Here is a 144,179-nt window from a genome sequence, read left to right on the forward strand (position 1 = left end):
GACCTGGGATTGAGTCCCATGTCGGGCTCCCTGCATGGAGCCTGCTTCTCCCTCTGCCTGTGTCTCTGCCTCTCAATCTCTCTCTCTCATGAATAAATAAGATCTTTAAAAAAAAAAAAAGTCTAAGAAGTTAAAGCACTAGCAACACTATAGCATTCTTTATCCTCAGGGACTAGGACAAGTTAAAAATCCCATAAGCAATATTGCAAAAGTCTGAACTTATAAAAAATCAGATTGGAAAAATTAACCAGACCCAGTGTCTTATTGTATCTCGAACAATTCTTGTCTTGTTATTTCATAAATGTTTGATTTTTACATCATCATCATAACACCCAAATGTATTAGTATTGTTGGCCTAGTTCCTAGACCAAAAAAAAAAAGGGAGGGTGGTTAGTATTAGATTAATTTGTAATAGTATCTGATTCAAAACAAATAATTCAAGTTAAAGCACTGACCCTACTGACTGACTCAAATACTGTTGAAATTCGCCAGGTACTTTCATGATTGTTGGCTTCCTTCAACTAAGGCAAAGATATCCTAAAATGGCTTTGGCTTTAAAATGTGTCAAACCAAAACAAGACATTTTGCTAGGTAATATTTGGAAAAAGTTACATCAAACTATGAAAATCAGAAAATATAATCACTAACCTAAAATCTCTAAAATAACAAATGATATTTTTTTCCTACATATTACCAAATTGTGTTAGTGATATGCCACTTCTACATAATTATTTCTATCAAGGAATTAAGAGAAAATAAGAAAACTACAACTACATATCAAATTTTAGTTGCTGGTTTGCTTTGGACCTGACTTTAAGTAACAAGGTTTATGAATTTTATAAACTTGACAAAATCAAACACAAACTCATACTGCATTTAGTCTAGGAAAATTTCCAAATATGCAAGTACAATGGGCACTGAAGCCCACTTTCAAATTGTAGTTTTTAAGTTTTCATGACAACCTAATAACATCACAGTCCACCATAATGTCAAGAACTATTAGATTTAGAAGAGTTTAGTTATTACCCTGGTGTTGGGTTACTCTGTAATTACAGAAGCTGTAAAATTAATTCTAGAGTAAAAAACAAACAAACAAACAAAAAAACCAATGTGGGAAAAATTTAGATTTCTAGTTGTAGCTCTTTTTGGCTCACATACTGAATTCTCTTAAGGATCTATCACTTCAAACATTCAGATCCATTACCAATTTCCTTTCCTTGAAATGCTGAAAAGTTGCTGATTCCCAATGTGCAATATCAAAGCCCTAAAAAACATTGTATTTGTCAAGTGGCAGAAGGGACACAGTGAGTGACTGAAGGTTCGGATTATAGAATCAGGTGTCTGGGGTCTTGGGCAAAGCTCACTAACCTTTCTTTGCACTGGTTTCTTTCTACAGAGGGTTGTCACAGAAACTGAGTACTGCTGAAATTATAACATCCTTTTAAAGAGGGTTTGGTACATGAAAAATGTAGTGACTATTACCATTATTTTCTTTGGTGTCTCAGAATCTACAGTATTTTGAAGCTATTATCTCCCTGAATTTGAAAAGCTATCAACTCCCCATGCTCCAAGCGTAAATTCTAAGGACCCGATAGGGACTTTTAAAAAGCTAAGTGATTTTGGACCAAGATGGAATATAAGTATTTCTTCCTATGTCTCCTGCTATTACAGCTAAAAACTCTGGACATCATCTGTAGAACACACATAAAATGACTATGGAAAGTTCAGAAAAGCTAACCAGCTCGGGATCTCAAGACCTGAGGGGACTGACATGACTATTAGTTCCCTACGTTCTCTTTCTGCCTCACCTATCCTAGAAGAGGTCAGAATTATCTTCAGTGAACGTAGGGAACTGATATGCAAGGGAGAAATATAGAGCTGCATATTTTAGCTATGGATCTCGGCCTCTGTCGACATACCAATTAAATGCTTCTGCACATTCCCACTGCTTTTTCTCTTCTATCAAATGGTACTGTCCAATTCAATTTAAATCTTTTCTTTTTTTAAAAAAAGATTTTATTTATTTATTCGAGAGAGAGATTGAGAGAGAGAAAAGCAAAGGCAGAGGGAGAAGCAGGCTCCATACAGGGAGCCCGACGTGGGACTCGATCCCGGTACTCCAGGATCACACCCGGGGCCGAAGACAGGCACTAAATCACTGAAACACCCGGGGATCCCCTAAATCTTTTCTTATTGTTGATCTGAAAGCTAATGAATCTGGGTTTGTTTGGTTTTGTTTTTATTTCTGATTTTCTTTTCATTTCCCTCATGAGGGTGAATGGTATATTAGCCATGCTATCTTTGATCCCAATACATACTGTTTACAGCTACTGTTTCAAGGCCAAAGAGAGGTCTTCTCTTACTCTCATAGTAAGATTCTTCTAACCATCAATCATCTCACTTTATACAAGGGCATCTGTACTTAAGATTTAATTATTCAGTGTAGATGTCACTGTGTATGGATTTGTCTCTTTCTAACACATACCCAGTATCCATCTCAGCTTTCATTCCTTGTTCTCATTTCTATTTGATATTTGGCCCTTTATAAACAAAAATTATCATCTGCCTTTATACTAAACCTATATAAATTAAAGACTTCTTAAAAAAAAAAAAAAAGGCAAAACATGGACAGGAGTAGGACTCACCAATCCAATAGCCACAACACTGCTCATGCCTCAGACCATGGTGTCATTTCAAGCCTTAGCTCACTCACTGCCCTGTGAAATTCATCTGGTTCACGAAGCCTACCTTGTAACTTAAACTCCATTTTGCCCTTTGCCCACCCATGATTTGTATGTGTGTATGTGTAAATGTAAATATGAAACTTTAAAAATGTAAGTAATTCATTTGTATACTATGCTTTATCTTGTGTTCCCTAATTCTTTAATGTATTTATTAAGTCTTTGTCCACCAAATAAAACTACAACCTGAGGACAGGAACTAAGCATATTTTTATAATTGTTTCCTACTATAAATAGCATAGTGCTAAAACACTGAACAGGTATCAACTTATTCATGACAATTTAATTTCTACCAGTTAATGTGCTGAGGGCTGGGGATAACAGGAAAACAGAAGACATTACCTGTGTATGATAGGTTTACAGAGCATTACAAGAGAGTCATAATAACATTTTAGGTGTAAACTGAGACTCAAACCAGAGATGCAGTCGAAGCATTATGGAAGAACAGAAAGGAAGTACCTAACTCTGCCAGGGAAAGTATCACAGAAAAAGAAATACTTCCTTTAAATAGAATCACAAAGATAGACACAAATTTGCCTATCAAACAAGAGAAGAAGTAGGAATGGCATTCACGAATGAGGGAATGGCAAGTACAAAGGAATGGATTCCTAAATGAATGAGCAAGTAGATGAACTGAGGAGCTATACAAAAGTCATAGGCCATAAGTGTGGGGGGAGAAAGGGTAGTGACTGGTGACAAATCTGGATGGCAGGCAAGAACTTGATGACGTCTGAAGGGCCCAATAAGCCACAGGACATAATCCTGGAGGTACTGGGGGATATTGAAGAGAGAATGGTAGGATCGGATATCCCTTCCACTAATGAAATGATAGCCTGGAAAGCAGAAAAAAAATGGACAGATGTTAGGAAGCTATTTTAGACTGTAACTGGGGAATGATGAGGATATGAGCTAAGGGATGTAGACAGTGGAATCATGACAATTGAAAGCATAGGTATAGATGAAAACAAACTGAATGAGAAGAGACAAAGACCAACAACAGGACTGAGTGACATCAACACTCACTTAATATGAATCTTTACTGAAAGTCAAATCCATTCTTAGTTCAGGAATAAATTAAATATTTCTTCTATCTTTAAAACTGCAGTTCTCAATGTATAAACAAGAAGAAACAGGTCATGATTAATATTTTAAAACCTAAACTGGAAACCATGTTTATCTACCTACTGATCTTGGAATGTCTTTCAAACACTATGTGTTCAGAGATAACAGAATTCCATCTCCCCTGCCCACCCCCAACCTGTCAAAGTGAAGGGGCTGTAAACATACCTGTTCATCGGGTTTTCTTTTGAAAATGGGTACAAATAAAATTCACTTGAAGGAATTAAATAAAGTCTGCATTCAGTTCTTTCTATTTGGCCTCTATGCCATTTGACTTCATGCCTTCACTAGCACTGCCCCCTCCACCCCCTCCAGGAATTCAAATTACTGCTTTAACACTTCAACTAACCTTTATGTGACCTGGTTAGACATATGGTGAATTGCCTCAATGTAACTTGACACACAAAATAATTTCATGGCTTTTTCCCTTAATATCAATGATTTAATTTCTATGAGGTATACTATCATGGCAAATCTGACTTGCTTTAGAATACCAATCAGATAAATATGCTGCATATTTATCATACAATGTAGTATGTACATTTTTTGTACATACTTGTACAAAAAATACAATTTGTATTTTTTTACAAATATTTTTGATATTTGTAGCATACAATGCTTTTGATGATTTAGACAAGTGGATTTGATTTATCCACTTCAGATACATTCACTCACTTGACCACTTTGGTATTTGTAAAATAAAAGAATAAATATATACAAGAAAAAAAAATGCAACATGTGAGGCTCACATTACATTTTAACAACAGAAAAAAGCACATAAAACCTAAATCTTTCACTCCACTACTAGAAGCAACATAGCCTTAGAAGGGGAATGCATTTTCCTCTTAAATCATATGCCAATATCCATTTATTTTGTTCATCCTGGTAATATCCTCTGAGGATCTGCTGTGTCCACACATTATGCCTATACTGAGAAGAGTAAGAAATCTTGCATTCCCCTTCAGGGTAATGACTGCCAATAAGTGAATGAGAACAGCATCTACCCACAGGCTGCCATCTCACCATTTAGTGCTCAGCTGTTAAGACAGCCTCCCTGAAGGCCATTCTCTAAATACTCTGGCTAATATTGCATCTCACACGCATTCCACTGGTTCTCTATCCTCTCACCCTGTTCTACTGTGTGCATAACAAGGAGCCTTGTCTCCTTATTATCGTTTGTGTTTGCCTTGTGTATAACTTCTGCTACTGGACTAGAAGCCTCAGCAAAGCCAGAAGTCCTCAGTCTCATTCACCAATTCATCAGCAGTGCCCAGAAGACCGCCTGCCATGTGCTCAACTGACATTTGGTGGTCCGGTGAATGCTTTCAAAGCCACAAACTGCCAAAATATTAAAACTCTGTTCTAAATACAATCCTAACAGGAAAGAGTTTATTTGGTACCTCTGTGAGCTCACAAGATCCAGAGAGATGCATAATCCATACCCTGACGAGCAAATATGAACCGACTCAATTCAGCTTCCATCCAGTGCCATGAATTCACTGATAGTCAAATGTTAACTGCTCTTGAAATATATTTAAATTGTCCTTAAAATGAAGGAGAAGCATGAAAAGAAATATAACAGGAAATAAAACTAATCTTCTTACTGAAAGGGGAATGACTACCATAGTCAGGAATTCATAATGCAAACACCCCTTAAAATGTCATTCAAGCTTCAAGTTCATATTTTCTTCTAAGAGTCACTGTGGTTGTTATGAGAACATACTACATTAGAATAGATGATACAGAAACTATGGTCTTCTATATATAATCGGGCTCCTCTGAAGGTCAGCAGCATATTTGGATCAAATAATTGTGAGGTTTTGTTTAGTACTACTATAAAATGTGAAAGAAAAAAACTGAACAAAAAGGTATGCAGAATCTTGCAATATCCTATTTGCAAAACATGCAATAAATAGAATAATGTTCCATTTTCAAAATGTATTTTCTAAAAGAACCCTGTACTAATTGCATGTTGACGTATAAAGCACACAAAACTTGCATTTTCTCTACTTTGGATCCAGACTCGTGATTCCATAAGTATAGCCCATTGTGCATAATTCCCAGGTCAGGGGTGCAGGAGACAAATTAATTAGTCTATTAAGTCTCCGTCGGATCCTGGCACTAATGTTTAGGTTAGCACCTTCACCAACAAGTTTCTAATGCCTAACTATGCGGCCATTTGTTCCTGAGAGAAATTAGGAATGAAAGGGAAAAAGAAAACACGCTGGGAAAAGTTCCCACTGACCTAAAGGCAGAAACATGCACGTGAGTCAGGAGTAGATTGGTGTATTCATAAAAAGGAGAAAAACTCTAGTTGATTAGTTCTTGCTATTTTAAGTGATTAGGAGAAAAATAAATGGCTTCATATCTAGGGAAACTTAAATAGCATTTAACACTCTACAAAATCAACCTACAAAGATGATAATTTGCTATGACTTAGCACTAAAGAGAAACCAATGATTTCATATGACGAATCTCCAGAGCATTTCACGGGAAGATTAAACACGAATAAATACGTGTGGATGCTACAAATGATTTAAATGAGCCAAATCCCATATTTGAAAACACACAGAACCACGCGTGTGCATGGGCACACATATGGAAAAGGAGGGGGTGAGAAAAGAAGGAAAACTACGGTTTTCTTTACCTCATAACCATTAGCTACTGCAAGGTGCATTTAAAAGGGTCACATATCATATGGAGTTTTAAATTCGGTAAAAGCAAAATCCATTCATCATGGATTTTGAACAGACCAACAGAATCCCTATGTACTGTGTAGGAATTTCCTTTTCTCTGAAATTTTTCTTTTTCTTTTGTTCAGTAGGGTCATGGCACAGTGGAATGTTTTTATAGCATCAATGACCCAGAAATGTGTAAGATCTGAGGCTCTGAAAGCTGTTTTAGGCATATGTATCAGGTGTTGAGCTTGTCTCAGATATCTCTAAGAACAGTAATGAGAAATGAATAACTTAGTTTACAACGATATTATCTGTCATAACAATGTGTCCTACACATTGGCAACTGCACGAGGTTAGAACCTTGATATACCTACACTGAAGTGACATCAAAGTCTAGGCCATTTAAAATTCACCCAGAATGCCAGATTCATGAAAAGGCAATCACAGTGACTATGTCTTACGGGTTCTCCTGAATATCCTATTGTTTGGGCTCTATACAAACTTAAGTTCATCACTATTTTCCCCCAAACACAGTGCCACTGAATTGAGGAATTTTTTAAAAAGATTTTATTTATTTATTTGAGATAGAAGAGAATATGAGCAAGGGGAAGGGCAGAGGCAGAGAGGGAGGGATAAGTGGGACTCGATCCCATGACCTAACCAACTAAGCCACCTATGCACCCCTAAATTGAGGAATATTAAAATACAATTATGTTTCTTGGACTTTTTCTTCAGTAAATAATCAGATACACCAAAACAGAAAATAAATAGAGAGGTAGGGATGCCTAGGTGGCTCAGTAGTTGAACATCTGCCTTCGGCTCAGGATTTGATTCTGAAATCCTGGGATCCAAGTCCCACATCGGGCTTCCTGCACAGAACCTGCTTCTCTCTCTGCCTATGTCTCTGCCTCTCTATGTCTCTCATAAAGAAATAAAATCTTTAAAAAAAGGAGAAAGAAACAGAGGTAAAAAGCTAACGATTTAATATTAATTATAATAGCAAAAAATGGCAACAACATAAACGTCCAATAAGGAGATAGTTAAATAAGTTATGATGTAATGGAATATTACGTCATTAAATGTCACGCTTTCAAGGCATATATAACAGGATAGAAAATTCCTAGATTTTGTCAGGCACACAATGAAGAATTGTTAAATGGATGAAATAAAAATGCAGTTATAAAACTATTGAATAGTTTGATTACAATTTATATGTGTGTATGCATTATATAAAAATATATCATAAACACATTTTTTATATAAATTTGTCTATCATACAAAAAAAAGAAAAGATATACACCAAAGTGTCCACAGAGGTTATTTTTGGATTAAAGAACTAAACACCATTATGGGATGCCTGGGTGGCTCAGTGGTTGAGCATCTGTCTTCAGCTCAGGTCATGATCCCCAGGTCCTGGGATCAAGTCTCGCGTCAGGCTCCCCATGGAGAGCCTACTTCTTCCTCTGCCTATGTCTCTGATTTGCTCTGTGTGTCTCATGAATAAATAAACAAAATCTTTAAAAAAATAATTGTGAACACATACTGCTTTTCCAACTAGAAATTAAGCTTTTGTAGCTAGAAATTAAGCTTTTTGTAGCTACTATAATAGTTTGAGCCAAATGAGGTTTTCACTATTGGAGGTAATGCTCCTTGTATAATGACCAGCAGAAGAAAGGATGAGTCAGACCCTTGTGAGTGATGCTCCCATCAGCCAGTTGCTAAGACCCCCCCCAACCCTAACCAACTCCAGCAAATCATGATAACCTCCAAAACTCTTTTTGCCCTAGATCTATTTAATCTGTTTTTAAACTGTTTTCTTCTAATATGAGTATTAATAAAATGTCTACTAATCTACAGAATGTGTTGTGAAAATACACCATATTTCTTTATTGATGGCCCTGGAATTTCTCCTCTGAGGCCAAAAACAGGGTGTGTATGTATGCATTTGACAAACTCATCTATTTATGATAAACTGCCCTAACCTGCTTCACATATGGCAATGGATATTTTTATAAGCTCTGCTGAAAAGAATCCCATCCTTCAAATTGACAGTTACAGTTTCCCCCAAAAATGTCATTTTGAAAGTTTTTAAAACAGCATTTTGAATCAACACTGCCAACTTTTTAAAGCGTTTAAAAAGATGCAGTTACTCCCTAGGTTCTGCTTCTTTATGACACACATTGTTTTATGGGCAAAGTCCATTCCAACCCATCTCTTACAGACATGTTTTTGTACCATTGTCTATGCCACCTATAAGTATCTTCATGGGCAGTTTTCTTTCCACTACCACAAAATCAAGCAAATAGCACTCCTTTGTACTCTGTTTGTGTGGTTACTATGGTAGTGACCTGGATTTCGCACCTAGGATAACCCTATTTGGGGCAGGGGAGAGAAATAGGGACCAAAAGAATGAAAGAGTAAGTTAGGTCAACGGTCAACACCTTTAAACATTTACTTTTCCCTTGGAACAGACTTTGGCCAAAATCTATAAAACTCTGACCTGATCCTTCAGTTTCCTGGCATGAAAGTACTTAGCATTATGATGCGAACACCATGACACTGGCAAGATCAGCAACCTTTTCCCTGCTCTTAAGAAGCATTACAATTCTGTTTCCCACCATCCCCCAAATTTCCACCTCACCCTCCCCCCAGCCCAAGTCAGGCCCCAATTCACAGGTTCTAATGACCACACAATGGAAATACCATGTGGTAACTGGAAGTCTTTGATGGAAAACAGATGAGAGAGAACACTCTGCTTGTCCAGCACTTTTATATGTACAGCCCTCCCCCAATGCCTTTGAGGATGTCACCGTAAGTAACCCATGGAAAGAGCAGTTATTGAAAGAAATGTCATACATTTTCTATTTTCGTGGGTTTTCTCAATTGTCAACAAGATGACTTCCTTGAATATCTGCTTCAAATGAACCAATGGTTTTCAAGGTAGTTTAGAAAGATCTTCCCCCTTGGGATGCCTGGGTGGTTCAGTGGTTGAGTATCTGCCTTTGGCTCAGGACATGATCCTGGAGTCCCGGGATCAAGTCCTGCATCAGGCTCCCTGCATGGAGCCTGCTTTTCCCTCTCCCTGTGTCTCTGCCTCTCTCTCTCTCTCTCTGTGTCTCTCATGAATAAATAAATAAAATCTTAAAAAAAAAAGAAATACCTTCCCCCTTAAATAATATCCTTTCAAAAATACTCCAACAGTTAACAGATGAAAGCAGCTGATGTGAGAGAAGTGTGGAAGATGCAAGAAAGGGCTGCAGAGCTTCCCCAACAGCCTATCCAGCTACTCCTCAGCTTCCCCATAGAGCTCTTTAGACAACCTTCAGTATCCTAGAACCCCAAGAAACATGATTCGAACACAAATTAAATAGAACCTGCCCTTGTAATCACAGAGTTAATATTCATAGTGTTGACTCTTCCAAGCAATATAAAAGTCTCTGATATGCAGTCATTTTTAACATTCAAAGTCAGAAGCATCACTAATTTTTTTCAACAATATTTTGCTCCATTATTATAAGGAAAATTATGTCACAATGGCTTTTAAAATCTGAGTGTTCATAAAAGTAATAGGCCCGAGTTATTAAAAAACATATTAAATCCTCTTAAATTGTTTTAGAGAAAAAATCATTATATTTCTGGTAATTAGTGAATTAATTATGAAGCATAAAGCAGGGGCCAGAATTCATGTGAAATCCTATTAGATAATAGAAACTGCAGTACTTTCGGAAGGGAAAGAAAAATATATGCAATGATCCTTATGCCTCCTTGCTAGCCAAATAGATGTCCAGAAATTTAATACATCCTGCCTCACTTTTGTTGAGTCCTCATAAAACTGACAAAACAAAAGACAGGGTAAAGTTTTAAAGAGTCAATAAAAATGTTTTTTAAAGTACTCTGAGTGCCTTAAGTGTTACAGTAAGACTTCATTTCAAAGAAACACAATTAAATGCCATGAAAACTTCTCTGTAATTCTATTATATATCCTCAAGAGACAGTCCCTTGAGATACTACCATTTAATCACTTCCTACTTGAAAACATGAATTTTAATAGCTCATACTATACCATATTGTTATTGTTTGTTGATGGCTTTTTAAAATTATTGGTACTTGTAAATCTTCTCACCAAACAGTGACCCACTTGAGAGTAGAATGTAGGTTTTATTGATCTTGGTTTGGTTACTCATTAATTACTTCAGCATTCCCACTGTATGCTAGCTAGATGCTAAATACTTAGGAGTAACCTTAAAAGTATATATGGAAAAATATCACAGCTCCTTATCCATAAATATTTAAAGTAAAATAACAAAGAATGAGAAAACAAATTATTGCAATGCATTGCCTTGGAGTTCAATGCAGTGGGCCAAGGAACACAAAGAAGTAACAGGGCTCACCTAGAAGAACAGAGCAAAGGGCAGAGCTGCATTCTATGGAAGCTTCAGCTAGGTTTTAAAGACCATTGGGAATTCATCACAAAACATGTGATGAAATATAAGATCTGAGGATTTAAGCAGTACCATATATTCAAGAGTCTCATATACCATACTAAGGATTTTGTACTTTATTCTGAGGAACCATTTAAAAAATGAATTTTGAAAAAGTCACTTTGACTATAAACAGAGCCTGGAATAGAAGGAGCAAAACCAGTTGCAGAGAGACCAGTTAAGAGATCTTACAGTGATTCAGGTCCTAAACTAAGGCTGTAGTAATCAAAATAAAGAACGGTGAACATACTTGGAGCGCCTGGGAAGCTCAGTTGGTCAAGCTCCCGACTCCTGATTTTGGCTCAGATTATGATTTCAGGGTCCTGGGATGGACCTGTACTCAGCGCAGAATCTGCTTGCGATTCTCTGCCTCTCCCTCTACTCCTCCCCGCTCCCTCTCTCTCTCTCAAGTAAATAAATAAAATCTTTAAAGAAAAAAAGAATGGTGAACATGCTGGAGAAGTATTAAGGAGAAAGCACTGGCAGGATTTAAAAACTGAGTTGAGAAAACAGATAGCAGTCAAGATAAATCATGGACAATTCCTCAGTTTCTAGTTCTGGCAATGGAGAATAATTGTGAAGTTTACTAATATAGAGAACACAGAAAGAGATGCAAATCTGGTAGGGAAGGAAAGATGTGTTTTGTTTAGGATCTGGGGCATGTCAAACTTAGAGCTTCTGTTTACATTCCAAGTGGAAATGTGCAGAAATCACACAAGAGGGTCCGGTACGGTGAAGAGAGACCTGGAACCTGTGAGGAGTATCCCCTGTTGGGGGGATACTAGCTATGACAACCATCAGTATTTCAGTACTTGTCAATGAAGTCATGAACTGGATACAATGATCCAGGAGACAGCCAGAGAAGGATGCCTCAGACTCAACTCCTCAGAGCATCCACAGGGGAGACAGAGAAAGTAGAGAAACCTGCAGAAGAAACTGCAAAGCAGCAGCACAGGAGGAAAGAAGTTGGTTGGGAGAGTGAAAAGAACAGTTCTGAGAAGGGAACACCCACCTGTCAAATGATCCTGAGAGACAGCAAAAGTACTAAAAAGAGGCAAGTAGATTTTGTGCAAACGAGCTAATTCATGACCTCTGCAAGACCAGTTTCAGTAGTGAGATGATAACAAAGTGATACAGAAGTTATTGAGGAGCAAACATGATGTGATACTGAGAAAATAGTTCTAACAGAGCTCCCAGCACATATTAAACATTCCAACTGTTCCTAATTTACTTTTGTCTACTGCATGTCATCCTGTCCAAGTTTTTAAATATGCCACAGTACTAAATATGCCAAAGAAATACTAAATAAATGTTTAATGATGGCTTTGACTACAACTGAAACCTCCATGAGAAGTAAGGTAAGTACTCTGGGACACTCACTGTAGTAAAGCATTTAGGAATCTGTTAAACCATTATGTTAGCCGAGTTTCATGGTCCTCAGTCGAAGGAAGCTGAAATTATTAGGCAGAACTGGCTTTGGTTGGTTTTAAGTGTGTATGTTATAAAAATCATTCATTGAGTTGTGTCACAAATCATTTTGTTTTTTTAATGAATCTAAAGGGAATAAATAAAATCTTTATACCTATCTAAAATATTTAGAAAATACATCAAATATAAACCTTATAAAATACAAATACAATATCAGACTAGATCATGCCACAGATTTTGTGTGACTTATTGTTCAATAATTGATTATTATTAAATAATTATTAATATTATTAATTGTGGCACAGGAAAAACTTATGAGTTCTGTCTTTGTATCACCCATTAAATATTAATATTTTTAAATATTAAATATTAAAATATTAAATATTTTCACTAATTCTAGCGGCTTATAAAAATTACAGAATTGCATATTATCATTTGAAAAGAACACTGGTACATAAATATGTTTAAAAAGACATAAGCGGGTAAAATATCTGGTATGAACCAAAGAACAAAAAGCAAAAGTGAAGAGCTATTTTTATACATCTTCCTAAACATGTTTTAACATCTAAGGCAAAAAAGGTAGGCAGTTGTTTATTTACACAGCATCTAGCCGGACAATATTTTCCTCTGTCCTTGTGGGGAGAGGAGGGAAACTTCTGGAAAACAGTTCAGGCCTTTCACTCCATTTGCATGACAACACAAGAGGTAGAACCACCCACTATTGTCTCAGAAGAATCAATCAGAAATTACATTGTGATCTCAACTCTTTGAACTGTTTTTAGTTTACCAAGATTAAAATGTAATTGGTCTCCCATCTTGCATAATACAGGTTTTTGCATATTGACTCTAAATCTAAGAAACTCAGTAAAGAACTTCACATACCAATTATAATGAATGACTTGCAAATACATCTACACATATACCACGTTTAATCATCAGATGAGACATTTTCCTCCTCAGGCCATGGAAACAATGTACACCTGAAGCCCCTCTCATCCAATTCCTGTATTTTCTCTCCACAAATAGCTCCCTCTTCTGACTTCTCAATTTCTGTTAATAAAATAATCAATATTCCAGAGACACACAGCCTCAAGACTTTGGAGTCATCCTTAATGCCAGTCTCCCTCATCCTGGTTATATAAATGGTTGCCAAATACAATGGATTCCACGTAGTCAGCGTGCCAGCAACTTGTGTCTTTCTTTCCATTACTTCTGGCACAATGTAGCTCGGTCCTTTACTATATGCACAACACCCAGATGCATTCCACTTCTTTCTAAGTAGAATTCTAACCACTGGCATTTAGGACCCATTAAAGGGCAGTTTTCTTCACACGCAACCTGTTTAAGGCTTACTATTCTGAAACTTCGCTTCTCCATTTCCTATCATCTTACCTCCCTGTCTTTACTCATGCCATTTCTGCCAACTCAATAATGCACCCATCTCCTCGCACCAAAAAGGCTGCCTGTTGCTTCAAAAATAATCTCAAACATCAAATCCTTTATAATTATTTTATTTTTTCCCATCCACCTCTGACCCAGCCATTCCACCAGCCCTCACTGAAAGCCTGTATCTTGCACAGTTTATAAATACATCTTGAATATTATTTATTTTTGTTTCTGTGTTACATCATTAGTAAACCACTGGTGCCCTGAGAAACAAGAAATGTTCCACAACTTTTTCTCAGTTAGAGGCACCTAATGATCTATCATAATAACATTGATAGTATTTGCTGAATTTAATCATGAATATTAATGCATTAATGAAGATCTGAAGACAAATTAATTCATTAGTGACCCACAAGAAATGAATAAATCAGTCTGTCCACTGGAGCTCTTACTGTCCTTTTTCTATGTATGAAGCCTGTGACTCGGGTTGATTGGGTGCTGATCATCCAAGTTTACCAGTTACTGTCAGTGAAACTTAAGAACTTTAAGTGAATGGATTACATGCAAATAACTTTCAAGCAAAGAAAGTAAATATTAGACCAACTTTGAGACAGGAAATTTCTTTTTAAAAATAACTCCTATTATTCTACCACAGGGAAAATTACCCTTTTAAGTTTGAAAATAAAATGAAATGCTTTAAATTAAACATTTTTTCAAAGCCAACACATAAGTTAATTTGAGGTCATCTGTTTTCTGAATTTTATCTACTAGATTTTCACCTTATGAACACCACTGAAAGGTACTATTTTAAACTATTCTTTAACTGCAAAAAGCAAATGTAGCCACAACACACACACATACACACACAAACTATAAATCAATATAACACTATAAGATTCAATGAAAATAGTGACTGCTTTAAAAAAAAATGCAACCCAAGGTATAGCCAAATAACTCATGAAACTCAGCATGCACTGCTGACTTTGGACATGATCACCAAATTTAACAAGGTGTTCTTGAGAGAAACAAAATAAGACAGGTCCCCAGAGCATCCATTCAAAATGGCAGATGCATCTGAACTCCAGGGCAAACTCCTCTAGGCTAATATTATGGTTGGCCTTAAATAAAAATTATAAAATTTAAATTCTTGTATTTAATACTTCAGAATGCAGAAAAACTTATTGCTAAAGTCTCACTAGCATGCATAACAGAAAAATTAGAGCAATATAGTAAGACCTAAATGTAATCATGTAATTTTTCTTTACAGAGAAGACCAAGAAGAGTTTGACAGAAAAATTTGCAAAATCTGTAAAACATCTGTTCAGGGAAAGAAAAAAAAAAAAAAAAAGCATTAAATGTCCTGCAATGCAATCTGGGGGAGCACACTTATTTTTTTATAAATAGTATTTCACAAAGTCATTCATCATTGAGTCACACATATCAAAGCTGTTGTAAAAAAAAGAAAAAGAAAGAAAAGAAGAAAAGAAAAGAAAAGAAAAGAAAAGAAAAGAAAGAAGGAAAGAAAGAAAGAAGAAAAGAAAAGAAAAGAAAAGAAAAGAAAAGAAAAGAAAAGAAAAGAAAAGAAAAGAAAAGAAAAGAGAGAAATTTGTGCTTTGCAGGTAATCTTTGCTACATGAAATTGGATTGCTGCAAATTACCATTCACTGAATTCTTATAAAGCCCTGACTGCTGCCTGTCACTGTTTGGCGCAATCCAGTAAAAGTTATTTCTCACCACCACCATACCTATAACCACCTACCATCAGCACCCATTCAGCTTGCAAAATCTACTTGGTTCTTTAGCTTATTTTCTTGAATAGATGGTTAAAGACCTTATGAACATCCAAACTCCCATTAAAATCTTCCCAGTACCAAGTCCATGTTTTAAAGCACTTCTGTGTTTGTCCTTACATGTGAATTTGATATGGACATAGCATATCTTTAAGGCATCTGCTCGAAGTTGTTTTTCTGACACTAAGTCAAAGATTTGAACTGACCTGTGAAACTGTTCTCAAATAATTATTTTAACTACTGACAGTCGATAGCTGGCTAAGGTTAAGAAGCCAATATGTTATTTTAAAAACAACAAAATTAACTGGTTTATATTGTGACAGACTACTTATCTTTGGCATCATCAATATATTAGCTTCCCTGTACTCATGTGTTATTTCTTATAGGTTTTAATGGGAAAATTGGTAAGAAAATAATCAGTCTTCATCAGTCTTATTCCATCTCTCTCTCAAAACCTACCATCTGTAAAAAAAAAAAAAAAAAAAAAAAAAAAAAAAAAAAATTGTTTCTGCGGTGAAAAAGGAAAGAGGTTATCCAACTATGAAACTGACTAAATATATGCCATTTATGCTGTTCTATGTATAGTATTAGAAGATCCACATTCCTAAAGTCTGGATGGTAGCAGGATAAATCTTGCTAAGTAGGAAGAAGGGGGTCAACAAATTTCTGATATAAGACATGAGTTACATTCCTGGAAGCAGAAAAAGTTATCCAACAGATACTCTATCATCTGATGTAACTCTTCATTTTATAGGTTAGGAAACTAAGGTGTAAGCAGGCAGGAGATTTTAGTTCTAGGAAAGTAAACTAAATTAGGAAGGTCCAAGTAAAAGTACCAAAGGTTTTGACCAGGCAAAACTCATTCACTGGCAATGGCTTATTCAAACTAACTTACACAGGAAGGAGACCTGCTCCCATAACTGAAAAGTTAAGAAGTAGTAAAATCTTCAAGTCAGGCTTGATCCAGTGGTTCAATAAAATAACCAAAGACCCATTTCTCCATGCCACCATTTTAACTCATTATTCCAAAACAAGGGGCACAATTATTGAGGCTAAATATTCCCCTTGCTCAAGATCACCAAGAAAGAAAGCACAGTTGTTCAAAACTGCTCGCCCACAGCTCTGTGATTCACTTCGATTAAATTGGCTTAGGTCACATGCTCAACCGGTACATAGCACTACAGCCAGAAGGATGAAATACACTGTTTGTCTTGATTGGAGCTACATACAGGAAGTGGAGTTAGCTTCCCTGGAAATTCACAGATACTCAGAAGGAAACCACCAGCTGTCAGAAGTGGCAAATGAAGCCAAATACTCCACCCCACCAACCAAGTCTGAGACACATTCTGATTCTGTATCTCAGACTTTTGCCTCTGCCCTGTTTTATAGTCCCTGTTCCGAGAAATCATGGTGTGCAAAACAAAAATATATTTACCATAAAAAGAAGCAAAATGCCACAAAGTGCCCCTATTCCAAATAAAGGTGGTAGAGGCACAGATCCCCCAATAGGCTCTTAGACTTCCCCCGCCTCATCCAAATTTCATCATGTTGAGAAGCAAAATGTAAAACAAAGAAATTATTACTTTTCTCCAATTTATGAGTACAGGAATTTTTGCCTAGAATTACAAGAACAAGAAGTCATTATACATTATTAATTGATATAGTTCAGATGATAGGGTGATTTCTGGAATTTTATAATCCAACTTTCCTTGCTTATCCCAGAAGTAACAATTAACTACCTACCATTCCAAATAGGAGTAATGCAGATATGTCAAGTGTTCTAAAAGCCTAAGTGCAGAGTAGAAAAGGAAAATCATTTTCAGAAGGAAGAGAAATTTCTTCCAAAAATGAGAGTCCCCCAAATGATATATGCTAGTGAAGAAGTAATATCCTTAAAGTGGATCCTACATTATATGGAAACAACTGAGTGTTAATGGCAGCACCCTTGTGAGTAGTTTATTCCTCATGTTTTTTAGCTCCATACTATTTTCTCAAGACCCAAAGTGTAAACCAGACCTTTTAGAAGATCATGGTCAAGGAGATTTAGAGCCCAAGGATGGCTCAAGTCAGTTAAGCATCTAACTTCCACTCATATCATGATCTTGGGGTCCTGGAATCCAGCCCCCTGCAGTGGCATTGGGCTTTCTGCTCAGTGGGGGGGGGGGGTCTGTTTGTCCCTCTCCCTTTGCCCCTCCCCCACTGCCAATCCTGTGCACGTGTGCTTGTGCACCTGCTTGTGCTCTCTCATAAATAAATAAAATCATTTAAAAAGAAATTCAGAACCCAAATTATCTTTGAGTTGAAAGATCATCTAGTCTAGTGCATTTCAAACTGCCCAGGGCAGGCACAAATAGAGCAAAGGGAGTTTTTGTGTTTTTTTTTTAACGCAGGCTCCAAACTCCAGTGTGGAGCCCAATGCAGGGCTTGAACTCACGACCCTGAGATCAAGATCTGACCTGAGATCAAGAGTCTGGGGGCTCAACCAACCAAGACCCCAGGTGCCTCATGAGCCAAGGAAGTTTTATAGCCACCCTCTTCCCATGTTACATCTCTAAGAAGAACATGTCTGATTTTATCTAATCTATAAAAATAGCTTCTGGAAAAAGACTTCATTTGAACAAACAACTCTGGATCTGAAACAATAGTCAACCTAAATGTGTTACACTCTTGTTCATATTTTTTTTTAAGATTTTATTTACTTTTCATGAGAGACACAGAGAGAGAGGCAGAGATATAGGCAAAGGGAGAAGCAGTCTCCCTGCAGGGAGCCTAATGAAGGACTTGACCCCAGGACTCCAGAATCAGGACCTGAGCCAAAGGCAGACATTCAACCACTGAGCCACCCAGGTGCCCTCTCTTTTTCTTTTTAAATGCAGGTTATTGTGGTAAAAACAGTTAACGTAAGACCTACCCTCTTAAATTTTAAGTATACACTACCGTATTGCTGCCTACAGGCACAATGTTGTACAGCAGATCTCTATGGCTTATTCACCTTGTTTAACTGAAACTTTATGCCTGATGATTGGTAACTCCCCACTGCCCTTTACTCAAGCCCTGGAAGCCACCATTCCATTCTTTCATTCTATGAATTTGGCTATTTCAGATATCCCATGTAAGTGGAATCATGCAGTATTCAACTTTTTGTGAGTGGCTTATTTCACTTAGTATAATGTCCTCAGGGTTCATCTATGGTGTCACATGCTGCAGAACTGCTTTGCTTTTTAGGGCTGAATAGTATTCCATTGTATGTATAAGCCACATTTTCTTTATCTTTTCACCTATTGATAGATATTTGGGTTGTTCCCACATCTTGGTAATTACAAGTACTGCTGCAATGAACATGAGAGTGCTAATTATCTCTTTGAGATCCTCGCTTCAATTCAGAGGTCAGATGCTGGATCATGTGGTAGTTCTATTTTTAATTTTTGAGAAGATTCCATATGGTTTTCCATAGCAGCTGCAGGGTTTTGCATTCCCACCAACAGTATGCAAAGCTTCCAATTTTTCCACATCTTTGCCAACACTGTCGTCGTCATCATTGTCTTTATATTATATATAATATATATTATATATTATATATTATATATAATATTCATCCTGACAGGTTTAAAATGACAACTCACTGTGGCTTCGATTTGCATTTCCCTGATGACTAATAACATTGAGCATTTTTTCATATACCTGTTGGGCCATCTGTATGTCTTCTTTAGAGAAATGTCAATTCAAGTCCTTAGTTCGTTTTTTTTTTTAAGATTTTATTTATTTACTCATGAGAGACACAGAGAGAGAGAGAGAGAGAGAGAGAGGCAGAGACACAGGCAGAGGGAGAAGCAGGCTCCATGCAGGGAGCCCAATGTGGGACTTGATCCCAGGACTCCAGGACTCCAGGACCATGCCCTGGGCGGAAGGCAGGCGCTAAACTGCTGAGCCACCCAGTGATCCTCCTTAACTCATTTTTTTATTGGGTTACTAGGCTTTTTAATATTGAGCTGCAGACATTTTTATACACTGGAGATTAACTCTTACCAGATATATAGCTTACACATATTTTTTCCCATCCTATAAATTACCTTTTACCTCTGCTGTTTCCCTGGCTGGGCAGAAAGCTTTCAGTTTGATGTAGACTCACTTATTTATTTTTGTTTTTTGGCTGCCTATGCATTTGGTATCACATCCATGAAATCACTGTCAAGATTAATCCTATGAAGCTTTTCCTCTATGTTTTCTTCTAGGAGTTTCAAAGTTTCAGGGTTTTAAGTCTTTAATCCATCTTGAATTGGTTTTTGAGTATGGTGTAAGATAAGGATCCAATTTCATTCTTCCACATATAGACATCCAGTTTTTCCAACACCTAAATTGATTCTTTTTCTTTTATTTTTTTTAAAGATTTGAGAGTGAGTGTGGGCATGGGTTTTGGCAGAGGGAGAGGAGAGAATCTCAAACAGGCTCCCTACCAAGCATGGAGCCCAAACATAGGGCTAGATCTCACCACCCCAAGATCACAACCTGAGCCAAAATCACAAGTTTGACACCACAAATTGAGCAACCCAGGAACCCCAAAATTATTTTTCTATTTGAAAACCTAAGTCCAAGAAGTTTCAATTATTTGTCAGTAACCCATGGAAATGCTAGGACTTGAATTGAGGGCTTTGGAATCCATTCAACAATTACTGTACAACTACTATTAGTAGTTGCCAATTACCAAAAGGTGAATTGGAATGTCTAAACAATCCCTCCTGGTTCAATACTTCCCTTCATAAACATAAAAATTCAGAGTATGTAAACCTACTGTATTCATATCCCAATTCTGCTTACTTGCTATGTAACTACAAAATAGTTCTTTCAGGGGCACCTGGATTGCTCAGTGGTTGGGCATCTGCCTTTGGCTCAAGTCATTATCCTGGGGTCCTGGGATCAAGTCCTGCATGAAGCTCCCCACAGGGAGCTTGCTTCTTCCTCTATGTCTCTGCCTCTCCTGTCTCTCATGAATAAATAAATAAAATCTTAAAAAAAATAGTTCCCTTGATATTATTTTATTTTTTCAATACTAGCCAATTACTAATTGAAGTATAATTAATATACAGTGTTATATTAGTTTCAGGTGTACAATATAAAGATTTAATAATTCTATACATTACTCAGTATTCATCAAGGTAAGTATAATCTTATTTACTTCACTCATCCCCTTACCCACCTTCCTTTTGGCAACCACCAGTTTGTTCTCTATACTTAAAAGTTTATGTATGTCTTTTTTGTTTTGTTTCTTAAATTCCATATGAGTGAAATAATATGATATCTATCTTTCTCAAGCTGACTTATTTCACTTAGCATTATACCTTCTAGGTCCATCCACGTTGTTACAAATGACAGGGTCTCATTCTTTTTTTGTGGCTGAGTAATAGTCCATTGTATATAACTACCAGATCTTCTTTACCCATTCACCTATGAATGGACACTTGGGTTGCTTCGACATCTTGGCTAGGTAAATAATGTTGTAGTAAACAGAGAGGGAATATATCTTTTCGAATTAGTGTTTTCATTTTCTTTGGGTAAATACCCAGTAGTGGAATTATTGGATCCTATGGTATTTCTATTTTTAATATTCTAAGGAATCATCATACTTTTTTCCACAGTGGCTGCACCAATTTGCATTCCCATCAAGAGTGCGTGAGGATTCCTTTTTCTTCATATCCTTGCCAACACTTGTTATTTCTTGTCTTTGTTGTTGTTGTTAGCCATTCTCATAAGTAGAAGGAGATATTTCATTGTGATTTTGGTTTGCATTTCCCTGATGATTAATAATGCTGAGCATCTTTTCATGTGTCTGTTGGTCATTTGTAGGTCTTCTTTGAAAAAATGTCTTTTCAGGTCCTCTTCCCATTTTTTATACAGATTTTTTTCATTGTTGACTTGTATAGGTTCTTTATACATATTGGTTAACCCTTTGTCAAATATATCATTTGAAAATATCTTCTTCCATTTAGTAAGTTGCCTTTTGGATTTGCTGATGGCTTTTTTTGTTGTGCAAAAGTTTTTTATCTTGGTATAGTTCCAATAGTCAAATTTTCCTTGTCTCCCTTGCCTGAGGAGACAAGTCTAGAAAAATGTTTCTATGCCCAATGCCAACGAAATTATTGCCTATGTTTTCTTCTAGGAATCTTATGATTTTGGGTCTCACATTTAGGCCCTTAATCCATTTTGACTTTATTTTTGTATATTGTATAAGAAAGTGGCCCAGTTTCATTATTTTGCATGTAGCTGTCTGGTTTTCCCAATCCAATTTGTTGAAGAGACTTTTTTCCATTGTGTATTCTTACCTCGTCATAGACTACTAACCATATATGAGTAAGTTTATTTCTGAGCTATTATGTTCCACTGATTTATGGTACTATTTTCGTACCAGTGCCATAATGTTTTGATTACTACACATTTGGAGTATATCCTGAAATCTGGGATTGTGACACATCCAGCTTTGTTCTTCTTTCTCAAGAATGCTTTAGCTATTCAGTCTTTTGTGGTTCCATACAAATTTTAGGATTATTTGTTTCAGTTCTGCAAAAAATGTTGTTGGTATTTTGATAGGGATTGCATCAAATCTGCAGATTACCTTAGAAAGTATGGTCATTTTTGACAATATTGGTTCTTCCAATTCATTAGCATGGAATATCTTTCCATGTTAGTGTCATCTCCAATTTCTTTCATCAATGATTTAGAGTTTCAGATACAGGTCTTTCACCTACCTCCTTGGTTAAATTTACTCCTAGGCATTTTATTATCTTTGGTACACCTGTAAATGGAATTATTTTCCTAATTTCTCTTTCTGCTACTTGTTAGTGTACAGAATTGCACAAATTTCTGTATATTAACTTTGTATCCTGTGAGATTATTGAATTCATTTATAAGTTCTAATAGATTTTTAGTAGAGTCTAAGAGTTTTCTATATATAGAATTATGTCATCTGCACATAGTGAATGTTTTATTTCTTCTTTACCAATCTGGATGTCTTTTACTTCTTTTTCTTGTCCGAATACTGGGGTTAGGACCTCAGTTTTTCACCATTATATTAGCTATGGGTTTTTCATATATAGCCTTTATTTTGTTGAAGTATGCTCCCTCTAAATCTACTTTGTTGAGATTTTTTTTAACATGAATGGATTTATACTTTGTCAAATGGTTTTTCTGCATCTATTGAGATGATCATATGTTTCTTACCCTTTTTTTGTCAATGGTATGCATCATGCTATTTGATTTGCCAATACTGAACCACGCTTTCACCCCCAGAATAAATCTGACTTCCTGTGGTCAATGATTTTTTAATATATTATTGAATTTGGTTTGCTAATATTTTGTTGAGGATTTTTACATCTATTGTCAACAGAGATACTGGCTTATAGTTATACATTTTTTCCTAGCATTTTTATCTGGGTTTAGAATGAAGGTAATGCTGCCCTTACAGAGTAAATTTGGAAGCTTTCCTTCATCTTCTCTTTTTTGGAATAGTTTGAAAAAAAATTTGTATTAACTTTTTTTAAATGTTTGGCAGAATTAACCTGTGAAGCCATCTGTCCTGAGCTTTTATTTGTTGGAAGTTATTTTTAATTATTAATTCAATTTCATTGCTAGTATAATGGGATAATTTCTTAACTCTTCTAAGACCTAATATTCTCATCTGCAAATAGGAATAACAATGCAAATGCTAAAAGATTCAGATAAAAACTATGAAGTACACTTGAAATGGAGAAAATATTAAATATGTGCTAAATACAAGTATTAGTTTAAAATAACTCAGAACACTATTATGTATTCTAATACTGAGTAGGCAAATTTGTGTTTTTTGTTTTTCATTTTAAATTTTTACCAACACATACCTAATAAACGCAGAGAAGGATAATCAACAGAATAATTATAACTAAAGTGTCTGATGAGGAAAAGTTGTGTAAAATGGATTTATACACAGGGATATCTTGCATGGTTATAAGTAGTTGAGATGCACACTGGAAAAGCAGTTAATGAAACAGCACTTTTGATGTGAGCTCCATTGGAATGAAAGGATCCAATGGCACCACAGAAGCAGTGACAAGTACTCTATGCAATTGGCCCTTCAGAACTCAAAATAAAGGGAAATTTTTAGTACAACCTAAAGAAGAAATGCTGGCAATGGCTAAACGAGTGCATAATTTGGTGTCTAAATAACAAATGACAACTTTGAGCTTATGAGAGGAAGTTGCAAGCATAGCTTAACATTTATAATAGTGAGGTTGGTTTTATAGATCATTAGTATTAAGTTGATTCTTATTCAAAATAAAGACTACCAAATAAATAAATAAATAAATTAATTAATTAAATTAAAAAGACATACCAAGGAGCCATCCAGAGACAAAATCTGGTTTTAAGGAATAATTTTTCACAAAGTAATAGTGGGCTGACAGATTATTTTACATGGAAAGATAATCAGGTAGTAAAGTTGAGATAATGTCTTGGAGTCACAATGATGAGGAAATTACCATTAAGATTCCACTCTGCTTTAGATTTGCAATCTTATCACCAACTTTGAAAAAACAAAAATAACAGTTGTATTAAAATAAGACTATCGACAGACTACTGAAATTATTTTTTGTATTTTGCAGAAGTGAATTTTGCTCTTAATATACATAATGTTTTACTTGTGGTTTGCTCTATATATTACACATTGCTACTATATTAATAGTAAGACAGAAGAGCATATAAATATCACACACCAACACATGCACACAAGAAGTATCTATGTTAGAGATACATATAAGAAACATGCTTACAATTCTTTATAAACAATAAAGAATATAAATCATAAAGAATTCCTAATCCAAGATTATTTATTTGAAATACAAGAATCTCTTTTTTTAAGATGAGTATATTTTGGTTACTAAAAATGAGCTCTACCTATTTTTTTCCTTCACCAACTTCCAAAAGATATTTCAAAATTCATAAAAATCTCAATATATCATTTAGTTTTAACACTATCAACCAGCAAGGAGACAGGTAATACTTATCTTCCTACACAATACTGCATTTCTACTCTAGGCCTATTGAAGTGTGGCTCTAATAATTCTGTTCACATGTCAACATTAAACAAGCTAACAGCACTCTCTGAGGTCATACTGTACTTCAAAAATATCTTGTTTCATCCTCTAGAGGAAAGACAGGTTCAGAATGCCAAGCAGATTGCTTGAGACTAAGAAAAACAATGTCAGGGCCTGGTGAAGAAGTAAGAGTTTCAGTTCTGCCACTACAATTCTTTAAAATTTAGAAGTAACTTTTTTTGGTGTAGATATATGCAAATTAATGGTTAACAGGGGTAAAACACAATTACTTAACCCCTTTAGAGGAAAAAAGATATTAAAGCACATAAGTCTGAACACATTACTCCAAAACTAAATGTTCACAGATAACCATGATAAGTTATCTCCTCTCAAAGAACACATAAAAGTTGGTTGTTTTATTTTCACTCTTGGAAAACACTAATTTACTAGTGTCAAACGGAAATGGGCACTCAAATTAATTATGGAGCTATTTGTGATTTGTTTTTCTCCCAAAAATGTAATGAAGTGAGTATTCTCTGAAATAGGGGTCACTGTTTAAAATCAGTCAGCATTTGGCATGTTTTGTGTTCTGCTTATGCTCCTTGGCAACAACAGTACAGTTAACCAGAATTTTTTTTTACTGCTCTTTCTGGGTATGTTTGACAACTCCTCACTCCCACAGTCCTTTAACATGGGGCTTCCTCAGTCAGGGATGCAAATCCCACACTGAGCCCATAAAACAATTAGTGGGAGGCCTTGGCATTGCATCCAAGTCCTTCATAAAAAGCCAATGCAGCCAGCTCTGTGAAATTTGACATGTGGGGAGCCTCCATAAAACTCTTTAATGGAAACTGGGGGCTTCTTCTGGAAACGGTTGAGAAGCTAGGCCCTAGCTATATAATTAATGTAGTTATTTAACAAGAGACAATAAGTATTTCAATAAAAATAATCAAAAAGCAATAAAAAAACCTTTAAAACTCTAGGTCATATTTTACATTTATAAAAGAAGTTGAAACTACTCTTTAGAAAAAGGAGTTTATTGTTACATTTAGAAGAATTTGTCAGAATGCCTTTTAACTAATATAGAAAACACAACTAACAGCTTTTTTCCTCTTTCTTCACTGTACCCATGTCCAATTTTTTAAATTTAAATTCAATTTGCCAACATATAGCACCCAGTGCTCATCACATCACATGACCTCCTTATTGCCCGTCACCCAGTTACCCCAACCCCCCACCCACCTCCTCTTCTGCAACCCTTTGTTTGTTTTTCAGAGTCAGGAGTCACTTATGGTTTGTCTTCCTAATTTTTCCCCACTCAGTTCCCCCCTTTTCCTTATGGTGCCTTTCACTAATTCTTTTTTTTTTTTTTTAAGATTTATTTATTTATTCATTCAGAGAGAGCGAAGAGAGAGGCAGAGACACAGGCAGAGGGAGAAGCAGGCTCCCCGCAGGAAGCCCGATGTGGGACTCGATCCTGGGTCTCCAGGATCACACCCCGGGCTGCAGGCGGCGCTAAACCGCTACGCCACCGGGGCTGCCCATAATTCTTATATTCTATATATGAAAGAATGATAATTGTCTTTCTCTGATTGACTTATTTCACTCAGCATAATACCTTCAGTTCCATCCACATCCATGTAAATGGTATTCAGCCTTTCTAATGGCTGAGTAGTATTCCGTTGTGTATACATGCCACATCTTCTTTATCCATTCATCTGTCGAAGGACATCATGGCTCCTTCCACAGTTTGGCTACTGTGAACATTGCTGCTATGAACATTGGGGTGCAGGTGTCCTGTCGTTTCACTACATCTGTATCTTTGGGTTAAATATCCAAGTAGTGCAATTCCTGGGTCATAGGGTAGTTTGATTTTTAACTTCTTGAGGAACCTCCACCCTGTTTTCCAGAGTGGCTGTCCAGCTTGCATTCTCAACAACCGTGCAAAAGGGTTTCCCTTTCTCCATATCCTTGCTAACATTTGTAGTTTCTTGTCTTGATTTTAGCCATTCTCACTAATATAAAGTTGTATCTTATTGTGATTTTGATTTGTATTTCCCTGATGACAACTGATGTGGAGCACTTTTTCATGTGCTTGTTGGCCATGTGTGGGTCTCCTTTGGAGGAATGTATGTTCATGTCTTCTGCCCATTTCTTGATTGGATTGTTTGTTCTTTGGGTGTTGAGTTTGATAAGTTCTTTATAAATCTTGGATATTGGTCCTTTATTTGATATGTCATTTGCAAACACCACATCCAATTTTTGTTTTGTTTTATGATTCTATTTTTAATGGAGATATAACTGACATACAATGTATTAGCTTTAGATATACAACATGATTTAATATATGTATATATTGCAAAATGTCTATCATCAACCACCAGATTGTTACAAACTTCTTTCTTCTCATAAGAACTTTTAAGATCTATTCTCTCGGGGATCCCTGGGTGGCTCAGTGGTTTAGCACCTGCCTTTGGCTCAGGGCGCAGTCCAGGATCGAGTCTCGCATCGAGCTCCCTGCATGGAGCCTGCTTCTCTCTCTGCCTGTGTCTCTGCCTCTCTCTTTCTATGTCTATCATGAATAAATAATAAAAATCTTAAAAAATATATCTATTCTCTCATCAACTATCAAATGTAAAATATCATTAAATATAGTCACTATGCTGTACATTGTATCCCAGACTTATAATATCCAAACTAACAGATGCAGAAAATATATTGGTGATTGCCAGAGGCAAGGAAATGGGTGTGGGACAAGGGAGTCAGGAGGTACAACTTTCAGTTAGAGGATACATAAGTCTATCACATCTGTTTTTAAAACTCACATAAAATTGTGTCTGAAGAATCTTCCAGAAATTCTGAACTCAAGAACAGTGAAAATTTGCAAGAACATACTTTTTCCACCAGTGTCACAATAATCCAGTACAGAGTTTAAAGAATCATTAATATTCATAAACAATTCAAAGACAATTACTTCCAAAGAATAAAGAATATGACAACAAAATAACAGTACTGTCCCCACTTTTATTCACCAACTTTTTCCACGGGAGAAAAAAAATGACTCAAAGTATCTCCTAGGATAATAACATGATCCTAATCATGGTCTTGGGGGTCACATTTTTAGAAAATTAAAGTAAGCTATTTGTACACTGTTAATCTCCATTCCCATATCAAGGGCTGGATGACAGAATCATAGGATTTAATCAAAATACAGAAATGGCTCAGCATATGATACATGGGACATCCCCAGCATACAGAAGGAAGGAGGCTGTCCCTTTTGGCCACAGGAGAGTATGGGAAGGAAAGATGGATGAAGAGTAAGAAGATCATATTTAAGTGATTCTCACAAAAATCAGACTATCTGGCCTAAGCCTTTGGGTGGGGGTGCTGGTAATGGGTAAGTAAAGAAATGTCAATTAAAACATCCAGTTAGTTATACGGCAATCTTCCCTAGAGACTCACATCTCATACATAACCTGAAGAAGGCTGCAGGCCTCCAAAATGTTTTATTAAACACCAGATGAACACCTATTCGTAGGTCACAAATCCATTAGCCACGTTACAAGTAGCATTTTTAAAAATTTATTAGAATAATTTAGAAAAGAGTAAGTTATGTCTCAAGTAGCAAGTGTAAGTGCTGGTTTGTGAAACTTTTGCTATCGTGATGTACCAGTTTTAAATTCATTTCTTATATTTCGTAGCATCACAGGGTGAAAGTAATTGCCCTAGGAGAAGACCGATGCTCAGTTCAACTCCATACTCTACAAGACGTGGAAATATTTATGCAGCTTCGAAGAGGGTGGTGCTAGTTACATATACCTAAGACAGTGCTTCTGGGTATCCATGGGTTGGGCATGGCTTGCAGGGATTCAGAAGTTCCCACAGATCCTAAAGAGAGGTACACCATCCAGCTGAGAGAGTCGGTAGGCTGGCAGAGGCCTACGATGAGGATAAAGGGCTGCTTTACGAAACTAAAAGTAAACAGGAGATAAAATTAAGAATTCAAAAAAATTAAGAATTCATTTCCTGAATTGCTTTAGTGGTACATACCTACATGTCTACCCAGAAGACCTGCCACCCCTCAACAGACATATGTATAGATTTAAATCAAATCAGGCTCCCAATAGCAGAGAACTCACAACAAAGGAGAGAATACTGAATGGAATCATTGTCACAGAAGTAAATCCTGCGTGACAGGTAGAGATGCCATTTACTGAGTAACAAGGGAAAGGTTAAGAGAAAATAAAATATTGAGTATTTTACACCAAAAAGAATAAGTCAACCAGAAGTGGCCTAATCCAGAAGAAGCTAAAATACTACTAACTGGCAAGGACATATTCTTAATAGCCAGATACTCCTCAAAGAGTAAGCTCATGTCAAGTTTAAATATGTTAAAGATACAAGTTGCATTTCTTATGAATAATACTGAATAAAACTATCCCCTTGCTACATCCACCATTTAAGATGAGCCTACACATAAGAATAAAGCATTTGCTTTCTTACTAAAACACTATGAGATATACATATTTATACAATTTTAACAGAATTTCCTAACACAAATCTGAGAAAAACTAAAGAAGAGTATCTTTCATTCTAGAATAATTTTAATTGAGGGACGCCTGGGTGGCTCACTGGTTGAGCATCTGCCTTTGGCTCAGGTCGTGATCCTGGGGTGCTGAGATCGAGTCCCATATCAGGCCTCCTACAGGGAGTCTGCTTCTCCCTCTCCCTATGTCTCTGCCTCTCTCTGTGTGTCTCTTATGAATAAATAAAACCTTTAAAAAAACAATAATTTTAATTGAAAAAATCCTTTTGTTATTATTTATGGAGTTGATAAGATGATAAAATGTGCATATATACAAACAAGTGGCAACTATGAAGTAACAGAAATAATCAAATAAGGTTATAACTGAAAGTTGGTATTTTCCTTTATACTTTCATTTACATCATTTCTTTATACTAATGTTTATAATGTTAATTAAATGTGCCTTGATTTCAAAAATATTTATTTAGAGTCAAGAGAAGATCTAACATTTGTCAATCTGTAAAATTATACTCAAATTATTTAAAAAATAATTTTAGTTATATTTTACAACTTAGTCCAAACTAGAAAGATCAAGTTCAGTGTATTTTTTGCAAGGATGGGGGGGGGGGGGGGAAGAGGTGAGAATTGGTTCAGAAATAGTGATTCAAAATGGTTTTGATAACTATCAATTTCCCTGAAGGTATTAAAACTTCAGTGGTTTTTTCCAAAGTAGAATTCAAATAATTCATGTTCTTTCCAGGTTGTGGTTTTAATTAATTATAAAATGGAAGGGAAAAAGGAAAGGGCAGCTAAAAACAGTCAATGCCAATGAAAGATGGATGATCCAAATACTCAGTTTTAAAGATTTCAAAGCATGGACAGGTGACTTAATATACAATAATACCTTCAAAGCTACAAATGCAAATTAAAGGCTTTTTATTATTGGTACCTGCTAATATTAAGGAGGTCACATAAATTTTTTAAATTTGGAGTAAATTATCTCTAATCATTCTGAAGTCACCTTCAACAGCAAACTTTCCAATTTAAATTATCAAAACTTCCCTAAGAGATATTATATAATCATTAGCTCTATTATGTGCCATAACAAATGCATTTCCTATAGTGTAATGTATTACTACTTAAATATATGTACATTATGAGGTACATGTTAACACCTTACAATTCTAATAAGTTTTTTAGACAGCTTTTTAGTCAAAATGGGATTAAATATGTTTTCACTTTAATCTGTATGGTCTCTTTTTCCCTTATTCCCCATGACCACCACCTCTTGTTTGGATCATCCATTTCTTTTTTTTTATATATAAATTTATTTTTTATTGGTGTTCAATTTGTCAACATATAGAATAACACCCAGTGCTCATCCCATCAAGTGCCCCCCTCAGTGCCCGTCACCCAGTCACCCCCACCCCCTGCCCACCTCCCTTTCTACCACCCCTAGGTTCATTTCCCAGAGATAGGAATCTCTCATGTTCTGTCTCCCTTTCTGATATTTCCCACTCATTTTTTCTCCTTTTCTCTTTATTCCCTTTCACTATTGTTTATATTCCCCAAATGTATTTCTACTGGCAGATCTTGAATATTATCATCAATTCCAAATGTTTTTCTCAAGAATCACTTATTCAAACATCTTAAAGAAACCATCAACTTCTCTCCTCCAAGCCTACTTACTATTCAACAGTATCCAGGAAGACAATTCTTAGTTCATTGGAACCTCGAGTTCATAAACTCTTCAATTCTCTCAGAATTCATCATCCTTCTTCCCTGAATGCTTACTTATCTATCATCAAGCTCATAGTTTCAATTACCAAGTATATACAATCCGACCCAAATGAAAATTCTGTGTTTCAAGCCTATATATTCAACCCAATATTATAAAACCAAGCTCATTTGCTTCACCCACAAATCTGGCCCTTTTTCAGCACTCTCTCTCTTAATGAATAAGTTCCATATCTTCAGTTGTTGTATAAGCAAGAAATCTAGAAATCATTTTGAAACTACCTACCTTCCTCCCATTTTTCCAATCACCAGATCCTGTCCATTTCATACCCTACTCATCCTTCAAATTTGTCTGCTTCTCTCCATCTCTATCACTCAAACTCAACCCTTTAATGACCCACCTCTATAAATCAAATAAACCTCCACATCTCTGAAAGCATCATACATGTCTCCTTCATACCACTTATTAGTACTGCAATTTTACATTTTGTGGTGTGATTATTTGAATAATATATATCTTCCACTAAATTTGCACTGTCCAATAAGACAGCCAGTAGCCAGCACATGCAGCTATATAAACCTAATTGTAATTAAGTAAAATTAAGGATTCAGTTCCTCAGTTACACTAGCTGCATTTCAAATATTCAGTAGCCACATGTGCCCAGTGGCTACCACACTGAACAATAAAGATATATGCTTCCAAAATCACAAAAAATTCTATTGAAAAGTGCTACACTAAAACATAAACTCCATGAGAGCATTTTGTACCCACCATCTACCACCTATCACAGAACCTGAAACATAGTTTCCGGTTCTCTCTCTCTCTTTCTCTCTCTCTCTCTCTCTCTCTACACACACACACACACACACACACACACGGAATGAACTAATTAGTGAGAATGAACATAAGACAACAGAATGGTGACCAGAAATTACCTTCTAAACACCACCTATTATTTGGCACATCTCTTTACCACTCTAACATAACCTCTTAAGAAAGCAAAGTTTACATACGATTCTAAGAGTACTGGAAATTTGTGATTCAAACCTGTCCTACTATGAATCTCATTGACTGCTGTAGTCCCAATTCTCATAAGGGTTAACAAAAGGAAATGACTTTTTCAAAATAAAAAATTATTGGCAGTGACAGAAATTCTGCATCTCATTCCAAGAGTTTTTTGTTACTGCTGTTGTTAGTAATCTTAAAAGAATCATTACTGCCTCTGAGATAAGTAAGTTTATAACTTAATAATGTAGGTCACAGCATCTGTTGTTGAAATGGAGATAGAAAGCACAATCTCTGCTTATGAGCTATATAATACATTGGAAATTATTACCTAATGGGATCTTTACTAGCTGTAACTAAAATTATGTTCAAGTAAAAAAAAATTAAATCAAATCCTCATGAACCCAAGGATTTGCACCTCTCCCAAAAGCCATATATATTCTTGAATGCATTTAAAAGTATTTTTTTCCAAGACTTACAAAAATTCTGAACAATTTTAAGGAAAACTGGCTTTGAAAATTGGCTGGAAAAAAAGTAAATAACTAAAGCATGTACATAATGAAAAATAAAGCATGTACTAAATCAGAATGATGTGCATGAAATACTAGATCAAAACTTAACATTCAATTCTAAGACTTTACCTCCCTAAATTTCAGATCCTTATGTGCATTGGAATATGTCTGGCTGATACTGGAATAAGGTAAGAAGAGAAAAATGCCTTTATAGGACATCCCAGAATCACCTGCAGGGCATTCTCAAGCTAGAAATTTTTCTCAAACCCTTTTACTCTCCTTAGAAATTTTAATACATCCTCGCTGCGGAGACCTCTAGTCATCTACCAAAGATGTGTTGTTATCTTCAATAGCACTGAGTTGTCAAGAAGCAGTGGTCCAGCAGGTGACCACATTCCCCTTACTCCTGTGCATTTTGGCGGGGCCCTATGCCTGATTCTCATTAAGGGAACATAAGCAGAGTGACATATATGTCACTTCTGGGCTTAGGTAAATTAAAATCTTTTTTTAAAGATTTTATTTATTCATGAGAGACACAGAAAGAAAGAGGCAGAGACATAGGCAGAGGGGGAAGCAGGCTCCATGCAGGGAGCCTGATGCGGGACCTGATCTCAGACCTGGGGACCACGCCGTGAGCCAAAGGCAGGTGCTCAACCACTGAGCCACCCAGACGTCCCAGGTAAATTAAAATCTGATAGAGTTCCTCAACATTCTCACTTCTCCTATATGGCATTTGGCTGGAGAACCCCCAATGCAATTTTGGAAGCCACATGCTGAAAAGGTTTAAGCATCTGTTGGCCTAGATCCCCGAGCAACTATAAGGAGCCAAGCGCACTCCCTCCTGCCTAACCTCCCACCCACTACCTTATTACCAGTCAAAAACTCATTCTGTATTTAGGCAAGAAATAAATATCTAGAGTGTTAATCCATTTGTCTTTAGAGATTCATCTATTACAAAAACCAGACTGATCTTGGCAAATAAACCCCTCCATGTGGACATACCCTCCTACCACTGCTCAAGATCAAGAGTTACTGTTATGGTAAGCCACCATTTCATGGTAATATGTTATTATGTAGATATACAGGGAGGACTAAAGGGAGGATGAAAATGCTATGACTATAGTATTACCTAGTACCTTTCAAATCTCTCATATTGGGATATCAGTTATCAGGCTTAATCTACATTCACTTGTGCAAGTATTAAATAATTTAATATTGTATTATCTCTACAAATGCTTTGGTAAATATCATGAGATCAATAAAATTTTCTGCATTTCTACAAACTACACCAAAGACCACAGCTACTAGAAACTGAACCATACATTGTAAAATCTGGCAAAAACAAATTGCCTATAGTTCTTAAACACACCATGAGATTTTACAAAGAATGGCACATTCTTTGTTCATATTAGCCAATAAGCTTCATGTTTCAAAACACAGCTCAGGTGTAACCTCCTCTTGGCAAACTTCTCCCCACCCTCATTCCTAGATAGAGTTAATCATTGCCATCTCTTGTCCTTTTCACACTATATTGTAATTTAATGGTTTATATATCAATTCTCTCTTCTAGATTCACTAAGGAAAAATTTGAATCTCAGAGGCGGGCACCAAGTCAGTGAAATTTGCACTCTAAATAAACACTGATGAATGAATGAATGCTTTTCTCAGCTCATTCCACTATACAAAGAAACTAGTCTGTTTTGAATAAATTAGTATGTATCACATATCCAAAAACAAGTCAATGAGGTAAAAAGCAGGGAACAGCATACATGATTGTTGTAAGTACTAGATGAGTCAGTTTAATAAGTTTTCTTCATCAGTAAATTTTATAGCTAAATTATTTAAAATTTTAAATTCTCTAATTTCAGTAGAAATTAGCAATTACATCTAAACTACATACATTTACAAATTATGTTGAGTACTCATGTTTACATATATAAATTACTTGGCATGATTATGTGTCCTTTTTTGCCACTGGTCTCTAATGGCAGAAAAGAGTTCAAAGGACTTGAATTTACTTCAGAGTCCCAATGTACCTGGAGTCCCAATGTAAGCTCAGGGCACTGCTACCACCTGAGATACCTGGTATGTTTAGTTTTAGAGAAAAGGGACACCTGGGTGGCTCAGAGATTGAGCATCCTCCTTTGGCTCAGGTCGTGACACCAGGATCCTGGGATCAAGTCCCTCTTCAAGCTCCCCACAGGGAGCCTGCTTCTCCCTCTGCCTATGTCTCTGCCTCTCTCTCTGTCTCATGAATAACTAAATATTAAAAAAAAATAATTTTACAGAAAAAGTACTGCAGAGAATAATATGAAATAAAGCATGTTTTGAAGTGAAATCACCTTCTATTGAGGCCAGAAGGTTCTCAAGAGGAGAGATGAGAGTACCTTCCCTTATATCAGAGTCTCTTGGTTGCTATAAACCTTATCTCTGCCTTTAAGGCACAAGGTCTAGAGTAACCCCAGAATCTTTAGTGTGAATATGTCACCAAACCTGCTTAAAAGTAGATTTTAAACAAGCTTTGTGAACCTACAATGCCTTTTATAGGCTCTTAAAACTGACAAGAAAGCCTCAAGTATGGTTTCCTATGAGAAGGTGTTAGTGAATGAGAATGCCTCTTTGGGACCCAGCTCAGAAATGCTTTGTTCCAGCTACAGAAACAACTTAAGGGGAAATATGAAAATTAATTAACATTCCAGGGATCCCCTGCAACCACAGGCACCTGGAGACACAATGGGCCCCACAATCTCTAGCCATTCAGCCGTGCAGGGCCTTCCGAATGGGCTGAGCCACCACTGACCCTGAAGGCGTGTGAAGGCTGTCTGCTCTATTGTCTCCCTCTTGCAACACCTCACAAACCATTACAGTGAGAAGGAGAAACAACTAAATACTATGTAAGATGAGGAGGGAGAAGGAGGAGTGAAGCTCAGAGTAAGTTTTCTGGGAAGCACCTTCAAGGCCTATTAACACAGGAAGACTTGATGCAGTTATTGCTCAAACGTGTTAGTTGTTATTCTGGACACCTTCCATATGTTAAATATTTTAATCTTTACAACAGTTTCATGAGGCAAGCACTATTATCTCATTCATGAAGAAGCTGAGCACAGAGCAAGTGAGTACCTTGCTCAAAGCCACACACACTTAAGTGGCAGAGTCTGGCAGTCATTTTCTAGATTTTGCCCTCAGCTCTATGTGACAGCTGCCTCTTGTGTTGGATATTTGGTATGGATAAGCCTACAGTGAGTGGGTTAGTGTCCAAATTTTTTCCCAAAACTTCATGTCCACTCAGAACATTAGAAATACAGTCTTTTGCAGAAATAATTAAATGAGGGCACAGTGGATAACATGGGCCTAAATCCAGCAGTGTGTATCTTTATAAGAGGAAGAGAGGACACAGAGAGAGTCAAGAGAAAAAGGCCACATGTAGGTGGAAGCAGAGACTGGAGTGCAGCCACTACAAACCAAAGAATGCCAAGGACTGCCAGAAGCTAGGAAAAGACAATGAAGGATTCTTTTCCTAGGCCTTCAGAAGGAGCATGGCCCTACCAGCATCTTGATTTCAGACTTCCAGTGTCCAGAACTATGAGAAAGTTCATTTTGCTGTTTAAGCTACCAATGTAGTGGTAATTTCTTAGAAGCAGTCCTAGAAAACCAATAGAATAAAATTACGAGAAGATGAGAACTGTAAACATGGAGAAATTGATAAAACAAATATGGGTTTTTCATAATTCTTTTAGAGAAAATATCTGACATGAATGCATTAATAAGGCACCACTGAATGTGATGAAAAGTCCTGTCTTCATCTGCAGATAGCCATCAGCCAGCCTATCCTTCACTCAAGACTGAACTATTGAAACGAATTACCACTTACAATAAAATTAAAGCTGAAGATAAAATTTGGGGATCATTGCCATAACAGATGGTACAAAGAGCCTTGAGAAAGGCTGAGATCATTATAGATAATGGTGTAGGGTGGAAAAAAAGGAGGTTGATCTGAACAAATATTATAGAGTTTTAGGATGAGAAGGCAAGCAAGAGAGCCTAAGATGCTGATAGCAGAAAGATAACAGTGAGGGAAGAGCATCAGAGAACAGAAGATAATAATATTTTAAGAAGAAGATCGAAATAATGCTGTTGCATGAGTTAAAAAGTGACCAAAAAGCCAAATTCAAATGTAGTGTTTAAAATACAAGCCATGCGCAGCCCCGGTGGCTTAACGGTTTAGTGCTGCCATCAGCCCGGGGTGTGATCCTGGAGACCCAGGATCGAGTCCCACATTGGGCTCCCCGCATGGAGCCTGCTTCTCCCTCTGCCTATGTCTCTGCCTCTCTCTCTCTCTCTCTGTGTCTCATGAATAAATAAATAAAATCTTAAAAAATAAATAAGTAAAAATAAAAAATAAAATAAAATACAAGCCACACTAAGTAGTATGTTAGATTTACCCTTACAAAATTTGGGGATTCCAATATACTATCAAATCTGATTCAGTCTAGAAGATGCAATTTTTACTAAAAATATCTTCTTGTCTCTGGTTCAAGGTTGTCAGGTGAGGTTTCCCTGGAGTACTGCCAGTGGCACACACTCAGCGTTTCCAGTATAGTCACATGGCATAGGAAAGTCTCTACACCATGGGAATATATCACAATACACTGAGAGGTTTTCCAGATGGCACATGCCCAGCTACCACCTCCAACATTCCAAAGCAAGGCATCTAGGGAAGGACACAGGAATGTGCATTCTGAAAAACCTCCCTATGTGATTAATTCTATCACACACCCCAGAGATACTGATTGGAAAGTAAGGGCTATGATGTGAACATTATGCCAAGAGGTACTCATAGGTGACAACAGGTAAAACACTCAGATATCTACTTGCTTACAGCTGGGATAATCCTGGCAGAGATTAGAATTCAAAAGTTGTTCTGTAAAACCCATAAATTGACTAAATCACAACACAAGATCTTGGTTGTATGAAGAGGCCAAAATGTGAGCTATTCTCTAAAAACTGAAAATAAAAGATATATGATTGTCCTCAAGTGTTGAATTCAACATTAATAGATCCAGACCAGGGAGATGTAAAATGAAAAGATGTGTCTTTCTTGGATGAACAGTCAGGAATACTAATTGTGAGTCATGAAATGTTTTTGCTTTTGGCTGTTGCCCCTCTAGTGTGAGTATTTTATGTGATTTTTGCCCATATAAAACGCAAATGCCTGGTCTGAAATACAGTGGTGTTTGAACTGTTTTTTTTTTTTTTTTTTTGACATAACAAAAATAACAAATATCAAGCAAAACCAAAGGAAAAAAAAGTTTCAGTTTTACTTTGGTCCCCAGAGGCATTTTCAAGGCATTTACCCATGTGGGTTCCCAAATCAACTAGACTTGACTCAAAACTGATTGATTTATCAAAATATCTACAGGAAGAAAATATCAACCTGAAGGGTTACTCAGCTTTAGCTGCCAGGAAAAAGTATGGTCACTGGAGATAAAGTGAATTACATCCAAACACTATTCAGAACAGAAAAATCTTGGCTGAGCAGAAACTAAGTTTCCTTGTCAAAAACAAATCTGAACTGTGAAATACTTAGCTGAAATCACCAAAATTACTTTGTTAATTTTACCATACATTAAGTATTCCTTTGTAGCTTACTACTTTCCCAAAGGGAAATAACATAAATGAAAAAACAGTGATGGATAGAGAAAAAAATTAAACTCTACTACTTAAATTGTAAAACATATCATCATTCTCTTAGTAAATATAAAAAAATCCAAATTTTTCATCATGACAGGAATGTAAACAAACACAAAGAAAATCAGAGAGACATTACTGTCCTGCCCACGTGCCCATGCCAGACTGTGATAAATTTGGCCCACAGGTAATAAGCTGTAGCAGCCAAGCATATGTAGGCATGTTGTGCAGGGAGCCCTTGGCATCTCAGCCGCCAGGAATGCAAAGGAAGACAGAATGTGCAACAGGATCACACCAACTACCTTTTGGGTACATGTATAATGGAGGTAATTAAAAGTGGAATATTGAAGGAAGGCTATGTAAATATAAGATCTGATTAGCTAGAAGAGACCTGCTTTTCATAAAATCCAAGTCAAGAGAAAATATAGTTAATTTTCACTGATAAATTGATATAAACAATACCTGTAGTTATTCAGAGTTGCCTTTAAGCTTTAAACTTATTTTAAGAACTCAAGTTTTTAAACTATTAACTGTTCTGCATTAGTAATCTAGTGGCCTGAATACAGAAGTAATGCTAAATGATATAAAGTCTGTGTATTCCAAATAGGATTAAAAGTGGGAAATTTGCTATGTCTATCTAAAGCTGTCCAATGAAAAATAAAGCATAACTTGCTATTTAATGAGTAAATATGAGAAAATTGATTTAAATTAACTCATGATACTAGGTTAGGCAAGAAATCCGTGACACTAACCATCATGACCATCTTAAACCAAAGGAAAAAATGTCCCCATCTTTGAAAAATGTTTGTAAAGGAATTCACAAATACTATACCAGGTAAGTGAAGAAGTCTATTTTAAAATTACTTATTGAAAATAAATCTTATAGTGTCTTCTGAAAATAGGGATTAAAGATTCCAAGACTTCCAAGCTCAGAGTTATTAAAAAAAAAAAAATGTGCCCCAAGCTGAGGGTAGACTATTTTATACAAGATAAAATATTTTCTTGTGGCATTTGAAGCAGACACAGAGAATTCTGAAGGATGATGAAGGAAAAACAAGTAACAGAGCAATATAATAATCTGAGCTGGCTTTTCTTGTTATTTGCCACGTTGTATAGTAAAATCAAACCAATGCTAAAGTGACCAGGTTCACAACCAATCTTTTTCATATTGAAGTTTCATAATCTATCTTAAAAATCATGAACTGACCTCCATGCCTGCTAACAGAGAAAGTAATGATGATCACATCTTCCATTTTAGAAGCAAAGGAATGCTCACCACTGATCAAAATTTTATAATCTCTGATTTCTCTCACTAGCAATTCACAAAACACTTAGGGTGGCTAAGCTGAAACCAGCATAACTACTTACTACAAACCCGGTGCAGTAAATATTATTTACCAGTTAACTGAAGCAAGGAATGAGAAATCTGAGCTAATTTGATAGCCTGCATTCCTGTTTGCTACATTGTTAATATACATTGTTTACCACTTCCTAGAATATGGGAATAAAATTAACATGAAATCTGAGGAGGCAAAGTGCCTGAAAGGTACTAGTCATGCAAAGTCACTATTATAGGCACTAATTATAATTGAACAGCGTATTCTAAGTGATATGGCCACATATATACTGAAATATTGCCATGCACTGAAATATATTTTAAAGCAGGTCACTAATATCAGATTACTATCTAATGAGATGCTGTATGACATTTATTTAAAGTATAAAGAACTATGTAAACAAAGTATTGTACAGAATACAAATATGACATTCTTTAACTTCCTTAATATAGGATTCCATATTTGCCTAAGATACATAAGGCAGGTTTTATGTATTAAAGTTTAGGTTTACGAAATAAAAGGTAAATGTTCATGTATTTCTGCACTTTACCAAGTGTATTATTTTTCAAGTTTTCTGCCGTAACAAACCCTACAGACTGGGTAGCTTCAACAACAGAAATTTATTCTCTCACAATCTAAATGCTCCAAGCCCAAAATCAAGGTGTTGGCAGAGTTAATTTCTCCTTTTTTTTTTTTAATGACTGTATTTTTTTAATGATTTTATTTATTGGACATAAAGAGGGTCAGGAACAAGCAGGGGGGAGGGACAGAGGGAAAGGGAGAAGTAGGCTCCCCATCAGAGCAGGGAGCCTGACATGGGGTTTGATCCCAGGACTCTGAGATCATGAACTGAGCCCAAGGCGGACACTTAACGCTTAAGGACTGAGCCATCCAGGAGCCCCAAAGCTGATTTCTTTTTTTTTTTTTAAAGATTTTATTTATTTACTTATGAGAGACAAAGAGAGAGAGAGAAACAGAGGCATAGGCAGAGGGAGAAGCAGGCTCCATGCAGGGAGCCCGATGCAGGACTCAATCTCGGACCTCCAGGATCACGCCCTGAGCCGAAGGTGGCACTAAACCGCTGAGCCCCCCCAAAGCTGATTTCTTCCAAGGTCTCTCTCCTTGGCTTGCAGATGGCTGTCTTTTCCCTGTGTCTTCACGTGGTATTCCTTCTATACGTGTCTTAATCTCTTCTTAGAAGGATAGTCATATTGAATTAAGCATCACCCTTATGACTATTTTAACTTAAACATCACTTTAAAGACCTTATCTCCAAAAATAATCACATTCTGAGGACTAGGAGTGAGTGCTTGAAAATAAGAATTTGGGGGGATACAACTCAACCCGTAACACTAAATAAGCATTTGTTTCATAAAATTCAAACTGAATTCTTTTAAAAACACTGGATCCCAGGTACATTTTAAATAAACTACGTTTAAAAAAAGAGTGAGCAATCTACAACTTTATAGGAATATAATTTTCTATGGAAATAATATGTCATTTTAATTTTTTCAAATTAAAATAAGGCAGTACACATTGTTGAGACTATTCAAAACATGATAATAGAAGAGCAAGAACAGGAAATACACAGAAAGTGGAAATCATATGACACATTAGAGATACAAGTATAAACAAACATCCTACTGTGTCCAGATGGATACTAAGCTTAACTGAGATTTAATCAGAAAGGCATAAAAAAGAAATAAAGATATTAAAGAGGTACATAAAAAAGGGGTAAAAGGTATAATAAAGGAGTAAGGGTGGGAGTAATTTGGTTCTTATCTTTCACAGAAGGGTAGCTGACACGTTGACCCTGAGAAAGAAACGACTAAGTTCTAGGAGGCAAGTAAAGAAAAATTAGTATAGAAGTATCTCACAATGTCTTTTACAGTAAATTCACTTGGCATATAATTTTCACCAGTCATGTCACATGCATAAACTAACAGGCAGTGAAAAAGCATTCACACACCCAGAGATTATTTATCCTTTTATTCATTCATGCACCAATTATTACCGAACCCTACTGTGTGCCAGACATTAAACTCTAGATGCCTGAGAGCCAAATATCAAAATCCCAGCCCTCTCAGAGCTTCCGTAATAGTGAACATACGAGAAAGGCAGAAATTGTATTAAACAATTTGAAAAGACTGATTTGAGAATAAACGAGAACAGAAAACCAAAGCATTTTCATTGCTCTTAACCATTTCTTCACTGAAATGAAGCCTAGGAGAGCAAAGATCACCAAATGAGACCACTGAGATATAAACAGTTTACATTTTCTTCAATATGTTAAATTACAAGTGAATGTATTCAAAGAGATAAAAAATTCCAACAAATTAATCTACAACTCAAAGATTAAAGGATTCTACTTTTTAAAGATAAGATAGACATTTTAAGTTAAAATTTCAAAGAGAAAAGTTGAGAAAATGTATAACATTCATGTGCTTACTAGCCACATTTATCAAATATTAACATTCTGTACTTTTTGCTTCAGAAGAATCTTTTTTTTCCAGAAATAGAATGTTATAGATAATAGCTAAAACACCCCCTAAGTACCACCACCACCCTTTTCTCTCCACAGATAATCTTCAGAGTAGTCTTTCCATTTAGGTTTTTTTTTTTAAAGATTTATTTATTTATTTATTTATGATAGACATAGAGAGAAAGAGCGGCAGAGATACAGGAGGAGGGAGAAGCAGGCTCCATGCCGGGAGCCCGACGCGGGACTCGATCCCGGGACCCCAGGATCGCGCCTGCGCCAAACCGCTGAGCCACCCAGGGATCCCCCATTAAGGTTTTTTATTTTAATAGGTATGGATGCCTGGATATAATAGATAACTATTGTATTTTGTGGGTCAAAGTTTAATAGCATTTAACTATACAAATTCTTTGTAGTTTGCTTTTCTTCTATTTTCTCTGTGGGCCAGCTCAGCTAGCTCGCCTGCTTGCTTGCCTGCATTTTTTGTTGGATGTATCCCATTGGTACAGGAAGATCTAACTCATTCATTCCAGTTGCTATAAAGTATATACAGTATAAATAAATCTCAGTTATTTGTTCCTCAACAAGGGAGTGCTCAGGTTGTTTTCTTTACACACTCATGTGCATGCACATACAGTTTGCAGAGAGTGGATTGAGAAAAAAAAAACAAAGAATTTCAGGTTACCCTCTTAACCATTCCATTGTTAAAACTGAACCAAATAAAGCAGAGATCATATATCATCTATATTATATGTATGTATATAGCTAGATCGAGACCAAAGTCTACCTATATCAATCAATCTATCTGTTCATCTGAATGGTACAATGAACACCCTGGCACAAATGTTCTTGTGCGCAGGCAGGAAAGCTCTTTCCTCCAGAGTAGGCACATAGTCATGCAAGTGCTGGGTCAGAGGATACACACATCTTCAACTTTACTAAGATATGTCAAATTGTTTTCCAACGTAATAGAAAATAATTCTTCTCTTGCCACACTCAGGCCAATGTTAGAAATATCAGATCCTATTTTTTGTCAATTTGACAGTATAAAGTGCCATTCCATTGCTGTTTTAAATTCTACTTCCTAGATTATAGACAACTTTCTGAGTTGACTGAGTCCATAATTTCAGAAGAAACTGGTCAAGAATACAAAGAAAATCTCCTACTCATGTCAACTACAGTGTACCACCTTCAGAAGATTTTGTATCTGCTCCCATTCTATTTATCTGTGAGAAGTAATAAGCTGCCATCCAGGCTCTACCCTTCCCAATATCTGAACACAAAAGTCTGATGGTTTATTACACACTCCATCCCCACAAATGAGAGAGATCCAAGAACAGTTTATTAGAAGACCTATGCATTATGTTGCAGAATACAAATACAAAATCCACAAAACTGCTTATCCCCAAAAAAAAATGCTTATCCTTACATGTGAAGCATTGATATTTTCTATTTTAACTTGAGTTAACTATTGTTTACTTGAGACCCATTAAATTGATGTCATAACTGCCACACACTCAATTTAAAAAACACTGGATCTTTTCTATGCCCAATGCATCTAGGAAGAAGAGAATATTCCTGTGAGTTTTAAGCTATAATGAGCCTGACCACTCCACAAAGACACTGATAGCAAAGTATACCTAACTGGCCTTCAGCCCAAGGATTTCCAAGCTCTGAGCCCCTTGGTGCTGTAAGATTTCATTCTTCTTTTCATGTGGAAGTGCGCAGGATAGGATCAAGGGGTGGGTGAGTGGAGGCGTGGTGACAGTCTTAGAACATATTTTTAAGGCCACTTTAGGTATTCTGTTTCATTGTTGTTGTGTTTTGTTTTTTTGTTTCTTTCTTTCTTTCTAAATTATCTTTCAGATTCCAGAGATGTGGACCAGGAGCATGTTTTGAATTGCCTAGAAGCATTCACTCTCTTTTTTAAACCTGATTCCAAAATTTACCATAACAATATAATAAAATTGTTTCTATCTCCTAGGAAGCAATCAACTTATCAGTTAATACTTCCACTATTCAAATATTACAAATAGCTTCTTTGCTATCTCAACTATTGCTAGTTGCATTCTTGAACAAAATAATCAGGTTAAGGATGTTGAGCTTATTTTAGATTGCTTTTTTTGTTGTAAACTTTTTTTTTCTCAGAACTCTGCCCTCATTTTTAGCACATATTCATTATATTTAGCTGATACCAAGCACTGAAAATATCTAAATATCTCTGTATATATATATGAAAACTTAAATTGTGCTTTTATGATTCTGTACTACAAATATAGGACCCAACATTATGATCAACATGTAGAATGTTCTTAAAACTTACTATTGCTATGCTGACTATATTTTGCTGGCTATTTTACCTTTTCTTTCCATTTTACTGGATGCAATATAAAAATACACCATCTAGCCTATTGACGTCTGAAGTTTAAGTTATACACAAAGCCAGTACTGAAGCAGATTTGGGGACCTAGTACATTACAGTGTGGTGTCTTTCTAAAAGTGTACATGCACTCAGCATGGAATGTTATGATTGGATATGTTACAGGTTTCCAAATTAAAAAAAAAAAAACACTGTTTTCATTCCAATCTTGTTTATGCAAAGGTTCTAAAGATTAGAACTGGCAGGTTATTTCTCACCCTTGCCTTTTCTCCCACTCTCCCTGAGCTTCTCTCACATACTGGGAGTCTAGAAGTGACAACCTGCTATTTTCTGGAACTGTACAGTAGCAATTTGAATAACAAGCTCTGTGCCTGCTATGGATCATCAAAAATATATACCTGAAACTTTAACTGTACCATAAACAGAAAAATTTAGTTGATGTCAAAGGTACTGATGGGGAAAAAAACAAAAAAAACAAAAAAAACCACCCAATTTAATTCCAATACAAAAATTCCGATTTCAAAAGGAAAAGTTTTAATACCTGTATTAACTTTGATGGTGGCAATAATAAACTTTTCCAATTTTTCATAAATTTTTATTAGGAAATCTCCCATTTCAAATAAAAAGTGTGCTGAATCTCAGTCATAAAATATCAGGTCTTTTGTTTTATCCCAATAAATATAAATATACCACCTTTCCTCATAGGTCACATAATACTAAGATAGAACACTACTAGAGCTCTTCACGACATTACATTCATATTCACACTTCATATTCAACTATGTCATTTCCAGTGGTATCAGATGCTTTGCTCTAAACAATATATAAGATTTAAAGAAAAGCCTTAATAATTACTCAAAATACCTTACCTATCTTAGTAACAAATTACCATAGGGGCCTAAATAGTGCCTTCTTCCCACCCCCCACAAAGTATCAGGTCCTATTACCCAGAACCTGTGATTGTTACCCTACATGGTAAGATCTTTGCAGATATGATTATATTAAGGATCTTGCAACAGGGAGATTATCCCAGATTAGCCAGGTAGACACTAAATGCCATCACAAGTGTCATTATAAGACAGAGGGAGAGGGAGACTTCACACATACAGAAAAAGAGGAAGTAATGTGACCATGGAAGCAGAGATCAGAGTGCTGCAGCCACAAATCAAGGAATGCTGGCAGACACTGGAAGATGGAAGAGCAAATAAAAGATTCTCTCCTAGAACATCTGGAGGAAATGTGGCCCTGCTTGATACCTTGATTTCAACTTAGGATACTGATTTTGGATGTCTGGTCTCCAGAACTTTGAGAAAATAAATTTCTTGTTTTAAGTGGTAATTTACTACAGCAGTCTCAGGAACCTATACAACTACATTTGCAGGATCCCTGGGTGGCGCAGCGGTTTGGCGCCTGCCTTTGGCCCGGGGCGCGATCCTGGAGACCTGGGATCGAATCCCACGTCAGGCTCCCTGCATGGAGCCTGCTTCTCCCTCTACCTGTGTCTCTGCCTCTCTGTCTCTCTCTGTGTGACTATCATGAATAAATAAATAAAATCTTTAAAAAAAAAAAAAACAACTACATTTGCTATCATATTAGGGTAATATATTGAATTTTCTATTTAAATTAATAAAAAAGTAAAAAAATTAAATTAAATTAATTAATAAAACAGGGATAAGGGGTCCTCCACCACTTGGGGAAAATGAGAGATTCTCTTCAACTGTGCTTAGGAAGAATCTAGAAAGGGGTTTTGAAAGAACTAGACCTAAAAAAGGACGAATGTTTTCAAGTGTGTAACCCAAGAGGAAGCCTAGTCCAGGGAGGCAACTTTAATCTATATTTAAAGTCTTCCAAAAAAATAATTTCTCAGTAATTATGAGAAATGTTAAAGTACTCTTACCCCTAGATTCAAGAACTGCACTGCTAAGAATGAGAATTAAGAACACATACCAAAATCAGATAAAATTTTATAGATAAGATATTCCTTATAGCATTTCTCCATAATGTAAAAAACTAGAAGTAATCCAAATATCCAAATGTAGGGGCACCTGTATGGCTCAGTGGCTAAGCATCCGCCTTTGGCTCAGGCTGTGATCCCTAGTCCTGGGATTGAGCCTTGCATCAGGCTCCCCGCAGGAAGCCTGCTTCTCCCTCTGCCGATGTGTCTGCTTCTCTCTGTCTCTCATGAATAAATAAAATCTTTAAAATATAAATAAATAAATAAATATCCAAATATAGAAGAAGAGTTACATAAACCACAACGTAACACTTTAGCTGAATATCGTGTACATCCATCCAAAATAACAATCAAAAAGAATTTGGAAAAAAACATATAATAATACATGTATAAAGCAACATACAAAATAGTATGCACTTTATTCCTTTTCCTACTTAAAATGCATAGAAAAAAAGACCAGAAAGAATATACAGGATTATAGCTGACTTTTTTCCTTCTTTCGATTTTTACTAAAACACACAAGACACTTTGAAGGTGGGATGCTGAAAAAGGGATAGTTGGCAGGTACAAATGTTCCAGTTTTCTGAATGTTTAGAAGACATAAGAATAATATTTTACCAGCCAAAACTCCCAAACGCCTTCAAATGTATCACATCATCTACAATGACTCTGAATCTCTGTGAGTCATGCTGGAAAAGATATTACTATCACTTATTTACACTGGAAGCACAAGTTTTTAAGTCCACTCAAGGTCGTCCTACATAAGCAGGAAGAGCTGGGACAACAGGCACGTCATGCCCTTTCACACTGGGCTGAATCCCCAACTCCATGATGGTGCAGCAGCAGAGGCAGGCTTAGCTGTGGGGAGTGGACAGTTCTTCTTACCAGAAAGCTTTAAAAAAACAAGTTGAGGCCTCAAAACCTGTTCTGACTAGCTGATACTTAACTATGGAAATCTTATCAGATAAAATATCTCAGGTTCCCCTATTACCTTTTCAGATTCATGAGTAAGCCAAAGTATAAACAAATCAGGCTTTTATAAATATTGCCTACTACACACAAAAAAATACACAAGAGTTACCTGATTGTTCAAATCAGTGCCATCTCTTCATTTCAGTTATTTTTGATTCAGTATATAGTTGATATTAATTTTCTGGTCCAAACATCCCCATACAATAATGTCTTAGCTTTGGTGCTTAACCATTTCATAATATATTCTCATATTCTAAAAGTCAACATTTTTTGCCAAGTATTTGTTTATGGCTATAATTTCACTTATTGAACAAATGAAAAAATAACTCCTGCAAAACTATGAAAACAACATAACCTAAGTATGCCAGAAAGTGTATTATAGTTACATACTTATGGGGTTTTTTTCAAAATGTTTATACTCTCATTTAGATGGTAGAATCAATTCATAGGCATTTTATATTCATAAATACCCTCTACAGAGGCTTTTTTTAAAGTAGTTTTGAGCTTAATAAATTCCTAACGGTAGAATATAAAGAAATGATAATCATAATTAATTGGTAAAAAATAAATAAATCATGCTCAAATTAGAGCTAATTTTGAACTTTTAGATACAGAAAACTCAGAGCATCAAAAGATCAATTAATTACATAAAACCAACTATCAAATGTCAATTAAAAAAACTACATTCCCAAACTTTTCTCTTTCTGTACTGGAACAGATGTTTTGTTTATCAAGTCTAGATTTCACGGTCAAGAATATTACACTCATGTGCCGTATATACATGCACAGATATACATGTCACTAATTTGAAAAGTTAGATCAACTTCAATATAACAAGAGGATAAACATTTTTTTCAAAGCTCTAAAGATAGGTATTATTTGTTTTCATCTTTTAGTGTAAGATACATTTTTTACAAATCTCCAAAGAGCTTTTAACCAGGACTACATCATTAAATAAAAAATCTCTAGAAGCAGAACATCTTTACTGTTAACCTTCTTAAAAGATTGCTAGTTACATGTAAAAACTCATACTAGTAAGAGTGGTCACAAAACACATGCTGAAAAATACATTTAGGTGACCATTGGAATTCTACTCAAATGCCAACCAGAAGCACTCTTGAAAAACTCTACAGAAACCCTACATTTTTAGCATTAAGTAAAGTATATGATGCAATTTACTTTTACCTATTTTAGAATGTTCAAATGATGATTTTTAGTAACTGAACACAAAAGAAATATAAAAGTTTAGGGGAAATTCTGATTGCTTTATTTAAAACTTAAATGTGTGTGTGTGTGTGTGTGTGTGTGTGTATATAATGATATTTTTGATACTCTTCAGGAAAGACAAAAGTCATATACCTCATAAATACCAGGATAATTTTTAATGATTACTTTGAAGTGCCCTATGTTCATATTTAACCAAAGGATTGCCTCTAAGATACCAAACTGAAGATAATTTCCCTTGCTTGGTCCAGCTGCCTGATGCAACACCTCTTGAAAGAACCTGAATATATAATCTAAAATCAAAGCTGAAATACACCAGGCTAAACCTTCTTCACAAATTGATTTTTAGAATTAACAATGTTTCTCTAAAATCTCACTATTCTTGTTAAAAAAAAAAAGAGACATGCATTTTAATTTTCTCATAGATTATAAATCAAAGAAAAATTGAAAGCAGCTACATAAACAGTCCACTGGCTACATCTGTTGTGTATGACACAATGATCTCTAATGTAGAGCATTTAGCCTACTCACCTCTTTGCTGCCATCTTTGAATAAACATGTCTTGAAGCACCATTAATCTAAGCTATGAGGGATATTTTTCTTTCAAGAACAAACACATTTCAACTTTGGACCAGCTATACAACTGTAAAACCAAGAGAAGAAAAGAATTTTGTGATGCTTGTTTACATGAAAAACTGGACATGATACTACCAAATCTCTCCAAATCTTAAAGGACTTAGGTCATCAATATTAACCATTTTTAATTATTATTCTTCTATATTGTGGCACTGAGAAAATAACTGTTCTGCCTAATCCTTAGAGAACCAAGAGTTTTTGAAATCAGTTTTATCATGGATTTAACAAAATTTTTAAGATCTACTAATGATCAAAAGACTCACTTTTTTAAACAGCCATTTGAAGAAGTATGCTAAGATGTGTAAGTACAAAAAAAAGCAAGACCTAGCAGCCTCTTTCAGTAGTCAGTGCCTCAGATTTCCCAGTTTAAAGAAATAGGACAAGTTTGCCTTCTTCGAATAATTTCAAATAACCAAAAGTCAAAACAACAACTCCTTCCTATTAGAAAAATGATAAAAAGATATGTCAAAGAAAATACACGCCTTGTTTTATAAATATCTCTTAGACTGTTCTCTTGGGGGGCAATAAGCGATATAAGCTATTCTCAAAAAGAAATTCTTAAGGAGCCAATCCTTTAAATTAAAAAAAGGAACAAACGTAAACCAAAATCAGGTATCACAACATTGCCCTGAGACTATGTGGAAATTTCTACATAAATGTTAAAGTTTCTCTCTCCTCCTCTCTCTTCTGTAAAGGCCATACTGGCTATGTTTGGTGAGGTAGGAAAAGGGGTATAAATGCTTACTGTTTAAAAAAAGCTGGTCTGTGCCAATACATTGGAGAAACTATTCAAAAACAGTTGATCCATGTGAAAATGTAATCCCTGAAATGTTGCCAAGGTCACAGAGACCCAGGGTGATCTCTGACACACAATGAGTGCCATTTGCACATTTGTAAAGAGAACTCGGTAGTGGGTTATTTTTACATTAGGCATCTCATTGCAAGCAAGCTGGGGAAAGAAAATGCAGGTCAGTTGTGCTTTTACAGTATTTCATTTCACTATCCTTCTTGTGGGGTTACTAAAATATTAGCAGTGCTCTGCTTATGAGATATATGTGAGCCCTTTCAAGGTGGGAGTTAGCAGCACTGTTTTAAAGTGAAATATGAGAGTAACAGTACAATTTCCAAATTCAATTTCAATAACTACATTAACATGACAAGGTTCTCAAGAACTGCCAAAGACAACAAAAATGGACTGTTTACCTTGAGTAGCACATTTCACTGAGAGACTCAAATGTTGTACCTCAGCCCACTTTACGTTCTTATCCATTCTTGACTATGCCACACAGCAATAGGCTCTCTCCCCCACCTCGCCTGTCTTCAGATTAATACCTTCCATTTACATTTTGCCTTCCACTGGTGGTTCTCAGATGGCCATTTTATAGGAATGGAAAAGGCACCAAGAAATTTTGCCTGAAGTCATGTGAGACTCCAGCTAAAGAACAGTAAGTGAACCCAGTTCGTGAGCACTAAATAAAGAACAACTCTTTCTCACCAATTAGAGAAAGCCAATTTCAATTTCTGTGTATGTGAGAAAGTCTCAGCTGCTCTTTATTAGCTTGGTACTTAAATGTGTTTCCCAAATTTGTGAAATAAAAAAAAAAAAAAGAAGAAAGAAGTCATATTTTCTCTAAGAACATATGCATGTATTTCTTCGTGAGAAGCCCATACACAACGTGGTGAAGAGTCCACTTCACACAAATTTACTATTCAAATATTTTAAAAGCATCAGAGTAAAGCTTATTAAGGACTGAAATGGCCCAGCACTATAGACAGAGAAAGTCTGTGCTGGGATTGATTATAAACACCAAAGCACAGAGTTTAAAGCCAAAGAATGTGAAGTTTGCAAGTGTCCTTTTTGAGAAGGTGAAAATATTTTTTTCGGTTTTTGGACATTATGACTCATTACTTCTCACTTCTTAATCTTTTCCTGTCTTAGATGATAAAAAAAGATGATTACTTCTTATAGAGGATGTTTTTATTTTGAACACATCACACTATTGTATTTTCCTTTTGATAACATAAATAACACGTCAAGAAAAAAATAAACTGTTTTTATCATGATTAATACTTACAATCTATCAGACTCCACAGTGCTAATTTTTTTGTGTTGTAACCTTCACTAAAATCTTGCAGAACTGGTATTCCCACTTCGCAGATTTAAAAACTGAGGCTCAGAATATAAAATTACTCACACTGAACTCCAAGACTCATTATATCATAAGAAACTTTGTACACTCATCCCATTGACAAAACACACCAAAATACACAAACCTGGACTTATAAGTTTACCTAAAATTTTTTAAAGACTTTCAAAAACCTATCTCTAGTAATTCACCTATTCAAAGTCAACAGATAAATGAAATCTGAGAGAAGAATCTCTCTCTCCTCTTGAACACATTCTTGCATATCTTTTAAGATCCAATTCAGACATCATGTCTTATCTAAGGTTTCCTTGCTCTCTATACTTATATAATTACTTCTTTAATAGGTCGTATAATTTATTTAACTATTAACTGTGGTTAAAAATTACTTTCTTTTTTCGTCCTCAGCTCCCAGTGCAGTACCTGGTATACATTCAATAAACCCTTGTGTTCAATAAACGCTTGTTCAAAAAAATGCACAGGCAAATCAAGGCACTCAGTTTTAAGATTAGATAAAATTTCATCTCACATAATTATGAATATGAGCCAAACCGTGTACTGAAGATTCTCAAACTTCAACAGGTGAATGAGTCATGTAGACAGCTTATTAAAAATGTAAGCTCAGGGGTACCTAGGTGACTAAGTAGACTAGGTGTCTGCCTTTGGCTCAGGTCATTGTCCTGGGGTCCCATGGATCCCCAGGATCCTGGGATCGAGTGTCACATGGGGCTCCCTGCTCAGCAAAGAGTCTGCTTCTCCCTCTCTCTTTGCCCCTTCCCTAGCTCTTGCTCTCTCTTTCTGTCTCAAATCAAAAAATAAAATCTTTTAAAAAAAATGTAAATTCAGATTCAGCATGTCTGGAGTAGAGCCTGAGAGTCTGCGTTTCTGGTAATCTCTCTCAGGTAGACACATGTCTGCTGTTTCTCAGACCACCTATGGGCAGCAAGTTCTTGAACTACTGGGACAACACATACCAGACTTAGTGAATGGTTCAGAAAGCCATATGTTCCTCTTGAATGTTAACCTCTATTTAGACCTGGCTCCAAACCTCAAGTTATTAAACTTAATAACTAAGAGCAATTATGTGTTTATGTGTATTTCCCTAGATGAGACACAAGCTTTTTTGAAAAGGACCATTCTTAATGATGTGTGTTTTTCCAGTCCCAAGAGGCAGGACAGTACTATATATGTAGGAGGGACTCAATTTCATATTAGTTAAGTAAATACAAAATTAAGTACTCAAGGGTAAAAGCTATCCATGATTTGTCTATCCTCTGTCACAGTGCTTGGCATGGTGCCTCAAACACAGGAGAACCTCAGTAAATCAATGTTGAATGAATGAATGAACAAGCAAACAAACCATTCCCTCTCTGTAAATCATCAGGTTTTTATCACCCTGATCAATGCCAACTCCTGGCACTTGATAAAAATTCAAACTGATCTGGTAAGCCCTAGATATTAATGAATTTGCAGTGTTATAAGGATCATACAAATGATCTCTTTGCTGTTCTATTTTTGAATGTTACCTTTTCCCCCCTACATGGTACAAACACTTTCATTCCACACTTCCTTTTTGCTGCGCCAGGCCTGAAATTTGTGGCCACTACTGTTTTGTTTTAAACTCGGGATTACTGCCACTTCAAAAACCACTACTACCTAAAAGATTAGTGTAGCCATGTGACAGAAGCCTTTACAATCATTCTCTCTTCTTTTACTTTTTAAGTATCAGGGTCTTAGCTTTCCATGCACACAAAAATTACTATAGTCTAGGAAGATATGAATAAAACCTAACATTTATCTTCTAAATGTATCTTGTTAACTAGTTTCTGTTACCAAAAGGGAAGAAAATTATCGGCAGAAAAATGTTTTTCATAATATTCAAAAGAGGATGCAATGGTTTTGTTGGTTTTTCTTTGTATATTTACATGTATACCCAGCTTTTACTGGTTTATCTTTGCACATTCCAGAAAATTAAGATATGAGGGGTATGTGCCATGGGAAAATGCTAAAAGTATTTAACTTTTTAATGTGCCAATTATTAAGCACCCACTACACACAATGCATATACTAGGGTGTTGTGAGAAATATAAATATCCCAATAAAAAGAAAATCCATACAATAAAACTTCGTGAAAATAGAAAAGGATTAGAAAATAGACAATTTTTACTTCTCAAGTATTCAAGTATTACTTTTAAACTGAATTTAAAATAAGTAAAGCTTTAAAGAACTACACTGGGCTTAAAAAGATACAATATTTGTCTTTTCCTTTAAACACTTTTGCCATGGACTGAAATATGCCCCCTCCCCCAAACTCATATATTTACTCATATATATATACTCATATATAACCCCTAACCCTCATGTGATAGTATTTGGAGACAGAGCTTTGGGTAGATAATTATGTATAGATGAGGTCATAAGATAAGCAAGGGGCCGGGCCCTTATGATGGGATTCATACTCATAAGAAGAGGCACCAGAGAATTCTCTCACCCCCTTTCCTTCCATCTTCCGTGCTTGCTGCCCACCTCAACCACCAAAATTAGGATATAGTAAAAAATCAGCCATTTGCAGGCCAGAAAGAAAGCTCTCAAGAGATTAACCATGCTGACACCCTCATCTCAGACTTCCAATCTCCAGAACTAGGAGAAAAGAAATTTCTGTTGTTTAAGCCACCAACTCTATGATATCTTGTTATGGCAGACAGAGCTATTACAGCTTCTCTGGTTGCCTTTTATACCTTTTCCTAAGAATTATTCTGGGTCATAATTAGGAAATCTAAACTGCCATAGATGTGCTTTTTATGATATACTAAGAGTTTCAGAAGCGGAGTTGGGGTTAATAAATATTCATTCTTCAACTGCTAATTGTTCATACAGAGAGAAAGAGAGAAAGAGAGAACTCTGCATTTATTTTAACAAGTAACTCAGAAATATGCTTTGGGTGAGGGGTTACCTCATTAGCAATAAGCGCAGACATGCAGACATTCCCCTACACAAAACCTCTTTCAGCAGCATCAGAAAGAGAATGCTTTTTGCATGTGTCACTTCTCAGGTCCAAGCCTCTAGCACGCTTCTTGTTATATGCAATTAGCTCCATGCCAAGATTTAGTACATTTCATAATAAATCCCTTGACCGCATTAACTGCAGGCTTGGCAAAGATGGAAAGGCTCTATTCACGAAGGCAGAAAACAAGCCACAGGACTTACCCCACAGCAAAACTCACTTGCTGGATGCCAACACACTACAGATTTCAACAGCCTGCCATGTCCTCCCTTCATTCCTCCCCGTCTGCTCGGGGTGGAGGAGGGGGCAGAAAAATACAACCTGCCACAAGACTGTGATTAAAGAGCATCTAAGAGTGAAAAGGCTACAGACAAATTTGGTTTGTTTACTTCCTCCTCCTCCTCCTCCTCCTCAATCCTGTTACCAGCTTGTTCCCTTGACTAACCCTCTAAACCCACCCACCCCACAAAAAAACTAAAATCACTTCACAGATGAGATCCAGAGTTTACCCTCATTTAAACAGTAACCATCTGTTGCTTACAGGAAGACTGTGGCTCCTACTCGGGTTTCCCATTTTGGAACCCAAAGGCTATGGCAAATTATGGTTATTCTGTATGGGAAAGCTCTCTGAAGGACAGTAGCAGCACTGAAAAAACCAGCGGAAGAGGTGCAGGACCGTCCAACAATGTTCCTTTCAGAACAGAGTAAAGCCTCTTGTTTCTCAATAACCACTTTTGCACAGAAAGAACCAGAACTCTCTCGCTGCAGAGCAGAACATGTATGACAGGCTATGGAGCTGCACGAACCTGAACTTCAGTCATAACTGAAGTCAGTGTTTTCATCTTACTAATCAGAGTCTCAGTTTCTTCATCCGGGAAATGGAGATAATGAAGAATTGTCTTAAGGCTTAGACATGTTTGGATCAGAAAATGTCTATCACATATAAGATATCTGATCAATTCCTGGAGCATCTGAGTAGATCAGTTGGTTAAGCATCAGTCTCTCGACTTTGGCTCAGGTCATGATCTCGGGGTTATGAGACTGAGCCCCACGTCAGGTTCTCCACTCAGCTTGGAATCTGCTTAAGATGCCCTCCTTCTCCCTCACTCTCTCAAATAATAAATAAAATGTTTTTTAAAAGGATACTTGATAAATTCTAGATATATAATGATACATCATTTTAAAAAATCTAACCACAGTCAAATTAAGATAAAAATATAGGAAGGAAGAGTGCCTGGGTGACTCAGTGGTTGAGTTCTGGCTCAGGTCGTGATCTCAGTCCTGGGATCGAGTCCTACGTTAGGCTCCCCACAGGAAGCCTGCTTCTCCCTCTAAGTCTCTGCCTCCCCCCCCCCCTCTCTCTCTCTGTGTCTCTCATGAATAAATAAAATCTTAAAAAAAAAATACAGGAAGGCAAGGGATAAAATATCCTTATTAAAACTCTGTTAAGTTCCCTTTGGGATAACACATCAAAAACATTAGCATTGTACTATTTACAATAAAAATTCATTAGAAGGGAGGTCTCCCTTGGATCCTACACAAGTACTTCTGGTACTGACATAATAAAAGGCCTTCATTATAAATTTTTCTCATTCACTGAGGTGCCAATATACACTTGAAATAAGAAAAATAAGGCTCCTGAAGCCTGTACGTTTTAAAAACTAATCCTATTTCAATTTTGTACTGTGTATGATAAAATTTAAAATGTTTTAATACTAGTAAAATGTTGAGTTTTCAGTGTCAAAAACATTGGAGTCAGTGGTTTCCTTAAAGATCTGTCATAAATAGCTTTTCTAAAAATAAAACCCAATAGGACAATTCAACCTCACATAAATAAACTTACAACAAAACATTTGAAATTGGGACTAGCCTGGAAATACTGGGTCACTCTCACGGTACTTAGGGACACAAACTTATAGTCAGCCCTCCTCAGTCTTGATCCCAGCTTCCTCACAGTTTTGGTACCACTCACCACTAATCTATGTTTTAGTTTCTTCATCTGTAACATGATTAATAATAGCACCTACTGCACGTAATGTGGAAAATTAAATGTTTACGAGATGCTTAGAACAGTGCTGGTCCATAAAAAAGCATGTAACATCATTACTGTTACTTAATGCTGTTACCACAACGAACAATCATATAGTCACAACTACTTGCATCAGCCAAATACAGCCTATGTTTTCCTGCTCCTGGGCCTTTAGTAAGAGAACTTTACCTGGCATCACCTTCTTCCCCATTTTTGCCTGTCAAAAATGCTTTCACATGGCCCAGCTCAGAAACCACATTTCCAAGAAGGCCTTTCCTCAATCCTCCCAACCACAATTTATATCACTTCTGGCATCGCCATCACATTTTGCCAAAGAAAAGTAGTGACATACATAATTTTTTAAAAATATTTTATTTATTTATTCATGAGAGACACACAGAGAGAGAGAGAGAGAGAGGCAGAGACACAGGCAGAGGGAGAAGCAGGCTCCTCACTGGGATGCAGGCGGAACTCGATCCCAAAACCCCAGGATCACACCCCGAGCCAAAGGCAGACACTCAACCACTGAGTCACTCAGGTGCCCCAAAATATTTTTAATTATACACATATACAGAGTGCAAATGAAAGAGGAGCAGGCAAGAAAGGAGCTAAGGCGGCTGGCGAGATGGGAAGAAGAGAAAGAACAAGAAGAATATATAGACCAAAGTATGAAAAGGGCTCATCTGGGTGATAGAATTAATGGAAATATTTATTTTCTTCTTTTTGTCTCTTATACTTTCTAAGTGATCTAAAATAAACAAGTCTTATTCATGTAATTAAAAGAAGTAGAAGTTACTCTTGATCGACAAAAACAGGACTTAACTGACCACCCAAAATGAATCAAAGAAGGGATCCCAATGTAGAAAGCATCTAGAAAAGATATGCTCAGGTGAAGGTCTTCACCCAACTTTATGAAGTTAGGTTCCAATCTCTCCTTTATTTAAAGGATTATTATAAAGTATAAATAATAAAATAATAAAGAATTATAAACTACAAAAACAGGACCAATGAAACTCATTAGGTGGGTTTTAATTGTGCTGAATGTTTACTGTACAGTCTGTAAAACAGGTTTTGCATCACCCAAGCCACAAGAACTAGAAGAAAAACAGCACAGGGTCTGGAGGGCTTCCTTCCTGCTATGAACACCCAGCTCCTTACAAGCAAAAAACTGTAAAAATATTAATTTAGATGGCAATCATTTTCCCAGAGTACTTCAGTTCTGCCACTGTAATAATGATCATAATTACCCACCTCCATTGGGAGTTTCTTCAAGGAAGAGTTTCACCTCCAAACATCCAGTGTTTGGCACATAGTTGGAAAAATAGAAATTCAGTTTGTTGAATGTAACATTAGGACTGGTAAAATAAAATTTTTATTCCTTCTAATGTAATAGTTTTCTTTTTTAACCCAACTACACTCTCTCCTCAAACAGCCATGAAGATTCACCCCCTGCCCCACCATCAATCTACAAACCTTATGCATACATACTTGGCCTTCTCTCCGCAAACTGAACATTTCCATTTTCTTCAAAGCTTAATGTGTTTTTGGTTTTGTTAGGAAATTCTAGTTTTAATGCATAGTGAACAGGAAATGCTATTTGCCATATTTCTATTTTATGAAAGCACCTGATGTTATCTGATAGGTGAACAATTTTTATGAATGTGTGACAGGCACCTGAAAAGAATGTGTCATCTCTACTGTCAGTGTGTACGGTTTATATGTTATAGATGTGTGTGTGTGCGTGTGTGTATACACCTCCATGAGTCTCACACTGATCATGTTGTTTAGATCTTCTATCTTCTACTAAGTAATCTTTTGTCTACTTTATCTGTCTCTTGCTGAGTGGAGTATATTGAAGTCACCTATGAGCAAGAGATTCTGTCTTCCTGCATCTTTTGTAGGTTTTGTTTCATAAAGGCTATTGCTGGTTTATTTGGAAAATACTTTGTTGTGGATTGTGGCTGTTAGCACTGAAAAGTGTCCTTTGTGATACCTAATACAGTGAGTCTTGAATTCTGCTTCATCTGTTATCAGGAGACCTGCTCTCTTTCTATGCCCCTATTCTTGATGTACTTTTGTCCACTCTTTATTTTTGGCCTTTTGAAATCACTTTGTTTTAGGTGTTTTAGGTGTTTCTCTAATAAAATAGTATATTGTTGAGTTTTAAGATGCCAAAATGAAAGTCTTTTTTTTTTTTTAACTGAGTTAACCCCACTCACATCTATCGCTGTGGCTGATATATTTGGTCTCGATTCTATTATAATCTTAGGTAATTATATATTTCATCATATATGTTGCTTGCTCTTTTATTTTAAAAGATTTGGGGATAGTATTTATGAAGCACTATATTTTTGTTATGCTGGTTACCTCTGCACTTATACAATATGAATGTCCTTAAGTTTTGTTTTTTGTTCACCCTGTTAATGATAGGCAGGGTTTTTTCACTATCCTTTAATATCACCTATTGTCCACAAGAAAAAGAGCTTTTCCTAGCATCCTCTTTTCCTTTCTTCTAATCTTTTTTAGCTGTGATATCTCACCTTACCTCTGTTTAAGTCTTACAAGTATACTTATTTTAAAATAATCACTATCAGTCCTCTTGCTCAAGCTTTCCTAATCATCCCTTGAGTGAATACAGTTCATCCTCCAGTAGATTCCTCAGAAAGAGCAAATGCATACAAAACTCCCCACTGCTTTTCTAAAGCCTTGAAATTTGAAGGATGGTTTGGCTATAAAATTCTTGATTAATGCTTTCAGTTAGTTTACTATCACAATAAAAACTGTTCCATGGCGGCCTTGTTTTCTTCATATGTTGGTTTCAAAAAGTCTGATGCCAGCCTAATTATTTTGCCTTTGTAGACTTGTTATTTTTGCCTACTGGCCCTGAGAATTCTATCCTCATCTTTGAAACTAAGTTTCAGAACAGATTGTCCAGCGTTAATTTTCCCATGTAACATATTTTTAATGTGCAAAAATTCAGGTCATTTTCTATTTCTGGGAGGTTTTCCTGGATTACAGTTTTAAATATTGGTTCTGTACATTTTTTGTTTTTCTTCTTGAGCCGACAATGCAAATAATTTTCTTTCATTGCCTGTCTTCCACTTTCACTACGTCCTCTCTGATCCACTTTGCTGCTTTGTCATTTGTATTCTCTTGACATTTTTCCCTGTGTTGCTCTGATGCCTCTTATTAACTTTCACTTGAGTCCATTTTCCCTTGGGTACCTTGCAATTTATCTTTATTTTTGACATAACTTTGTCATCTTCTTCCATTTATTTCCTAAGTTTAATACATACACTATTTTTCATTTTTCTTTGTTTTTTTTTCCATTTCTGTTTATAGTTCTTAAATTTCTGATTAAAGGTAGGCTTTCATATACTTAAATACTTGCTAAATACATTTAATTCTGTTTGCAAGGTAGACTGTTTTTTCTGCTTCCTGATTGTTTTTCAGAACAGGGGTAGTAGTCTACCTGATTTTATTATTGATTTATGTGAAAGTTTCCTGACTTCTTCAATAGATCTGTATAGATTTTATTTTCCTTTTGTTCACTTTCTGATACTGGAATATTTTCTGGTGCTCTTTTCTGTCAGTCTGGCAAAGTTCAGGTACTTGAGGTGTTTTGCTTAGTTATTTATTTACTTGACTTGGTGATGGGGGAAAGTGCTGAATCCTCCAAGACTGTGAATTTTGTTTTCTCGAACCCCAAATTTACCCTTTTACTTTCTTTTCTCCATCACCAACTAATTGCCAAAGGATTCTTTTTTTTTCTTTTTTTTTTTTAGGGAGAGAAGAGGGAGGGGCAGTGGTAGAGGGAGAAAGAGAATATCAAGCAGGCTCTATACCAAGCATAGAGCCCAATGTGGGGCTCAATCTCATGACCCTGAGATCATGACCTGAGTCAAAATCAAGAGTCAGATGCTTAACCAATTGGGCCACCCAGGTACCCCACCAAAGGACGCTTCTTTTCTGTTTACTTTTTCCTCCCTGAGAAGCTATGCATTTGGAAGCCTGTCCCATCAAACTATTGATGTGGCCTTTAAATAATATTCTAAAATCATTTTCCTGCAGTCTTCCTCTGATCTGCCCAATTTCTTTTTTAGTGTTCTTTAATTTGGGCTCTATTTAATCTCTGTGGCGATGGTCTCTCTAACTATTCCTCATGGTCCAAACCAACACCTTTCTTCCTCCCTGCTATTTTACTCAGTCTCCATTTGTACACTGCAAGCCTGCAGCATGAGCACGACAGAAGAGGAACAGCAGTGTGCAGGGCTGTCAGGCTCATAGTTACTTTACAATCTCAGCATCCGCTGCCTTCAAGTAATATTGAAGGTATACTTCTGCAAAGAGATTGAATAGTTGTGAATTTAAATCATTTGGGGAGGAAATTTGGGCAGGCTATTTTACCACACTACCCTCCCTTGTGCTTGGCTACCTGGAAGGTCGATGGTCATTTTCAAAACATTTTCAATGACTTTGAAAAGAATATGGATTCAACAACTTTGTTGTGCTGTATATGGCATACATCCATTACATATTTTTTCTTTTTTTTTAATAGATTTTTTTTAAGTTTTTTTTTTTAATTTAATTTATTTATTTATTTATGATAGTCACACAGAGAGAGAGAGAGGCAGAGACACAGGCAGAGGGAGAAGCAGGCTCCATGCACCGGGAGCCTGACGTGGGATTCGATCCCGGGTCTCCAGGATCACGCCCTGGGCCAAAGGCAGGCGCTAAACCGCTGCGCCACCCAGGGATCCCCATATTTTTTCTTAAGTAGGCTCCATGCCCAGGATGGAGCCTCATGTGGGACATGGACTCAGGATCCTAAGTTCAAGACCTAAGCTGATATCGAGAGCCAGATGCTTTACTGATTAAGCCACCCAAGCGCCCCAAGCACCATTATATTTAAATGTAGTATTTGTGTGGATCCACTCTCTTATACTCTTATAGGCTCACTGATTTGGGACTTGCTTTGGTCAATCAATAACTAAGAGTATGACATTCAAATCTCTTTCTGAATAGTGGCATCTGTCAACTTCTACCTGCTGCTCAGTTAACTTCAGTCTTAAAAAAATTAAGCCATCCATTTAGGTACACACAACTTAGGAATTACTGTATCTTTCAGAATATTTGACTCTTTTACATAAATGTAGTGTCCCTGTTTTATCTGTAGTAATGCTTTTTCATCTTAAAGTGTTATTTCTTCTTCCAGAGTTGGGTCACCAGGGCTGTCAGATACAGAGCTCTATTATGTTTCTGGATTCATGTTTTCTTTTTTTTGGCCTCTCAAGATTTCCCTTTGTATCTTGCCAGCTCAGCAACACATTTAAAAATTATACCTAATGTTAGTTTGTGCTTTCTATATATTTTAAAAATCCTGATTTTCCAAAGTTTTTATCCTGCCATAGTGTCAGAAGTGGAAGTAAGTATTCCTTTTCTATATAAATTTAACATTTCCTTCAAAAACTTTAGAACAGACATTTTGGCATATTTCTCTATACAAGTTTCTTCTCTGGTAATAAATTTGTTAGCGCCAACAGCTCCAGTTAAAAAACAAAGATACTCTGTATTCCCTTCTTATGGTTAAAATAAAAAAACAGAATAGAAAAATGCTCAAATTCCACCATTTTATGCAAATTCTTGAGAACAGGTAGATGTGCTTGTCAGATTCTTCTAAACATCAATAATGATTTTCTTTAAAAACAATGCAATGTTTTCAATTTATTTCTTTTTATTGAGTCTTCTTTTCAGTCACTGGATAGAAAAGGCACTGATATCTCTGTGTATAGTTATCACTACAAAAACAAACTACCCTAAAACTCAGTGGCCCCAAACATTAATTATCGCTCATGAGTCTATAGGTCTGCTGGGAGGTTCTTCGAGTCTCTACTAGACTCACTCAAGCATGTGTCATCATGGACAGGTTGGTTAGGTGGCTCTGCTTGTCTCCTCTCAGGGCTCTCTTACATTTTCAGGGTCAGCTGACTGATGTCTGGTCTAGAATGATTGACCTCAAATTTAACAATCTGGCTGTGTTCCACATGCCTGCTCATCTACCACCAGGTGAGGTCCTGCTCTCATGGTGGTAGGGTTCCAAAAGAGAACAGAAGCAAGCAAGGGCTCTTGAGGCTTAGTCTGAGAACTGGAACACCCATACTTCTGCCACATTCTATTATCTAAGGCAAATCACAAGACCAGCCCAGGTTCATGAGGTAGGGAAAGATTCTACCTTCTTCACAGGAAGAACTGTAAAGTCACATTGTAGAGGACATAAAATCAAGGAAAAGAGAAGAATCGGAACCGTTTTTGCCATCGACAAGCCACGATCTGTATATATAAAACTTAAGTTTGAGGTTGATATTTCATAAGAAATTATTAGTGTCTAAAAATTCTGTTACACCTGACTAAAGTTATATAAAATTTCTGTGACCTCCTGGATTGGACACAATTCTTACCTGTTTTGAGGTCAGTTTTTCATATGAAGTGAGCATGGTAAATAGCTAGTTAAGACTACTCAACCGCACTGGAAATCTACTAAAGGCTTTCAATTGGGAGAGTTAGATCACTAGTTTTGAATCCTTGAAGGATCACTCTGGCTTCATTGTGACCAGTAGACAGACATGGACAAGACTAGAATCAGAAAAAATCTTTTAGGTTTAAATTATTGCATTGGTTTAGGAAAGACAGTACCCTAGGTCTGGGTATAAAGGCCAGCAGTGCACAAACTTGAGGAATAATTATATGGCGAAACATTATAAGGTGAAACTGCTGAATGTGTTTTCAACACTACCTACCTACAACACACCTACCATATGACAAATATCCTTATAGATTCTGGGGATTCAACAGTCCATCCATTTATGGAACTCTCGGCTCAATGAAGAAAAGAGAACTGGATCAAAAAACACATGCTTCTCAATTATGACTAAAAAATCACTTGCTTTCTCCCACCATAGTTTAAATGCAAATGTATCCAATTTATTGACACACAGTTATTCCTACAAAGAGAGTAGAACAGGGAACACATACATCTGTCCTTGCCTATATGTGTTTATCAGTGTTTTTTACCTACAACGTGAATGTAAATACAATAGCAGGGCCATTACTTTTGATTTTGCCATTGTTCTTTCTAATCCCTATTGTCTTACCCCCAACTCCCATCAACCTTCAAGGTATTCAAGTTTTTAACCTCTGGATTAGAAAAATAGTAACAAATTAAAACTTGGCACAATCATGACAATGAACCAAAAGCAATTTAGAAATAAAATAAATACAGCGTGAACAGGCATTCTATATTCTATACCTTAAATTTTCTGTATTTCATATATATATACTGACTTGAATGAAGAATCCTACATCTGGAAACCATTTTTAAATATATTAAGTGAACTGCTTATGAGGTGAATTAAGGAATATATTATGTATATTACATTAGGAAATGCATTTCCCTTGGATAAAAATCAAATTAAGTTATTAATATGTTGATGTTTTACATGAACAATCCCAAATACTTTGTGAAAATAGAGGAAGGGTGTAAACAAATAAATGAGCATGTATGAATAAGAAACCCTTGGGGAATGAGTAATCACAGTAATATTTGATTAGTAGCAGAGATAGAAGATATGAGATAAGAATATCCAGAATGTCAACCTGATGGAATGCAAATACTTTGTTCTGTCTTGTTTTGAGCGCAGACTCCTTGGAGACTCTGATGAAGTTATGGACCAGAAAAGATACAGACAAATTTGGTATATAGTTTCAGAATTCATAGACACTATCTCCCAAAAAGCTACCTCAGATTCACAATTACCTTATAAAAGAGTGGGCTCTGGACTGGAATACAGCTGACATAGTTGCCTTCTTCTTCGGTGAGAGAGATAAACTAGAACTCAGTTACTTTTCTAAGTCCTTTTTCTAAGTTTTTCAATGTCTCTATGAGACATTTCCTGGAAGGGCAGAGCAGTAGACAGAATCCTGTACTGAGACCTGGGTGCTGCCAAAAAACCCAAAGGACCTAGAAGAAGAGAAGGAGAAAGGAGGGAAGAGGAGGGCTAAGAGAAGAAAAGAGGAACAAGAGGACGGAAGAGGGAGAAGAGAAAGAGAGAAAGAGGGGAGGAGGAATAGAGGGAGGAAGGAGGGATGGGAGGGAGGGCAAAGAGTTCAAAGAAAAAAAAGAAAGAGGACACTGTGTCTCATAATTTTGCCTGGTGTCAGTTCTGATTCCACCTATAAGCAAATCTGAAGGTGAGGAGCTATCCATTCAATCTGCACTGCCAATCAAATCAGAGCAAAAATGATGACATTTTAAAACTATGAATTCTTATATTTATAATTGTATCTGATAAGAGTGCCTTACAAAAAACAGTTCATTTTACTTCTAACCCATGATGCTTGAGATCTGAAAACCATAGACATTGTATGTTTTAAAAGTACTCTGAGTCAAAATGACCTAAATTCAAATTGATACTGATTCTTGCAAAGTTATCCTGGACCAGGTAAATAAAGTCTCTGATTCCGATCTTCACCATCTGTAAAAATAATATATTAAAATATCTCCCCTTCTTTAAAGAGTTATTGACATGAAATGAAATAACGTATGCTAAGTGTGTACAAACTAACATGTAGAAAGCAAACTGTGACAAACAACAACAAAGGGGAAAGGCAACATGGCAAAGCTCCAGCTAACCCTTATATCTCAACTCTTATTCTCTACCCTCAAACTCTGATGAAGACAATAATGTTTCTTACTTCCAAGATAAGGCAGAGCTATATGTGTTCTCATATGAAAGCATGTATCTGATGATAGAATAGTTCTTGCTTCCTGGAATAGAAAAGACACAAAAGACTATCATACTTCCCTCTGCATGCTATTAAGAAAATTTCCTCTATGACAAAAATATTTTAAAAAATTAAACAATCCATGGAAGGATATCCTCCTCCTCAATCCTTCACAGAGAAAGAACAGTAAGAGACAGGAATACAAGACCCTTTCTCATGCCAGTAGTTTCAAAACTGACTATCCAATGGCTTCATATGACAACTTCTTAAAAATATACAGTCCTGAGTCTGCAATATCCAGAGTATTGACCTATAACCTTTTAGGGAAGGGAACAGAATTTTTCAGAGCCTCACAAATTTGGTCAGATGCACAGGCAAAGCTGAGACACTTTCTTACCCTTCAGAGTCTTTCATTGCCCTTACAAACTACTCCAGGGTATGTCAGTCTATTTTATAAAGATTATTTTTAGAGCTGGAAGGGATCTTAGCCATTGCTGAGGTGAAAACAATGGCCTTATTTTACTGCTAAAGAGAAAGAGGCTGAGAGAGATGAAAATATTTGCCTAAGAGTACAACTGGAACCCAACTGCTTTCATTGCCAAGTTCAGGTGTTGCATCTTTTTCACCCACAAGCCTCTGAAAGAAAAAAAGGTGGTTTTCTACCTTCATTGAAGTATCATTTTGATTCATTATACTGAGGGCAAATTAGCTATTCTATCTTGAATTTACAGGCAGAGATTTTGCAGATTCCATTCCAGACCACCGCATTAAAGCAAGTCAAATGAATGTATTGTTTTCATAGACTATAAAAAAGCTATGTTTACACAATAATGTAATCAAGTGTGCAACAGCATTATTTCTAAAAAATGTACATCTTAGTCAAAATATTTTATTGCTAAAAAATGTCAGCCATCATCTGAGCTTTCAGTGAATTGTAATCTTTTTGCAAGGTAGAGGGTCTTGCCTTGATGTTGTTGATAGAAGCTGACTAATTAGAGTGGTGGTTGCTGAAGGCTGGGGTGACTATGGAAGTTTCTTAAGATAAGATGACAACAAAGTGTGGTGCATCGAATGACCCTTCCTTTCATGAACAATTTCGCTGTAGCATGTAATGCTATTGACAGCATTTTACCCACAGAATTTCTTTCAAAATTGTGATCAATCCTCTCAAACCCTGATGTTGCTTTATCAATTACATTTATGTAATACAGTAAATCCTTTGTTATCTTTCAACAATCTTCATGGCATCTTTACCAGGACTAGGTTCTATCTCAAGAAAACTACTTTCTGTTCTCAACCATAAAAAGCAACTTTTCATCTATTCGAGTCTGTCATGAGACTGCAGCAATTCAGTCACATCTTCAGGTCCCATTTCTAATCCTAGTTCTCTTGCTATTTCTACGGCATCTGTAGTTCCTTTTTTCACTCATGTATTGAACCTCTCGCCCCACCCCCGAATCATTCATGAGGGTTACAATAAGCTTTTTCCAAACTCCTCTTAGTGTTGATAGTTTTACCTCTTCTCATGAATCATGAAATTTCATAATGACACCTAGAAGGGTAAATCTCTTCCAGATAAAGCTCTGGGCTTTGCTCAGATCCATCAAAGGAATCACTACCTATGACAGCTATAGCCTTATCAAATGCACTTCTTAAATACTAAGACTTGAAAGTCAAAATGACTCCTTCCTTGATCCATGGGTTGCAGAATGGAGATTGTGCTAGGAGATATGAAAATTATATTCATCTAATTGTACACTTCCATCAGAGCTCTTGAAAAACCAGTTAGTTAGATTATCAATGAGCAGTAATATTTTGAAAGGAATCTTTTTTCTGAGCAATAGGTCTCAGTAGGCTTAAAATATTCAGTAAACTATGTTGTAAACACATGTGCCATCATTGGGGTTTGTTGTTCCATTTCTAGAGCACAGGTAGAGTAGATTAAATAGAATTCTGAAGGGCCCTAAAATTTTCAGAATGGTAAATGCACAATGGCTTCAACTTGAAGTCATCAGCTGCATTAGTCCTTAACAAGAGTCAGCATGTCCTATGAAGCTTTGAAGCCAGGCACTGACTTCTCTCTATCTATGAAAGTCCTATATGGTACCTTCTCCCAATAGAAAGCTGTTTTTTTTTTTTTTTTTTTTTACACTGAAAACCTATTAAGTGTAGCCACCATCATGAATTATCTCAGCTAGATCTTCAAGATAACTTGCTGAAGCTTCTACATCAGCACTTGCTGCTTCACCTTGTACTCTGATGTTACGGAAATGACTCCTTTCCTTAAGCCTCATAAACCAACCTGTTAGCTTCCAAGTTTCCAACTTTTCATTTCTTCCTGACCTCTCCCAGTCTTCAGAGAATTGAGGGAAGTTAGGATGCTGCCCTGGATTAGGCCTTAGTTTTTAAGGGAATGTTGGGGCTGGTTTTACCTTCTATTCAACCCACCGAAAACTTTCTCCATATGTCAGCAATAAGGCTGTTTTGCTTTCTATTTGTGTGTTCACTGGAGTAGCATTTTTAATTTCTTCCAAGCACTTTATCTTTGCATTCACAACTTGACTAACTTTGAGGCAGGACGCTTAGTTTTTTCAGCCTATCTTGGTCTTTGAAATGCCTTCCTCACTAAGCTTAATCATTTTGCTTTTGATTTCAAGTGAGAGACATGTGACTCTTCCTTTCACTCAAACACTTAGAAGCCTTTGTAGGGTTATTAATTGGCCTAATTTGTATGTTGCTGTGTCTCAGGGAATAGGAAGACCCAAGAGGAGGGCGAGAGATAGGAAATGGCTGAGGGATGGGATAGAGAGAACACACATGACATATATAGAATTAAGTTCACAATCTTATATGGATGTAGCTCATGGCATCCCAATACAATGACAATAGTAACAACAAAGATCACCAATCACAGATCACCATAGCAAATAGTGAAAATGTCGAAAATATTTTAAGAATTACCAAAATATGACCTAGACACAAAGTGAGAAAATGCTATTGGAAAAATGCCACTGACTGACTTGCTCCACACAGGATTGCCACAAACCCTCAATTTGTAAAAACGTAATACCTACAAAATGCAATAAAACCAGGTATGCCTATATAGAGATAACCAAGATTTAAAAAGTAGCCTCTGAAATTCTGCCAGCTATTCAATGAGAACTCATCATTGATAGAGTTCATCTATTTTAAAGAGTTTTCCTTCTAGAAAAATTCTATTTTTGAGTAAATGAAAAATACACATACTTCAACAGCATGGGATCCTGCCTAAGATTCTCTCTCTCCCTCTATGTGCCCCTACTCTCTCTCCCTCTCTTAAAAAAAAAATAATAAATAAATAAATAAATAATTCAAAAAAATTTTAATATATATTTTAAAGATTTTATTTATTATTCAAGAGACACAGAGAGAGACAGAGAGAGGCAGAGACACAGGCAGAGGGAGAAGCAGGCTCCATGCAGGGAGCCCGACATGGAACTCGATCCTGGATCTCCAGGATCATGCCCTGGGCGGAAGGCGGACACTCAACTGCTGAGCCACCCAGGTGTCCCAAAATTTTTTTTAAATATGCAAACATGTGAATAGAAAACTCACAAAAGATAAAATATAAATGTCTAATAAATATATTGGAAGTAAAAAAAAAAAAGTAGAACCCCAGAAGGGATCAAGGAATATTATATTAGAACAATGAAATACAAATTTCCCTCTAATTAGCAAAGATTTTCATAATCCTAATACTCTGTGAAAGCCGTCCTCTCATATACCTCATTTAAAACAAATATAAATCATACAGTATTCTGGGAGAATATTTTGTGATATATTTCAAGAACCCTAAAAAGAATGATCCCATTTCTTGATCTACTTATTTTATTGTCAGGAATATTTTGTAGAGACATAATCTGAAATAATACCACAGAAAGATTATATAGCCATTAAAATGGTGTTTTAGAAGGCCATTCAAATAAAGGCAATATGATTCCATCTGAAATACAGAAAGGGGCAGGAGGAATATAAAAATGCTAACAGTGAGGTAGCAGAATTCTTTTTACCTTCTGCTAACTCTATAATAAGCATGGATTGTTTTTCTTTAATAAAATTGTTTTAATTGTCCAATTAAACATTATATTTTCAGAAAATATATGAAATTCAATAGGTCAGATAGTTGGTATCTCTGGAAATATATCTACAGTTCAGTTTCTACTTTTGTTGATCTCACCATTTTTATGAATGTAGTTAAAACTTCAATTTATAGGAGTGCCTGAGTTGGTTAAGCATCTGCCTTCAGCTCAGCTCATGATCTCAGGGTCCTGAGATGGACCCCTGTGTCATTGGGCTCCCTGTTCAGCAGGAAGTTGGCTTCTCCCTCTCACTCTGCAACCTCCCCACCATTCATGTTCTCTCTGTTTCTCTCTCTCTCTCTCTCAAATAAATAAATAAAATCTTAAAAAATAATAATAACTTCAATTCACAGGCTAAGCCATTCTCACTGTTCTGGCATATTTTTACAGAGCTAGACATGGTTAGAAACCCTCCCTACTGTGGTGTTAGATCTAGATTAATTCTATATTTTATTTCTAGGGCAAGATGCCTATAGGCACCTTCCCTGCTAGAATTACGAGGACCTCCTTCACAGGCTGTGGTTCTTTCTGCCTGCTTTTCTAATTTATTCTGGTTCACTGACTAACAAGAAATGCTAACCTTGAAGCTGGTCCATCTGACTAGTTCAGCTGATCTCATCCCACGCTCTGGTAAAAGACCCCTCTCCTTTGGGTTTGAAATCTGAATCCATCAACAATTGTGACCACAAATCAAAAAATGGATGAAATCTTTTCCAAACACTTCACTCTGGTACTGCAGATTTGTGAGGTCCTGCCCGAGGCCCCTGATACTATCCTTTGGAAAGAGACAGCCACCAGATGGAGACTGGTTTCTGACTTCCTTCCCCACTCTCTCTCTCCCCATGAGGAAACTCCCATGACTCCAGATACCCACGTCAATATAGGGTGTGAAGTACAAGGGCAATTATGTATGCCCTTAGACTTAACCATGTTGAAAATTTAACCAAGGGAACTGAAGTTGTATTGATAGCCCAAAAAACAAGTGATAACAATACTTCTCAACTGCATTATTTCTACATTCATACTTACAATTGTTATTATTTTTTAAATGATAATTTTCAAGCAACATAATCATATAAATATGAAATAAGTAGCTTTCTGAAAACTTTACTGAGATATTTAGTAATGATTTAAATAATTAAAAATTTTGATAACATCAAACACATTAAGAAGTTTAACTTTTATTATATCAACAATTCGTTATTTAAAAAAATATAAGAAAAATACAGAACATCTTTCCATTGTTATTATGAACCAGTTTATCCTGTGGTGTTCACCCAGAACAATCAACTCTTTCTGATCTAACTTTTTCTTATTTTCTTCTTATGGAAAATAAACTGGCTCAATCTCTCTCTGGTACCTGGTGAAAAATTCTTATCCTCTTTCCAAGTTGCATTAAGATATCACTTATTCTCTAACTAAAAAGAACAAATTAAGCACTTTTTTACATTGACTAGTAAATTCTCTGACATCTAGATCCATAAGAGTTGTTAATTCACATTTAACTGTTCTTTTTCTTCATCTAACACTTTGTCTCACATTGGAGAGGTGTTTCTTCACCATAGGTGTAGTTGGTGAGTGGTGTGAAAGATTTTGGAGGCCTATTTCCTCCCTGTACTAGGTCTATCATTCAGTTAGTGAAACCAGGTGGATGTCCTTTGGTTATAGAAAGAACAGAAAGAAGGGAGTATACCTTTGGTAGAGTATCATTTTATAGAAAACTATAAAAACATAACAAACAATTCCTGGCATCCTTGAACCTTTAAATAGAAGTATAATGTAAAACACTCTTGAAAATGACAAAGCCCTATATGCAGGTTTTCAGATCTCTTTGGCCTCCTATATTCTCCACTCAGAAGATTTTCTGACCAATATTTCCTAACTCTATAATCAGTCATGTTGTGAAAATGAATGTTATCACTCCAACAACTATTTAATTCATGTTCCTAAATATTTCACTTTCAAAGAAATACGCAGTGATTTCCCCTCATAGAATTTGCCACTAATCTTGTAACCTGAGCAAATATTCTAGGAAACATGAAGTAATGATGCAAATATTTTCCAATTTTTTAAAAGAAAACAAAGACATGTGATCAGTCATTAATCAAAAGGTGATAATTATATTCTCACTGAATATTATCTTTACCTTTTACTACAACAACTTAGATCTTTACAAATATGAATAGAACTGTAGACACTAAATTGGAGGAGAGTCATTACACTCGTATTCCCATGGAAATAATCTTTATATATTTGCTTTTGACTGAAAAGGTTGCCAAGAATTATGAGATATTTATGAAATATAAATTTTTACATAAAGGCAGGATCTGGCCACCAATATGATTTTGTAGCTAGAGCTGTGAGTTGAAGTGTGATAACCTAGGGTCTGCTATACAATAATTGTTCAGATAGTGTTATAGGTCTTCAGTATAGTATAGTAGTAAAGATCACAGGGTCAGGATTTAATACCAGTTCTACTATCTACTAGCCATATAATCTTGGACAGCTTTCTTAACCTTCCACTGATCAGTTTTATCATCTATAAAATGGGAATATTAACAAAATAGTCCTCAAAGAATTACTGTAAAGCATATACTGAATGTACGGGAGCATTTGTAACAGTGCCTGAACACTGTAGCACACTTTATGAAGTAGCTACATGCAGGGACAAACTAATTTAGAAGTTTCCAAGGGGGATCCCTGGGTGGCGCAGAGGTTTGGCGCCTGCCTTTGGCGCGGTCCTGGAGACCCGGGATCGAGTCCCACATCGGGCTCCCGGTGCATGGAGCCTGCTTCTCCCTCTGCCTGTGTCTCTGCCTCTCTCTCTCTCTCTCTCTCTCTATCATAAATAAAAAAATTTAAAAAAATTAAAAAAAAAAAAAGAAGAGTTTCCAAGTAAACAGTCACCAAGGTCTATGGCAATCTACTCAGAGGTGAGGCCTGTGAAGTCCACACCACCTGTTTCACATTTGTCCTCTCAAATGAGTGAAGCCAACTAGAACTATCAGTCCAAAAGTATAATGGATTGGATTTGCTGGAAAACAGCATAATTTTGTAATGTAGTTTGTATTAACCTGAAAAATGTTATCATGATAGTATCAGCCATATTTGAGGAAAGGTTATTACCCAAGGTGTGAATGTTTGATGAAAAGACAAAGCGTGTAAGCCAACATTTCAAATGAAAGGGACAGGTTACTTTCTCATTATACAACAAATCCACATCTACTTTGTCATGTTGATTTATACCACTTTCCTTATCTTATGTGTTTTACTGATAATTAAAGGAACAATTGTATGTTCCATTCATGGTATAAAATATATTATCTTCCTGCTGACTTCAGCATACCACAAAGTCAGAATGTCAGAAAGCAAAAATGATCCCTAACAAACATCCCAAACTCTTTAATAATTACTATGACCTTACTTTTATTAATGAAGCATGAAATGACCTTCCCTTCCTTTCACATCTAAGAAAGAGTTAGTTGAATTCCACCCTGTCAACAAAGGGAGAAAAACTGAGTTGCTCTTTGTTTTAACCTATTGGCTTGAGAAAAGTGAAAAAAATGCGAGTAATCTTTTACCAATTCAAATGCAGAGCCAATGATAACACATAACATAATTGGGGGAAAAAAAGTGTATACAGCATCTCAAAACCCTAACTTTGGAGTTCTTAGCTTATAAACATGAGAAAATACAATATTCTATATAATAGAATTACAGGCAATATACAAAATTTGATATTTTTACAAAAAGAAGCAAATATTAACTCTAAGTAGGCTTGTAGTCTGAGGATATTATTTAAAGCAAAAATTTTATGAAAAAAAAATAGCCACAGATTTTTCAGAGTAAATATATAAACTAGATTTTCACGTCTAATATTTTTCTAACCAGGTTTCTTTTCTAAAAAACAAAGAAAAATAATCAGATTTTCATAGCCCTTTGTGAGTATTTACATCACCAATATACTATTCTAGTAAAATTTGTATAAACTACAATTAGACCTTAATCAGGTATGAAATACATTTTTTCAGCTAACACATGTAAACAAGAGAGACACAGAACAAGAAAGATGACTAGAAGCATAACGCCTGAGTGATCAAAGAAGGTCAAAAACAAGACAATATTTTCCATTCTAATGTTATCAGATAACATTAGACAAACACATTAATATATAAATGAAGTTGACAAAGTGCCTTGACTGCCAGAATTAGTGTAATAAGATTCCTATAATCCCGAAGCAAAATAAAATCCATTTCTTATAGAAAGGTCCCATAGAATTTTATTAGAATATAATTACATTTAAGCCAAAATCAAGAGACCCAGATTTGGATTCATAAAATAGAATATTTTAATAGTCTGAAATTTGAAATATGAAATTAGTTGACTTACTTTTTACTAACTCTATGTTTTAAAGTTATTGCAATTTTAAGAGCATTCAAATCACATACAAAAAGCATTAATTAATGGCACAATCCACATAAGTCACATGACTAGAAAGAATATCAAACTGAAACACTTAAATATAGTAGGCAGTCTTGCCTGAAATGCTTACATGAGACTAATTCACCTAGAAACATACACCTTGTACACAGGAAATTTGAAAAGGAACTGGTAGCAGATGAATTGATAAACATGTTTTATCCTGTTATTGAACTTCCCTCTGTGCTTCAACCCCCTCACCTGTAAAAAGTTAGGGTGTTTCAAAAATGCCTGATACTCTATGATAAATGTTAACCTCAGAGTGATTAATAAAGTAGATTAGATCATCTTCAAGGTCTAATTTACATTAAACATATACTGTTCATTGAACAAATAAATACTGAGTGCCTACTGTCTAAATTTCAATTTAGGGCAGCCCAGGTGGCTCAGTAGTTTAGCACCACCTTCAGCCCAGGGCGTGATCCTGGAGACCCCAGATCAGGTCCTGCGTCAGGCTCCCTGTGTGGAGCCTGCTTCTTCCTCTGCTTGTCTCTCTCTCTCTCTCTCTCTCTCTATCTCATGAATAAATAAATAAAATCAAAAATTAATTAATTAATTAATTTCAATTTAGAATAGATCATCCAATATTACAACTTCCAAAAAGTAAAATATTTATTATTTCCTTTCTTTTGTATCCTCCTATATCTCTTTTTCTAAAGAGTGGGTCCCTCATGACTGTCAAAGAACACAAATAGTATATCTAATTTGTGAAAGCCTTAAAATCAAGTACAAAATATCTAAACCATAAGATGCTATCTTTTTTTCTCCTTCTCCCTCAAAAGAGAATCCAGGAAAAAATGAACTTTGTGAGAAACTAATATAACCTTACCTAAAATTGAGGGGAGTAAGAGAACATGGCTTTGATCAGGGCCCCCAGTCTCTTCCAGTCATTTTCCTATAAACCTAAACTCATCAAAGCATGGAGGTAAAAGTTCGGTTTGTGACAGTAAATCAAAAGGACAGCAGCACTGATAAAACTGTTAGACTGAGGACTGCATGCTTGAGCCCAGAAAACCTTTTAATTTGGGTAATCTGCCAGAGTGACAGCTCTCATCATCAGCATTGTCTTCAGAGAAACTACATGCCTTAGTCCCAAATGATAATCTGTCTTGACTCTCTAGGGACAGAATTGCTTACAACCCACTGACAGACACTAGAAGAAAAATAATCAGGTCTCCAGAGAATTTCTACAGCAATATCTATGACCATATCATAAGAATATGTTTAACAAGAACCAATCTTAATTTCAGGAATTTGAAATCATTTTACAACACTGATGATCTGGGTTTGACAACTAATGACAAGGAGCACGATAGGTAAGCAATCTGAAGAAAGTTGAACAGTTATTCATTCATTTAACTTATCTATTTATGTTAAAATGATTTAAAATATGCAACATTCTCCTTGCTTAAAGAACTGAATTCATAGACAGCAAAAACCTACTAAATATTCATATTTCCTTTCATTCAGCAGGGTTTTCATTAATGTTGAGAGCACATCTTTTATTAAGAAAGGCCTTAAAATTATGCTATGTTCTTATTTTTTAGAATCTAGATCACTATTTTCTTTTAATTCACCAAAGAAAAGCCTGTGTTAAACTGATTTAGGCATCTTAACTCATACCATACCAGAATATGTTTTATCCTCTTTAAGGAATCTTTATTTATATTCTTAGAGAAAAATCTCTAATTGCATGTATTTTTATTATGACAAGTTTTCTGACATAGTTGAAACCCAGTTTTCTTCACTTGCTTATTTGGTAATGAAAATTCCTTTTAATTATTCAGCTATTTTCCTTTAATTCCAACACAGATAGAATATAGACTGTGTAGGATCAACTATCCCAGAATATCTCGATAATGGATACACTTGATCTTTGAACAAACAAGTTTGAATTGTATGGGTCCACTTATATGTGGATTTTTTTTTTGTCAAATACAGTATAATATTACAAATGTACTTTTTCTTCCCAAAGATTTTCTTAACATTTTTCCCCTAGCTTATCATAAGAAGACAGTATGTAATAAATATAAAACACAAAATATGTGTTAATAGACTATTTATCAGTGAAACTCCTCAGTCAACAGTAGGCTATGAATAGTTAAGTTTTTGGAGAATTAATAATTATATAGATTTTCAACTGTGCAGAAGGTCAGCATCCCTAAACACCACATTTTTCAAGGGTCAACTGTATTTGCTTGTCACTTTAAGAAACCTCCTCAAACAAATTCAGTGCAAAAGTGGCTTACAGCAGTAATTCAACTAGCATTTTCCAGGAGCTCCAGTGGCGCTTTTCGTTAGCACCTGGTACTTATTCGACAAGTATTTTCTAAATTAATATTGTGCACCAGATATTTGCAATTAAGTCCAGGAGACACAAACATCAATAAGCTTTGCCCAGTATAGATTTTTAAAAGACAGTAACACAGCCAAAACAATCCTGAAAAAGAAAAAAAAAAAAAATTCAGTCTCACACTTCCTGATTTCAAAACATATTACAAAGCTACAGTTGTTTTTTTTTTGTTTTTTTTTGTTTTTTTTAACGGGGGTATACTTGGGTGGCTCAGTGGTTAAGCATCTGCCTTTGGCTCCAGTCGTGGTCCTGGGGTCCTGGAATCAAGTCCCATGTCAGGCTCCCCACATGGAGCCTGCTTCTCTCTCTGCCTATGTCTCTGCCTCTCTGTGTGTGTGTGTCTCTCATGAATATAGAAAATCTTTTTTTTTTAGTGTTTTATAGGCAAAAAAGACATATCAACTAATAGAGCGGAATAATGAGCTGAGAAATAAACCTTCAGATATGTGGTCAAAGGATCTTTGACAAAGGATCCAATGCTATTCAATAAAAAAAAAAAAATGTCAATCTCTTCAGCTGGGGTAAACAGGACATCTGCATGGGAAAGGATGAAGTGAAACTTCCACTTTACACAAAAATTAACTCAAAATGGATTAAAGACTTAAAAGTAAGATTTAAACCAAAATTGCTCAAAGAAAATACAGGGGTAAAGCTTCATGACAGTGGATTTGGCAATGAATTTGTTGATATGATACCAAAAGCACAGGCAGCAAAAACACACAAAAACAAATGGAACCATACTAAACCTAAACATACTTTGCACAGGATACAACACAATCAACGGAGCATAAAGGCACAGTGAAAAAGGAGAAGATATTTGCAGATTATTTATTTGGTAAGAGTTTAATATTCAGAATATTTTTAAAAAGCCCTCCTACACATCAACAATGAAAAAAAAAACCCAATTAAAAGATGGATAAAAGACTTGAATAGATATTTCTCCCAAGATAATAAAAAAGGCCACAAGCAAATGAAAAGATGTTCAACATCACTAGTCATTAGGGAAATGCAAGTTGAAATTACAATGATAGATCACCTCATACTCATTAGGGTCGCTGCTATTAAAGTGGGGAGTGTCCCAAGGTGGAGGCACGGGAAGATCCTGAACTCACCGCTTCCTGTAGACACACTAATATAGCTCTATATGGAAAAATTCCCTCTGAAAAAGACCTAAAAATAGCTGAACAGCTCCTTCAAAACAAATAATAAAAGGGTCACACAGAGAAAGCTAGGAGAAGCAGATATATAGTCTCACCAAAAACCCCAACAGCAGCATAGCAACCCACAAGTAGGAAGAATATCACATATTCAGAGCTTCTCCCCGAGGAGCAAGGTGTTTGTGCTCCACATCAGGCACCCCACCCCTTGAGACTTCACTGGGGACTCCAGCCCCCAAAATGTCTCTCTTTGAAAACCAACACGGAGGCTTTTGTCCAGAAGGCTGTAGTGAACTGAGATACTGCTCTCACAGGGCTCACAAAAAGACTCACTCAACCTGGGCCCCAGCATAAAAGCGGCAGTTTAAAAGTCACCTAGATCATAGCTGCAGGACGATCATTTGCTAATCTTAAAGTATCTTCCAAAGGGGAACAGGCCTCTTGGGCATCTCTGTAAAGATGGAGGCACTGGTGGGTGCCATTTTTGCTCTCTCCCTCTACCTTGTTAGTGATGGGAGGCACAAATAGTCCCTGTACTCTTTCATTGCCCTGTTAAACTAGCAGGTACATTTCCACGTAGTGTTCTTCCTCTGCCTTGCTAAAGCCAGCAGGCACACACAGTCCATATAGGGGACAGTCCTTGATTACCTGGCCCTAGTGGCCAGGAGGGCTTGTGTTCCTGGGTTCCCTGGGACAGTAACAATCACAGAGACAATTCTTCACAAGCTATCACCCCAGGGCAGTGCACAGATGCCAGCTGAAACATATCCCCAGTCTATCTGTGAAAAAGGACTATTTACTTGTCCTGGAACTTCAGCCTGAGAGGCAGGCCTCAGTTTTGCCATTCATTTATAGACTGTGAAGACATTCTCAGGGAAAGTAGGCCAAGGGACACAATCTGCATTCTCCCTTGGTCTCACTATACCTCATCAGTATCTCCCAGAAAGCAGCTTAAACACTTTCTGGGAGAAAGGAGCTTATACACTCATCCGGAGCCCTGACATTTCCAGCTGTTGCTCAGGAGACACTTCCAGATCACCTGTTCTGGAAGATAGCAGGGTTCATAATGGTGGCCCCATAAGACTATATGTATTTGCACACTTTAAAAGCTGCTGCCTAAGGGTCTGGTTTCTAATCGACCTACAAGTAGGTGCTGACTGAGACCCTGCCCTTTGGAAAACTGGCAAGTCTTGGCACACCCTCAACAATTGGGACCTATGAAGAATAAATAACCACCATCTAAAGTTAGGGCAAGGTGAAATGATAACATTCATCTTCTATACAAGGCAACTCTTTCAAGAAAGGGAGAATTTCACTTAATACATAGAAGCAAACACAGAGGGTAAAGCAAAATGAGGAAACAGAGAAATATGTTCCAAACAAAAGAACAAGATAAAACCTTAGAAGAAAACCTTAACAAAACAGACATTAGTAAGCTGCCCAATTAGAAGTTCAGACTAATGATCATAAAAGATGCTCACCAAACGGGGCGAGAGGCGTGGAGAGAATAGATGAATGTGAGAATTTAAAGCAATAGAAAGTATAAGGAAATATCAGACCAAAATCAAGGAGCTGAAGAATACAGTAACTGAAATAAAACACACTACAGGCATTACACAGCAGACTGGATGAAGCAGAGAAAAGGATCAGTGATCTAGAAGACAAGGCAGTAGAACTCACCAAGACAGAGCAAGAAAAAGAAAAAGAATTAGAAAGTGAAGCTATCCTAAGGGACCTATGGAACAAAATTAAATAGAATAACATTTGCATTTTAGGGGTCCAAGACACAATATAATTAAAATGTCAAAGGTTACAGAAAGAATTCTAAAAACCACAAGAGAAAAACCTGTTATATATAAGGGAAGCCTGATAAGACTACTAGAAGATTTTTTATCAGAAACTTTACTGGCCAGAAGAAAGTGGCATGGTATGTTCAAAGTACCAAAAGGAAAAAATTTCTGAACAAAAATTCTCTACCTGATAAAGTTATCATTCAGATTTAAAGGAGAGATAAAGAGTTTTCCAAAAGAAGAAAAGATAAAGCTCATCCCACTAAACTAGCCTTACAAAAAGTGTTATAGGGATTTATTTAAGCTGGAAAAAAGGACACTAATTAGTAACAAGAAAACATATGAAAGTACAAACCTCACTAGTAAAGGTAAATATATGATAAAGGTAGACTAATCACTTATAAAGCCAGCATGAAGGTTTAAAGATGAAAGTAGTAAGAATAATTATAATTTCAAAGGTCAGTTAAGGAATATACAAAATCAAAAAATGTAAAATATGACATCAAAAACATAAAATGTGGTGGAGTGGGAGTAAAAATGCAGTTTTAGAATGCATTCAAACATAAGTTGCTATCAACTTAAAATAGACAGCTATATAAATAGCTATTATATGTGAGCCTCATAGTAACCACTATGCAAAAACTTAAAGTAGATAGTATAAAAGACAAGGAGAAAGGGATCTAAACATAACACTAAAGAAAGTCACTAAACCACAAAGGAAGAGAGCAAGGGAAGAAAGGAACAGGAACTACAAAACAACCAGAAAACTTTTAACAAATAGCAATAAGTGCATACCTATCAATAATCACATTAAATGTAAATGGACTAAATTCTTAGCCCATTCAGTGGCTGAATGGATTAAAATAAAATTAAAAAAAAAAGACCCATCTAAGAAAATCAAAGCTGCTGGCATCACAATTCTGGACTTCAAGCTATATTACAAAGCTGTAATCATCAAGACAGTATGGTACTGGCACAAAAACAGACACAAAGATCAATGGGACAGAAGAGAAAACCCAGAAATAGACTCTCAACTCTATGGTCAAGTAATCTTCGACAAAGCAGGAAAAAATATCCAATGGAAAAAGGACAGTCTCTTCAACAAATGGTGTTGGGAAAATTGGACAGTCACATACAGAAGAATGAAACTGGACCACTTCCTTACACCATACACAAAAATAGACTCAACATGTATGAAAGACCTAAATGTGAGACAAGAATCCATCAATATCCTAGAGCAGAACATAGGTAGCAATCTGATCATGGCCACAGCAACTTCTGGCTAGCCATGTCTCCAAAGGCAAGGGAAACCAAGGCAAAAATGAACAAAGAATTTATCCAATTCAACACCCAAAGAACAAATAATCCAATCAAGAAATGGGAAGAAGACATGAACAGATATTTCTCCAAGGAAGACATACAATTGGCCAACAGACACATGAAAAAATGCTCAACATCACTCAGCATCAGGGAAATACAAATCAAAACCACCATGAGATACCACCTAACCCCAGTCAGAATGGCTAAAATTAATAAGACAGGAAATGACAGATGTTGGTGATGGTGAGGAGAAACGGGAACCCTCTTACACTGTTGGTGGGAATGCAAGCTGGTGCAGTCACTCTGGAGAACAGTATGGAGGTTCCCCAAAAAGTTGAAAATAGAGCTACCCTATGACACAACAATTGCATTACTGGGAATTTACCCCAAAGATAAATGTAGTGATCTAAAGGGGCACCTGCACCCCATTGCTTATGGCTATTGTGGACATTGCTGCTAAACTATGGTAAGTGCCCAGATGTCCATTGACATGGACAGATAAAGATGTGATAGATAGATGATAGATAGATAGATAGATAGATAGATAGATAGATAGATAGATAGACACACAATGGAATACTACTCAGCCGTCAAAAAATGAAATCTTGCCATTTGCAACAATGTGAATGAACTAGAGGGTATTATGCTATGCGAACTAAGTCAATCAGAGAAAGACAATTATGATCTCATTCATTTGTGGAATTTAAGAAACAAAACAGGATCATAGGGGAAGAGAGGAAAAAAATAAATCAAGACAAAATCAAAGAGGGAGACAAACCATAAGAAACTCTTAATCATAGGAAACAAACTGAGGGTTGCTGGAGGGGAGAGAGGTAATGGGAATGAAGTAACTGAGTGATAGACATTAAGGAGGGCACATGATACAATGAGCACAAAGTGTTTTGTAAGATTGATGAATCACTGACCTCCACCTCTTGAAACCAATAATAGATTATATGTTAATGAACTGAATTTAAATTAAAATTCTTTTTAAATTTTTCAAAACCATCTATATGCTGCCTATAAAAGACTCATTTCAGAGGTAAGGACACACATAGATTAAAAGCAAAATGACTGAAAAATAATGCTTCATGCAAATGGAAATCAAAAGAAAGCTGGGATACCTTACGTCAGACAAAACAGACTTTAAGATAAAGAGTATAATGAAAGACAAAGAGCATTAGTTAATGATAAAGGGGTTAATCCCTTAAGAGAATATAACATTTGTAAACATTTATTCACCCAACATAGGAGTACCTAAATATATAAAGCAAATATTAACATACCTAAAGGAAAAAACTGACAGGTAAACAACAAAAGTAAGGAGTAAACACCCACTTAAATCATTGAATAAATCCTCTAGACAGAAAATTAATAAGGAAACATTGGCCTTAAACAACACAACAGACCAGATGAACTTTATACATACAGAACATTCCAACCAAAAGCAATAGAATACATATTCTTCTCAAGTGTACATGGAATATTCTCCAAGACAGATTACATTAGGCAACAAAACGAGTCTTAATAAATTTAAGAAGACTGAAATTATACCAAGCATCTTTTCCAACCACAGTGCTGTGAAACTAGAAATCAATTACAAGAAGAAAAATGAAAAATCACAAATATGTGGCAATTAAACAACATACTACTGAACAACCAGAGTCAACAAAGAAATCAAAGAAGGAATTAAAAAATACATTGAGACAGATGAAAATGAAAATATACCAAAATATATGGGAGACAGCAAAAACATTTCTGAGAAGGAAGTTAATAGCAATACAAGCTTATATCAAGAAACAAACATCTTGGGATCCCTGGGTGGCGCAGCGGTTTGGCGCCTGCCTTTGGCCCAGGGCGTGATCCTGGAGACCCGGGATCGAATCCCATGTCGGGCTCCTGGAGCATGGAGCCTGCTTCTCCCTCTGCCTATGTCTCTGCCTCTCTCTCTGTGTGACTATCATAAATAAATTAAAAAATTAAAAAAAAAGAAACATCTCAAATAAACAATCTAACTTTCTACCCAAGGAACTAGAAAAAGACCAAATGAAGTCAAAAGTTAGTAAACAGAAAGAAATCACAAAGATCAGAGTGGAACTAAATGTATAGAGAATAGTAAGGAGACTGAACCAGTAATCAAAAACCTCCCAACCTCTCAACATACAAAAGTCCAGGACCAGACAATTCACTGGTGAATTCTAACAAACATTCAAAGATTTAAAACCTATCTTTCTCAAATTCTTCCCCAAAAAAGAAGAGGAAGGAATGCTTCCAAACTCATGTTATAAGACTAGCATTACCCTAGTACTAAAACCGGACAAGGACACCACCCAAAAAAGAAGAAGAAAAAAAAATTCTGTCACTTTGTATGGCAATGGAAGGTAACCAGATTTACTGTGATCATTTCACAATGTATACAAATATCAAATCATGTTGTACACCTGAAACAAATACAATGCAATATATCAGTTATACCTCAATTAAAAAAAAACAGGCAATAAATGTTAGGATGTGAAGACATTTTAACACCTGTATAATGCTGGTAGAAATATAAAATGGTACTACCACTATAAAAAAATAGTACGGCAGTTCCTCAAAATATTAAAAATAGACTTACCATATATGATCCAGCAATCCCACTTTTGGGTATATATTAAAAGAATTGAGAGCAGGATCTCAAAGAAATATCTGCACACCCATGTTCATAGCAGCATTTTCCACAATAGCCATGAGGTGAGAGCCAACCAAATACCCACAGACAAATGAAGGGATAAACAAAATGCAGTATGTGCCTACAATGGAATATTTTTCAACCTTAAAAAAGAACGAAAGTGCTATCACACGCTCCAAAATAGAAAAACTTTGAAGATATTATACAAAGTAACATTAGCCAGTCACAAAAAGACAAATCCTGGAGTACCTGAGAGGCTCAGTTGGTTAAGTGTCTGCCTTTGGCTCAGGTCATGATCTTGGGGTCCTGGGATCAAGCCCCAAGTCAGGCTCCCTGTTCAGTGGGGAGTCTGCTGCACCCTCTCCCTTTGCCCCTCCCCCATTCATACCCATGTGTGCTCTCTCTCAAATAAATAAAATCTTTTAAAAAAAGACAAATCTTGAATGATTCCACTTATATGAGGTATCTAAAGTAGTCAAATTCATACACTTGAATGGTAGTTACCAGTTACTGGATGGAGTAGAGATGAGAATTATTTAATAAGCACATTGTCAGTTGTGCAAAGATGACAAAGTTGTGACAACCTGATCCATAAAAATGTACATAAACTTAACACTACTGAACTGTACACCTAAAAATGGCTACAATGGTAAATTTTATGTTGTGTTTTTTATCATAATTTTTTAAGGCAACAAGGCATATGCAGTAAGTGACATGTATCAGGATATGAAGTCAGAATTCATAGTCTTAGAGTAAGGTTAAGTTTCAGAAAAGGAGAAGAAAGGAAAGTCCAGGTAGAAGACCCAACCTATTCAAAGGTATTTGGAGGAGAATAGCAAAAATTCACGTGAAAAGGCAAGTAAGAGTGGCCCAGATGAAACTAGAAAAGTAGACTGAGGACCATCTGATAAGGTGGTCAGTACTCAAGGGAGAGTAGAGTCTCTGAGGGGACAGAAAAACAAAGCTCTGGCCAGACAGAGCAGAGGTGAGAGAATGTCATCAAGGAACAACTTACAAGATTGCTGGATGCTCACCAGATAAGTCTGGCTTAAGGCAAATAAAATTCAGATAGATTCTTTCTAGATATAGTATATGCATACCTGGACCCCATAGGTAACCAATCATTTGAGATATTCATTCCCATAAATGAAGACATATCCTAGAAAACCTTTCAAAGCTAGTATGGACTTACATTTCTGAGTCCTTTGAATTATGAGTGCTATAAATTATTACCTTTGAATTATATCGATACAATTTTTTCACCCCAAACATTTTAGGAAGAATTCTCTTATAACTTCCATCCAAAGTTCAGTTTTATGCTCACAGAGGCATATATAAATAACTGGGCAACAAATGATGATCATTTATTGCTGAGTATTTACATGAGGTTATACAAAACACTTGAAACTATAAATAAAAAACAAATCCTAAATATAAAAAAGCAGTAGATTCATAAAATCATACTAATTATGAAAGCAAAGGAGAAATTTCTATTCTCATTTGAAAAGAAAGGCAAATAATTTCACATACTTCTACTTTATTAAAAAAAACAAAATTTCAAAATTTATATTTCAAACAAATATTTTTAACCATTCCTAAATACATGATACTGATAGGGACTTTTCATACTATACTGAGTCTAGGTTTAAAAAATAATTTTGAAAAAAAATTATACTTTTAGAAGATATTTACAGTTTAAACCTGAAGGCTCTGTCTACAAATATTTACATTTAGTTTTACTTAAATTATCATTTTTGAATTCCCAAACTGTAATCTAGAGCTTTGTCTTCAAAGCTACTGAAGGTTAGAAGATTTTTTTTAAGCGCCCTTGTGAGGTCACAGAGGCTGCCAAGAGGCCAGTAAGAGAAAGCAGACCTCACTGCCTGAATGTCAATTATCCAGCCCCTGGGCACTCGCTCACAGAATGCCACAGCTTAAAGTCATTATAAAGATAGCATTAAGACAATTAAACAAATTACTTGGAATCAAGAGTACTTAAAATCTATCCCTAACCTGAATAAAAGGTACCAGAGGACAACCCCCAAAATTGAGGGAAATTACAGAAAAATGTTACAACATGAGTAAGTACTCATTGGTTTTCTTCTTGCAACTTAAAGTTTTTCAAGCATTCCAGAATCAAACCCTAGAGTATTTCAGCAATGCATACAAAACTAAAGAAGGCCTTATAGTATTTCAGTAATGCCAACACTCAAAACAGCTTGTGTTTATAGTAAACTAAGTTGTTTATTTTTTACTATTCAATATCTTTACTGAAGCAGTCAATATGTTTACCTTGTATGATTTTTTTTCAACAGTGGAAAGTTAAAGATCCTATTCTCCAGCATGAAATCATAATTGAATAATGCAATAAATTATTAAATCCTAAAGTCCAGAAAATATTAAAAGGAAGATTTTGAGCTAAGGCTATTCATTTACTTTTCAGAACAAAAATAATCCATGGAGTACAGAGGGGAAAACATCATAGATTCGCTTCTCTTTTAGAAGTGTATCTATCTATATAGGAATATTTATATGAAGTATATACATATATATATCAATATGAAGTGTACATATACAAATATTTATATGAAGTATATATACATGAAATTTATATGAAGTATATACATAGACACTTCATAAATCAAACAGGACATAGACAAAATAATCTTGAAGATGAAAATATTTATATATAAAATTATGAAGTAAATATCAATCCTTAAAATAGCAAAAAAGGATTAACAGTTCCAAGTCCCAAATATATCCATATTTTACTACATCAAGAATAATAGCTTTACAAAGATATACACATTAGCTTACTTAATCTTCACAATAAGCACAAGGTACTTTACATGGAACACAATGGAGAGCAGTGACAAGCCAAGTCTTAGAGTCAAACAGACCCTGGGGATGAATGCCAGCTCTGTATTTACTGGCTGTATGATCTTGGGAAAGCTGCTAAACTTCTCCAACCCTTGGTATCCTCGCTTGCTAAATGAGTATAATAATGCCTAGCTCACATGTACTATAATAGTTAAATAAGATAATGCACATGCAGCACATGACATACACCTGTCACATACATACACACACACACACACACAACCATCATTATTTACAGATAAGTGTCCTTGTAAACCAGAGTCTACTTGAGAAAGGTGGTTATTTATCCCCTCATGTGAGGCTATTTCCACTGTCCATAATTGTTCTTCAGGAGCCTACCACAAGACATCATCCAGTGCTGACATGGGAAATCCCAAACTAAGTCATGTTAATCTTCTTTGTATCATCTCAGTTTTAGAGAAAAACCTCCCAGAGTAAAGTCAGAATCCAAAGCAAGACTTTCAGTTATGTTCGAGCAATTATCCAACTGTGTGGATAATTTTTGCCGGAAGAATATCAAATGCAAAGATAATGCAGAAGTCTCATTGCAACAAAAAGTTAAATTTACTCTCACATACTCCAGAAAGTTTAATTAAATGATGAAACATTACATCATTTCTTTTTCTTCCCAATTCTCCATTCTCTAAGGTATAACAAAACAAACCAGAGGACTAGATGAGAAGAAAAAAAAAAAAAAAACAAACCTAAGGATGCTATTAATCCAAAACATGCGCAGAACTTAAAGCTGACAGTTTCTATTATAACAGTAATTCTATAATCATCACACAGCAAATAGCATAACCAAGTAAAGATGTTCTCTATCACAAGTGGTAAAATTGTAGTTTTTTTGTTTGGTTGAAACATTTCAAAAATCTTGGCTGGAAACAGAAAAGGAAGTCAATACACTGAGAGCTACATCAACAAGACACTACACAGACACAGTGATTAAGAACTAGTGTGTGACTATGATGGCCCTTGAGAGCCAAAAACCTATTCTTCAAGACTGCGTTCCAAGTTTAGTAGAAGAAAATCACAAAAACAAGCCCAAATACGGCACTAAGTTCACAAAGGAACCCACATAACATGAATTTTTATCCAAAGGTTTAAAAGAAAAACTTAGTTAAGACTGGTCATAGTTTATAAAAATAGAATTTTAAAAGGCTGTGAAGGACAAGAAGATAAATTTCCTTTCCTTAAAATCTAAATTTCTCTGCAGCTTCTATAAGTAAGGTAACTCTTTTAACACACAATGCATATTGTCAGCTCTATCATCCATAAGGCTTGCTGAATATCACTTAAGGCTTGCTGAGTATCACTTGAAAGTGCTACTGATAATTTGTTCAATCTCAAACATATGAGTTATGCATTACACAAATATTGACCAGAACTCAAAGAGGAATGAGGTGCCACTGTTCTTTACAACCATTCATTCAGCTTTGAATCTTTAGAAAAAATAAAGGCCAAGCATATATAAAACATTTACCATTTTATAAAAACTTAACTTTTAAAAGAAGTGCTTATATGATGTCAAGGAAAATAACAAGTTAAAGTGTCACCAGTTAGAAAAAGTTTTTGTACTTAGGAATGCAGTCACATTTTATTTTATAATGAGTAAAAGTGAGTATTTTGAATTCAAACAGGTCTTTTGAACCCACACAATACAGATGGAACACACCTCTAATTTCAGTCAAAACTAAAAAAAGAAGAAAAATAGATACTACCTGGTTAAAGCATAGCCCAGATGCAAAGCTGAACACTGAAGATACATGCTATCTGAATAGCATAAATTTAGACAAAGTAGTTCAGATTAAAGAGCTGGCCATATATACTTAAAAGTCTACATTTGATCATTTAAGAAAGGCCTCAAAGAAAAAAGGAAAGGGTACTTCAACATGTGATCTGGAAGAAATTTTAGCATCACAGGAAAAGTTTGACTTTCTTCTGGTGCTTGGTTATATAAAGGAGAAAGATTTGAAGAAAAAAAGTGTAAAATTGTTTTCATACAATATATGAATAATGAATCTAGACTTTAAAAGAAAAGCCATATAGGTTTTATCTTTTACATTACAGGAAAAAAATGAAATTCACAAATTATCATCGCAACTTTGTGTATGTGTGTTAAGATGGTAAGAAATTAACTTAGACAAATCACAGCTTTTTAAATTTAATTTAAAGGGGGTTTTAAGGAAATTAAGATATAGTCTTTGCATCTGTTCTCAAAGTGCCCTAACATTTAACTTTCAAATAATTACTCCGTGGAAACTCCTACTATTACGTAAATAAGCAGTGCTAACAAGAAATTAGAAATTATAGAAGAAACTAAAGTGCAGCGTTCAATCCATCATGTCCAGTCTACCAAATTGGGAATCCCTAAGATGAAATATTTGCCTAAATAAATTATAAAGTCACTAGTTGAACATAAATACCCATCTTCTGATCCAATACTTCTGATTAAAAATAAGTCAGGTGCATTCCCATAAATTCAAACACTATTCTCATGTTCCAAGAATATTTTTACCCTGCTTCTTTTCATGGCATTAAGCACTGGGGGTTTTTTGTCTTCCTTCTGCCTAGAATGGCTTTTCTCTCTGATACGACTGTTAAAGTCATGCTTATCCTTCAACACTGAAAACAAAGGATTCTTGGTTCCTTCAAAGGAAATATGATCCTGTTAGATCATAATCCTGTTAAATTATGATCTCAATGTGCAGCTACAACTAATCTTCAAAAACACAATAATTATACCTAAACCATAAACATGTAGTGAGCAATGTGTTGATCACTTTTTGAAAGTTATGAAAAATTCTGTTTTCTGAAGGGTTCACAAACAAGTATTTTCAATTTGCTCTAAAACAACAACAAAAAATTCATGCATCAGAACACTAAAAAAGTTTTAAGTTAAAAAAAAATTAAAAACAGATGAAAAAAATAACAAAACATAGATAACCAAAACCTAAGAAGCAGGCAATGTGACTAAATAAAGACTGTTCTAGGTGAAAACTGAGATGGTATTTAACCAAGATCATAAGATGGAAGAATAAAGAAAAGACAAAGACTCAAGATTAAGATACTACAGGCAGCAAGGAATTAAAAATTTGTTCATAGATTCCTGCTTTCAGTGTTTGTGTATCTACTGATGTCATGTATAGGAATGTCACTTATAGGTAATAAATAACATTAAAGGGCTAAATTTTATGGGACCAATCATGAGTTCAAAATCAGGCATATTGAGTTTGACGTAATATGGAATACATAGAAAGATTGAAGCCTTCTTTAAAAAAATTTTTTATTGGAGTTCAATTTGCCAACATATAGCATATTACTCCGTGGTCATCCCACCAAGTGCCCCCCTCAGTGCCCATCACCCAGTCACCCCAACCCCCGCCCACTTCCCCTTCCACTATCCCTTGTTCATTTCCCAGAAGACTGAAGCCTTTTAATGAAAGTCAAGACTTAAGGTGAGAGACCTGCTCTATATTTTGAGTCACGCTGGTGAATGGGGCTTCTCTCCAAAGAGTAAATCATGCTGGAGAGATAAAGTGCTTTCTCAGAACCTCAGAGAACACTTATTTACAAAGCATATGGAAGAGCCAGTAAAAGCTTAGCAAAGGGGAAGCCATATAAATAAATAAGATGAGGAGAAGATAATATTAGTGAAAAGTGTCAGTTTCATTGGATACAAGGAATATGCCAGGGCCTAAAACAAGTGTCTAGGGGAATTTGGCACATCAGTAGTCATTAGTGATTTGGCAAAAGCAATTCCAGCTTCAGACAGTGAAATAAACAATGAATGGGTGGTCAGGAACACACACAGGTTCTTTTCAGGAGAGTTAGAGTAGGAGTTAGAGGCTGACAATGGTTCAAAGAAGGGTTTTGCTAAGGGAAAAGAGTTTATAAAAAAGGAGTTAACAGAGAAAGAGGGAAGGGGAGAGTGAAAGGAGATAGAAAGTGACTGAACAAGAGCATTATTTCAGTATAGAGAGGAGGCTTATACTTAGGAGGGAAGGCAGTATGAATATATGAGAATATAGGTAGATGCTGGTATGAGGCAGAAAATGGTGGAGAACTCTCATGACATGTATTCTCTCAATTAGAGAACAGGGGATGGTCAGCCTCTGAAAAGCTATAAGGATATGCTGATGCAGAGAGCATGAGTAGATGAACGGTGACATAATCCTTATCAGGAATGGGAGTGGAAGTGGACTACGAACAAACAGAAGCTCGGCAACCCAAAGAAGAAGATGAGGCTTCTGTGATAAAGATACTGGACTTCATCTCAAGGCAATGGAAGCCACTGGAAGATTTTAAGAAACAGCATGAGCAGATTCCTGTTGTGAACTATACGCTACATGTTTCTACTAGTTTTAATAAATAAAAATCTACATTTTTCTGAACTGATCTCATATATACTCACAAAATCTGAAAATTCTTAAAATTCCATGTTGTACTGAAGTGTGCCATTTGTAAATTATAAAACAAACCTCGATATACCACCAAACTATTAAAAACACTTTCTCATGTATCATGTAAAATTACATAATTAGAAAAAGGCAGTAAGTTGATTTCTTGAATGTTGATCTTATTTACAATTTTAAGTATGATTTAAATAAATTTCATTAAAAGGCAATCAGGCAAGTTTGACTTTTCGTTGACATTTAAGATCTGTCCTAATATTTCTAAAACAAAAAAAAGCACCTTGAGCTTGTACCCCTCTTGTCAAATGCAATGATAATATAAGTCCCTCATCTACTGTGAAGAAATTCTAGAGAGTAGCCTGGGAAACTCAGTTAAGTGCCTGACTCTTGATTTTGGCTCAGGTCATCATCTCAGCGGTTGTAAGATCAAGCTCCATGTCAGGCTCCACACTGGGCTTAATTCTCTCTCTCTCTCTCTCTCTCTCTCTCTCTCTCTCCCTCCTTCTCCCTCTCCCCCCCCACAAATTTTTTTTTGACTTTTTAAAAATTTTAAAGATAAAAAATTCTAAGAAATTACCTGTTTAATGCAATTTAGTCCTTTAATAAGTCTTAATTCTTATTAAAGGACCCATTTCTAAAGAATAATACAAAACAGGGGTACCTGGATGGCTCAGTTGGTTAAGCACCACACTCTTGCTTTCAGCTCAGGTCACCATCTCAGGGTCATGAGATTAAGCCCCACATTGGGCTCCATACCCAGTGTGCTTAAGATTCTCTCTCTCTCTCTCTCTCTCTGCCCTCCCCCCTTCACCTCTCTCTCTCCCTCTCTCTCTCCCTAAGAAAAAAGAAAAGAAATAAATACAAAACAAAACTACATGGTTTAAAAATAGTACTTCCTCCTATAGGATTCAGGTCACCCTAACACACAAATGATCTCCCAATTCTCCTTCTACTTCTATTCCTCCCCACACCTCTAAATGGTACCTTGATGTTGATTTTTTTTTTAATAATTGGATTTCTTAACTCTGATTTTTATTCTGACATCCTCTCACCTGGCACTGCTTACAGGATATGCAAAACGGGAGAGGTTGAAATCCATTCAGAGAGTCTTCTGAAAACTGGATTCCAGTAATTACAATAGTAGTCACTGGAGTCACAGACAACTGTTCCTTTGCAGTATTGCTATTGCAACACATATTCCTTGAATTCTGCCCACTTAAAATGTTGAGAACTGAGAACATAATCTCACCAACTATCTTTTTTACTTTATTTTATAAATACCAATAGGATATTGACTAAAATCTACAATAATTAAAGGAACAATTTAAATATACAATTCTTCATGTATATTTGAAACCATCTTCCATTACCATTAACCTTGTTACTATGTGCTAACTACCCATTTACTGAATCTCATACTGCCTAACAACCACACATTATTGCGTAGTTATTTAATGAAATATAATTTCCAATGGGCAAGTATAAAATACCTACCAACATTAGAAGATGTTGTATGATTACTTAGATATGGTTTCAGGAATGCACTATGGAGCAACTCTGAAATATATAAATGTTTCAAAAAGATATCTGCCTCTTTCAGTTGTATAACAATATTTCTGAAATAAGTTTGAGTCTGGTTCTCATCACAAATGATTCAAGTAAATAAAACACAGCCACATTGTCTCCTAGAACTTGAGAAAAATTATATCATAAAATGTTTATCCACAAGAAAAGTCCATGTTAAAATATATTATGTCAAAATGAAACATTAAAGGAAAATACATAACCTAAATTAGAAACCAAATAGCAACTGCAAAATAAATACTGAGTACTATTATTTTCTTCACCTTTCACTTTGAATAGCCTGAAGATCTCAGAGAGAATTTTAGTGGAAAAGAAAATCCTAATATTGTTATTCACCATTCCATATTCCCAAGAACAGTGTACTTCACTGTCCCAATTGACTTCTCATGGTGACCACTGCCAAACAATATCCTCCAGAGCCAGAGACTGGTAAACTATCTAAAAGTACTATTTCTACTGAACACAGAACTCTACACTAAAATCTTACGTTAAAAAAAAAAAATGGTTCCAAAATTTATAATTTTCTAAGTCATTTTATTTTTTTAAGGATTTTCAGACAAGATTAAGTACTGATAGACAGGCACTATGTGGTACATAAGCATTACAGATAGTAACTAACCACTGTATAGTTAGCTACTACTACATATAGTTTCCTCACAACCAAAGTCTAATGTGCAGTAAATACAAACTATTTACCTACCTGGATGCCACTCGGTTTACGATAACCTTGTTTTATCCAAACAATACATTCAGTGAATACACAATGTGAAACAACCTCTGATTATTCCTAATACACAAATGAAACTGTAAATCTGTTCACTCATATTGATGCATATCATTTCTAAATTTCTCAGAAAATAGATTAATCACAATTTTACAATCAGCATGGGTTCACTGGATAACTTTTATGCTCGGTGGTGTAATCAAGAATATTTATAGAATATAAAAAAAAAAACTATTTGTCTATATTCACAAAGTCTGTAATCTAGGTTGGTGATATGTGTTTTGTTGAGTTCTGGCACCATGGCTTTACTTTGGTAATAAAAAATAGGAGGCTTGACATGGACCCTCCCAGATAGATGGAACTCAGGTAGCTGTGTGGACAGTGTTCTAGAACTTCATAGGGCATAGTTGAGGCATATCAAAGGAAAGGTTCAACCTTGGTTAAAGTGAAATACAAACAAAATACAAACACCAAATTGGCTTAGAAAATACTTTGAGGGATCCCTGGGTGGCGCAGTGGTTTGGCGCCTGCCTTTGCCCCGGGGCGCGATCCTGGAGACCCAGGATCGAATCCCACGTCGGGCTCCCGGTGCATGGAGCCTGCTTCTCCCTCTGCCTGTGTCTCTGCCTCTCTGTCTCTCTCTGTGTAACTATCATGAATAAATAAATAAAATCTTTAAAAAAAAAATACTTTGAGATGAAAGAATATCAAGTTTCAAATCAGCCTTCAAAAATTGACCAAGAATTTAGTTCTGCACTACACATCATTCTAAGCATTTGATATATATTAGCACATTTAATCTTCTAACAGCTCTGAGAGGTAAATTATATTCTTATCTTGATTTTATATATCAGGAAACTGAGACACAGAGGGATTAAAAATAACTTACCCTAGATCATCCAGCTAGTAAGGAATAGAATTGAGATTTGAATCCAGTTTATTTGTAGCACCCTTTCCCATAATCACTATGCCATAATACCTCTAAGTCTCAAGCCGGAAGTGAAAAACATATACATGTATGTGAAGGAATAAAAAACAGAATGGAATGAAATGGAATGGGAGCTATGAAAAAGACAAAAATATGAAACTGGACTTTTAGGTAGATTTGGTCCAAAAACTCTCATAGGATGGACTGACAGCAGAAATGCCTAGAATCATGGAATCCGAGGTCTGTCAAACTCCAAAGTTGGTTTGAAACTATCATAAAACTGAATTTGCCATCATCTCAATGCTTAACAGGAAGAAGTACAAACTACTACGAAAACTGGAAAAAAAAAAAAAAAGAAAGAAAGAAAAGAGAGAAGAAAATAGTATCCATAAGTAGCAGATAACTTCTTTAAACAAAAAAAAAGGAATATGCCTGACCTCAGAGACCAATAGTTACAAATTCAATTCATCTACTGAATACTTGTACCTGTTTTTAAATTTTCTTGGTATTAAAAAAAACCCTATTATGTGAACCTGCTATTTAAGACCTAGGAATTAAAAAAATAAATAAGCTCTTGCCTTCAAGAGCTGCCCTGAAATTATGTCCATCTCATTCTATAACATCTGATAACTATATTGGAAATAACATTTGCTCATCACCTTAATATTTTTGGATCTCTGTTTTTAAATACACAATTGTTGCTCTTCAAGTTTGTAGCATATATCAGCTAATTCTCAGACCTGATTTTATTTCGACCCTACTCAAAAGAAAACAAAGATTTCTCCTTAGTGAAAAAAATCTGAATACAAAATAAAATAACAGCCTCATTAATTAAACTCTTTTAACCTTCAATTTCTCCCTTCATCAGAAGTACCTCCACACAGTTTAGGAAGCTTTAGGAAATCATTTGTGAAAGGAGAATAGGGGCAGAAAAATATGCTTCTCTTATTCCAATTAGGAAGTTTAACCAAGGAGGTGGAATTTCAAATCAAAAAATTAAGTTCTAATTAGTTACAGATGAAAATCCCCAAAAAGACCCTAGTCACAATACAAATCATTAACTGAGCTCCTGGAGACCTAGGAAGAGAAGGATTTTTCATGATAAAATGGAAATGATTTACATTTGAAATCCTAACCACAACACTCTTTAGTTATTTATATACAATTAAGTAATTAATTTGCTCACAGACTGGGCCAAAATAACTGGAAAATGTTTTGTTATTTTCACAAGTTTCTCAAGTATTAGTATTGAGTTATTACTGCATATTAACTCTTAAAAAATCTCATCACTGAACCCAGTTGTTTTAAGGTTCATCATCTTTATGCCACCTGGTTTGAGATTTGGCTGCAAAACTGCCACACTACACTGATCAAAGTGTTCACCAAATCAAGAATGCAGGAGTTGACCATATGAGGATTCCAGTACTTTCTATCTTTGAATGTTCTAAAAATAAATGTGTGCAAGTTATTCTGAAATCATGTCTTACCTAGCAAATTAATGTGGGAGTGCCCTTATGCACACTACAGTACATAAAATAAGACTGTTTTATGGACTCTTCCGTATAAAAGCATCCCTTGTGGGACAGGTGTTAATATTGCATCCTGTAGTCTTCAGTTTAAATCACACACACACAAAAAAATGAATTTGAATAACTGAGAAAACTAAAAGCTCTTTAAAAAGAAATTAACTAGAAAATGCATTTCTTTCAAATTCACAGTGAACACTACCCATTCCAACAAAGTATAGCCTCTTGATGCTTACTTCTCACACCTCCCAATGTAACTTGGCCTAGACAGTCTGATGGGGGCACAATTCAAATTCTTCAAAAAGGCCATGATCTAAATCACTTCCAGATTTGCCTCTGTTAGTCTAAAATTCTTGCATTAATAAAATAATATGATTATGGCAATAGCAAACTATGTGGGCATGCTTATCTATTAACATAGCTGCAAAAAGAAAGGTAGTCATCTCTAAAAGAAAAACAAGAAGAGAACAATAACATGAACAAAAATTCTTTTGGACTTAATCTCATCTGTGAATAATTAGAAGAGTTTAAGTTGATTTAGAAGAGGTGGAGGAAAGATTCTGAAGAGATAGGATTACAGTGTCTTTCACTTTGATGTATTAAAAATGAAGAAAATGAGGAAGAAGATTAGACACACGTACACGTGTGTGCATGCATACAGGCTTACACACATGCATACTCTCAAACATCACAGTGACTAAGCTCCCTATCCCATTTTTCATATGACTGGGGTTAGTAACAAGTAAGATAAGGGTTGTATTCAGTTCTTTGATTAAAACAAAATAAAGGAACAAAAAACTATTTTCACTCTATTTTGATTCAGGATAACTCTTAATTTTTGGTCTACTGGAACTCATTCACAATTAAGGAGGAACTGTGTATGATTAAATATTTGGTCAAAATATCTCCCTACACATTTAAAAACAAATGCGTAATCTAAAACTCTATAACAGCAAATAATCATGACATGAATTCCATGAGGACGATTCTATGTCATATCCTCTAATGACTTAAATTTTATAGCCAGTTATTCAAATATCTCTTTTTAAATACATTTGTTATACAGTCTTATTTTAAAAAGCACTGCATTCTTATCAAAGAAATTCCTGTTGAAGAAAAATTTAAGAGGGATGCCTGGGTGGCTCAGCAAAGTGTCTGCCTTTGGCTCAGGGCATGATACTGGAGTCCCGGGATCGAGTCCCACATCGGGCTCCCTGCATGGAGCCTACTTCTCCCTCTGCCTGTGTCTTTGCCTCTCTCCCTGTGTCTCTCACGAACAAATAAATAAAATATTTAAAAGAGAGAGAGAGAGAGAGAGAGAGAGAGAAAAGAAAAATTTAGGAGTTACAGGTAATACAAAACAATTCCCCTATTCAGATAATTTTAAATTATTTGGTGTATTTAGTTTGATTTTGTATAATTTTTTCTTTTAACACATTGTTTCCCAAACTAGTATTTAAATAACATTATTCTAAAAGATATTAATATAATGTTAATATCTATTCCACTAAAAACAATGTTCTGTGGTATTTAAAATGGTATAAAAAGGTTTAAGCAAAGTGAGCAAAAGTCCACTGTAGCTTTCTCAGAGCTGAGGTGCTAACATTCATTATGACTTAATTCATAATAAAAGACTTGGGAAGCAAGTCATCATAAACTTGGGGAGCCAAGCAGCTTCCCAAACTTATCTCCTACTAAATATATCTTCCTTTTTCATATATTAGCTTCCAGTTTGGGAAACAGTGAAACTACGTTATACTAGCAGGACATTTCCATACCATTAATAGTTTCAAAACTATGATTTTAGGGCTATAAGTTATCATCACATTTAAGTATCTCATAGTTTACTAGAATTTTACTAAAAATTACTAAATGACTATATATTTCAAACAGCACTTTTTCACTGAGCTTGTATCAAAAGGGTGTTTTCACTGGTTTAATATTTGTTAACTTGAAAACAAATATTTGTTAATTTGATTGACCTAAGTGAAAACTCATTTTTACTTTCATTTCTTTGCAAAATAGTAAAGATGATTTTTTTTCATATTTTTACCAGCCATTTGTATTAATCTCTCTCCTACCCTGGACTTCAGTTCTTTCTCTCCATATTTATTATCTTTTATCTCACTGTTTTTACTTCTTAATCTTTCTCTGAAATACAAGTTTCTCAAGTTCTTCTCATCACTGATTCAGTTTTTCAAATCATTAATTCTTCCTTCTTGCCTCCGCTAAGACTTGAATCCCACTTTCATGGTTTTACTGTTTCCTGCAATTGTCCCCCCTTACCTTTAGAGAAACATGAATGAGTTAGTTCTCTCCTTGCAGCTCTCCACTGCAGGTTCACCAATATCCTACCTTCAACCATATGCTATGTTAAATTTTTCTAAATGTTCTTCTAGTTTTTGTAAATACTCTCCAAATTGTACTTTTCTCTTGCATCTTCAGGATGCTAGCCCCTTACCCTGAAGCACTGTCTTAGTTAACAAGTCAGAAGTTGTTCAGGTTTGCTGTTGCCTCTTCCTATGATGGTGATGGTGTCCACCATCCAACAGAAGGCTTGACCTGACTCACTGCGTTCTTGAATGGTTATAAAAAAATCCCTTTTCAGCGCTGTAGCAGGATTGTAGATAGATATGAAGAGTTAAAATCCGATTCTCAGGCGGTCAGGCATTAACTTAAAGCTTGCTTTCTAGATGTCAAAGGACCCTTGCCCTCACATACTGATGGCCTGAAAAAGAATCACCAGAAGTCTAAAATGCCTACCATTCGGTTCTCCATTCCCACTTTGAGCACTCTACCTGGGGAGATATCTTCCTTTTAGGATGCAATGGTCTGTGGCTCCAACTATCCTCATCTTTAATGCCCTTGCTGTTCTCCATGTTCTTAAAGCTGCTGGACAAACAGAAACACTAAGAGAATGGAGGCATAAGTGGTGGTAATACTAAAGCTTCCTCAGAAAAACAGTACTGCTGCAGCAGATGGAGAGCTGTCCCATTTCCTTGTTTCAAGATCATTGGTGTCTGAGCAAACAAATGATGTTACAAAAGAAGCAAGCTACATTTCCTACTTTATAACTGAGTTGTTTCATCAGATAATCCTGTTTTTCCTAGTCCAGTTCCTTGTAAATGGAAGAAATGTATCAAAATTTCTAGCAATTGAGTATCAGTCTCTTTTTTCCCCATTACTTTGATTTTCTTTCTAGGTCTTCATTAATCTCTTAGCAGAAAATTGGAAGAGGCTGTCAGCAACAGCAACCAAATGTTATTTTTAATGAGAAGCCTCTCTAAATTTTAAATATAAATTATAATCTGATTATTTCACTGTCAATTACAAGAACTAATTTGATCCATTAATGTAACTTTATTTTAAATAAATGTATTAACACTGAAAAGAACAGCATACAGGAGAGTAGAAGGCGCTGTTTACCTAGAAGTCACAAATATCACCAGGGCAGAAATGCTAACTCCTTTTCTTCACTGGTAACGGCACCAGAATAAAAAGCAGACTTTCCCCACTATTTGAAGTTGAAAGTGGTTAACAAAAAAATAAACATTATCCTATGCTTTCCAGGTTTTATTATTCATATAGTTTTGTTAAATACATGGCAGTGTTTTCCTATTTTCTGTCACTCTAGACCACACAGGCTAACTAAGCTCACTTGCTTAACTACTGATGAACATCATGATACTGGCAAGTTTGAAGTACTTGGCCCCATCAATTTCCCACTGCCATGTTGATGCTTAAATAACATGAAGTAGAATTTCTGTGTATAGTTCTTTTATATCGCATACATGTAGCTAATGCAAAAGAATGGAAAATAAGAGGAATTGCAGATAAACATGTTATTAGAAAAGAAAGGAGAGCGAGCTTCTCTGAACATCTATGGTAGACACATTTTAACAGTGATGATCCACCTTTGAAAAGATTCACATGAACACCACTGAAACTGAAGAGTAATTACTATAAAGTCAAAGAAACCTGAGATAAAATCCGGGCTCTACTTAATAGTTGTGTTACCCTGAGCAAGGTAATTAACCTCCCTACTGCTCTCATTTCTCTGTTGTAAAATAAAGATATTAATAATGCCTGGTTCATCAGACGGTTAGCTGACCTAAAAATTAAAGGTAAGGCAAGCAACATCACTGTTTAGATAAGTGCTCTACAAATGTTTGGTATGATTGCCCCCCACGTATTCTAAAATAAAACAATCTTTACATGAAGTGGGATTCCACTTACAGAAGATGAAAGGATGTCTTTGGTAGTCACCCACAATGATTTTGCTAGCAACTAGTAACTTGCTTATTAGATTTATTTTCACATCTAGATTACTTTAGCTTGCACCATTCAAGACACCTTAGGTAGATTCTGGGAAACAAGTATGAATCGCTTGTACTTATGAATTACATTAAAGTATAAGAAAAATTAGATAGACAACTGAGGACAAAAACAATAAAAAAAAACAAAAAAAAATACAAAAAACTACTGATGCTTCAGAAAACAGGCTCCAAATTTAAAAGCTTAGCCTAGAGCAAAGGTTGTCAAGAAAATCACTTAGGACTGGCCTTTAAAAAAAAATAATAAGTGATCACATTTTTGGCTTGTACAATGACTACAGAGTATTAACTGCTGTTCATGGGCTGAGAAGCTTGCTACATTTACTGCAACTCAAATAAGAGTCCCAAAAAAGAATTTCCTTCGGTCTCTCATATCTTCTGAATGACTAGAGACTCATGAGAGTGAAAAACATAATTTTCTGAGTCTAGAACCTTATACCATTTTACATAAACACACAGTATTTAAGGAAACATTTTAATGTGCACTAAATTTTTCAAGAACACAACTAGATCAAGTGAAGGGATTTGTTTTGCTCAGAGCTTTGTCAAAAATAACTCAACATAATAAGAAAAGTAGCTCCCACAATCTCAAGACCACTTATTTTTGAGTCTGTAATACAAATTCTTTTAACCTATAGTTGTATTTGTAGCTGTGTCTTCCTAGTGATGCCACACGTACGTACAAGAATCTAAGTATTCCATTATTCCTGGTCCAATCACGCCAAGTATTTCCATATTGAAATTCATGTTATTTTTGAAAATGTACCTGTTAAAGACTTTTGTAAAAAAAAACACATTTTCATATAATTTCTCCTTTTTATTACAAGAAGATTACAGTAGACTATAACAATGTTTTTTAATCATTTCAGGATAAATGATTGTTATAGAAGAGGCAGCCTGGGGTTTCAAGGAAGAGAAGAGAGCACTAGAAGGAACACTTTCACAGATGTCCTCAAACATAGGAAAACAGCCCAGAGGAAGTGCAAGTAACTCAAAGAGTTACTTTGCTTCAACTGTACATTGAATAGCAAAGACTAACTTGAACCTGCAGTAAGAAGAATGTAGGTTAGCTATTTTAAACATCATCCTGAAGAAAAGGACTGTAAATCACCACAATGAGAATCTATCAGCATACTTAAGCCATTTAATAATGTGATAAGCAAATCTTTTTAAGATTTTATTTATTTATTCATGAGAGGCACAGAGAGAGAGAGGCAGAGACACAAGCAGAGGGAGAAGCAGGCTCCATGCAGGGAGCCTGACATGGGACTCGATCCCAGGTCTCCAGGATCATACCCCGGACCGAAAGTGGCGCTAAATTGCTGGGCCACCGGGGCTGCCCAGCAAAGCTTTTTAAAAATTAATTTGTACCATAAAGTGTGGAAACAATTTCATAATTATTCATTTCATGTTTTAAAGTTTTAAAATGTTTTATAATGAGTTTACACAAAATTTAGTCTTTAGGCAACAGCTTTAGAGCTCTTACAATAATTTTTAAAAATTAGGGGTGGAGCATGATATACATTCAGAGTGAAGTTTGATGGTGGCATGTGCCGCTGATCTAATCATGACCCCCCTACCTCCCCACCCAATGTGGGGGTTTGGGTGGAAAGGAAAAAAATAAAAAGTAACACTGTCACTGAAAACAACAAAGCTTATTTGGGGTGTCTCTTAATACAAGTACAATAAAAGTTACTTTAAAAAATATGGATTCACTATTACACATCCATTGCATTAAGGATGGTATCATATACAAGACACATAGCCCCACAAATATTGTCATCACAGAAATATCATAAAACCACTCGCATCTTTCATCATCCTTTAATGTGGGATAAAAAGTAGTTCACCAAACTTTGATATTCACTAAAGTAAAATCCAGTTAAATAATTTGAGTTCTTAGATTTACAACTGAATTTCTTAATTCAATCAATAAAAACCTCTGGAGTTAACAATCTTACATAAATGACAGTTGTATAGGTCAGGCTTCAAATTGACATGAATCTCTCCTAAGGGAACTTTCTGTTACTTTTATTCCATGAACTTCACATTATGAAAAATTTAGTAAACTAAACAAATTGCCTTTAAGTAATAAACAACACTTGCTCATTTTTAATAAATCAATGTATACTACTTTAAATCAGTACTTTTGACCAGGATAATATGACCAGCGGTACCAATCTGTATTTGCAGGTCCCTAGGAGTCTGAAAACCCCAGACTGGGGACCATGAGTCTGCAATATATTAAGTTCTAAAAACAAAATATGACTATTAAAAGCAAACCAATTTTTCACAAATGGACTCTCAATTTTAAACCACCCAATATTTCTTTGTCTAAATCTGAGAATTTTCCCTGTAGCTGAAATTCCACACATGGTCTCCATATCCCCAAAGAAATGCCCTTTCCAGATGAGTTCCTAAGAACAGAACTATGTTTCTTCGAAGTCAGCAAGCTATTTATAAAAACTACAGTAGCCCCCAAGGGAAGATCAATTGGCAAGTATAAAATTACCTTTATATAGTGTAGTAGCTGCTCTGCCCCCTTTTTTTTTTTTAAGGAGGACAAATACAACAATGATCAAAAAATAAGGTACGTGGAATGTGATAATTTTAATGTGGTTGCTTGTCATTACAAGAAGAAATACTACTGATTTTCAGGGCCCTGTAAAATATTTTAATCACCAACTAAACTGGCAACCCCATAAACATCATAAAACCAATGTATTGCCATTTGGCATGTACTGCCATTTGGAACTAGAAAAAGCAGTATCTTAAATGTTAAGGTATCTTATTTTTAGTAATATTAAGACATACCTTACTAATTCATGTAAGCTCTTTAACATATAAATGGTTTTTATATTGAACATATGCTAAAATTTCTACCACTGCTTAAAACTACACATAATAAGGTTTATATATATATATATATATATATATATATATATATATATATATTTGTGTGTACACAAATATTTTTGTCTATATAGCTTAACTGAATAACTTTTTTCCAAATATTCACTGATGACCACAGAGGATATTCAAAATGCTGTCCAACCAATATGGCCTATATACATTCAGTAAGAATAGAAGATGGCCAAAAAGAACCATGCCATGCCAATGTGTCTGGGCTGAACACTGTACCTCCCCACACTTCCTTCCTCTGCAATAACCATACTCTTTTGTATTTGTAAGAAATGCTAATTTCACTGAATATGATAGGTAAGAAGGGGAAATGTGTTCACTCTTTGCACAAGTTCCTGAAATAATCTCTACTTTCTCCATCTCTGTCCCCAACCTCTATGACCCACTGCCCTTTATGCCCTTTATGGGCTTATATTGTGCAACGAATATTTATTGACAACCTACTATGGGCCAGACACTGTGCTAGGCCCTGGAGAGAAGAAGGTGTACAAAACAAACAAGATCGCATGTTCACAAAGTTAACACAAAGTTTATAATCTAGTTGGAGAAAATAAATGTTTGTGCACATGTATATTTGTGGCTCCTTATTTTATTGTATAGTGATTATATGCCAAGCACTAATGTGACTGTTTTACATTACTTCAATTGACTCATTTATGTTTGTTTAAATACACATATAAAAATTCAGGTAATGACTAATCAATTAAAAGAAAATAAAAGGGGCAGCCCGGGTGGCTGAGTGGTTTAGCGCCACCTTCAGCCCAGGGTATGATCCTGGAGACCCGGGATCAAGTGCCACGTCAGGCTCCCTGCATGAAGCCTGCTTCTCCCTCTGCCTGTGTCTCTGCCTCTCTCTCTCTGTGCGTGTGTGTGTGTGTCTCTCATGGATAAATATATAAATATAATCTTTAAAAAAATAAAATAAAATAACATAAGATAAAATATGATGAATAGTCATAAATTAGAGGTATGCACTCAGAGAATATTAGTTACTGCATGAAGAAAATCAATTAATTTAGTTAATTATGATAGAATAAAAGTAAATTCATATTAAGTAAAAACAACATGTTCAATAAATTCATATTAAGTATAAAAACATGTTTTAATACTAATATTGAATACTTCCCCAAAACTAAATTCTATTGTCACTGAATTCTATCCTTTTAATCTAATATACCCCATATGGAACACCTGGGTAGTTCAATCGGTTAAGCATCTGCCTTTAGTTCAGGTCATGATCCCGGGGTCCTAGGATTCGGAGTGGGCTCCCTGCTCAATAAGGAGTCTTCTTCTCCCTCTGCCCCTCCCCTCTGCCCCCCTGTGCTCACTCGTGCTCTCTCTCTCTCAAATAAATAGATCTTTTAAAAAATAAAAAATAAATAAAATACCTTGTGTCCACATAAGTTTAATACAAATTCAAACCAGAATTATATTTTTAAACATGCAACTTAAAGTTAGGTTAACCATATTTATAAATCCTCAAGTTCAGCAAGTTATAAATAATTTTAAATTATCTTCTTTATAAGGGGGCACCTGAATGGCTCAGTGGTTGAACATCTGCCTTTGGCACAGGTAGTGATCCCGGGGTCCCAAAATTGAGTCCCTCTGCCAATGTCTCTGCCTTTCATTGTGTCTCTCATGAATAAATAAAATCTTTAAAATGAATAAATAAATAATCTCCCTTATCAGACTTTCATGGAGACTAATGAACTGGTTTTGACCAAGAGTCAATCTGAACTGTCCTTGTCAAAATTATAAAAATATGGAAATCTAGCATATCTGTGTATGAGGATGTTAACTTTTCCACAGACTGCCAAATGAAGTTACTTACTCTACTCCATTTACCAAAGGGGCTTGCATGATGTTCATTAGTCCTATGAGGATCATCCTTTCACCAGCAGGAAGACTGTTGTAATACTTGCTAATACAAAGTTTGTGAATTTCTATTAGAAACAGAAGTATCTTTTTATTTATTTAATAAATATTTAGTTAATACCTTCTACAAGCAGTTAACATTTAAAGAGCATATGCCAGTCACTGGGCTGGCCCCACCCCAGGAAGTAAGGCTATTTATTGCCCATATGGGAAATGAAAGATACAGGAAAGTACATTCCAAGGGAAAAAGGAAAAAAAAAAAAAAACAAAAAAAACATGAATAGAAAAAGAGATCAGGATGCAAAAGCAATCCGGGATATCTGTTTGGAGAGAGCTAGATCCTTAATGGATCCTTGATGGTGGGTTCAGCCTTGAACAGAAGAAGAGCATTATGTCCTCTGAGCCAGGGGTGATTAACCTGAAGACCACAGGCCTGCAAAGGGCGCATACACAGAATGCAGGATCAAACTTGGATGGGGGAAAAGATTTCATCTCTGTGTTTATATACCTTAGGCAAAAGGAAATTTAGCATTTCCTTTCAGGATAAAGGTAGGCAACAAATCATAGTGCCAATACCAGTAATCTTGTCACTAACAGAAATCTCAGCATTTTTATATCATATCTCTGCTATTAACAGATCTCTCAAAATACTGTTTACATTACTATCTACTTTGAAATTAAGGAAGTCAGATGACCAGCCACTAGAGTTCATTTAATGCACAATAAAGATTCACATATTATATTACAAGTGTGTTATATTTTTAAAGCTATCTTCTATAATACTACAGGCTTTTTTTTTTTTTAATTTAAAAATAATCTTGAGGAGGCTGTCCACAGACTTCCCTGGTCTGCTAAAGGGATCCATGGCACCAGAAACAAAGAACAAACACTCTGAAGCATGAGGGAAAAAATAAAGGCAGGAAGGATTATGTTGTCATCTCCCTCCATTGCCTCAACTCTTTGATCCAACTTGGCTGCACACAAGAGCCCTCGTGTTCATGGTGCTGTGGGAGACTGAAGGAAGGGCAACAAGAACCAAGAGGAAGGAGAAGCAGCGAGCCAGCAGCCAGTCTTTATGTGCTATAGGTTTTGACTGAAAGGCTGGGACAAACAGAAAGAGAACAAACACAATATACCCCAGGACAGGCAACAGCTGTTGTAAAAATCCACTGACCAAAGACCTTCTACTTTGCTTCTCGTTCTCCCTCCAGCCCTTCCTTTCACCAGCGAGAAACTAAATAACTAAATATATAAAAGTAAAAAACACACACTCAAAAAACCCCTCTGACTTTATCTTGCCACACCAAATTGCCCACCTCCACCTGTGCCCATACATTCTGCCCTTCCTCCTAACTGGCACCTGTGTAAGACCCCTCTCCCCCACCCTATAGTTCCATCTCCGCACTGGATCCTATCTTGTCTGGCTAACTCAGCAACAGCACTACAGCAGTTCCCCATCCCACCCCATCTCGTCCCCCACTTTGTATCTCTCCACAAGATCATTCCCATGCTTGAATTGCTTTCATTAAAAAAAAAAAATCAAAAACAAAAACTTCTCTTGGCCTCATTTCCTACTCCAAATACCTCAGCTCCTATTTCTCAGCTCATTTTTCCCTCAAGAGAACTGTCTACACTTGCCACCTGCAATTGCAACCCTTCAGGCTTTCCATCAACTCCAGCCTGCTTCATCAAGGTCAACAGTTGACCATCCCCCTCCCCTGTTGCTGAACTTTAAATAAGATTTAATAAGGTTATCAGTTCCTTCTCCTTGAAATATTTTCATCACATGGCTGCCTGGATACACAAGATTTCCTGAATGCTCTTCTACCTCATTCCTTCCCATCCCCCTTTGCTGGTTCCTCTTCATCTCCCCAACTTCTAAACATCAGAGTGCTCTAGGATCAGTCTTTAAGATTCTTTTCTATCTGTACTTAATCTCTAAATGTCTCCTTCAGTCTAGTGGTTTTAGGCAGTATCTACATGCTAACGAAATTCGAAATTTCGATCTCCAATCAGGCCTTTTCCCTGAACTCCCACCTCACATATCCATTTTAATTGATATCTCAATAAGCCCAAAAACGAACTTCTGATTTTACCCACACTTGCACATTTCAGTCTCCTTCAGCCCCATAAAAGGAATTTTATTCCTCAATCTGGGAAAGTCTTTGCACTTGTTCTTGACATCTCTCCATTTATCTCCCATGTACAGTTCAAATTCTTTTCAAATTCTTTTAGTTCTTCCTTACATAGTAAATTCTGAATTTACTTCTCATCAGCTCCACCCCTGCCACCCTGGCTCACCTGGGATTGCTGCAGTAGATTCCATGAGTCTCTCTCTTTTCCCATCTTTTGTCCTAACATTACTCTCAATGCAGCAGCCAGAAGGATCTTTTTAAAGCCAATGACAGCTCATGTTACTTATTTGATTAAAACATTCCAATGACTTTCCATATCACTAAAAATACAAGCTAAAGTCCTTAAGAATGCCTACAAGTCTGAACATGATCTGTTACCTCTCTGAATGCCCTCTCAGGATCCTCCCCTTGGATCATTCCACTCCAGTCTCCCTGGCTTCCTCACCGGTGTTCAAGCACATTGGTCACATTGCTGCCTTGAGTTATCTGCACTTGTTCTTCACTCTGTCAGGATCTTCTTCCCTCAGTAAAAAATGAAATGTACCTCACTCAATATATGAAAATCACCGTGGTGATTATTTCCTTAAAATAACATTTTCCCCCTTTTTAATACTTCCATTACTGAAAAATGTCCCCATTGGGTACTTTGGGGGATTAATTATGAAGAACTGTTATATACAGTTCAATTAATCTTAATTTCCCTCTTAAAATGGCTTTCGTAGACTCAATGAAAGAATTTGACTGAAATTTAGCTTTGCTTTTTTTTGAATTCCTAGCTGAATTTGTTTGGACAGAGAGACTAGAACTGTATTTATTTACCAAATACTTCAACTATATATATATTTTTACCTCAACTATATTAAACTGATATTTTTATTCTTACTTTCCCTGAATTTGCAAGATACTTTCTTATATATTTCATAAAATAACAAAGATTAAACATAGATTCTAGAGGGAAATAATTCTTCCAAATTCTTTACCTATATCCTGATCCTCCATTAAGTCCAGATAATAAAGCACTCACCTAGTATTTCTTCTTACAATTTCATGTAGATGGACTAGATCCCAACATTTTGCTTATACCTAAGAAGAATTTTAAATAAAAATTGGTTTTATAAAGTTTAAATAGAGAATATAAAGTATAAACTTTAGACTGTGATTGAAACAAATAGGAGTCTCCCTAAGTCTTGGAATGGCCTCTCCTAAAATAAGAATTTCCTATTTATTTTCAGTCTCACCTTTCCTAATCTGACAATTTACTCTGAACCACCTTAAACTCAACAACTTTCTGACACTGAATTGAGATTATTAAAAAAATATAAATTTAAATATATTAAACAGCCAAGATACAGAACCATGCTACTCAAGGGTCCCTCAATTAGATGAATGTGGTAATATGAATAAAGATGTGGTAAATACACATGAAATATTAATGAACCATAAAAAACATGAGATCTCATTTGCAACAAAATGGATTAGAACTAGAAAGTATAATGCTAAGTTAAGTAAGTCAGTCAAAGAAAGACAAATACCATATTATTCCATTCATATACAGGATTTAAGAAACAAAGTAAATGGGCAAACAAAGGAAAAAAGAGGCAAAGAGAAAAACAGACTCTTAAATACAGAAAGCAAACTGGTGGTTGTGAGAGGGGAGGTGGGTGGTGGAGGGTAAAATAGACGGGATTAAGAGTAGACTTATAGTGATGAGCACTGAATAATGTACATAATTACTGAATCATTATATTGTACACCTGAAACTAATATAACACTGTATGTTAATTATATTTCAATAAAAAAATCGATAAACAAGTACTTAGTAAGTATTCACAAGGTATTTAATTACTGCCAAATATTGGACAGGATAGAAAGTTAAGTGAAGCAATTCTCTGTCCTCCAAGATTTGATAATCTATACACGAATTAAAAGGAAAGGAACAGAACCAAAATCTGTCTTATACTATCATCTGCCAGGCACTAAGTAGGGCAGGAGACATAAACTGTATCAGTTAATCCATATAACTACTCAGGGAAGAATTTTAAAAATATATATATATATATAATCCTAGAAAAAATATTCCCTCATAACTTTCTACTCATCTACTCCTTAAATTATATAATTTTAATTCCTCTAAAAACATGTTACTCTGATATATGATTTTACAAAATTCTAATTATCAAAATTCTGCAATAATTTTCTTTCTCTTGTCCCTTAGTGTTAACACTCTATTTTGCTATATTTTAACTGGTGACAGCAGAGAAGTCTTGCAAGAAGCTAAACCAGAAGAACAGTACAATTACTAATCTAATTCTTCCTCTTTTTCCTCTCTTGATTTTCCCTGAAGAGGGACATAGGTGGAAATACATGCCTTTTAAATTCTGGCCCACTATTATCTCAGCCACATACATTAATCTTATCAATTTGCACTCCTGATTAGTGAAAAACATGTCTCACTAAGAATTATCCAGCGATCAATATGAAATTGATTTGGAATCCAGAGCCATTACTCCTTTCTTTTTTCAGCACATCCTTCTTCCCCAGAGCAAAACCTGTATCAAATTAGACTGCCTATGTCTGGCAGTGTGCAGGGAATCCAGAGAGAGAGAGACAGAGGGGACAGAAAGAGGGAGACTGGCCAACATCTCATCTCCATAGTCTTTTGTGGCAAGCTCCTCTACACAGTATACCCCATCCCTTCGGCCCAGAAATGGGGTCAAGTGGGGAACTAACTTGGGTCCTCCCACACTTTCTCCTAGACACTGTAATCTTGAACAGGGAATGTGACCAGAAAGAACTCATCCCCTTGAAGAATGTCTAGACACAGGTCAACTGGCAATTGGCTTCAATTCTAAAGCTCTGTTGTTAAATTCTTTCTTTAAGCCACTCTGAATTCTCCCAATAAACCTATTTTCCATAAGATTAGCTTCTGTTTCCTATAACCATAACAGGAGGCTGGGTTGGGGTGGAGTGGCAAGAAAAAGTAAGAAAAAGCCACAATGGAGGATGAGTGAAAGTAAACAATCCATGATAAAATTATGCAAATACTTATTCAAATAATTTATGATTACTCAAACCATATTGGTGATTCAAAATAAAAATGTAGTTTATATTTAATATTTCTTCAAAGTTTCTGGTCTTAGGGTTACAATCCCAGCTCATTCTCCACTATTCAACATGACTGGAAATGCATTATGGAACTGACAGAAGCATGAGGTGAGTACCCAAAATAAAGAAGGTGAAGGTAGCTTTATGCATCTCAGTGAGGCTCAAAGAGCAATTTCCACCCAGTTGCTTACCAAAACAAAACTGAAATTTATTCACCAGACTTCTTTTGAATAGCAGCTGGTGTTTCCAAAAACGTATTTTAAAAGTTTCTAATTTATCGGGATCCCTGGGTGGCGCAGCGGTTTGGCGCCTGCCTTTGGCCCAGGGCGCGATCCTGGAAGACCCGGGATCGAATCCCACGTCGGGCTCCCGGTGCATGGAGCCTGCTTCTCCCTCTGCCTGTGTCTCTGCCTCTCTCTCTCTCTGTGAGACTATCATAAATAAATAAAAATTTATAAAAAAAAAAGTTTCTAATTTATCACTGAATGGACACATAAAACAACAACAAAAAATGAAACTTATAATTCAATATTCTGATTAGTTAAAATAAACTTATCTAACAATCCAGTATAATATAACCAACAATAAAAGAATCCTGGTTCTATTTTTATTGGTAAAAAAAAAAAAAAATGGCACCATTACGATTCATTTGAAGTTAGACACCTGAAAGCAACCTGCACAGAAGAAACACATCAAAGACCCAGTGAAGCATGACTTCAAAAGGTACAGCACAGATGTGAGCTTCCAGGAAACAGCCTGCTCTGATGCCAGAACTCAAACACAGGATTGGCTTCACTTTCAAACTAGAAAATACTCTGAATGGTATCACCACAAACTGCTTTCATAATAAACTTCCCTAGATTTACCTGGCAAAGGTTTCCTTTTTAATTAATAGAAAAACCAGAACTTAACACTTTAGAGGTAAGATCATGGGCCCCTAGAGTCTGGCTGCCTGGGTTCTCCTGCTTGACTCTTCACTAGTGCATGGATAACTCTGGGCAAATTATTTAATCACACTAGAATTTGACTTCCTTGGGGTTGATAGAAATATTAAATGATTGTATCTTAAACATTAAAACAGTGGCTGGCACATAGTAAGTGTTATTCCATAGTAAGACCTGCTTGAAAATAATTAAGAGTTACTCTTTATTCTCCAAGTCTCGTAGGAGATCTGGATATCAGAGTAAACGGGTAACTAAAAACAGATAAGCGTGTGTTGTGTGTGCATGTGTAAAATGAAAATATCATTAAATTTAAAAGGTATTGAACGGTACTGTGAGACACTTTCATTAATGAAGATAAATAGATTTTTTTCTTAGTTATTTTTCATCCTATAATTACCTCAGAGAAAACTGGGGTGAAGAGTTCAATTCTGGTTTTTAAAATGTCCTGCAGCACAATTACAGCTACTAAACACATTCACAGACTAAGTTTAATGACCCAGGATACAAAGCATGTTTTTAAAATAGGTATCCTCAAATATTTTTACTATTGTTATTAATATCCAAGTAGTAGTTAATTCCAGTGGATATATGCAGTTGTACATAAAAAAGAATTGTGGAAAACTTACCCTTAAAATGGACGACGCCTTCCTGGCTTAAAATACATAGAGAATACAGTATTTAATATCTTTTAGTGTTCTCTTGACACATAAAATGTGTGTTTACATTAAAGAGTGTTGAATTAGGATTATGTAAGAATCCTTTACAAGTACCTACTGGTACCAAGGGATGTTTGGACACAGGTTAAACAATAGCTTTGAATCATTCCTTTTACTCAAGGATTTTAAGAGAATTTTGATTTATGCTAAAGCATATTATGGAAAGCAATATAAAATTATAATTAATATTCAACATAAAACAAGAGACATTAAAAGTTGTGCTTCAGGCTACTTGTCCAAGGCCCCAGGGGTATGTGTTAACTCTCCCTTCCCATTGGTGCTATGGAAACTCAAGATTGTATCATCAGTCTGTTTTCCTACTTCCCAAGAAGCCCTAATTTCCAATGGGGATACATGTAATCTTGGGACCAGAGATGGAATGTGCAATCTATTTGCAGTCTAATCAGAGTGAGTCTTAGCATTCTCACCAGACTTTCAGGAGTGAAAATGCTATATGAATGCATATAGCTGTTGCTCTGGACAGCATGGCATGAAGATGTGAAGCAATGAGGACATCCCACCTGCCTATGGTACAAATGTGGAGCAGGGCAGAGTCCAGAGTATCTTAGGAAACAGAGTGGGATCACGAGGACATCCTGGGCCTCTGGATCAAACCTTGTCTGAAGTTGATGTCCCTGAATTTTTTTTTTTATTTTGTGAGCCAGGACATTTCTTCCACTGTTTAAGAGAGTCTAAGATGCATTTTCTATATAACATGTAACATTTTTGTGAAAAAGTTGAAAAAACATTGACAAAGCAGAAAAGCAGAGATTTTATTACCCATTGATCTTTTCTATCACTCAAGTCAGTGCCTCTTTCTCATCCCACATAGGATTCTTTCTCGTCTCCCTCACTACTCCTCTGTGCTTGACATTAACAATTCCCAGCAATCTGTGTCCATCCTTTTCTTTACGAATTAGCTTAAACTTCTGAGACCCTGTCTATGGCATTGTCAGTCCCAAATCACCCCAACAAATTTTAAATAAAGTTGCACTGCTTTCTTTGGCATCTATATACTATGAATATCAGAATTCTAGGCCACTTCTTCAGTATGAAAAATGTTATTATGAAAGGGGAAAAGTTGGGACACCTGGGTGGCCCAGTGGTTGAGCGTCTGCCTTCAGCTTAGGGTGTGATCCTGGTGTCTGGGGGTCCTGGGATCGAGACCCGTATCAGGCTCCTTGCAGAGTGCCTGCGTCTGCCTCTGCCTATGTCTCTGCCTCTCTATGTGTCTCTCATGAACAAATAAATAAAATCTTTTTTAAAAATTAATTTATTTTAAAAAATAAAAATAAAAGGGGAAAAGTGAATAGATATCCAGATTGTATACAAATGAATATATTTTAAAGTTTCCTTTTTCTTCCTGAAAAACTATACTTGAAAATGCATTGTTAATTTTCCTACGCTTCCAAACTTCCAATAAGACACAAGTCTTTATCTGCCCTCCACTCCTCCTCCTCCTAGTTTCAGAGGAAATGTTCTCCTTTTCACCAATCAAGACCAATCTATCTACATATCCTTTCTCAGTTAGTCGCCTATATTTTGAATTATTTTATTCTTCTAAATCTTTTCTTACAGCTTAAAGCATTTTTAAGTCTCTTCCTTCACAAATTGAAAATAAATAAATAAAACCCCATCACATCACCTCTGCTCCAAAGCCCATCCGATTTTTCTGCTTTGCATAAGATAAACTTTGCCTGTGTTTTTTTGTTTTGTTTTGATTTTGATATTTTTACCTTTTTTTACCTTTTGTAATGTTCCACTAATAGTTTTGAATCATATACATGACCCACACTGTGTTTCTACCTCACAACATTGTCCCAGAGGTAATCAATATCAACTCCTGAGTTTTCTCTTCCCTTTGACCACACTAAATCCCAGAGTAGTCCCTCAGACACTTAATGCACCAATTCTGTGTGTAACTTACTATTTGTGTAATGCTGCTTCCTTCTCTTTCAAAATTTAATACAGATACCACTTCATCCACCAAGCCTTTTCCTACCTGCCTCTGTGACTCACCATACAACTTAACTAATTTCTATTGCAGATGCGTAAAATTTGACTATAGCAAAGTTTGTTGTTCTTAAGACAGCAAAATTTCTTAAGTTCAAGCATGTAAAAAAGCAGTGCCTTTAAAAAAAAAAAGGTTTTTTTACATTTAAGACAGAAAACAATCAACTTTTCACAGAGGGTCTTGGTCAGTAACAGACTTATCCAGAAAAGAGTAATAGAGACCTAAGGTATTTGAATAGCCTCTGGCCTTTTGCCCATCTCTCTGAAGTTGGGAACCTCATAAGAACATGATTCCACATCTCTGTGTTGAATATTCCTGTTAGTCTATCAGACTTCACCTAAAACCCAATCACAGTAAATAAGTATTCTAATTTTTTTCAGATGGAAAAGATAAATCAAAATGTACTCTTTATAAATACCACCTTTTCAGATATCCATTTTCCATGCCTAATATTTCTTTCATCAAATATATAAATCTTGGGATGCCTGGGTGGCTCAGTGGTTGGGCACCTTCTTCAGCCCAGGGTGTGATCCTGGAGTCCCAGGATCAAGTCCCACATTGGGCTCCCTACATGGAGTCTGCTTATCCCTCTGCTTCTCTCTGTCTCTCATGAATAAATAAATAAAATCTTTAAATATATATATATATATATATATATATATATACACACACACACACATATACACAGACACACATATATATATATTAGTATAAAATGCTTTTCTAACCACAAGAACAAATAATTGTCCATTTTACCTTGAAGTGACTATTAAATCAGTATTTCTGTTTGTAAAAAAAGGTAATTAAAATGGACACCTGCTAAGTATCAGTGTCCCACTTCAGGAAGAAAAAATTTTGTGAATTAGGATTGTTTAAAAAATTATCAGAAACATTACATTTTCACTTTTTAAGAAAAACAGTTTTAGGCAGTACAGTAGTTAAGAAAGAAGGCCTTGGAATCAGACTATCTAAGTTCAACTTAGCTGGAGAGAATTTGGGTACTCAACTCCTTATGGTTTTTATTTTTATTTTTTGAGGATTAAATGAATTTATGAAAACAAATTAAAAGGTTTTAAAAAGTGCTTGGCACAGAGTAAATGGCAAAAAAAAATGTTAGGTATGCTTCTTGGTAAATATTTCTTCTAGGAAGAATTACCTTCTTCTAACATTAAAAAAAATGCTTAAAAAAACCCTCATATATCAAGTTGAAATACAAACTGAATAAGTATTTCCAAATCCCCATAAAGGGCTATTTTTCCCTTGAATATAATAAACTCCTAAACAATAAACAAGAACAAATACCAACAACTAATGAAACTAGTCAACACAAAATGAAGCTTTCACAAAAAACCAAACCTAAGTACTTTTTAAGTATATGAAAATATACTGAACTTTCATAAGAAAAGTGCAAAGTAAAACGTCAAAGAGATAGAACTTTTTCTTTACCAGCTTCACACAAGTTTAAGAGTTTGGTAATGCAGTCACCCACCAGTAGCAGCTAAGGAAACAGACACACATACACTGTGGTGGGCAAGGAAATCGGCACGAACTCTGTGCTGCACAAACTCTCTATGCTCTAGGGAATGTTCTTGCAGTTCTAGGCACACATGTTTATAAATAACAAATGACTGGAAAAACCTAACACTTTCTATCCACACAGTGCATTTAAAAGAACGGTATGTAGCATTTAAAGGAATGATGCAGCTCTCTATGTGTTAATCTGGAATGCCTGATACTTTTGTCAATTGAAGGCAAGATACAGACCAGTGTGTATAGCTACTCTAATCTGTATTTAAAAGACATATATGTTGTATATTATATGCTATATATACTGCTATGTATCATATGTGTATGCATATACATATATATTATACATACATACACATACACGCACTCTCTGGATGAATAACAAGAATCTGGTCACAGCAACTGTCTCTGGGAAGGACATATGAGTGGATGGGAGGCAGGAACAAGGAAAAGCTTACTTTCACAGCTTTCAGTTTTGTACCATGTAACTAAAAAACCTAAAAATCCAGTAAATTAAATATTCTTTTAAAACAAAGTTTCTGGGACACCTGGGTGGCTTAGCGGTTGAACGTCTGCCTTTGGCTCAGGACGTGATCCCGGGGTCCTGGGATCAAATCCTGCATCGGGCTCCCTGCATGGAGCCTGCTTCTCCCTCTGCCTGTGTCTCTGCCTCTCTCTCTGTGTCTCTCATGAATAAATAAAATCTTTAAAAAGAAAAAATGTATACCAAAAAAAAAATTACCAAAAATGATTTCATTTACAGCTGTTCTAATTATTACCCAATTAATTACCAACAATAGGAAACATAATAGCTTTTAAGTGGTTGGTAATCTCGCTTTTTTTTTTTTTTTTTTTTTTTTAATTTTTATTTATTTATGATAGTCACACAGAGAGAGAGAGAGAGAGGCAGAGGCACAGGCAGAGGGAGAGGCAGGCTCCATGCACCGGGAGCCCGATGTGGGATTCGATCCCGGGTCTCCAGGATCGTGCCCTGGGCCAAAGGCAGGCGCTAAACCGCTGCGCCACCCAGGGATCCCCCGTAATCTCGCTTTTTAATAACAATTAGTAAGTATTAGGAGATAAAACCTTTAAATAGGGTTTTACAAAACATTTAAATATTTTCAATGTAAATTGGCATCTAAAATAATATTATTGGATCTTTCTGACTACATTTGCTTATCACCAAAGACATTATCACAACAACGTAAAATATTTTGCTAACTGATCAAATTTATTGCAATTCTGAAAACTTGTTAATATTACTAGATTATTCCACTTTTTAGAGTCATTTCCTTCAGAAAATAATTTCAGGCAAAGTGTTAGCATGCATAGGGACTAACTCTGTAGTTGAACATCTTGTGTGCATACTGCTGCCAAAAGAAGTATCACAAAGCATGTCATACATCTTTAAAAACTGCTGTAAAGATAACCCCCACTGTTCTACGGAACATTAAAACACTATAGAAAAATCTTTACAACTGTCTACATAATCAAACAGGACTCAGACAATCAATAAAACCTACATGTCTTCCAAAACAGGCGTAGAAACTACAAAGAGTGAATGGTTGTCAGATAGGTAACACCTCATCCAGGTGAGAAAAAGCTATTCCCTAACTTTGAAGGATATTTTCAAATAAAAGAAAAGCTAACAAATGGCACAGAATCCTCTGTGATTTTAATGACAGCTTCCTTCTTAAGACCTGTTGGTTTCAATTGGGGTGGGAGGTGGAGATGAGCTCTTTTTATTATCAAAATATCTATAGTAGGCACTGCCACTTCCCTTTCTGGGTAAGACATAGAAGGGTTGCTAATGTGTGCTGCTGATGCTGAATGTTCTGTAATGGATAATCAGTGATCCGGAAAGTATAAAACACACCCATTCTGGTGAGCCATTTTATTGGTTCTGGTTCATAAGGTTCTACACTATAGAATTTCATGTTCTACACTAAACCTTAATCTCCAGGTGAAACAGAAGTTTAATGTCTTTAAATGGGTTTAATTTTGATCAGGTTTTCACTGCCAAAGTCAGAGTTGTAGAGGTCTTCAGAGAGTCACACAAAAATCTTAAGAGTCTCAAAGGGGGAAAAAAACCTCCCTTAGCTTTTCAAAGAGGTAAAGGGAAGAAAAAAGAAAAGTTCTCAAGTGTGCAAAGTTGCATGAAGGCAAGAAAAAGAAAAAAAAAAATATATATATATATATTGAGAGTAGGGAGACAGTAGGATAAGTATAAGGAAAAACCAGACAGGAGAAAAGGAACATCCATATAGATCATGAATACAACATAATGGAACTGAACTGTCCTCTAAAACAAATCTGTACTTGCAAGACTCATGCAGGGGCCTTGGTGTCCAACTGCTTCTGATTCTCAATGACTTCCTGCAGGCAACTGCCTCAGGGTGATCAGCTGTAGACGCACACCCTGGGACCCAACAGTGCTTCCTGCAGTCCCACAGCAGCCTAGGAGAGTTGTTCAAACTGGTGATATTTAAGTTCCCAGGTATATGGGGCAGCCCAGGTGGCTCAGTGGTTTAGCGCCGTCTTTGGCCCAGGGTATGATCCTGGAGACTGGGGATCGAGTCCCACATCGGGCTCCCTGCATGAAGCCTGCCTCTCCCTCTGCCTGTGTCTCTGCCTCTCTCTCTCTCTTTCTCTCTCTCTCTCTCTCTCTGTCTCTCATGGATAAATAAATAAAATATTTAAAAAAATAAAAAAATTAATTCCCAAGTATAATGGGAAATGACTGGTGATGTTCAAACTATGATTAGCATATTTCATGTCTAATACTTCTACTGTGTTTTGCACAATTTGGAAATATCAAAAAATGTTTTTCATTTAATCAATACCACCAAATATTATACTCTGTAGAGGTAGTTCTCAAGTGCACTTGCATACAGTGAAGCATTGACCTTCTCAACTTTCAAGAAAATGAAAAATGTCTAATCTCATGTATCAGGATTATGTGGTACGTGTGTTTATAATACCCAAGTATGCATAGTTCCCAAGTGTAAGTAGGGCAATTTATTCATTCATAATTCACTCACTCCCTCACACAAACACACTCCACAAATATTTTTTCCTGCGCCTATGCACCAAGAAATAGTTCTGGATCTATAGCATGCTATGGAGTGGAAAGACAACAAAACTCAACTGTATCATTATAAACTGTAAAATTCTGTGTGGAACACAGCTAATAATGAGGGTGGGGGGCGGGGGGCAGCATGTAGTTTGGGGTATGGAGGATGTGCCTTTTGAGCTCAAATCTGAAGCATGAGTAAACAATCAGTTGCCCAAAGGAAGGTGAAGAAGAGAGCATTATAGGAAAGAGAACAAGCAGGTACAAAATGCCCCAAAGATGGTAAGGAGCTTGGAAGATTCAGGGGGAAAAAAAAGCATGGAGAATAGATAGTGGAAAGATAACAGGGCTGTTTTATGGGCCTTGTTAAGGATATTTTCTATACCCTGAGAATAATGAAATGTTACTGAAGCTCAAGTGAAACATGATAATTACTAATATTTACTAATCATCTACTACATGCCAGGGACTATTCTAAGTACTTCATATTAATTAGCTTTTTTAATCCTCATAACAACTATATGAAGCAGGCACTACTTACACCCACATTTAAAGAGGAACCTCTGTAATACACAGGAAAGTTAAGTGATGGGCTCAGTGTAAGTGCACAGTAGAATCTGACCCACACAGTATGACTTTTATACTTCGTTTATTTTTGAGACCAACCTGATAAAAAAAATAAATCATCTGCTCCATGGTGCAAATAAACCTTCCTCTATCAACCCTTAGAGATTCTACTTAACTGGAATAATAGTGCCTGGAGTAGATAATCATTTTCCTTCAGCCAGTAAGTCCAAAGAAAAGAGTTATATATACTTAAATTACCATTATTAACATCCACCTCTACTATTTCATATATTATGGCAATATCTATATAGAGGTAAATTTTCCAAAAGGAGGTCTCAGAAATAACAGTACCTGAAACAGTTCTGAAAAGGAAAGGGAAGGGTGCCTGGTGGCTCAGTCTCTCAAGCATCTGACTACTGATTTCAGCTCAGGTCATGAACTCAGGGTCAGGAGATCAAGCCCCACACTGGGCTCTGTGCTGGGCATGAAGTCTGCTTAAGATTCTTCTACCTCTGCCCCTCCACCCTCCACCCACGCATGCATGTGCCTCCATGCCCATGCCCCCTCCACCCAAGTGCTCTCTCTCTCTCTCTCGCTCTCAAAAAAAGGAAAGGGAGGAGGAATCTCAAATTATAAACTACATAAAATCAAATCTTACCTAAGATGCTGATAATTAATAGGCAATTAATGAAAACTAGTGACTCAAAAATATTTTAAAAATTAGAATTTTAAAATTAAGTCTAGATTTTATGACATGGTATGACTAGTTTCTTCATCAAAAGAGACATAACTTATATTCACAAATACAAGATACATTGAAGCATGTAAATGTAAACAGATATATGGGTAGAATTCTAGAGTCACTCATGGTTTTACACATTAACATTTCTGAAAAAGGTTTTAAGTCATAAATATTTATAATATTATTTTCCCTAAATTTAGAATTCTCCCTGTTAAAGATGTCCAAATATATAACTTATTATTTGTTTCTAAAGAAATGTACCATAACTCAAAAATATGCAAGATTTGTTTAACAGAAATATTTTGTTACAATAGCCTAGACATACTACTTATCAGAACAGGCTTGGATAGCTCCAACATCACATTCTTAATTTAACTTGGACAATTATGGTCTTTGTATTTTCTACAATTCAACAAACAAAAGATAGATGCATGAATTTTATACTATGTGATGAACTGCCCACAACTTAAAGAGATGCTTCCAAACTGAGTACTATTTCTCCTTCCCAAATTTAGAACTGTAATAGAATATTCCTATACTATTTTCCAAATTAATCACCATGCAATATAACAAACTACATGGATCACATCACAATAGTTTATTCTACATTTCCTCTGAAAACCTTTCCCTAATTCCCAAAGTCTAGAATATGTGCTCCTCCTTTTCCTTAGCATCTTGGACTTCTTTACCAGAGCACTTCACTCCTTTAGGCAATATCTATTTCATTGCCTCTTCCTTCCCATGTTATAAACTCTATGATGACCAGCACTGTATTTACCTACGTATGTCCAGCACTTAGCACAGTGCCTACCAAACCCCTATTATGCAACCCATAATTAGTGAAAATTTGCTAAGATCAGAATCATAAGGAAATCATAAAGAATAAAATGACCTGCTGGAATAAATTCGGAGAGATAGGATACTTTAAAAAAAATAAAAGCATAGTTCCTTATGAAAATCAAAATCCTGAGGAATTCCACTTTCTAACCCACCATGTGCAAGTATGCACTGCCTTCAACTTACAGAAATAAAAATCGAAAGTAGTCAGGGTGTGGTATATAAAGTCAGATACATAATCTAAAGCTAATCCAACTCCACTTTTACTAAATCCTGAATCATAAACTTTCAACACCTTTTACATTTACCACACCTATTCTACTGGCAAGAATGCATTTCCTTTCTTTTTATTTTGATGATTTCTCTTTCTCTTTCTCTCTCTCTCTCTCTCTCTTTCTCACACACACACCCCTGCATGAAAACTTGAGACCTAAATGTCACAACTCAGAAAAGAACAGCAACTTTCTTTTAAAAGTGTAAGTATTTTAAGTTCATTAGCCTCCATTTTCCAAAGTATGTTCCAGGAACCCAGTTCAGTGGTTCTAACTTGCATCAAAATCACCTGGAGGTTTTGTTAAACTACAGGCTGCTGGGCCCCAACTTGAGAGAATCTAATTCCACAGGTTTGGGATGGGGCCCAGGTGATGGTGATACTGCTGGTCTTGGGATCACACAAGGTCTAATGCCCTAGTGTGCTGTTAAGAGATGCTTCCTGAAGGGAAAATATTCATTCTCAAATACCTTTGGAAAATGTTACATATTCTTTATGCCTCTTAAGATTTCATTATACACATTAGCATATTAAAAACTCTGAAATGGCCTGGGTGGCTCAGTGGTTGAGCATCTGCCTTTGGCTCAGGGTGTGATCCTGGTCCGGGGATCAAGTCCCGCATCAGGCTCCTTGCGAGGAGCCTGCTTCTCCCTCTATGTCTCTGCCTCCCTCTCTGTGTCTCTCATGAATAAATAAATAAAATATTTTTAAAAAACAAAAAACTGAATAAAAAATAAAAGCTCTGAAACGATCTGCAGTAAATTAAGCTTTGCATTGTTTATCAAAAAAAAAATTATTTAACCCTGGAATCTTAATCAAAGAGTGATCATTAACAACTTACCATGCTCTGTAGAATACACTCTGAAAAGTCTACACTTGACTCTTTAGAACTGTTTCCTTAAAATGTATTTTAGCAGAAAACAATTCTGTCCTTGGAAATAATCCAACTTACCATGTATGATTTCTGTCCAAATAAAACACCTTCTCATCCTCAGATAAGGCACAGTTCACCCAACCATATACACCATTTCTTGTGGTGCTACTTTTGTAGTTCTTGGTGTAAAGTAAAACCCAAGATCACACAATGCCCCAACCATAATCCAATTAATTAAAAATAATGCATAATTTAGTGTCATTTGGAATTTTAATTACTGAAAGCCACAAATCCACCTTATTTGTTCACATCTGAACAATAATGAAATGCTAATGCTAATGAAACAATAATGAAATGCTTATAACAATGGAATAAAAGAACCTAAGTTTGTTCAGGTCAAAATATTCTCTCACACACAATCTTATCTGGTGTTCATAAACACCTTGAGTGAGGCTGATACGGCAGGCATTTAACTCTGTTACCCCGTTGGCTTACTGAGAAAAGGAGCAGCAAAGTGAGTCACCAATTCATGGAACTCAGTGATGACATGTCTTTTGACTAATGTTCCAGTCATCTCTCATACACTGCACCACCTTGCTGTAACTTTCATGCTCACCCTGTTCATTTTATCCAGCAACTTTTCTCTTTCTCCTCTTAATCACAAAAATTGCATGTGAAATACATATTTAAAATCTTTCACCTTGGGCACCTAGGTGGCTCCAGTGGTTGAGCATCTGCCTTTGGCTCAGGTCGTGATCCCTGGGTCCTGGGATCAAGTCCCGCATCAGGCTCTATCCATGGGAAGCCTGCTACTCCCCCTGCCTATGTCTCTGCCTTCGTCTCTCATGAATAAATAAATAAAATCTTTAAAAAAAAATATTTCACCTTACAGTACAGATACATCCAAATACTGACTGCTCTATTAGAAGCTAAGCACTGCCAGCTACCATGAGAACTGGAAAAAGGAATTACTAGGGTAATATAAAGACAGAAAAGAGTCAATTCCAAATTAAGGTCTTGGTGAATATTTACAAGGATTTAAAGAATGTAAACTCCATAAGGAAAAAGGTTTTTGTCAGCTATGGTATCTAACCCAGTGCCTGGCACTCTGGAGGTGCTCCACATGTATTTACCGAACTTGTCAGCGACCAAGAGGCAGTCATTTGAAAACAGCACAGAAACAAATAATATGTTTTAAAAAGTTTAATCCTTTATACAAACTTTAATTTAAAAGAATCATTTATGGGGCACCTGGGTGGCTCAGTCAATTAAGTGTCTGCCTTTGGCTCAAGTCATGATCCCAGGGTCCTGCTTCTCCCTCTCCCTCTGCCCCTCCCCTTGCTCCTGCTCTCTCCTTCTCTGTCTCAAATAAATACATAAAATTTTTAAAGAATTCTCAAGTTGAATGTTTAAAAATATCACTATAGGCTATAAGAGCAGCAATGATCAAAATGGATGAATCTCAAAATCATGTTGAGTTTTCTGAAAATTGCACAAAGATAAATATGAAAGTTTATATAAATGTTGAATATACAGACAAAAATGAAAGCTATAATGCACACACAGATTACTATGCAGCAATGAAAAAAATAAACTTGCAGTCAGTTTTGAAAGACCAAATTGCAGACTACTGGTTGGGGGGGTGGGATGGGGGGTGGGGAGATATGGCTATGAAGGAGTAACCGGAGGGACAACTCTGTGGTGATGGAATAGCTCTGCATCTTGCAGTGGTGGTACATCAGTCTACACATGTGATATAAATGACAGAATTATACACATATACTGTATGTCTCATTCCTGGTCTTGATATTGTACTATAGTTACATTAGACATAACCATTGGACTGGGGCACCTGGGTGGCTCTCTTGGTTAATCTTCTGCTTTCAGCTCAGGTCCTGATTCCAGGGTCCTGGCATTGAGCCTGGTGTCGGCTCCCTGCTCAGCGGGGAGTCTGCTTCTCCCTCTCCCTCAGCCCCTCCCTCCTGCTCCTGCTCTCTCTCTCAAATAAATAAAATCTTTAAAAATAAATAAAAGGATCATTTTATATTTCCAAAGGGCAATCTAAATCTTATATATCATAATCATAATGTCTAATATCAAGGACAGAGGATCTACCACTTAAAAACCCTTTCCCTACAAAAGAAGGTATTTTTGCTACTCAAGTACCCATGAGTTCAATCAGAGAAAACACAGCAGATTAGAGATGGGCTAAAGAGAACACCCATTACACAGAATGCCACCTGAGGAACAGTATTCATTGAATGAGCCAAATTAGATCATATTTCATATTAGAAAAATTACTTCCTAAAAAACTCAGAGATTTCTTTAGAATTCAGTATTTGGGGCTTATTTTTATAATTATATCATTTTCAAAACAGTAATACACCACGTTTTTAATCACATAAACTATTTTAGTTAAAGAATTTACATCTGTTTGGCAAGTCATAACAAAGTTACTATATTTTAATTTCTCTATTTTATAAGTAAAATTGTTACTCTTGGAAATATAAGATTTCTCACTGAAATCTCTAAGACTAAATAAAACTATTCATCTCAGTTTCAACAATATTATGAGTATATATTTACCTTTCCTTGTGGGTAGGCAGAATAAAATTTTTCCTAAATTACTAATAACTGAGACTTCTGACAGAAGTCAGGGTAGCAATTATGCATCTGTTTCCATTTTTATTATTGTACAGAACTTTCCAGATGTTCCTCCTTCATTGGCAATTCCCCCAAAGAATACATTTACTAGGTTCCCTTTATAATCACCTTACTAATGGTAACAGTAACTAAATGGAAAAAGAAAAAAAATATTTTAATAGGAATCTCAATAATTCCATAATTTTTATATAACAAGAAAACCTGAAATCCATAAGAGCAACTTTTCCTCCAAAAACAGTTCAAACAAATGAGAACAAGGACACAGCAGAAAAGCACAGTGGGAAAGAACAAAGTAGGCAGGAAGTAAATCTGGAAGCAGTCTGGCCCCTAGTGAGCTTTTTATGCATGTTGAAAGAAGACCCCAGTGTTGCAGGTGTGCAAATGACTGCACTTGACAGAGAAATAACATCTGCAATATCCCTTCAACCCTCGTTTAACCTTAACATTCCTCCCAAGCTATAAACTCTACCACCAGTAGACTGCAGCCAAAAAGCTAATGCAAGACTTCTAGTTAGTCCGTAAGTATTTAACTAACATTTCATTTATGCTTCACAATGTACCTTCCAAAACCTAAGTTCTACATTGAGTTCATTCTGACAGTTCATTTAGCAAAGAAGAAATAAAATATGATTTCATTTTTTTCTTTTTCTTTTTTTATTTCAATTTCTTCATGTGGCTATTTTTAAAACTTGTTTTTACATAAACAAAAATATCCTTTTAAATCCTGTCCCAGTAACTAATGACACGGGAAAAAATAATATCCTTAATGCAAAGGCCTGAAACAAATAAAAATGTTATCACATGCCTGGCTTCAAAGTTTAGAAAACAAGAAAAAATCCCCTTGTTGTGGTATTTTTTTTAATTCTCTACAAATGTAATACGTTTTTATGACATTTGTTTTTATTTTCTCATAAAACTATTTTCATTCATATGCAATGAAATCCAGTGCTTCTATATTTGGCAAAGCACTGTGACATTTGCACACAGACAGTAGAAACTTAGCTATTATAGTAGCCACTCTGATTTCAACACGAATAAATCTAAACCAGTCATCATCCATTTCCCTTGTCCATAAAGGTTTAGGAATAGGCAAGTGGCCTAATTCCTGACAATGAGAAGACAGGGCAAGTCTACTGTGGGACTTCTGGGAAAGGTTTCCTCCATACTAGGAAGGAAACATAAGATAGTATCTATTCTTCTGGAAACTTCTTATATCTAAAGCTGTGTGAGGTACTACCAGCCAGAGAATGAAGCCAACAGAGAAAGTCAGAGACTACAGATGAACAACACAAAACTCTGCGATGATGTAACTGAGCCTCCCATATGAATCACTCAGCTCTGACACCATCCTACCTGGACATCCATCCACTTCAGAGATCATGAACTCGAGACTTGCCTAGGATTTTGCCATAGCCTGCTTATCCTGGATTGTAATTCCCTGTAATTCCTAAATAAACTCATTTTTGTTGGTAAAAGAGAGAGAGAGGGAAGGAAGGAGAGAGATTATTATAAATTCCTTTCTTTTACAAGTCAGTTTAAATCGAATTTTGTTGATATGCAACATTATTCTAACTGATAAACCAATGCAATTAAATGCCAATTTAAATTAGTTAAGCTGAGTCAAGGACTCACATCTACAATATTCAATAACTAAAATTTTGTAGAAAACAAAAACTAGAAAGAATTTTAACAATGCAAATAAAAAGTAAGTGCTACTCTCTACTACAAAGAAGGGAGTAATCTAACTGAGGAGTTCAGAAGAAGGAAAAAACTATAGTGAGGAAGGTTTCCTCAGCTTCCTCCTGAATATATATACATGGGAAAGTGCTGGTAAGGATCAGGCTAATTATGTGTGAAATCAATGCATCAAAATCCAAACAAAAATGGTTTAAACTATTAAATCCTTAGATTCATAGCTCAATTATACATTTGATTTCATGTCACTAGAATTCTGAAAGAAATTTAAACAGCAAATGAGACTTTAAAAACTAAAAGGACACCAGGGTACACTACTCTGTAGCCTGTTCAGATATGCACATCTAACCTTTTCTCTGTTCCAAATCTGTGGCAGAAACCAATCGTGAGAAACCAACGCAGGGCCAGTACTTTGCCGTGAAGAGAGGCGGAGCTGTGTAGTAAAGGGCTCTCAGTATGTAAACTCAGGTCTTATTTTTTTCTTCATAATTTGTGATCACTATTTCTTTCTCCTCTACTTGTTGCCTCTAAGAATCACTTTCCAGCCACTGGCTCTCCGAAGCATAGTTCTAAAAAGAGCTCTGCCCCCAGCTTTTCCCTATAGCTCACACACATCCACCCCAGAACCCAGCAGCCCATCAGGAGAGAAGCAGGGACGTGAAGGGAACCAAAGTTGATTTTCCATTATGTCAATTCTCCCACCAGCCCCTCGGCTGCAAAAGACTCCTTCCCTTTGACCACTCCATTCTAGTTCTAACCAAATTTTGAAAAGTAGTTTGTCCCAGAATTCTTTAAGATTTTATATTGCTCTTCAGTGAGGTGAATTTAGGATGTGAGTTGAGTGAGAAAGGGCACCGCAATCTCTATAACAAATGACTTCAAAATATTTGAAGGAAGGATTTCAAATAATACCTGGTTAACAGGAAAGCCTGTGGCATGGCATAAACAGTGGCTGCAGGTGGAAATGTTTGCCAAACATTGACACCAAAAATTAACTTGAGAACAATTTTTTATGACATAAATGCTTTGAACTAGAAGGCAAAAATATAATTTTATCTAAAGCACACATTTTAAGAATATCCTTTCCCATTCAAATGCAATCACCATTCAAAGCTGGAGCTGACAGGGAAGTCGTCATAGCATTGAGGGAGGAATACAGGTCTGAAGAGCATTACACTAAAAAAGCATTAGTATCCCTTCACACTGGCTCAGGAGCTGATGAGACAACGCTGCTGTTCGGGAGATTCAAAGTAAAGGCAAACAGGTCCCCCAACTGCATTGCTCAAATGCACTCAAACTAGTCATCTAGGTACAAACCTATTGCAGGTGATGTTTCTAGAAGTCTGAGACTCACCTCAGCCCAAAACAAGCTCCAATGCTACTTACCATCATGCCGTCCTCTCAGCCCCAGGGATAGAAAGTCACAGCTAGTCTCATCTGAAGAGGGCAGGGGAGAGAAGTAGCCAGCCATTTCCTATTCTTATACTTCCTCTTAATTCTCTTCTACCCTTTCTGTTTCCTTCCTTATTGTTTCCTCTCTCTTCTCCCCTTTCCTCCTTTCCTTCCAACTTATTTATTTACCCATCTATCCAACCACAGTTAAAGAGGCTCAATGTGCTGGGAAGCTGTAGACTGGAAACATAAAAGTGGTCTCTGCTTTCCAGGAGCTCACAGTCCAGTAAAAATTTAGACAGATACGCAATCACCACACAATAAAAGAGGTGCTACCACAGAGCTTTGTACCAGCAAAATGAAAGGAATATCACTGGAAAGAGGGAGGCAGGGGGTTGAAGATTCACTTATCTACCACCTGAACAGATGCATGCAACATGAATCTGCCAAAAACAACCAAGTTATAATTGTTTTATTTTTTTTAACTAGCTGCTGATACACAGTTCCACCCAGGCCATAAGAAGAAAACATTTATGAGCCTTGTCCTTATTACACTTATAATTAAATCCATACAATTTAGCACATATATCCTGTTCATTCCTATATCCAAAACGCCTACCCTAGCACAATGCCTAGCAAATAGCAAGTACTCAAACTTTTTATATATTTGACATCCAACAGCTATGTATGCTGCTATTTACTGAATTCTTATTAATTTTTATTGTTTTAAGATCCTTACAGGAAGGAATCCCTTCTCACATTATCTTCAGCCAAATCTCAACTCTTACATCAATTCTGTTTGGGATTAGAGCTTAGATTTGTTTTAAGTTTAAAAAAAAAAAACTATGTCATATATATGTATATATTCTCGCTAGAATTATTCTGAGAAAACATTGCTATTAATATTTTTAAATCTTCCTTTATTAAACTTCAAAAAAGCTAAATAAGACTTACCTCTTAAGTGCTTACTAATGCTTACTAGTTACAGAATACATGTTTTCAATTAGTAGGTTGCAACACCTTTTGGCTTTATTTTCGCCACAATTTTCTATGGCAATAAATTTAATTTCAAAAGAAAGTAGCTATAGATTATGGAACCCACTATAGCTGTGTAACACATAAATAAGTCTCAGACAGCTTTAAAGCATATTAAAGAGAGTTGTGAAATATATGTGTAAACATGAAATTCTGAAGTGTTAATCCAGTAACACTTAAGTATTGGTTCCAGTTTATAAACAGATTCTTTTAAAGCTTCTAGGCAAAATCTGAGGAATAGCAATGGCTTGCCCTGTCACAGCTGGTAAGAGTTAAAAAATCAGTCAAGAACTCTAATGATCTCTCTTAGAATCCATTATTCTAATTATTTGTGAATACCACATTTTTTAAAAACTCCAATTTTAGCAGCATATGTTATTTGGTTTAAGTTAGTGCTGAAAGTGAATTAATCAGGTTCCTTTTCCAAACCTGTTCAAATGTAACTCTTTTAGTTTATAAAGTTTCTGACTATAACTTAGGTATCTCTGTGATTTTATCAACATCTGTAAGAATTGAAAATACAAAAAAAAAAAGAAAAGAAAAAATAATTGAAAATACATATACTAGATTTGTGACTCTGTTATTATTTTACAACCTGAGTTAATAATCTTATGTACCATTGCTCTGTAAGAGTGAGTTACTATCCTTCCCAAAGTTTTAGATCTCAGTCCAAGTACTGAGGGAAAAGGCTTCTATGGTGGATGCAAATCATTACTGTATCTTTGTAAGAAAAATTTATTTATTTATTTATTTATTTATTTATTTATTTATTTATTTATTTATTTATTTATGACAGAGAGAGAGGCAGAGAAGAGACACAGACACAGGCAGAGGGAGAAGCAGGCTCCATACAGGGAGCCCTACATGGGACTCAATCCAGGGTCTCCAGGATCATGCCCTGGGCCGAAGGCAGCGCCAAACCACTGAGCCACCCAGGGCACCCAAGAAAAACTTTAATCATAAGGTATCAATTTAAAACATTTGTTCATGGCATAGTCTCCAGAGTCTTGAGAAAAATAAACAAAGCATTCTCCCTGCCCCTGAGGAGCTTAGTTCCACTGGAAAGAAAGCAATCAAAAAAAAAAAAAAAAAGAAAGAAAAAAGAAAGCAATCAGGTTACATCAATTGGTGGTCATTCATAGGTCATGAGCTCTATCAAGCTCCCCCCAAAAAACAAAGGGTTTTGTGAATGGTATATAATCCAGTGGCGGTTATTTCATTTAATAATTGATTTTTTGGTAGATAAAGATGTGTATGTGTGTACACACACACACACACACACACACCACTGGAATATTACTCGGCCATAGAAAAGAATGAAATATTGCCATTAGCAACAACATATGATCTAGGGGGCATAATTCTAAGTGAAATAAGTCAGAAAAAAACAAATACTCCATGCTATCATTAATATGTGTAATTTAAGAACCAAAACAAATGAACAAAGGACAAAAAGAGGACAAACCAAAAAAGTGGGCTCTTAACTATAGAGAACAAACAGATGGTTACCAGAAGGGAGGTGGATGGAGGGGATGGGTAAAATAGGTGAAGGGGATTAAGAGTACACCTATCACAGTGAACAATGAGTTACGTACAGAATTGTTGAGTCATAGAAGTTTGATTTTTTGATAAAGTTGAACTGTAAACTTTGGAATCGGACCATCTGAGTTAAAATTCCTATTCCCCACAGTCAAGGTCTACCACCCCAGGAAACTCCCTTCCTGCTTCCCTTACCTCTCCACAGGTGAGGTATTGATGGATTGCACAGTGGAAGGTACTGGAAAACTATACTGAACAGGATGTCTTTCCTGTAGTAAAGACTGGTAAGAAATCCAGGCAATTTAGACTTGTCTAGCTACTCACTAATCATGAGGCAAACTGGATGGGGCTAAGGAGAAAGAGGAGGAGAGAATAAAAACTCAGAATGACAGACTGTTTCAGGAATTGTTCCTTTTGGCAGAAAAGCCCTCTTCTAACTGCAACTGAATAAAATGTTTTCAGGACGACCTTTCAAAAGACACAATTTCATCAGGTGAACTCTGTTCCACTGTGAAGGTACTACCAACTGTGTCCATAGGAACAGTACCGAGTGAGCTCCTTGTTAAAAGGTTTGTTTCTCACCATGAAGCAGATACTTACATATTCCCATAAAATCTCTGTCAGCATGTACTTGAAAATCTCAAGAGCATCCAGATTGGAATAAAAGGTCACAACTAAGGCTATATTTGTGAAGGACCGAATAAGGGTCTCAAGTCTAGGTCCTTGGGGAGGAGGGAGAACTTGTTTACACACACACAGGATAAGCAGCTGTTTAAGTGGCATGACTGGAGGGGGTGATGAAAGGGCCCCAGGGCTAAAAATACTTCCCTTGGCGGTGCCAGTGCCAGAGATTCCCACACTGTTCCTTCTATGTGGCTCACATGGAAACTCCTGCTAAAATGCAACTGGTATCAAAAATGGGTAGCTCCTGAAACCATTACCATTCAATAATATTTTAGCTCAACTTAACTTCATTCTTCAGCCACTTGCTTCATTTAACAGGGCTTGGAGAGAATGAGATGCCACCATGAGAAGTTGTAAGGTGAATGAGTGTTGATAAAGTCTGGATACTTGAGATTCTCTCGTGAGGGAAAAAAGAGGCAAAAATACATTAAGGCCTCTTACTCTGAGATAACTCAGCAAGTTCAAAGTATAAATTTTTACCCCCTAGCCCAAGGCTAACTCTATAAGAGAAAACTAGAAAAAAATTAAACAGACTTAAAGACTAGAGAATGGGTATGGGTTTTTATTTTTTATAAATGTCCACTTACTCATTCCCCCCCCTCAAAAATCAGTCAAGATTAATAAAACATTTCCTGAAGTAAGGATACCATATATTTTCAATTGTGCTACATGTATTGCAACTACATATTTCAATTATTTCAAAAACTATACAATTATCAGTAACTACTTAAGATGAGGGAAACAGCTTAATGGTAAAGAATTTGCTAAAACAAAATCTTGACTAAAATCAGTAACACACTTAAATTTCCACTAGATTGTATGTTCCACCAGGAACAGGATTTCTATCTGTTCTGTTCACTGCTTTAATCTCAGTACTGAGAACATAGAATGTCTCTGGTGGATAGCAAGTGTTCAACTACAGAGACAATATACCTGAAAGCTAAAAGCTTAGACTTGTTCAGTGAAATCCAGTTCTCCCTCTAACTAGCTGTAAAACACTGGGAAAAATATTTACCATCTTTGTGCATCCAGATCTTCATGTGTAAAATGGGGGTGATAACAGTACCTATCCTATGTAGTTGCCATGGGAATTAGATAAGTTAAATATATAAGGCACTTACAGTTGTGCCTGGCATAGTTTAGGTATGTAAATATTAGATATTATTATTTGTTGAATAAATGAGACCTAGAAAGCTAACCTAAAATATTAAGACTATAAATAAAAACAAAAGACAAAGGTACTATAATGTACTGACCACAGGAATATGTATATAAAAGTCCTAATAAGGGGTGTCTGGGTCTCAGCCAGTTAAGCAACTGCCTTCAGCTCAGGTCATGAACCAGGAGTCCCCAAAGTCCCTGGATTGAGCCCCACATCGGGCTCCTGCTCAGTGGAGAGCCTACTTCCTCTTCTGCTCCAACTGCTTGTGCTCACTCTCCCTGTCAAATGAATAAATAAAATCTTTATTAAAAATAGTCCTAATAAATAGAAAGAGTGAGAATACAAAGAGCAGTACTGCTTTTATTACAGAAAAATAATCCGGAGTATTTTTCCTCAAACCCAGGTTAACAATAGAATCATCAGCAGGGCTTTTGAAAAAGCTAATCCTTGGGACCCACTTCAGTTTCTGACTTAATTTTCAAAGTTTCTCAGCTGATCCTGAGAAGAGTTAAAAAGCCACCTACTTAGAATTATGGCTTCTAGTCTTTTCCATCTTCATGTATTTGGAGCATATAACACATCCCATTAGTATGAGAAGCTCCCCCATGGAAGTGATTGGAAGAGGGAAAGGGGTGGATCCATTAGAGAACTTTTCTATATGATCCTGATACTTTCTCTTGAGGGGTATCTATCTCCCATCACCATCCTCCTGTGCCTGGAGCATACAACAGACAAAATCTCTCATCCTCATGGTAACCCTAGAAAGTGGAGACATTTTGCAAATAATATCAACCAATTAGGCACTGATCAATCAGAATGAACACCAGCTGAATGCAAAAAAAGTTTATGACTATCAGCCCTGCCTACAAGGAACACATTAGTATTCTCATTTTGCAGACCAGGAACAGAAATTGAGGCCTTGAAGTTAATATCTCAAAGGTCACAAACTGAAAAAACAGTGGAGCCAGAATCTGAACAAATCAAAGAATGGAAAGAGGAAATTTCTGAAACTGTGAAAGAAAAGTGACACATGATATCTGAAAAGTTCAATACCTGAAAACACATTTTCCAGGGATTTTGTGGTACATTCTTCTCAGAATTACACTGTTGTCTTCCAAATCAGCCAGGAATTCACAAAAGGCTTTAGGGGTGTGAAATTGCTATCTTTACACAGACACGCACGGAGAAAGAAAATTACTCACACTTCTCTTTTCCAACTAAAGACTTTAAGAATGGAATAAGTCTGAACCACTTTGTTTTCCTTGATAACAGGGCCTTCTAAGTTACAGGACTGTAACGTCCACAAAATTCACTTTGTACAAGACAGACTGTATTGCAAAGCAAGAGCTAGATTTTTATTGAGAGGCATTTCGTATCATCTTATTTTCATAAAAAATAGCTTGGGTACGGAAAAACAATGGGAAGGCAAAGGATAACGGCCAGAAATTTAGGAGTATTAATTTTATATCAAATTCCTAACAGAAGGAAGAGCTATATTCAACAGTTCAAATTATACAAATACTATCTATCATCAACTAGAACTACTTATCAGATATAAGAGAAGAAGTTGCAATGACACATTTACTTTTTAAATAAAATATAAGTAAAAGAAAGGAAAACCAATACCCCAAAGAAATTATACAATGCCAGAAGAACCAACAAAATGTCAAAATATATACTATGTTCTATGAAAAGCATACTAATGGTTTAGGATAAGACAGGCCAAGGCCTCTGAAAAGACAATACACACATGCACACACACACACACACACACACACACACAAATGCAAACTAACATTAAAACTGTTAAACTGTTCATGCCAGTGGTCAAAAGTACTACAAGAAGAAAATTCGATGTAATATTAACAGCCTTATAAAATGCTCTTTTTCCACGTATCATCTAACTTATTCTTTGTAATAAGCACATTAAGCAGGCATTATTCACACTTTACAGACCAGTAAATCGATGCTTAGAATAGATAAGTAACTTTCTCAAGTACACATATCTAGTCAGGTGTGATTCTGGGATTTGAACCTACAAATCACAGCCTAATTGCAGCACCCATGTTCTTTATCACAATGCCCCCTCAAATTAGCAAAATGAAAAATAATATTGCCAAACCTTCTTTGCAAATATTACCAATAACCACAAAATTTGCAAAATAAAAAATAATAGCAATCCTGACTCTGCATCATTAATACGATATGATGCAGTTTTGAAAGAAATTTAGCAACATGTTTCTAGAGCAAGAAAGCATATGTTCCTTTTCCTAGTAATTTCATTTTTAGGAATATAACTTCAGGAAACACATAAAATTAAGTGAAATAAGTCAAATAAAGGAGAACTATTTACTGGAAAATGTGCAAAATTCAAATTATTTAATAGCAGTATTTATAATAGTCCAAATACCCACCAACAGAAATATAACCAAGTAATTTTGTTACATCCAAATGTATCATTTTTTAAAAAGATTTTATTTATTTATTCATGACAGACACAGAGAGAGAGAGAGAGTGAGGCAGAGACACAGGCAGAGGGAGAAGAAGGCTCCATGCAGGGAGCCTGATGTGGGACTCGATCCCAGGTCTCCAGGATCACGCTCTGGGCCCAAGGCAGCGCTAAACCGCTGAGCCACCAGCTGCCCCATATGTATCATTTTTTTAATGTATCATTTTGACCATATATTACAACACATAAAACTGACAAAAGGATATGGTAAGTATGCAAGGTGACAAACCTGAAATGAAGTAAAACAGAAATGAAGAGACCTCATTAATTTGAGGTGATAGAGTAATTATGAATTTTTCAAAATTTATCTTCCCATTAATGCTATTATTTTGTTCAGTAAATATACTCTGTGCAGAAAATATAGTTTAAAATTATACAATACATGGAAAATTCTCAGTATAGATTTTGACATATAGTAATCATTTAATTAATGTAGATACTAACAGCTAACATTAAGGTACTTACTATATGCCCCACACTAAGGATTTTCTATGTATTAACATCTTTAATCTTCACAATAATCCTTTACTTATATTCTCTCTAGTTTACTAATAAGGAAAACAAGGCAAAGGGATAACAAGTAATTTGCCTAAGTTCAGCCAGCTAATAAACCATAGAGCCAAAATGTGTTCCAGATCCCACACTCTTAACAACTAAGCAATTCTGTCTGCTCTTTGGCACTCACTAGGCGATCCTGTCAAAAACTCTTATTACTGGAAAGCAGAATAAGGACATGGGTAAACAATTAGTAAGCATAATGTTTATGTATGGCAGTAGCAAGCTGTGGATTTCGGAAAGCTTACTTGCAGAACCTAAATTAAAGATAAACCATCTGTTAGGTTCTCCTTTACCAAATTCTGGGTTTATAAAAGTGAAAATCTGTGACAAAAATAATTTTAAGATAATACGAATAAAATAGAAAAAGGTCACTGAGAAAATACATTTTTATAAAAACAATCTATTTTTTCATGTCATTTTTGAATGCTATAATCTTTTTAAATATTTATGAATGGATGATATTTGAGTTATTTACAACCAGTTTTAAATTGAACTCTATTGGGACACCTGGGTGGCTCAGTGGTTAGGCATCTGCCTTTGGCTCAGGGCGTGATCCTGGAGTTCCAGGATCAAGTCCCATATCGGGCTCCCTGCGTGGAGCCTGCTTCTCCCTCTGCCTGTGTCTCTGCCTCTCTCTTTCTCTGTGTCTCTCATGAATAAATAAATACAATCTTTAAAAACAAATAAATAAATAATTTGACTCCATTTTTTCTGCAGATATAACCACAACATATTCTAGCCATATTTCTATCCTGAACATCAGACTTCCAACTGTTCCTTCTTGGCATTTCCACCTACACATATTATAGATAGACACAGTAACTTAAAAGATCTCCAAAACTAAACTTCTAATATTTCCACCCCACATTCTCGCTTACCTCATCTTGACATCATGCAAACTCCATTCTTCCAGTTGTAAAGGCCAGAAATCCTGGTGTCTCCCTGGACTCCTCTCCCTCATCCCACATATGTAATCTGCCAGCATGCATGCTCCAAATGTGACTTCTCATCCCCTGCTCTGCTATTCCCAGTCTAAGCCATTGCTTTCTCTTTTAACTGCACTGTCGAGATAGCTCCTCACTGGCTCTCACCTTGGCCCATTACAGTCTACTGTGAACACAACAGCCTATGTCCTATCCCTTTAAAACTTAGAAGCAGATGATGTCACATCTCGACTCAAAAAGTCTCTATCCGAAAAAAAAAAAAAAGTCTCTATCCTGTTTAATTCAGAGAAAATGCCAAAATCCCACTGAGAACCTACAAGTTTCCAGGGATGTGGCCTCCACCTCCCTCTCAGACTTCATCTCCTTCCCTTGTCAAACTCCTCCAGCCACACTGCCATGCCCAGTGTTTTCCACATGTAGGCCTGGTTGGTTAGGTTATTAGCTCATTTTGGCAGCAGCTGCTCCCTCTACTTGGAAGTCCTTCCCCTAGGAATCCAGATAGGTTGTTTCCTCACATTACCTTCTCGGAGAGGCCCTCCTTGACCACTATGGGTAAATAAGAGACCCTTCACCTATAACCAGGTCCCTTTCCCTGTTTTATTTTTCTTGATAGCTATTATGATCACATGCCATTGTACAGATTTTCTTGTTTATTGGGTCTATTATCTGTCTCCCTTAAGAGAATGTTAAGCCCTATGCAGGTAGGAGTTTTATAATTTATCTTCACAACCGAGATTATCTCTGAGCATATGCAGGTGCTCCCTAAATATTTATGTAATTAACAAATAAGTTAATAAAATTAGAACAATGGTTAAAATCCTTATGTGAGATGAAGCAAGGGAGGAAGTCTTAGAGTAAATGATCAGATTTTATCCCAGGAAGAAGTAATAAAGGTCGTCTTCAACATCTTGTATACTTCTGTTTCCCTGGATGTCATATATGATGCAAAGTCTATAAAATAGATTTCAAATGTTTATTAAAGTTTGGGTTAAATATGCTACTCATTTTTACTTATCATTACCTTTTCAATTTCTTATGACCAATCAAAACCCACTTACAGAAACTAAAAGTTGATAAGCTTTCGGCAATTCTATCTCACCATGTTGGGCTCTCCACTCCCAATGACTGCCCTCATCCTCCCTCCATTGCCTCTGGTCTTTTTAACATTAACACATCATTTGCAGAGCTAATAAGGATCTGATTATATTATTGCCCAAAATAACAGAGATCTGATTATATTATCTTTCTAAAATAGAGATCTGATTGTATTATTGCCCAAATTAAAATACCAACCAAATACCACAGAAAAAAAGCAAAAACCTCATTATGATCTCTAATACCAGCCCAACTTATTGGGAAAGTCACACACCCCACAAGCCCTCTCCAAATTGCCTCATTTATAACATTCAGAAGTAATTTTAGGGTCCTAATTATGTCATGAATTTTCAAAACTTTCATCAATTTGCCCTTGCTGTTCTTTGTATTGAATGCTCTACCTCCTTTCTATCCCAAGCAAATACCAATTGATTATCCAAAGCCAAGAGGATACCTTCTCTATGAAAACTTTCCAAACTCACCTCAAAAATATTAATTTCTTCCTCTTTCAATATTTCCCCTACAATAGACTAGATTATCTATGAAAGTTCATAGATTAAGAGCTTCTCTCCCCTGACTTTAAATTCTCAAGACTAAGGACTAAGTGTTATGTCCTTCACCAGCACACAGTTGGTGCCCAATAAATGTTTAATGAATGAAAATACAAAACAATATCTTCCAGCAAGCAAATACTGTGGTTATGAACACATAACCTGGAAGAAAAAAAACTTTAAATGTCCTTTAGATACTGTTTCCATCATTTCTACAACATAAATTTTGAATTTTAAAAATTAAATATTTTCAAGATTTCAAATTGCACAAGGACTCTATGAGGACCCTTTACATCTCAAAGCCCATAAAATTCTATGAAAAAAATAAATTTCCACATCTCTGAATATGGTAAAATTGTGTTTATATGGAAACACTGGCACCATGTTTCAGTCAAAAACTTTTTTTGGCACTCATTCAGAGGGAGCAATAAATCATTTCCTTCTGCAAATGAATGTTATTGTGGGTGGGCCTTTAACACAGAAAAAATATTTGGATTCAAAGGTTCCCTCCTTGGCACTGAAGAAAGTTGTCATGACCAGGGTATCGAAGCTTAGCAGTTCTTGAATTTAGGAATTTTATACTCCAACATTCAGTAAAAGCTTGATTTTTTAAAAAGCTATCAATTCTCTTAATCAGCCTGAAATGGAGTACAGTAATCATATTGGAGTCATTTTATTCACAAATTTCAAAAACAGTGATTTAAGAACACAGGGTTGCAGGTAATTATCTGTAATCTAACATGATCTAGCTAGAGTATTCCTCATCCTGTGCAATTAGGTGAGGACCTATCCATGGCTTCTAACCAATGGGATGTAAACAAAAGTATGTGCAGCAATTCTGGGCCTCACCCATGAGATCCTCCAATGTGCAATAATTTCCCTGATCTTCCCCTTCTGTTGGCTTGGTACACGGAAGCACTATAAGCCATACATGGAAAATGATGGAGTCATAAATGAAATTAGCATGGGTCCTTGAAACACTAACCAAAGAGGCAGCCATTGGTCAGAAAACCTGTTTTGGACTTATATAAGCAAGAACAACTTACATGTCTTCTAATGGCTAAGCACTAACATTTTGAGATATCCTTGTTATGCAGGAGTTAGCATTATTTAAATATACTCATTGAGTCTGAAAATTAACAATTTGAGAACTTCAATGTACCCACTCATCTTTATTATGCTTTTTCTCATTTCATAGAGAATCATATAAACATCTGATTTTTCCTTGTAACCACAATCTTTCCAATAGTCTCAATACTATTTTATCCACTCTAAAAGGATTTCACATATATAAATTACATATTATACATGAGACATTTGATCCCTGCTTTATATATAAGTATGTAAAGTATATAAATATATAAGTATATAAAACATAATTTATATACAATTTATAAATTTAATATAATTTTATATATTAATATATGTATAATGTGATCTCTACTTTAAAAGAATCATGCCAAACTCATTCAATTAGCATGAATTAACTACCCTACTATGTGACTGGCACTCAGGTAGCCACTCACAACACACAAGGGTAAAAAGGACACAATGCACCCAGTAAGATTACATACTTGGTATATTTCTTTTCTGGCTTTACCTGTAATCAACAGCTTCAAGAAACACGGTTTGGGTCTTATCTTCATAGAAGAGATTTAGGTATGAAGTATATTATACATATTTTGAGAATAGCCTTTTTAATTTGGCTCTACATCCCATATAAAATATGTATCAAATTGTATTTGTTTTGTCTCTGTGATGAAATGTTTGATGTAGGTTTACATCCCAATCTTGCTATATTCCTGACCTTGGGACAACAAACGACAAAATTTACTGCTAGTTCCCATTCACACACCAAATTTATACCTTCTCCTCTTGCACTGATTTTCTAATCCTGGAACTAGGATTCAGGAATCAGTGGAGGACACCACTCCAAGAGACAGTAACAAAATGACTTATTCAACTACTGGCAATATTTGGCTATATACATATATATATAGTATTGTAAGTTAACATGTTTTTCAAATTTCCATGTATTGCTTAGCATTCTGAGTATAATCAAGTTAATATGGTACTCATTAAAGACAATATATGCCCAACAACCGTTGAACAAATTGTAACAGTTCTTTAACACAAAACAGTAAAAGTACTTTGGCTTGGAAGCAAATAAATGCCAACATGTAGAACCACAAGGCAACATGGCTCAAAAAGCTAGATTTCTTGAGAATCAATAGATAGCAAGAGCCTACATAATTCTCTCTCCTTATTCCTTGAGTTTTATTTTAAAGCACAGAAGTTAGAAAAGACTGCTATGTGGATCTTAGTCCATTGCCAAACTGTTTGGGGGTCAAAAAAACTATAAATTCACCTGTTCCTCTGTGGTTTTAGACAACTGCAAAATAACCGAGAGATAGATTGACACACATACTTCAAAAATTCATGTTCTAGGGGTGCCTGGATGGCTCAGCTGGTTAAGCCTCTGCTTTCAGCTCAGTTCACGATTTCAGGGTCCTGAGATGGAGCCCCATGCTCAGCGGGGAGTCTGTTTCTCTCTCTCCCTTCCCCCCTCTCTCCTCCACTCATGCTAATAAATAAAATCTTTTTTAAAAAAGTTCAAACTCTATAGCAAAATAAACAACTGCTACCTGAGTCTTTTTTTTTTTTTTTAAGATTTTTATTTGAGAGAGAGAAGGAGGGAGAAGGGGGAAGAGAGAGAGAGAAGAGAGCATGCACAGGTACATGAGGGGTGGAGGGAAGGGCAGAGGGAGAGGGAGAAGCAGGCTCCGTGGTGAGCAAGGAGCCCAACATGTGACTTGATCCCAAGACCCTTTGGATCATGACCTGGATAGAAGGCAGACACTTAATTAACTGAGCCACCCAAGTGCCCCTCTCCCTCTCTTTCTGTACTTTTGCCTCAAATCTTGGATATTGGCAATGACCAGATGGCTATTTAGCTTTATGCAAAAACTCATTTCCACTGGTATTCTTGAGTCCTTCAGATTTGTGGCCAGATTTCTGAAGAGTAAAACAAATTTGTTTTAGAGAGAGAAGGATAAAATTATTCATGAAAAATACTATTTCCCTCTCCTACAAGTAGCAGGGAGGAACTACACAGTATGTACACAAAAGGGAGAGGAAATATGTGAATGGAAGGAATCACTCAAGAATATTTAGTACTAGAGAAGAAAACAGCTGTACTAGGTATTTGCTGTCTGCACTCTGACTTAACAGTTAGCATGATCCTTATAGACTTGAAAGTGATATCATCTGAGGCTTATACATTATGAAAGAACTGACGGGCTACACATTTCTCAGAGTAATAGTAACCTCATTACATGCAAACGTGTGTAGTTTTTTAAAATTATAATGGTGTAGAGGGGAAACCGGAAAGTGTTTAGCAGGGATAGTTTTATATAATGTTCTACCTATATACAATATTCAAGCAACAAACGTTTATTAAACTTTTCTCATGAGCCTAGAGAGTACTGCTACTCTAAAATGCGATTCAGATGTATAAAAAGTAAAATGAACAAAAAAAGTCAGTGGTCAAATGCATTCATAATCAAAGTATCAAAATATTAATCAAAGAAATGTAAAACTTTTAGGTTTTAAAAATTATCAAATTAGCAAAACTTTTGAAAATACAGGTAATTTTTTTTTTAAGATTTTACTTACTCATAAGAGAAAGACAGAGAGGCAGAGACATAGGCAGGGGGAGAAGTAGGCTCCCTGCAGGAAGCCCAATGCAGGACTTGATCCCAGGACCCCGGGATCAAGCCAAAGGCAGATGCTCAACCACTGAGCCACCCAGGTACCCCATAAGGTCAATCTTAAATGGTGGAGTCAAACTGGAGCTCTCACACAGTGCCAGTGTCAACAAAAATAAGCACAAGCCTTTCAGAGAGTAATTTTGGAAATCTCTCTCTAGAACCTTATAATGTATATATTTCTTTGGATTATTAAAATTCTACCTTTAGTAACTAGTCTAAAGCAAAATCATGACCATATAAGAAGTCATATGCCAAAACAGCTCATGTCAACATTACCACTAAGAAAAAGTTGCAACTAAAGTAATTATCTAACAGTATTGGACTGGCTGAGCAAAAGATTATATACCAGCAGGATATAACATTATATAAATAAACAAAATCTCTATAAGCTTACATAACTAGTTTAAAGTCCAACAGCTAATAGTTTGCTACAAACAATGGAGACTAGAGTCAAAGCAAATGAATGAACCAAATAATTCTGTTCAGCCTCTCAGTTATGAGGAAGAAAAATGTTAAATCTGGATCTGACTTATACAAACTCACTGTCAACACTGACTGAATTCACTGAATATTGTTAAAAATGCCATAACTTAGCCTGAGTTTGGGTTTTACATATATTCTCTTAAGATCAACTTGCCACAAGAAGAAGAATATTTCATTTATATGAGATTGGTTTTCTTGAATAAAGCTAAATTGAACTGCACTTAAAAGTCACCTCAAAAAATGTATTGCTCGGAGAAACAGAAAAGGAAGGAAAGCTTAGAAATTCACTGTATGAGGCTAGCATTACCTTGATATTAAAACCAGGAAATGATTCTAAGAAAAAGTAAACAGCAGGCGAGTATCTATAATGAATACAGATGCAAAAAATCCTCCAAAAAAAATACCAGCAAACTGAACCTAACAATATATTTTTTAAAAAATCATTCACCACGATCAAGTGGATTTATTCCTGGGATGCAGGGATGGTTGAATATTTGTAGAACAATCAACATGATATATCACATCAACAAGAGAAAGGATAAAAAAACTCATGATCATTTCAATAGACAAAGAAAAAGCATATGACAAAGTATAACAACCATTCATGATAAAAATCCTCAATAAAGCAGGTTAAGAGGGAACATACCTCAATATAATAAAGGCCATAAATGAAAAACCCATAGCTAACATCGTACTCAATGGTGAAAAACAGAGCTTTTCACCTAAAATCAGGAACAAGACTGTCCACTCTCACCACTCTTACTCAACATGGTAGTAGAAATCCTAGTCCAAAAAGGGTGTTGCCTGTGTTCTCCTCTATGATTTTGATGGAATCTTGTCTCACATTTAGATCTTTCATCCATTTTGAGTTTATCTTAGTGTATGTTTTTTGAACTTGGCCACAGTAACTTCTTGCAAGATACATCCATGAAGGCAAGAGAAACAAAAGCAAAAATGAACTATTGTGAGTTCATTGACTTGAACTATTGATAGTTCATCTTGACTTCATCAAGATAAGAAGCTTTTGCACAGCAAAGGATACAGTCAACAAAACTCAAAGACAACCTACAGAATGGGAGAAGATATTTGCAAATGACATATCAGATAAAGGGCTAGTTTCCAAGATCTATAAAGAACTTATTAAACTCAACACCAAAGAAACAAACTATCCAATCATGAAATGGGCAAAAGACATGAAGAGAAATCTCACAGAGGAAGACATAGACATGGCCAACATGCCCATGAGAAAATGCTCCACATCACTGGCCATCAGGGAAATACAAATCAAAACCAAAATGAGATACCACCTCACACCAGTGAGAATGGAGAAAATTAACAAGGCAGGAAACCACAAATGTTGGAGAGGATGTGGAGAAAGGGGAACCCTCCTGCACTGTTGGTGGGAATGTGAACTGGTGCAGCCACTCTGGAAAACTGTGTGGAAGCTCCTCAAAGAGTTAAAAATATATCTGCCCTACAACCCAGCAATTGCACTGCTGGGGATTTACCCCAAAGATACAGATGCAATGAAATGCCGGGACACCTGCACCCCGATGTTTCTAGCAGCAATAGCCAAACTGGAAGGAGCCTCGGTGTCCATCGAAAGATGAATGGATAAAGAAGATGTGGTTTATGTATACAATGGAATATTACTCAGCCATTAGAAACGACAAATACCCACCATTTGCTTCGATATGGATGGAACTGGAGGGTATTATGCTGAGTGAAATAAGTCAATTGGAGAAGGACAAACATTATATGGTCTCATTCATTTGGGAAATATAAAAAATAGTGAAAGGGAATAAAGTGGGAAATATCAGAAAGGGAGACAGAACATGAGAGACTCCTAACTCTGGGAAATGAACTAGGGGTGGTATAAGGTGAGGTGGGCAGGGGGTGGGGGTGACTGGGTGACGGGGCACTGAGGGAGGCACTTGATGGGATGAGCACTGGGTGTTATTCTATATGTTGGCAAACTGAACACCAATAAAAAATAAATTTATAAAAAAAAAAGAAAGGCATTTGCTGGTCACTTTGAACATTGCATTTACTACTTTCCATAAGAGATAATATAGATCTTAATTCAGGCATACTTTATTTTCAAATCTTGGTGATATAGTAGTTAAGTGAATGAAACATGGAGCCAGAGATATCTAGATTCAGATCCTGATGTTACCCTTCATTGACTATAAATTTTTACAGAAATTAAAAAAAAAAAATAGAAGTCCTAGTCACAGCAATCAGGCAAGAAAAAGAAATAAAAGGCATCTGAATTGGAGCAAGAAGTAAAATTTTCACTATTTAAAGATGACATAATACAATATAGAGAAAATCCTAAGGACTTCACCAAAAAAACTACTAGAACTGATAAATGAATTCAGTAAGGTTGCAGGATATAAAATCAGTATACAGAAATCAGTTCCATTTCTAAATGCTAATAATGAAGCAGCTAAAAGAGAAATTAAGAAAAAATATCTCATTTACAATTGCACCAAAAATAACAAAATACCTAGGAATAAACTTAACCAAGGAGGTAAAAGGCCTATACTCTGAAGACCATAAAACACTGATGAAAGAAATTGAAGATGAACAAATGAATGAAAAGATATTACATGCTAATGGCTTGGAAGAACAAATGTTGTTAAAACACCCATACTGCCCAAAGCAATCTACTGATTTAATGCAATCCCTGTCAAAATATCAACAGCAGTTTTCACAGAACTAGAACAAATAATCCTAAAATTTGTATGGAACCACAAAAGACCCTGAATAGCCAGAGCAATCCTAGAAAGGAAAAATGAAACTGCAGGTATTATAATCCCAGATATCAAGATATATTACAAAGCTATAATTATTAAAACAGTATGATACTGGCACAAAAACAGACAAATAAGTCAACTGAACAGGAGAGCCCAGAAATAAACCCATGATTATGTGGTCAATTAATCTTTGACAAAGGAGGCAAGAAAATGCATTTGGATCTAGGGGGTATAATGCTAAATGATGTAAGTCAGTCAGAGAAAGACACATACCATATGATTTCACTCATATGTGGAGTTTAAGAAATCAAACAAACAAAGGAGAACAGAGACAAACCAAGAAAAACAGACTCTATAGAGACTAAACT

The 144,179-nt window shown here is 35.9% G+C and overlaps 1 long non-coding RNA gene across 2 annotated transcripts; it reads left to right on the top strand.

The window, feature by feature from the left end:
* The first annotated feature begins 9,103 nt into the window (after positions 1 to 9,103).
* LOC111093604 lies at positions 9,104 to 90,403 on the top strand. 2 transcript variants are annotated; one of them, XR_005382840.1, is made up of 5 exons: positions 9,104 to 9,349; positions 32,607 to 32,650; positions 33,403 to 33,502; positions 74,938 to 75,003; positions 89,953 to 90,403. It is a non-coding gene; the product is annotated as an uncharacterized LOC111093604 (long non-coding RNA). The 2 variants fall into 2 exon arrangements; XR_005382839.1 differs by lacking the exons at positions 74,938 to 75,003; positions 89,953 to 90,403 and adding an exon at positions 34,033 to 34,116 and having other exon boundaries at positions 9,108 to 9,349.
* Positions 90,404 to 144,179: the final 53,776 nt, after the last annotated feature.

The sequence above is a fragment of the Canis lupus genome, chromosome 32, assembly GCF_011100685.1.
Source record: "Canis lupus familiaris isolate Mischka breed German Shepherd chromosome 32, alternate assembly UU_Cfam_GSD_1.0, whole genome shotgun sequence".
Lineage (NCBI taxonomy): Eukaryota > Metazoa > Chordata > Mammalia > Carnivora > Canidae > Canis > Canis lupus.